The sequence below is a fragment of the Brienomyrus brachyistius genome, chromosome 9 (assembly GCF_023856365.1).
Source record: "Brienomyrus brachyistius isolate T26 chromosome 9, BBRACH_0.4, whole genome shotgun sequence".
Taxonomy (NCBI): Eukaryota; Metazoa; Chordata; class Actinopteri; order Osteoglossiformes; family Mormyridae; genus Brienomyrus; species Brienomyrus brachyistius.
Window position 1 is genome coordinate 26110907 of NC_064541.1, and position 142626 is coordinate 26253532.

At 47.0% G+C, this 142626-nt stretch overlaps 6 protein-coding genes across 11 annotated transcripts; all 6 read right to left on the reverse strand.

Moving 5' to 3' along the window:
• Positions 1–17936: 17936 nt before the first annotated feature.
• On the reverse strand, positions 17937–32711 carry stk40 (serine/threonine kinase 40). 3 transcript variants are annotated; one of them, XM_049025855.1, is made up of 11 exons: positions 30691–32490; positions 29139–29269; positions 28597–28682; positions 28129–28272; positions 27149–27373; positions 26758–26810; positions 24124–24239; positions 22643–22787; positions 22089–22208; positions 21803–21887; positions 17937–21458 (listed from the first exon to the last, which is right to left on the reverse strand). In XM_049025855.1, the coding sequence occupies exons 2-11, from the start codon at positions 29254–29256 to the stop codon at positions 21237–21239; spliced, it is 1314 nt and encodes a 437-aa protein (XP_048881812.1). In that variant the 5' UTR covers positions 29257–29269; positions 30691–32490; the 3' UTR covers positions 17937–21236. The 3 variants fall into 3 exon arrangements, with proteins under 3 accessions (XP_048881812.1, XP_048881813.1, XP_048881811.1); XM_049025856.1 differs by lacking the exon at positions 30691–32490 and adding an exon at positions 29406–30292; XM_049025854.1 differs by lacking the exon at positions 30691–32490 and adding an exon at positions 32521–32711 and having other exon boundaries at positions 17938–21458.
• Positions 32712–38760: 6049 nt separating this feature from the next.
• On the reverse strand, positions 38761–49822 carry oscp1b (organic solute carrier partner 1b). 2 transcript variants are annotated; one of them, XM_049024942.1, is made up of 11 exons: positions 49564–49697; positions 48716–48847; positions 46036–46190; positions 45709–45876; positions 45330–45410; positions 45010–45113; positions 41908–42036; positions 40914–40983; positions 40504–40643; positions 40322–40385; positions 38761–39952 (listed from the first exon to the last, which is right to left on the reverse strand). In XM_049024942.1, exons 3-11 carry the CDS (start codon positions 46186–46188, stop codon positions 39833–39835), a joined length of 1029 nt encoding a protein of 342 aa, XP_048880899.1. In that variant the 5' UTR covers positions 46189–46190; positions 48716–48847; positions 49564–49697; the 3' UTR covers positions 38761–39832. The 2 variants fall into 2 exon arrangements, with proteins under 2 accessions (XP_048880899.1, XP_048880898.1); XM_049024941.1 differs by lacking the exon at positions 48716–48847 and having other exon boundaries at positions 49564–49822.
• Positions 49823–49960: 138 nt separating this feature from the next.
• Positions 49961–52387, reverse strand: LOC125748605 (cornifelin-like). 2 transcript variants are annotated; one of them, XM_049024946.1, is made up of 4 exons: positions 52253–52387; positions 51087–51221; positions 50665–50801; positions 49961–50267 (listed from the first exon to the last, which is right to left on the reverse strand). In XM_049024946.1, the coding sequence occupies exons 2-4, from the start codon at positions 51193–51195 to the stop codon at positions 50169–50171; spliced, it is 345 nt and encodes a 114-aa protein (XP_048880903.1). In that variant the 5' UTR covers positions 51196–51221; positions 52253–52387; the 3' UTR covers positions 49961–50168. The 2 variants fall into 2 exon arrangements, with proteins under 2 accessions (XP_048880903.1, XP_048880902.1); XM_049024945.1 differs by lacking the exon at positions 52253–52387 and having other exon boundaries at positions 51087–52047.
• Positions 52388–52881: 494 nt separating this feature from the next.
• On the reverse strand, positions 52882–59234 carry mrps15 (mitochondrial ribosomal protein S15). The gene is made up of 8 exons (XM_049024944.1): positions 58926–59234; positions 56760–56825; positions 56583–56658; positions 56275–56323; positions 56059–56143; positions 55852–55910; positions 55132–55323; positions 52882–53368 (listed from the first exon to the last, which is right to left on the reverse strand). The coding sequence occupies exons 1-8, from the start codon at positions 59077–59079 to the stop codon at positions 53273–53275; spliced, it is 777 nt and encodes a 258-aa protein (XP_048880901.1). The 5' UTR covers positions 59080–59234; the 3' UTR covers positions 52882–53272.
• A 181-nt stretch (positions 59235–59415) lies between these two features.
• Positions 59416–77929, reverse strand: csf3r (colony stimulating factor 3 receptor (granulocyte)). 2 transcript variants are annotated; one of them, XM_049024938.1, is made up of 16 exons: positions 77778–77929; positions 69068–69140; positions 66046–66345; positions 65515–65644; positions 65260–65429; positions 64507–64670; positions 64043–64193; positions 63876–63955; positions 63313–63526; positions 63009–63197; positions 62814–62915; positions 62192–62335; positions 61968–62108; positions 61748–61844; positions 60515–60596; positions 59416–60231 (listed from the first exon to the last, which is right to left on the reverse strand). In XM_049024938.1, exons 1-16 carry the CDS (start codon positions 77799–77801, stop codon positions 59767–59769), a joined length of 2526 nt encoding a protein of 841 aa, XP_048880895.1. In that variant the 5' UTR covers positions 77802–77929; the 3' UTR covers positions 59416–59766. The 2 variants fall into 2 exon arrangements, with proteins under 2 accessions (XP_048880895.1, XP_048880897.1); XM_049024940.1 differs by lacking the exon at positions 77778–77929 and adding an exon at positions 71235–71494.
• A 5695-nt stretch (positions 77930–83624) lies between these two features.
• LOC125748603 (uncharacterized) lies at positions 83625–85212 on the reverse strand. The gene is made up of 3 exons (XM_049024943.1): positions 85094–85212; positions 84892–84950; positions 83625–84692 (listed from the first exon to the last, which is right to left on the reverse strand). The coding sequence occupies exons 1-3, from the start codon at positions 85126–85128 to the stop codon at positions 83878–83880; spliced, it is 909 nt and encodes a 302-aa protein (XP_048880900.1). The 5' UTR covers positions 85129–85212; the 3' UTR covers positions 83625–83877.
• Positions 85213–142626: the final 57414 nt, after the last annotated feature.

A 142626-nucleotide genomic window follows, 5' to 3' on the forward strand; every position in this document is an offset into this window, starting at 1 on the left:
GCAACATTCAGCTGGGCAATGTAGGGGGGTATCAGGCAAAAAAGCAGTGTTTTTTTTTGGGGGGGGGGGATTGCTGTGATTTCTAGCTTTCTTTGATAGAACAAATGGGAGAGGACACACACACACACACACACACACGCAAAACATTCAAATCCATCCAGTCAGAGAGTCTGAGTCATGCATTTTCGGCTAAACGCTGAACTCGACGCAGAGTAGACACCAGAATAAATGCCTTCAGAGGGCGGGGTGACATCACTGGAGCCGACGCACAGCAGAGGCTGAAGACGTCTGTCCAGGTGCCCCAGCGAGGGCCACCATTCCCTGAACATGCGACTGGGGCATTGCAGTGAGACTCTGATGGTGAGAAAGGCCTCTTTGGGAACGAACATGCAGGAGCCTCCCCACATGTCCAATCAGATGGGCAATCAGATGGGCAATCAGATGTCCAATCACTTTCAAAGTGGGGAGCTGATCCCTTACCTCAGCTGATACGGGTCCCTTCTGGCCCAACACATACCAACAAGTGCCATCATGTCCCTACCCCACCCCCCAACTACGTCTTCCCAGCCATCCCTCAGCAGAGCAGCCAGAGCCAATTTACCCTCCCCAAAAGTAAGCTGTGCACCTTTAGACATGAAAGCACGTGTCAGCGTCTCCCATCCCTTACCCTCTGTAAAGAAAAAAAAGAGGAGGCGGGGCATTATGCAGAAACCTCTGAGGCATGCGTGTATTCTCCGGTTAGCCTCAGCGAGGACTCCTACAAGCTGGGCATGTTTGCAACCCCAGCCTCTGCGAGCCACCCCCCCCCCACCTCTTCCCTGCATCTGCAGCAGGATTCTAAAATGTCATAGCCAGCAATTGTGGGGGGAGGGAACAGAGATTGTTCAGTGTTCCCCTGGCTCCTGCTTCCTGCCGCTAAGCCCTATGGGTAACCCCCGACTCTGCCGTGTGAGTCCCAGTTGGCCTTTTTAACTCCCACCCCAGCCTGCTCAGACTTGTGGTGTGTGATGGATTCTTGGGGGTTCTAACCATGTGTGGGCCAAAGGCGGTGGTGGTGGGGGGGGCGGGGGTGTACTGCCTGCTAAGCCAGGGGATTGGGAGTGATGGCAAAGAGAAGTCTGTTTGGTGTTAGCCGGGAAGGGCGGGACAGGAAGCAGCCCAGGGAAGATCGACACAGCCCCTCTGTGACTCGGAGGGCTGGCCTTTTCAAAGCGCCCAGTGTTTCCCTCTCAGGCTTTCCCTAAACAGCTCCGTGCCCCGACATACAGGGACGCCTCTGACCCCGCCCCCTCACCCCCAGCCCCCTCACCCCCCGCCCCCTCACCCCCAGCCCCCTCACCCCCCGCCCCCTCACCCCCAGCCCCCTCACCCCCAGCCCCCTCACCCCCCGCCCCCTCACCCCCAGCCCCCTCACCCCCAGCCCCCTCACCCCCCGCCCCCTCACCCCCAGCCCCCTCACCCCCTGCCCCCTCACCCCCAGCCCCCTCACCCCCAGCCCCCTCACCCCCCGCCCCCTCACCCCCAGCCCCGTCACCCCCAGCCCCGTCACCCCCAGCCACATAACTCCCTGCTTGCACACGCCAAGCCTGGGTTCAGGAGGGAGGCTTACAGGGGGCTTGTCCAGCCTTGCAGCAGCAATCCCAAATGATCTTTAAAACGTCATTAAAACCTCGGGGAAACATGACTAATGTAGGACTTAAAAACGCAATAATGTGAGACTTCTCACCAAATTCCTAAAAAATGTCTCTTAAAAGTACGAGCCTCATCATTCTAACAGTTGGCTTTGTGAAACTAAAAGGAAAAACAACTTAAAACACACATCATCATCAATGTTATGGTCATTTTAGAGCATTTGTGATGAAACTATCATAAAAATGTTTTCTTGGGGGGGGGGAGAAGCATTCCTGCTCTCAAGACAGAGATTTCAGGGCTCTTCCTTCGTGGTGATACTAAATGACCCTTAAAACAGATTCACAGCCGGTCCTCATCATCCCAAAAGTCCACAGTATTGCATTACAAGGCAGAGGAGGGGCCTGTGGATGATTTAACCTTAAGCTGCAATCCAGTGACACACTGCTCTAACAATTAGAGGCACGATATTACAATACAGTTTTTAGCTGCAATGCTTTCAGAAAAACAAACAAAAAAAGACAACGCGATCTTACACTGCACTGAAACACACTTCAGTCTTTGTGTTACTGAATGACCGTTAAATTGTGTAATAAGTCACAGGCTGCAGTGATTCATTCTTACGGCACACGTCCGTTTTTGGCAATGCAGCCCCCGACAACGACAAACAACATCAACACGAAAACCCATCGCGTGGAAAGGGGCTTGAAGGCAGAGCCAAGTGTTATTCGCTGGAAAGTCAGCACGCCTTTAGCAAATTACTGCCAAATCAGGCCGATGCAATTGGCATTTGCAATTGACTTTTCTTCTTCTAGAAAAATGTACTTTTTTCGCGAGTTTAGTAGTCAGATGCGACTCACAGCAGTAACCTGAAACAAACATTACGATGAATGCTGACAGTGTGGCTGTTATTAATTGGGAGTAAAAACATTCAAATGCTGGACCCCCTGCTTATCTGTGAGGGACTGGCATCCCCTGCTTGGTGTACCCGACCCCCCCGCTGTCTGGGATGGGCTCCAGCCCGTCATTGGATAAGAGCAAAGGGAAAATGGATGGGTGAAAAATATAATTTATGATTATATTAATTCCGGGGTGGCTTGGAGAGAGATGGTCAGGGAACCAACAGCACACCTAACCTCTATTAGAAAGCATTCAATCATCTATCATCATTATCATACCCCCCCCCCCCCTTGAGGCAATTTCTGTGTAGTTTATATAGTATACAATGATGCAGCACAATAATTAAGGCAGAATTCCCCTACTTAGGGGCATAGGACCTGGGGGGGGTGTGAGGGTAAAACTTTAAATTTGCATTAATTCCCCCCGGCCTGCCAATAAACAAACTGTTTTGCTAAAATTAAGTTGTGCCCCCCCCCCCAAATTCAATTTGGATTCATTGAAACCCTTCCCACAATAAACAGGCTATTTTGTTTAAATAAGTTGTGCCCCCCACTGCAAACTCTCTCCTTCACCACTGCCCTTACTTCGCCATTTAAACAATAAGTAAACCAATAGATGTTTTATCATACTCATCTAAACATTATCATTGTGTTTTATTCATTATTTGTCTGTGGGGTTTGAGTCTCTAATACTCGACTCTGGATATTTTTTTAGTTTATATACATTTTTTTATGTATCCTGACAATTTATTCATTAATTTATTTACTATTAAAGTAACGCATGTCTGGAGTTACATTGTTTGCAGACACCTGGTCCAAAAATGCAACATTACAGAGAACCTGAAACATTTATAAAATTTTGATCAACCATCAGACTATATCAAATAAACTTTTTTCAGTTTTCGCTTTTATGCATTTTTGGGAACTTCAACAAGTTTTTTTTAAAAACTTTTTTTGATGTTTGTGAAAAATATATAAAAAAAATATAACCACCTGCAGATATTTCAGCTTGTGTGAAAATATGTGATTGTTATGGTCACTATGATTTAATACTGGACAAATGTATTTATTTTACAGGAAACCGTGAGCAGGGAAAATGAGAAATGTTTACAAATATCACTACTGCTGCTTTCCTTCACTAACATCTTGATAACTTTTATATACCGGTTTATCGACAGCAGTCAGTTCTGCAGGGCTACTACGAATATTTCTGCTATTTCAAGTTAAAAAACAACAAAAAAAAAAAACAGATATACTGTCAACAGGAAAAGCAGAAATTCCAACGGCAGTCAATGGGGAGGGGGTCGACTTGCGTCCCCCCGAATCGCTAATCCACTGACGGCAAGCAGAATCTGCAGGTTTTAAGATGAGAGACAAGTAGAGCAGGCTAGCAAACTGCGACGGCAAATTCGCCCTGCCATGGTTCGCGGTGTAAGGTGAGCTGCGTCGTCACGCAAGCTGCAGAAATGCAAAACCAACAGAAAGCGGAGACCACGGTGTCCATCAGCAGGGAAATGGTCAGAAGGTATGAAAATCCACTTTAATCAGGACCAGCTTTCAGGAGCTGCCTGTCCTCCAACCCACTGACCTCAGCCAGAGGAGGGCTCTTCTGCTGGCTGGACCACTTCACGTTAAAATGTTTCCAGGTTAGACTAAGAGACTAAGATTCTCGTAGTTCGCTGTGCGACGATGTGCACAACCTGGGCCATTTTTAATGCGACTGCTCATTACATGCTGCTGCTTCGCCCAAAGCATATTTTACAGTGTCCTCTCACCCCACCCACACTCAGCCTTGGCTTCTTTAGACATATACTCACGCAAACGCAGACTTCCCACTGTTTTTACAATTATTTATCTAGCAGACACTTTTGTCCAAAGCAACATACCAGCAAGGAGAATAGCACATTACAGGCATCCTGCTCTCAAACAGCCAGTTAGGCTTAAGTGCAACTAAGCTGAGCTTCCAATGACATAAGTGCAAGTGAGCATGAAAGCAAGAGCTACACAATATGTTATGATGAGCACAGCAAGAACATAATAAGACAGATATCAAAGACAATGGCAAAATATGAGAACATCCAGGGTGGACAGGAGACCAGCTATGGGATGACAGATGGAGAGAGAACAGGGCAGTGGTTGGCCGACTCGCTTGAGGTGTTCCTGGAGGAGAGGCATCCCTTGAAAGTTGAGAGAGATCCTAATGACTGAATGTAGATGGGTATCACAGTCCAGCATGAAGAAATAATGGAGCCTGACATGACGGGTGGGGAGGGATCTCCAAGTCATGCTGGAAGTCTTGATGAGCAAAGACTTGGAGGTGGATGCTGTTTCATTAACAGGTCTTATAGGTAGCACCAAGGACTGAGGTGTGATGCAAGTACTTATGGGAAGTCAGGGAAGGTGACAAAGGTGACAGCTGCCTGGACTAGAAGCTGAGTGGAATATGCAGTGAGAAAGAAAGACCAGAACTTCCTGATGTTATACTGCAAATCTGCAAGACTGGGAGAAAGATGGACATACACCACATGCCCTGGATTACCGGCAGAGCCAATATTTCAAGCTGTACAGCGATGTCATGGGGAAAGTTAGGGCCGGAGGGGAAGGCAAACTCAGTCTTGGAGCGAATCGGCTGGAAGCGAATCGTAAAAAGAACAAAGCAAACCGGCTAAGGAAGCCACCATGTTCTTTTGGGAGACTCAAGGATTCAGTGGAATTTAATTAGCCGCCATCCGAGAGACAGTTACTAATTTCAACCCTTGACCATTGGGCGCAACCTACCAATAAAAGAAAGTGACGTAAACTGACCATTCGCGAGTGAGCAGTGGTTTAACCCTGTGATGGTCTAAGCAGGACACACACCGCTGGGTGTCGTATTCTTCGGTCTTATGAAAAAAAAACATAACAAACCCTACATAAATTAACAGAAAATTTTGTACAACAGACTGTCAAACTCAATGCACATCACCCTGTAGGAAGCCATAAGAAGTATGTTTTTCATAAAAAAATAAAGAAAAAAGAATTTCATTTTTTAAAAAGATGCATCGGGAAGCAAAACACAGAAAAAATATGGTTGGCAAGTTCGTTGCATATTTCAAAAATGCTATGTAGAGAATTACACTAATTATGCAGGAGTCACGGATTAAAATCGCAAGGCGTACACAAAGTACTGTAACCCTTTCCTGCCGTAAGTGGCTTCGGATAAAAGTGACAGTTAAATGAATTATACTGTAATGCCGGTTTATACACTGACATACTACCTGACGTATTATACCGCAGCACCTGAATGACAGCAGGAATCCTTATAGGACCGGCCCCCCCTTCTCACTGAACTGTCCTGCAAACCCAAAATGAATGAATGACTACAGGCTTTCGGCACCAAATCGAGAAAAGTTCCAACAAGAGACGGGCCTTCGAATCCTCTTTGCAAGCAACAGAACATGCAGAACATGACAGAACAAAGAGGAGAGACCAGGATACGTAAATCAGCCAGTGTTGGCTATTTTATTTGGGGGGGGGGGGCTGGCAGACATTCTTCTGGATTTACCAAGCTGCAGCATCTGTTTCACTCTAATAGTATTTTACACAAACAGTTACTGCGAAACCAGGGGGGGCTGCTTTAAAGTCTCTGATAAGTCTGATAAAACAATGTGTGCTCACACTCACTCAAGCCAGGAGAAACCGCAATACTTGGTACTTGGCAAATCATGTGGTTTCTTGACTGATTATAACCAGAGAGGAGGGGGCAGGACAGTGCGTTTACTCAACATGAAAAAACTGGATTACTGAATTAACAGAACAAATAAACTGATTAGCCAAGATTGTTTTGGTGCCCCTACTGTGGTCGACACCCACCCAGCAATGGCCCCTGTGCTGTTTGGGACAAGCACCAGAGCCGAGAGTCATGTTGCGAAGATGGCGGACTCTGCATTCCAAAAGCAGCTCATCAGGTCCATTGAGTCACCTCTCTGGGGTCAGTGTGACCCCCCCTCCCCCCCCAACGAGGACACTCATTACGAAAGACGCGGTTTCCTGTGTGGAAAAAAACAATCAAACCAAACAAACAAAAAGAAACACTCAAGATATATGGGGTGGGAAGGATTTTTCTGCTCACCAATAAAAAAAAAAAAAGTATTAAGAAATTAAGGAAAGGCGGAATGTAACAGGCATTGTGGGCATTTAATTCATTTTCATTTGGTAAACAGGCAAACATTGCTGCTCATATCTGAAGTATTTCGGGGGCTGACCTTTTTGCAGTGAGGGTCACTGTTTGTGTTTATGAGGGCTGGGGGAGGGATTGGACACACAGGCTTCCCCTTGTGCATTCACAAAGCGATGGACACCATCTGTGGTGGGCCCTGGCTGATTGCAGCCTTCTTTGAATGCCCCCCCCACCCCACCCCCAAGCCAGCCTTCCTTGACCCCTTTGACAATGTTTCTCCTCAGTATCACCAGTGTTTGACAAACACACCCTTCATGAATTATCCCCGTCCAGCATTTCCAACAGCACAACCGACAGATTCCAAGAAATGTTCAGCATTCATCATGAAATAATAAATGTCTTTGTCTGCTCTATTTTACATCACACCAGTCAGTCCTGGACAAGTTCTAGGTCTTTTGGGACAGAAGTGACACTTGACCCATTTCCTCTGTAATTTGTCATACCTATGGCTGAAAGTAGCAGAACAGCAAGGTTGCTTAAAATCTAAGACGACCAAACTAGAGGCTTCAGTTGAGGTGATATTGGGGACAAAGCGTTGAGCACAGATTGGTCAACAGAGAACTTACTTGCTGCTGCAAACATACCTCATTACCGCAACAGTGACTTAACATTAAAAGACCCTGACGTGCTCCCGATAACTACAATCCATGACACCTTGAAGAGTATTTGCCAATTTGTCAGGTGACTCAAATTTAGGGCGCAATCCACTGACAATCAGTTAAAGATGATCAGAAGCTGAATGCCACACCCAGAAGCTGTAAGAGAGCCTCAGGTGGGGTGAAAGAAAGTCCACTTTCAGCCCATTTTGTCCAGATCCCACGCAATGCGGGAACATCCTGGAGGGGGGCTTACAGATATTACTGTTCCCCGCCGGAGAGAACATGGGAACATGAGCGATTGGCATTACTATTATTACATGTGCCAGAAAAAACTCAAAGTTGATACATCTGTGTAATTAACCAAAGCAGTTGAGCCTATAATTACATTCCAGCAAGTCCCCATTTTGGGTCAAACATGCTACCCTCCCCAGTTTGCACCATTTCATATCACACCCCCGGTCCCCCTAACATCAAACCCGGCACATGCTTCAGGGACACATTAGCCACAGCTCAAACCGTAATGTGGCAGACGTAAACAAACTGGCCTTCCAACAGGAAACCAGTTAAGTCCGGGTCAAATTCCCAGCTTTTCCAAGCTGGCAGCAGCGGATCACTGGTGGAAAGATGCGTGGAGAAACATTCAAATTCTTGGCCAGCTTAGAAAGACGACGACTAAGGACTAGAGGCATGTCAGCAGGTGGTTCTAATCGTTGATTATTGACTGTGCAGTGTAAATCGACTGGTTTGTGTAACACATACAGAGATCTACTCTTTGAACTCTGGCAGAAGCAGCGTTTCACTATCATTAAGGGCATTCAGCTGCCGGAGGTTTGACTGGGTGGGTGTGGAAAGTGAGTGTTTCGGGATAAATGCAGGTGTGAGACTCAGCAAGTCATGTACTCAGCTTGCTGGGTCACATCTGGGTAAGGTCCTTTATTAAGGCGTATCATATTTAGATCATCATTATCTTTATGTTTTTGGAATCTAGCCCAGGTGGTTCCCTGGTCTTCTGAGGGCCACAGAGGGAGAACGTTTATATGGTCTGTTCTACATGTCGCCATTAATGCTTATATAGGGACTCACACTACTGCCCATCCAAGTCTGCGAATGAATCTCCAAATGAGTGTTAAGGAACTGAATGCTGGCCTTAGTCCAGGGCTATGGATTCAGGCAGGACCCAACTGGATCTTCTACCCATCCACCACCCCCATCCCACCAGGTGAACAACTTTCATCATTGCCACCCCGCCTTCCTCAGTCAACAACTTTTACTGTTGCCAACAAACCCTCCCGTGCAACAGCTTCTGCCAACATTTGAACACTGCTGCCCGCTGCCTCAGTCAGAGTAAAGCAGACCCAAAGAGGGAAGGGGCGACCGAAAAGTTCTCACTGTCGCCTGCTGAATGAGCCTGGCTTGTTCGCTGAGGGGAGACAGCTGGAAGCCAGGCTGGATCTCCAAGGGTCTCCATGAGTTGGGGGGGTTTCAACAAGGGCACTTTGAAGGCGTGGGAGCGACCGTATGGGTCAAACTCTCTAAGCTAATACCCCTCCCGCAGCCCCATACTCCCTCTGGGAGAGAGCTGCTCAAATCTGCCCTTTAAAAATATAAAATCATTCCCCGACACGTTGTAAGTGCTGTATATTTTAATGACATACTTGCCATGACTCTCTGAACTTTCTCATAGATAGGAGGTATAATTATAGTATGTCAGCCAACTTGGGTCATATCCACCAAATATTAAACGAGTTTAGGAAGCAGTCATGCAATCTGGGAGGCTTTGACTAACAGAAAGCAGAAAATGTGTATTTTTGTGTATGAATGCAAATGTTTGTATCTTGTTCAACCTGCAGGGACAAATTTCAGTCCCCAATAAATCAAACCTGTGAAGAGAAAAAATGTCCCTCAAGATAAAAAAAAGTGCTGAAAATGTATGAATTTTCATCCCAGCTTCAGTGGCTTGAGGGTTATTTCGACTACAATGAAACAAAGCGGCGGGAAGTCCCCACAAAAATAGCTGTGTGCGGTAGAAGAAAGATGCACATAGCCTGTAATTATGGGAAGAGCCTGACAGGAAAATGTAATTATGGGTAATTGTTAAGATGTGCAGGGCCTACTGCAGCAGCAAGCAGGCAGGTTTTCAGACAGGTTTCCAGCTGGACAGCCAAGCATGAAAAGACCCGGGGCGCGTCAGCCTGTCTCTCACAGCCGGAGCCGCTGAGATGACTGGCTTACCCATCTGAGACCCTCTCAGCAATGCCGTCAACTCGGGAAATGACACACATAGGCCTGTTCCAGTAAACCGGATGTTAAAAATCGATGACCCACAGCGAGATAAACCAAAACAGTCAAGTCTAAGACTAAGCAGAGGTAGACAATGGCCCTAGCTCCCTGGCCCAGTACTGGCTACTGACTGCCAAGAACACGCCTCTCCTTCAGGCTCTGCACCACTAAGCAAACATCAAGTGCTCCCCATACATTACCCTCAAGCCACAGCAGCCTCTGGCACAGTTGCAGTCCACAGGATTATCTGATGACTGAGTGGCATGCGACCAGGACCAAGGAGGGGAATGTTTTTCACCTAAAACATGAGCTGCTTGAAAAAGTATCAATTTAGGAAAGAGGTTTGGAGATGCAGTCCCCAAAAAGAGGGATGCTCATAGGAGTTTTACTTACATAAAAAATGTTCTGAGGGCATAAGGAAAATTGATTGGTTCAGACAGAGAACCAATCAGATTGTAGAGGTGGCAGGCTCAACCAATAAGAAATCTTGGACCCACCTCCTCGGCAATATGATTGGTCATCTGTCTAAAGCAGTCATTTTCCATTCTGCCCTCAGAACATTTTTGGTGCAAGTAAACTCCTACAACCAAGAGGGACACAAGTAATTTTCATGATGTTCTGGGCTCCAGACATTTCCTTATATAAGAGATAAACATTCCCACTCTTAGTTTGTGCAGCTACACCCCTAGACCCCTGCAACCTATCATCCAGGTTTAATGAGTGAGGTTTAATTCACCTTCCTTGCTGTTATGATTTCAGTCCTTCACGAGATTCACATAAATGCAAGCCCTGAGAAGGAGGAATCTTCTGATCTATAACTGCTATTCTCAGTTAATAGTATCTAGCGGCAACTGTATATGCATGCGGAGGTTGATGGGGGAGTGAAAGATATTTCTTACCTGTCTCATACAAGTGGAATGTTGAACTCAAACACCAGTCATCTCCACTCCAGTCTTCTTTTTTCATGGCCTTTAAAAATAAACTATGGGATATATATATATTCAGTAGGTCACTAAAAAGGGCTGTTAAACAGCTGAAGCTGGACCTCTCTTGTTGACCTTGGGGGAACGAGGAGAAAGTCATACGCATGTTCAGTGTCTATACCACGATCCTTCTCTTCCAGAATTGCATCACATCCTTCCAGAATGAAATGCAAACAAGCAGATTTCTAGTGGAATACCAGATGTCTTTCATACAACCACAGTCATCCAAACAGAACACAGAACCATAACCCAGAACGGTTCCCTCTCATGCAACGGTTCGAATATTTCCCCCTTTCAAACAGTATGCGGCGGATTTGTGTGTTCATGTGCATCCTGTCGTGAGTTTGCATCAGCTGAATTGTCAAACAGCGTATGTAGAGCCGTGTTTAACCCAGGCAAAGCTACTAAACAAACCATCAAATTCCATTTAAGAAGCACACTTCTCTCAATGTCTCATAAGACCATGCTTAGTTTCTTGTCAATGTTCCTGCTGGTGTTTTTCCACTTGCACACACGCTCACAAAGCGGTCAGCAGCTTCTGCGGGTCTGCATCTGGCCTCCAGCGGACTGTCCCTTCCACCTTAGACCCCCACCACCCCTGTCCAGCTGCAGGGTGGACAAACAGAACTATGCCTACCGACCCTTTGTTCTCCCGCCTGTGTTGTGGAGGAATTTCTGAAGTATCTTGGTCTGGCATCGTAAACATGTAGCGCGTCCCTGGCTAAGGCCGAACAGATGGTCGAATCCACACCGAGGAGACGCTTAGCCGCGCTCTGACGCAAAAAGGCTGGGGCGAGCAGTGTTGCCGCAACAGGGGGGTCTAGCTCCCCCACCCCAAACGACCGGCTGCGGCCCCAAAAAATAATCCCAAGCACAGGTGATGTTTCTTTTGCTTTCTGTCAGATTTGATCTAGCGCCGACACTGCGTTGGTTGAGCAGAATCGTTAGTCTCAGGGAGTAACTCCTTGCCGAAACACCTCAGGACACCACAATGGGGAGACCAGCAAAAAAACACCTTCATTGTTCTTCAGAGTGACATGGGAGGATGGGAATGTAACCAGGCTTAAACACAGAGAGCAAGACCCACAAAGACCATGTCAGCCATCAACTGACTCCACCAAGGCACCCAACAAAAGCACAAAAAGTCTCCCCTTCCCCCAAAAAAACATAGTCATTACCTTTGGGGTCCCCGCCAAATATGGTTGGCACATTTCAGCGTCCCAGCAAAACAAATACCAGAACCCTGCAAGTCTGCTTGTTCTGGACAGTTGGACCTGTCTGGAGTGTTTTGCACACGTTCCTTCAGATTTATTACACTGATACATAGACGTGGGCCATAAATGTTCCGGAACGTGGAAACGGCCTTCAGTAGCTCGCCTCAATTAGCACAGGAAGCGATAGGATCAGAAAACAGTCTCCATGTCTCAAAAGGCCCCCTTTCCATGTCTCGTAATGGCCTGGACAGAGAGAGCCAGCACTGATAAATATCAGATAAAATCTCCAAGAAATGTTCTCTACGCAAATTTTCTAGTACAAGAAGTTCAGAAAGTAAAATATAAAGCCATGACTAAGATCCTGAACAGTTTAAAACTGAATTTCAAAACCTGGTCGGGTTCAATGTCCTTCGCTATCATAGTGCAACATACCACATAATATGTAGGAGGTATGGATAAAAGCATTTGGAAAAATATTGCAAAACATGCAAAGCCTGCTCTTCTGTGAAACCAAATGAGAAACCGTGTTTTCCTAGGCCACTTGGAGGGCCCAGATTCTCTACTACAAGCAGAAGAAACTCTGCTATTTTGGTGGCAAATGAAGCAGAGAGGCCGTTTGCTTACACAGCCAATCTGGTCTTCATTAGACACTGATTCTGATGCAATTAGTTGGTCAGACTCTGCAACAGTAAGTTAGAATGAAGCCTTGCTCAACGTCATTGCTCGTTTCATGAAAGCCCACCCTTCAGGAACCGGATCGGAGTGGCCTGACATGGGGCCAGATGTATCATTTTGGGAATTGTTACGTGACGTGTGACATCTGCACCACTATGGCCAAGCACCTATGATCTTAAAAGATGTGCCACTTTTGCAGTGAGACGGTCAAAGGTCAGCATGCCATGTGATGATTGACAAGAGCTGCCAGGCTTGCAGACAGGGGGGTGTCTGTGGGGGTTTCCATCATACTGGCATGTGAGCAAGCCTCAGAACCTGGCATAGAAGGGGATTCCTGCCAGGGCTGTCCCAGCATGCACTGGGGCAGGGATGCCCATTGACTTAAGCACCTTTGTACCTCCTGTACAAAATACGCGTAGTAAGGCATCTTGTCGAGGCCCCTGAGAGCCAGAACAGACTCCCGCCACACCACTCACTCCCAGGCTGGATGACGTTGGACCTGCCTGGACCCAAAGAACCGGGCCGGAGTTCACCCCAGAGCAGTTACCCTGTGACCGGTTGAGTAACGGCTGATGCACTTTATCCAGAAGCTCCAATGCGCAAACCAAGCCAGACGCAGAGCCGGCGTGACTCGCGCTCCCACCAGCACCCCATAATGATGGAGTAGATGTTTTCTTCGACAAAAAATAGCATCCCACATGCCTCTACTCTGTGTCACACTGCCGCACCCCTGTCCACCCCGACCACAAATATCCTCGTCCCTTTTTGAGATTTTACCACAAAGACGAAAAGGGACAGGAGAGGTTCACGAACCAAACACCTTCGGGTCACAATCAGAAAACCATGTTTTCAAGCACAAATAATGACTGGTGTAAGAGGACTAACCCTAGCTGTCTGAGCGAAGACAACCCCCAAACTCATAAATCCAAAATTCCTTCAAAAATGTACAAACATGTACCTCTTAGACAAAACATGCTATTCCACAAGGAACGTAAAACTGCAGATATGAGACTAAGACAGGCGGCGGCAGATTCTCTGCCAAGTTCGCAGCCATACCTGGCTTATTTACCAGCTGTGTCACACCAATTCAAGCAGCGAGCTGAACAGGCCCCACCCTCTTCTCCAAAGCCCCCACAGTCAGCATTACCCAATCAGAGAGAGCCATCCTTGCCTTTGATGAGCTCTACAAGCACAGCCTAAACAAATAGAGCTACTTTTAAGTATCCCAGCCCTTTGATCACAGATACACTGTGAGGGAGGTGGGTCGACCAGCAGACAGTGGAAATCCCGGCTCGTCTCCGCTCCTGACCGCAAGGGGCGCATTTGGGTCAAAGTGATTATGGTTCTGGCACCAGTGCAGGATGTCCCCTTAATGGTCTGGATCTGCAGCCACATCAATCAAGTACATGAAAGCAATTTCCTCTGATCTCCTGTGCCGTCGAAGCCTCAACTCTATGCCAGCTCCACAACTGGCAACGAAGGCATTTAGGGTACTGATCAGTTACCGAGAATTTATAGTCGTACAAGTTCATCGACAGCAGCAAAAGCCCGGATCAGCATTTCTGCCAGTCGTTTAAAGTTCCCGTCTGCCAGCTCAGTAAGTCACATGAGTTGGCTTTACTTGATGTAGCTGGTAACACTAACTCCAGTTTACTTCTGTAAAATGACTAGGCTCTCCAGAAGGGAAGTATATCCCAAGATCTGTGCAGGCTTGTTAGACTGGCTTGGGTCATTATGTTTACGTCAATTTGCCATAAACACTGAGCAACGGCAGTTCATTTGCAAAGGGAACGTTAAAGCAAGTCACTCAGATTAACGACTACCAGCGAGCGACAGTGCGTGGGTTTCCATAGAAACCGAGACCGCGTGGGGCAAATATGACGCATTCCTCAAAAATCTCTGTGTGTATCGGTACCACGTTGCTCCTGTGACGAGTGGCAAGACGTCAGGTGCACCTCCTGAACTCGGACTGACTGATGCCAAACTCTCCCAGCTCAGTTTTCCATCTGCCTGCCTTTCCTGGCTGTTTACACTCTCGCTCAGGATGCCCAGTAGAACTGTAGCTTGACACCAGATGTAAGCAGTTATCAGCTATAATTCAGTGTATTAAAAAGTTCTTAAGCAGGATGCAAATTGGACCTGAGACACTACATCGTCTTGATACAATGGCCCATTTAATAATAAAACTAAGCCGATAATCTCCGAGGAAGGTGGACTACCCCGCCCGGCTTTGAGCAGTTTTATAATTAAAAGATACGAACACGTAAAGCAAAAAAACAACAAGACTAAGCTCAGAATATCCTCACTCTTCCACGCCATAATAGAACGTACAGTTCTGGGTGAAATCAGCCATTTGCTCATATGGGCTCAGGGCCACCCAAACAGTGACGCGACCATAACACCAAGAGCAGTGGCATCCAGCATGAGTCGAAAAGACTGTGGTACAGCCATCTCAAGCACCAGTCGGGATGACAACCACAAGGATCTGAGAGAGATATTCTGTGAGGCTATTCTGTTGGAGCCAAAAAATAATAATTCAGGCATGAACCAGACGGCTCCCTTTACTGGGGAGGCCTGGATCAGTTACAGACTGAGCCCCAGGAACAGTCTCTGGCCCACAGGTGACTTATGAGCCCTCAGGTCTCATTCCAAAAATCACGTGAGTATCCCAATCAAAACAACCATGCCTTATGATTTGCTGCAAAAGCTTCCAAAAATGCAAAAACTCTCTCAGTGCTTTATGCTTTTTCCTGTTTCTGTGGCAGTAAAACTAGCAGGACATCCTTAGTATGCTCAGCCAGAAATACCTGTAGTTAGTGCTGGGATACGAGCAGTGCTGATGCTGACCAAACTCAGTCCAAACAAGCCGGTGACGAAGATCTGCAAAACAGATTAAACTATCAATCACCTTCATATATACAAACATATACAGGACCAGAACAGAAAGGCCTACAGCATATTCCTTCGTGAATCAGAGCATGCATTTCCAGCTCTCGGAGCCAAGCACTAACGCAGCTCGCTAATTCCTCTTCTTCTCAAGCAGCAGGTCATGCCAAGTGTGTTTAGAGGCGTCTTTAGTGAGACAAGATGACCAAAAAGTGGCCCGTGCTTCGTACCCAGGTCTGCTGTAGTTCACTGTCCACACTCTCCCACCCGCTCTGGTTTATTTTGGTGCACAGCCCCAGAAACCTTGTGCCATTTCATGTCAAGGTTCACTTCCTCATGATGCTCAAAATGTGTTAAACACATGGACATCATACACTTTAGTCAATCCAGTTACTTCTCAAACTGAATACCGAGAGCCATTCGACAAGAACAATTACACTTCAAGTTTTATTGCCTAAGATTTAACATGCTTGTGGTCAATGTTGAACAGGTATAAATTTCTCCCCACACTGTGTTTTAATTGTGCTCTCCGGGGAATGCAAAATACAAAAATGTGCGGAAAAACAAACACGTGGAAAGCTTATAAATCTGCTTCACTGTCAGCCATATTGAAACCTTGTGTGTTGCTCCAGGGTCACAAAGAATCTGTTTCAAATTAAAAGTCGGAGCAGCAACAGTGGCACTCCAGCAACGCAGGTCAGACCGAAGGTGAGCAGAATCGAGAAATGATCTCCCCCCACCCCACTCTCTGGACCGGTTTATTTGGAGAACTTCTAAACACATTCAGACTACACTCTAAAATAAACACAGGTGGAATATTCCCGCTAAAGGATCCCCAACCTTTGGAAAGATTTGAAGACCTGACAATTAACAGAAGACTTCGCAATTCACGCGAGTTAAAATGACCATGCATATGTAATAACCAAAATCGTCATAGCAACCCCAAAACTGAAACAAATATGTTTTTTGTTTTTTTTTGTCGTTTTGCACACGGAGCAGCTGAAACTCTGAAGATGCCAGAGAGTAAGAGAGACGTAACGTGAGACAGTGCGCCATTGCAAAGTGAGGATAATGGACAAAAACTTGCAGGAATTCGGGATGGGATTGCTGCTCCCCAGCTGGTTTGGGTCAGGGGTAGGGTGGTGGTGGGGGCGACTCTCCTGGCTGAGGGGTTTCCAATGCGTGAACCAGCCCAACTGATGGGCACAGACGCTGACGAGCGGCTGCAAGGTACTCAAAGGCGGTGGGTGGGGCACACGAGCCCTGGCCCAGGCCCAGGATGAAGTCACACACTCCACCCTGAGCTCAAAGATCGAGTCCTATTACATCTGAAAGACACAAGTGTTGAAGAAAAAGGAAGGGGATTCTGCTGTGGGACCTCTGAGAGCCACTTTAACGCTGGGCCGTGCAGCGCTCCTGCTGGCGGCGTGACAAACCGGCAGTCTGTCTACCCTCAGGCTTCAAGGCGCACACATGGGCAAGAGGGGCCCCCTGGGACTGGAGCACATGACATGGCTGAAGTTGAACAGGAGGAATGCCTCCAAGTGACATCACAAGGTCACAACTGCGTCGTTCTCCAAGACCACAGAGAGAAAGACGATGGCTGTGACACTCACTCACCTCCTACAGGCCTCCGATTGATTTTATGCGTTCTGCTTCAGGGCATTTACCAATGAAAACATCTAGAGAAGTCTTGGTAAGCTCGTCATTTATCTATACCAAACACGATCATGACGACGTTTCATGCCGAGTATATCAGCATAACCTGGTTCTGGCTAAACAGTACTGAAGATAGATGGATTGTCGAAAAAAAAAATTGAGGAAAACCCCTTTAAATACCAACATATGATGGTGAATTCTGCCTGTGACGAATGGACCCATTACCCATCAGACACAAGGCTAACCCATTATGAACCGCCAAGTCACCTGCGATGACAGGATGAGAGACTAAACAGACGAAACTGGGACCGGCGGCTGGCCCATGTTAGCTGCTCCTGTAAGCGATTAGAGGGAGCCCGTTACGGGGTCCGGCTGCCAGGTGTTTGGCCGGGGGCCATCTATTCTCGGGCATCGCCGTAGCGACAGAACAGCTAAAGCACATGCAGCTGGCCGGTCGGTTCACGTCGGTACCCAAGGTGATGTCACTGGTACGATCATGCTAGCGTGATACAGGGAAGAGCTTCTGCACCTCGACAAACGCACAAGGCTAAACATTAAGTGCAGACCACCCCGGCAATGCAGAGGTAGAAGCTGGTATAGTGCTTAGACGTTGTACAATGAAAGTTACATCACACAAGCAGGTGAGCAGATGGAAAACAGAATGGCCAAGCTGTAGGGCATTCACAGGAGCAAGTGGGTCAGACCAACGGGGTAAATATTCAAAACTAACTTACCAGTGCAGTATTTGAACCTTAAACATTTAATATGGAGAAAAAGCTCCCCCTACTGGAAGGAGGAAGAGGCATACCGAACTGCACTGATCTGGTAGGTTACCATTAATCATGTTGCATTCTGGCGGTTTATTTATTTACTTTGACGTTTGAACAAAATCAGACTGACAAGTTGCATTTTTTTTTATTTATTTATTGCTGACATGCATGTAGAGATTTGATGAAGTACAAAAATATGTCTTTTATACAAATTTGTTTTTTTCATCTCTATACAATTACCCAGTTTCAGCTTTGATACCAACCGAACGGCTTACTGCACTGCGCTTAAAACCCGTCTGCTTTAGTCTTCCAACGACACGATCAGATTTCCAGTTTAAACATGAGGCATGTCAACTTTACACTGCAAAAGGGGTGTGTGGGGGGGGAGGGCAAAAATTTTTTTTACATGCCCCTCCCCTAACAAAGCCACATCCTTTCCCATTACTGACAGAGGCAGCTCCCTACACCCCAGGTTTTGCAGTGTATTTGCAAACTGAATCCACACAGTCCTCTTTAGTCAGATTCATAGCCATACCTTGCAGGTCAAAAGCATGCAAAGATCATATCTTAAACGTGGAGCTCAACAACATAATTCTCATGCTGTAAAAAGGTGCTTCAGAAAATGTTCCCGACCTCGCCTGACATACGACGCGACTTTATGGGGGGTGGGTGAGCACACGACAGTCCTCTCCAGATGTGGGTAGGAGTGCATGTGTGTGTATGCAGGTGAATAAGATGGTATTAAAAGCAGGCTGTGCCTATGCAGAGTCTGCTCTCGGTGGGCACATACTCACGGTTTGAAAGGATGACCATTTGCGGTCATGGTTCTTTAAGAAGAAAAAAAAAAAGTGTCTCAAGTGTTCAAGACACACCTACAATACTGCTCAGTACTCAGAGGTTCATGTCGCAGCTTCAGCACTAGGTGGCAGCATAACTCCGCATGAGCACACACCCCTGTGTTAAAGGGACATGGATGCCTACATACTAGATTACTTTTTTTTTTTTTGCAAGATGGCAAGTCACTAGTTTGCACAATGTTTGCCGGCTGCTGTCAGGTTCTGCACGCACGCACGCACCGCGCACACACATACACGCTAGCAGAGTGCGGCACCAAAATGAATCCGGTACGTTCTACAAATCATGCGAAATATTTCCTTAAAAAAATAGATCTACGCAGACTTTTAGTGTAGCTTAATTAGCCACTGGCTTGTGGCAACCTTTTTATACAATTTAAAAAAATAACTGAAGTCAAAGCGGAAATCACAGCAATTAATGAAGACGTAACGGTGGGAGTTGACACAACGCTCGTGGGGGGGTGGGGGAGACAACACCTACAGGTTTATGACATAATGAATAAATATAATCAGAAGCTTAAGACAGAAAACGGGGGAGAAAACAGAAAATAATAAAAAAAAAAATAATCACAAGAGCCTATACTTTCCTCTTGTGTTTTTTTGTCAGTCTTGCTTTGTCACAGAAATGCACTAAAGCATATATACCTATATTACAGAGTTTACGGTAAGCTAGACCACTACTAGGGTGTCCTGTTCTTAAGCGGTTAGCTTGAAAGGTTCTGGAAGATACTGCACCCCTCACGTATCATCGCAGCACCCCCTAACGGACAGGACCTTCACCAAACAGAAGCCTTAAATAAAAAGGATATTAATCTACTGGTAAGTAATCATAATTAATGGGTTGAAAAGTTGTAATTACTTTAGATATGGCAAGAGGGGTACGAAACATGGAAAAGGACAAATCACAAGATGGGTTAGAACTACAGTACGGCTTGTGTGCGCATGCAGGGGGGACAGGAAGATGATGGACCTGCTTGGATTTCTGACACTGGTTCACAAGCACTGCACCAGCACCTCTCCCAGGTGGCTGATCCAACAAAGCCCCTGCCCTAGACCCACAATTCTTAATGACTGAGGGTGGAAGGGGAAGGGTACCCCTCCCAGTGTGCTACTTAAGTGGTCCAAACCAGCAGGCCAGATCAGGGGGCGACCTCGCCTGAGTTTCGACCTCTAAGCGCCCGAGACTGGAACTAGCCCCGGGTTTGGGTAGAGAAAGGCACCGGGTTCGGAACGCATTGGCTGTGGAAACCAGGCTACAAAGATGTGTGGGGGCACCGTGGGGTCAGGGAGCAGAGCCGCCGTGCCGCTGCCACGCGGATTCCGTTCATATTAGCATGCTGCAGTTGTACCGTGATGCGAGAGAACAAAGGAATGTCTGTCAAACAGCACAAAGCCACAAAGACAGAGAGAGGCATTCCTTGGCAAACCACAACTTTACAAAGGAGCTCCGTATTTGGCTATAAATATCACAAATAAAATAGATCATGCTGGCTGATTATTGTTCCAAAGAAAACAAAAAACTGGAAACAGTACAGAAATAAGCCATGCTTAGCAATGTTGGGTATCCTCTGGACAATGCCTGAAAGTCACATGACTCAAAGCCACCTATCAAATCCAAAGAACGACCGATACCCAACCTCAGTCCAGACCATGGCATCCCTGATTGGGGCATGTGAGGATAGCTGCCTAAATTCGAAGAGGGTTAGAATCCTACCAGGTGGGACAGAACGTGCATTCTGCTATTATGAAACCAGAAGCTGTCAGTGACCAGAACAGATGTGGCCGGCGGTAAAAACAAAGAGGAAATTAAATGCTACTTTTATCAACTGGCAGAAAAAAAAACCGTCAAGCTTATTCAGATTTTAGGGAGAGTGCCACCAAAGGGTCACCCTCCCACACTATATTTACGCACCAGGGATGTTTAAAAAAAAAAAAATGTAATGCTTCTCCAGGCCAGATTCACAACGTCCTCGTACAGACAACTGAAAACAGCCTCAGATAAAAGACGGAAAGAGGTAGATCTGAAAGTCAGTTTCAGGACCGATCCAGACTGTTTTGGTTAAAGAAATCGGGGGGACGACACGTACACACACACACAAAGGTTTCTGCACGTGGCAGAACAATGTTGAGAGCTGGGGGAGAGGGGGGGGGGGTGGTCTCCTTCCTGTAAAAGCTCTGGAGACCAGTTGCTACGCGATTCCGCTGTGGAACGCTCTATTGCTCTGGGTGTTGCGGCCGATCTTGGGGTGGGGGGCCTTTAGCTTCCTAGGGGGAGCGTGACACCAGGCAGGGGGTGGGGTCCACGCTGTCCGTAGCCAGGGGCGGGGGGCGGGGGCGGAGCGAGGTCCTCACCCCAGTCTAGGCCGAGCCCTGCTTTAGCCCCCTCCATGGGGACAGGCATGGAGTCCATGTTTGGGTCCACCCCCACCCCCCTGAACGTTCCCAAAACCCCAACCGCCCCCAAGGCCAGAGCATACTTCTCTGCGGCACAGGGCTGAATATGGAGTTTGTGGCTAGCGGGACTTCTAAGTAGGGGTACCGGAGAAGGGTGGGGAGTAGCGGATGGGGGCTACTTCCTCAGGAAGCGCTGGGCCAGGATGGCAGCGTCCAGCGGGCTGACGGGCTGGGCGTCGTGGCCAAGGCGCCGTACGGGTGGCACGCTGCCGCTGTACGGCCGCTTGCTCAGGAAGCTCTTGGCCTCGTGGATAGTGTTCTTCTCCTCCGCCAGCAGCAGCTGTTGCCTCATGTAGTTCTCAAACTCGTACTGCGAGGACTCCTCCATGACCTTGGCCTGGGGAAGACAGCAGAGACACGCTTTAACCTCCATAAATGGGGCTCCCGGCATCAGCCGACACCTGCTTCCATATTTATATTCAACGGCGTCGCTTGCTTACACTGTAAACTCACACGGCGTGCCGGGATTTTACCATGCAATTCCCCTTCTCGCCACACGGCCCACAGCCAGCCTCCCCCATGGCATTATAAACTTCCCACACCATATGTTAAACAGAATGGGCTGACCGCCAGCTCATCCTCCTGTCCTCTGGGCTACAGTCTTACCCTGTAATATGGGGTGCAGCAGAGCAGGCAGACCTAGGATTAGTGTAGCTTAGCTTAATACAACAAGCCACTCACCTCCTGGAGATGCTCAGGGTGGTTCACCTGGTCATCAATGTCTGGCACCACCTGCAGGGGGCCACTCAGAGAGGATACAGACTGCCTGTGGAACACGGACAACGACCCGGGTGAAACCCTGCAGTGACTTCAGTCTGAAAAACTACACATACCCAGCTACCTAAAAGCTTCAACTAGCAGGTACTGTGACCCTAAGGGCCACGAGCCAGGGTCCCTCAGCTAAGCCTGAAAATCACAGCCAGTGACACTTTGACCCCCTGCAGTGCTCGCTTTCACCCACCCTTACCATGAGGCAATGATGGCACTGAGGGACTCTAGCACCTCGGTGGCAGTCAACCTCTGCTGGGGATCCAGAACCAGCAGCTTTCGGATCAGGAACACTGTGCTGTCCGACACACGCCCATCCCTGTTTTTGGTGGGGGGGGGGGACAGAGATGCTTAGGTGCGGTAAACAAAAACAGTGAAGAAATTGCAGATTTTCAAATTCCTCATGTTTAATACTAGTCTCATGACAACAGTTCTTAACCTTGGTCCTGGTGGGCCACATTATCTATCATGATTGCCTGCAAGTAAAACACCTGCAAGTAAACTGAAGAAATTCCAACACAGCTTGAAAGATTTTGCCCCCTTGTTCAGTACTGAAGAGGTCATTGGTTTAAAAAAACTCACAAAAATATAACAACTAAGACTCTGAGCAATTCAACATGGGCAAAACAAGGAGGAACAGGAAATATTAACTGTGTCCCACAACAACAGAGGATGTCCGGGAGCCTCTTGGAGAGACGGGGTCAAAGGTGGAACACAGCGGATTGGGTAGGGTTGGATCAGGATCAGACTTACTCTGGGATGGTGTATTCTGCAGCTTTGATCTTGCGGAAGAGCTCCTGAGGAATGCTGTCGTAGAACGGGAACTGGCCGTACAGCATGGTAAACAGCACCACCCCCAGGGCCCACATGTCGCTGGGCTTGCCGCGGTATGGTCGGCCTGTAGGGAACCAAGATCATCACCGCCTGCACGAGCACGTGCCGCGTAGTGCGCAAGCTGCCTTCGCGCTTTTGCCGAAATGAGCCTTCACCGAGCTCCTCAAAAGGACATATCGCTATGGGGCCGGCTCCGGACCGTCAAATCCACCAAAAGAACCTTTGCTCAGGACGCCGTAAAAAAATAAAGTGAAAAACTCGGCCAGACTAGACAGCCAAAACCTTGAGAAGAGGCGACATCGACTTGCTGAGATTATAGCCTTAAACCTGGCTGCGAGTGGCACGGTCTCCATGCAGCCGCTACAGCAAGACACCATTAAACTGCAATACAACAGCGATTACGCTAAAAAGGACCCAAAGGCGCATAGATCACAGGGGATATCTGTGCATGTCCCACCCTCAGCGGCGAGGCTGTAATTTGTACTGATGAGGGCCCTCCCAGGCACAAGTGAGTCCATAAGGCCTTTCCATGGTTGTACGAGCACTTGGGAGCAGGCCCTCCCCAGTCAGCACCACTCCTCCCGGGTGTGACTCACGCCTGACTCATCGCACTGCTATTTCTCCATCTCCTGTCACGTTTGCTTGATTTACTTCTGGATTTTATCTTCCTTCCCCACAACCCCCTTCGGCACAAAAACCATACAATCTGCACTCCCGTGATGTCGGGGGGGGATCAGGGCAGACCTTCTCTTCATCCCGAGGAAGCGGCGGCCCAGACATGTTCGCACCTCCGTTTATGACCTACTGCCGTGAATCTTCCTCACAATTTTTCTTGGAGACAGAGAGATAAAGCCCCATTTATATAATTAACTTGGGCACGCCAAGAGAGACCGAGACGCACATTCTCACCGAAACGGCCCCGACCAGTTCCATGTGTGCTTCCGCCGCGGTGCTGCGTCAAGATTAAACATATCTACGAGGACATCTTGCATTCCTTATACAACTTCGATTAACCTTCCTCCATTTCTGCTGGAAAACTCATACCTAACTTCACGTGGGACGACCATACAGCCACAACCTCCCCCCCCCCCCCCAACAGGGAAGCAACAGTTGCACAAGCTCTCAGGTTTGGGCCCTGAGGATCCAGTCCCTCCAGAAGACCGACTCGTCCTGTGCGCCCAGTCTATTAAAAACAGCTATTAGCTCTTTATCTCCAATTCCTTTACTTCGCCAATACACAAACAGCAGTGTGTTGACAAGAAAACCGGGATGATGACTGTGTTGGGTGTCTCCAAGTTTTGATTTGGTTACGGGTGTGCTGCATGGGATGAGTCACTGTGTACTTACAAGCTCAAATAGCATAAAGACTATGGGAAAAGCCCCCCCTCACCCCCACTTACCGCTTAGGACGTCAGGACTGATGTAGGCGGGGCTACCCCTCTGGTCCTTCAGGAGGTCATCTTCGCTAACCAGGTGCTTCCCCAAGCAGAAGTTGGTGATGGTTATCCGGTGGGTCCTACAAGGGGGGGTGGGGACTGTTGGTACTGCATGGCCAGGAAAACTTCCAGAATCAAGGACATCTTGCTACAGTTTGCGCAGCCTGCACCATCACATGCAAACTGACAGCTGCTAAATCAATCCAATGACACCCCCTACACCAAGGTGACCCATGAACCGACAGACTACCTGCCATGTGAGTAAGGTTAACCAAGTCAGCAGTAACAGGGGTGTGTGTGTGTGTGTGTGTGTGTGTGTGTGTGTGTGTGTGTTGCAAATGCTGAACTAGGGCCTTTGTTTAAGGGTAAACATTCATACATGAGGGGGAGGCAGAGAGACGCCTGGCAAAGGCCTCGTCTTTAAGGGAGAAGGAAAGGAAAGAAAATATAATAGTATGACAAAAGACACAGTGACGAGTGAGCAAGTCAGCATGTGGCTATGGTTATGCGATGGGATGACTAATGCTTCAATGGAGAAGAACCACATCGCTTTATAACCGCATGCATGTGCACACACACACACACACACAGGTCTGCCCACTGGAAATCAGACTCTATTCTCCTCTCATGGTCAGATCTGTCAGTAGCGGCCCGAGTCGACACCCCCTCAACATCACCTGGAGCCTTCCCGCTTCCCCATTCTATGTACTTTCATACACGGACTGTCTGAAAACAACCTGCTCGTGGTGGGGGGCGGGGGGGGGTGTAAGAGACACTACACCAGGTGTGAGTGAACCTGTCACACGCCTCAGCCTCGCACTGAACAGCGGCACATAAACAGGAACCATTTCGCTGTGAAGAAAACCACAGCAGCATCTCCCAGCCGGGCCGGACTAATGCGATTCTTTTTTTGGGGATGATTTGCCCATTTCTTTTTTTCTCAGGCCAGCTGTTGAGGGGCCTTCCCGCTCCAACAGGGAGCTAACAGCTTCTGCATGTCCCCTCCCCCCAAACCTGAGAGACGCCTGACGAGGGGTGAAGTGCAGGGCGCCCTTTCCGGTAGATGCCAGAAAATGCCGGGCTTACAAACAATGCCCCGACACCTGTGTCCCTGAATTTAAAATGGTACCTTCCAACTCTGCAAAGCAATTGCAGGCATTGCAGATAATATTGCAGGGAGAAAAAAATAATAATTGCACAGCTTAACTAATGCGCATCAATTACAGCTGGCATTATGCAAAAGGTCATTTCTGCACGCTTATTTACAACACAACGGGCTGGAAGGTTCCGCGCAAACTGATTACCATCGCAAATGACACTCCGGATGATAAAACGGGGATGAAACTCAAAATACTGCACGCCCAGAATGAAAACCAGGGGGGAAAACCAAGCATTTTAAATTACTAAGCTGCCGCGGTTTTTGGGTTTTTGGAAACCGAAAACAATAGTGCATTGTTTGAAATCGTGTGAGCATGTGCGCAGTGAGTTTATGGGTAATACCCTGTCAGCGCGACGCCACTCAATCGGTATCGGCAGCAAAGCGACAAGGGTCTAAAACACAGTTGCCCCCCCCCCCAAACCATCCAACAACAGGTCTTCAGCAGCCACCCCTGGCAAATTCCATTTGTGCACCTCACCCCTCCCCCCCTAAAAAGCCTCCAAGACACATCAGATCCACCTGGGTCTTCCGAAAGCACAATGTGAAGTCGCACGTGTGACAGTTCTTGAGAGACGCAGACAAAACGCACGGTTGAAAATGGAGAGTAAGCAAAGAGCACGTTTAGGGCGAGTAGTGCCATACTTGAGCACCGGGGTACCCTGCACTTTAAGATCCGCTGCAGCCGGCAGTCGGAAGAGAACCGCGGAAAGCTGAGACGGAGCGGCCAGGCGAGTGAGCGAGTGAGAGTGAGCGGGCGAGAGAGAGAGAGTAAACACAGTCTTGCGTCAGCACCGGCCGTCAGGGGATGAGTCAGCCCAGTGCTATGGACCCGCTGGCAAGCCTGCCCATTGTCCTCTCCGGAACGGCATGTTCCGCTCCGCTGCCCTGCCCCGGTGCTTTCGATTTCATCACACGCCCAGCGAAACAAAGGCTCCGCCAGCCTGGGCTGAGGTCACAGCGTTTAGCCTCAAGGTGAGGGGGACACCGGTTACAGGATCCGACAGGCACACACTGATATTCCGGGATAAACGTGCCGGAGTGACGGCCGTCGGGAGAGCCCTCTCCTGCTTGCCAGCGCCCAGCTGGACCTGCGGCCCGGCCAAGCCCCCGCACACCAGCTGGGCGGAGCTCCAACACACCCGTCAGCTCCCAGTTGCTGCTAACCTGTGGCACACCTGTCCCCTGCTAGGGTCCCGTCACGGTGCCAGACGAGGAGTGCCATCTGATGTTAATTAGGCCCCCACGACCGCACCCCCCCCACTCCCCAACCCATAGAGGAACGGGAGTGAATCAGACTCAATCAGCAGTGAGCCCGGGGCCACTGTGAACCTGCATTTCGCCACGGGGTAAACCCTAACTTCTGGAGGATCTGAGAGTCCGTGGGTGGGGGGGAAAGGCAAAAAAAACCTCCGAGTGGCAGGATGGCACAGGAGCCTCACCTTTTGTTGAGCACCATGTTTCCGAGTTTCAGGTCTCTGTGCACGATGTTTTTCTGCAGGGCGAGAACAGAGAGCGTGAGAACGGGCCGGCTACTCCGGCACATGGGTCTGACCTGAAGCCCTGCCACCCACCCCCGCAGTCTCCCGAATCCCGGGACGGGCCGCCCATCCCCTCAGTCTCCCGAATCCCGGGACGGGCCGCCCATCCCCTCAGTCTCCCGAATCCCGGGACGGGCCGCCCATCCCCTCAGTCTCCCGAATCCCGGGACGGGCCGCCCATCCCCTCAGTCTCCCGAATCCCGGGACGGGCCGCCCATCCCCTCAGTCTCCCGAATCCCGGGACGGGCCGCCCACCCCCTCAGTCTCCCGAATCCCGGGACGGGCCGCCCACCTTGTGCAACGCCTCAACCACTCGCACCACGTCGTAGAAGATGACGATGGTCTCGCGCTCGCTCAGCCGTTTCTCCTTGATGACGTAATGCTGCAGGTTGATGAGGTCGGCTGTCTTGTCACTGAAGTCGTGGGCACACAGGCAGTCCAGTACCAGGCAGATGCGCTTCTTCATCTTCCGGTGCTTGTTGGACTCGGGGTCCTCTACGATCTCGTAGGCTCTGTCCTGGGGTGCACAGCACATGCAATCAATTCTGACTCCCCTCCCAGAACACACCATCTCCTTTGTCACCCTACCCTCCAACACCCCATCTGCATAGCAAGGCACCAACTTCACGGTTGCTTTTACGCTATACACAAAGCTTGCTGCTGGAAGATGATGGGGCAGAAGCGACAGAGAGACAATGGGCACGAACAGCTGACGCGGATCAGGGTGCGCCGTTTATACACGCCGATCGAGTGGATGCCGGCCCCCTGTTCCCCAGCGAGCCTCTTCCTGGAACAGCATCGACCGCCGGAGTGCTTCTCATTAACAGATGCGGCTATTGAGAAAACAACAGGCGGCAAAAGCGATCCAGGGCCATCTGTGATTGGCTGGCCCACTCAGAGCCCGCTTATAATAAACTGATCGATGCGGGGGGTCTTGCATGACTCACCCGTTTGATCTGGCCGTCAAAACACGCTTCTTAAAAAGGGTTTTCAAAAAAAAATAAAACCATGGGAGATGCGAGACGAACAAGGCATCAAAATAAAAAGGGTGACTCACCAGTGTAATTTGTGGTGCTGAAAGCGAGAAAGAGCGAGGCTACAGCATCTCTACTGCTCCAGTTCAAATCTAGAGTTTCAGAACCAGGTTACGGAGGGAGGGAGGGCCTGCTGGGTCAGATTAACCCAGTGTGCGGGGGGGGGGGGGGTCTCACAACACCTCTGTATTTCTGACCCCAGTTACCGTGAAGGGAGGAGGAGATGTGAAGCACATACTTGGAAGAGGCCATGATGGTGGACCACGCCGTCCTGATTGTGCAGCAGCGAGAGCAGCGAGTACTCTGTGTGCAGCAGCATCTTGCCCTGTCGCTCCTCCTGCGTCTCTGCCATTGCGTCCACACGATCCTCCAGGGTCAGGATCTGCGTCAGGAAATGCAGGGTGGGAATGAGACCAATAGAAAAGGACCCACGTCCTGGTCTGGCTGGGATAGGATCTGCGGGATGGTCAGCCGTGAGTTACACTTTGTTAGTTTGAGGCCGTCCAAACAAACTGCTCATACTGTGAGCGATTCAAAGCCGCGTCTCTGCCTTCAGAGGCGGTGCGATCGGCTGGGGAACAGGGTACCAGGGTGTCAAAGGCTCGTGTGACAAGCAGGAGGCTCCAGCATCCGCGAGCTGTGCCAATAAGCCACGAACCCAGACCCTCTGCAAGGATCTTACCGGGCAGACGGGTCGGCTGCTCACCTTCAGCTGATAGAAGTCATCTGTGCCGTCTTTCCTCGCCAAGCACTGGACGATACTCTGGACGGGCGAGTTACCCAGCCGGGGCCCTGCGTGAAAATACAGCAGCGTGTTAGGACTTGCCCAGCGAGGCGGCGGGGATTCCGAACGACAATCCACCACAGTCAATACGCAAAAAAAAAAAAAAACAAACATGGAGAACACTCATCAACTATCAGCCAATGGCTAATGGAAGGAAAGGACTGCTGCTTTGCCTCTGATCAATACACAGCCCAAAATAGCCCAACCATTTACTACTAGGCTTGCGATGTCATCCTGGATCAAGCCGATGGCCTGAGTGAACAGAGAATAATCCCAACACACAAATTCAGTGTGTACAAGTTGTTCTGCACACTAAGAAAAATGGCTGTGACTTTGGGAACGTGTGCAGCGCAGAAATTCCAGGGATTCTTGTTAGACAAACACAGGACCCGAAGTCTCCCGGCCAAGAAGGCGTGGAGAGCAGAATCCCCCCTCCCCCCCCCGCCCCAAACCCACATCCTTACCGAGAATAAAGGGTCCTGCTCGCTTGGCGTTGCTTCCAGAGACCCCGGGACACAGGAGCTTGCTGGGCCTGGCCGAGTGCTCCCCGGCCCCCCTCTCCGAAGCGCGTCGCTTGGACATCCTGTTTGACGCTCTGCAAAGAACAGATTGGTCAGATAGGGTTCGGCCACAGCCGGACTCGCCCCAGACTCCGACTCCACCAAATTCTGCTCCTTAAGACCACCAAAACCACTGTGTTTGCTTATTACAAGAAACACTGTCACAATTACCAACTTCAAAGAAGATCTGGAGCTGCTGATGTTTCCAGTCGTGTCGACATGCAACACTAGAGTGTTTAATGGCGCAAGCAATCAACTTCAGGTAACACAAACTCCAGAGATTCCTGATGTCGGACTAATATTGGAATATGGGTGGCTTCTGCTGTTTAAAGCAGATTTAATCTGCAGAGATTTATCTAAAAATATGTGAGAATCCCCACATAAAGATTTAACTTCCTTCCTCTTAAAACAGTTTCCTATAAATACAGAGCTTTGTGCAAAGTCTAAAAGTATCACCAAACCTCGTTGTCATTAGTTTGAAAACAGCCCAGGCAGGGAGCACCGAACACATACACAATTCCCACCATAAGTTCTCCAAAAACAACCCGCAGCAATCGCTATAGAGATTCACTTGTTTGCCGATAATAAGTTTCTGTGTGATGAAATCCGCCGTTTCCTGGCACAGAGATTGTTCCCGTAACAGGGAAGTGTGCCCAAAGCCAACACGGTGAATCAGATCCCTGAGGCCTTCTCCGCTATTACACGTCAGGAAGACAAGATGTCAGATCATGACACCACGGAGCACTCCCAAAAAAATCCACAACAGAAACGGCGTATTGCCTGGAAAATGAACAGCGCCCATAACACTGGGGAACACGCCACTTTCCCTTCACTGTACACAGAGTAAGATGCATCTAGATGCACTACAGATACGAGATATAATGGCATAACACCCCCAGTATCCACAAAAATGCCACCACCTTTAAATAACACAGCTTCGTACGAACTAGACACGCACATGAATAGTGATACCGCCACATGAAAACCTGCTGTGACTGAGCTTGCACATGCACCAAGAATTCCTGCATACCCTTTGCACTGCCCCCACCCCACCCTGGCAGTTGCGCACTGTGGTACAAAGGCTCTCTTGGCTTGGAGTTATGCTCCCCCCCCCCCTTCAGACTAGATCGACAAAGCAGTATCAGTGAAACCATGCGCCCATTGGGACATGGCTGATTCATGTGTGGGCAATGAGTCCACCAGCACCAGGTCCTGAAATAGAACAAACCTCCAAAACATTAAAGAATCACAGAGTAGACTGAAGACATGCATGTACTACAGAACACTGCAAGCTGTGAATGAAAACAACTGGACGAATTGTGGGATCGATCTGACACAGCAAAGAATATTTGCATTCGAAACAGAAAGGTATGGGATTTCAGAATGAAAATGCATCAATGTGGACATGAAAATACCATTGAAACAAAATGCCTAACGAGAGAACTAAAATACATACCTTGCAGAGATAACAGCGATCAAATTGACAAGAGTAAAGTAGCAAGTAGAAGTAACAAATAATTCTTAAAATAATATAATGAACTGGACACTCAGGTTTGTACGGGACCAGACACACAAAGAGCTTCTCATCAGCGATGAGGCCAGAAATCGTGAGTGTGAAGCGACAGCATGCATCTGATTCATTTTCCAGCAGACAGACGCACTCCTGCCTCGTCAGTGAAAATGTACGATCTTTAAATAGCTGGAAACAAGGCTTGGGGCCAACAGAGGTGACCACAGATACACCCCCTTATCCGTTTTTAATCACTCAAAGACCAAACATCCAGCTCAGTGGTGGGGGTTTGAATGCGTCCTACTGAAGTTACTGGGGGCACAAAAAAAAAAAAACATCCGAAAAGCTGTGACAGAAAATGAAACAAGCGACCTATTAACAAGCCGCAATCAACACCGATTTAGGCTTCATTTCAGCCTAACTCAACCATTTCAGTGATTAGTGCGAATCTCAACAAGCAGGACATTTAACCTGTAATCAATACAATGCAATCAAAGAAAATATAATTTACAGAAACAAGTAATCGACAATTAAAAGCAGGGCATTGCCATGCAAAATCCCGCCTGTTTTTTTTTCCAGGCACTCCACTTTCGCATACACACTCCGCATATTTGCTCCTAAAATCCTCGTGGAAATGATGGAAAGCATGTAGGAAACAACTTTGTCTGGCCCCGAGGCTGAGGAACCCACGGGCAAAGGAGATGATCACTGAATACCGAACAGCGGCGGCGTGTGTTACGCTAAAAGTGCAAACAAAGCGTGGGGTGACACCCAAACACTAACACGTCTGCAAACACTTCTATTCACACACATGTAAAATTGTGTGCCGAAAACTCGTTACACATCTGATCAATGGAGAGGCGAGCGGTCGCATTCATACTGAGCTCATGTAACATGAATAGCATTATGTAATACCGCTCAGGGCTGTGCATATTATATATAAAGACTGATATTATATTATTACTGGAAATACTGGTAATAATACTGGCGTCTGAACGCCAGTGTCAGTTGTTGTCCCGGTCGCCACACGCGTTTACTAGCATGTAAACACCGTTATAGGGTCCATCTCTTGTCTATATTCCAGCAGCAACCACTGGCGACCAGTGCTTCGGTATTCCTCTGTAAGTTGTTTTGTTTTCCCCAAATTATTTTTAAGCACGCATCTCTGTGTTCCTGGACATACAAGGTCGCACACAAGCGGCGTCCTGGTGACCGAGGTGGGAACGAAAAGGCGACCGGGCACAGGGCAGGTATCACGAAGCGCACAATGCACGCGGGCGGGCGAAGCACAGGAGACAAGGCAAGTTTAAAGGGCAGTAAAATGCAGAAAGAGAAAGAGGGAACACGCATCCTCTTTGTTAAGTCCTACTATTCTCACAACCACCATCTGTCCCTAAGCCTTTCTGATTCCGGCCATATATAGCAAACGCGAGCCGATGGTGATCAGTCGCCATGAATGATGATGATTTTAAAGTTTGCACTGGTCGTTAAGTGCCCCAGAGGCGACCGGGGCAGCGGGGAACAGGGTACGAGCCTTCGCGTACGGTATGACGCGTCGCAACCGCCGCAGCGATCCCGACCCCTGGTCCGCACGCCTCCACTCCCACATGGGCAAGACGAATAAAATAAGTAAAAATAGCTTAATAAGAAACACCGCCTTTGGAGTCAGTGTCGGAGTCGCCCCCGCCAGCCCCCCTCCCTCACGGGATCGCCGACAGGCCCTTTAAACAAAGTACAGCCCCTGTATGGAAAGGGAGGTCTTCGACAACAACTTACCTTTGAGCCAAAACAGCCGGATAAAACACACTGTCTACACCGGGAACATTATCTTAACTCCCCTCCCACCCAAACGAAGCCGTCCTTCGGCAATTTTGAGGACTCGTTTTGTTATTAACTCGAACGAGCAACCAGGAAAAAGCCTCCTTTTTTTGACCCGCTGATCACATCTTTCCATAGCAGCGCCACCTGACAACGGAAATGACGCACGTCGCGTCGAGTGAGCGACGGCTGCATTTCACCAATAGAAATTGGTATCTCGCCTGGCCAATACGAGGGAGGCTGTAGATGAGCCAATAAAGGGAGGTCCTTGGCCGGTTACGAACGCAGGAAAGCTGTGAATTCTCAATACATTTGAGAATGATGAGGCTTCAACGGGAAAGATAGGCATTCGATGAGATGGGATTACTATGCTGGTTATACGTTAAAATGGTTATTTTCCTGAATAAAACTAAATTATAGCAACAGTAAAAAAATTTTTTATTTATACCCTGTCTATAGACAAGACATGGAAGACTGCGTAAAATTGCTAAGTCTGGATTTTTTTGAATGGATACAGCCATCCTTATTCCCATTCTTAATATTTTCCTTCAGTGCTAGTATCAATGGACGAACAGGCTTGAAGATTAGTTACACCATCTAGAGGCACTGCTCCTATGAGAAAATAATATTAATGTCAGTAACTGCAGTGGTGACCAAAACACTCAAAGTTAAGTAAGATGTTGAGAATTTTGCAGAATGCATTCCAAGAGTGTTTACAGCCTCATGCAATGAAATTTGCTTGGAATTTCACTAGAGACATCAAATTAGTTTCCCTTGTCATTCCAGCAGACATAAGAGAACTTTATACCACCTCCTTTGGTCCCTGTGGGTTCTCTCACCAATGCTATCCACACAATCTAATTCAAGCGTAGCATGACCTTTATGTCTGAGATATCTACACTGACTTATGTGCAATCGGATCCAAATTTAGGTCTTTGCACAAAGTAATCTCGCCTACACTTTACTGTTTCTACACAGTGGGCAGGTGTGGATTCGTGGCTCAGAGCAGTTTGAAGGGGAAACAGCACAGCAGTGGAGAATGGAAATTGTATTTTTTTTTTGAGCCCCCAACTTAAGCCACATGAAAAGTTTTTCTTTCTTCATCAGTGTGAGGATTAACATTATCCAGCCCACACGTGTGAAGTGGAAACAATCAGCCCTATTTTTGGGAGTTCCCTGCAGGTTAGAAAACAGAAGAGCGTTAATGAACTGTACGGTCTGCTGGAGCAGAAAGATTCAGTTTGGTTGAGAAAATTCATAAAGTTTCTCTAGGAAAAAATATCTGCCAAACAAGAGAATCTGTAATGTCTGAAATACTGTTTGTAAATATTTGCCAATTTATGCTGAACCTATAAGAAAAAAGAATCAGGCCATCTTATTAACGTCTTTTTCTGAGGAACTAACTTACAGAGTACAGTAAAATAATGAGACAGTCTATTGCTATGACACATTTGAACTATATATTTGTCTGATTTACTTTTCATTCATTTTCATTAAATGTTTTTTTGCTGGTGTACTCTTGTAAGTGGCATTTTGTACATTATTGTTATAGCATATCCTGCATAAATAGCAATACTCTTTTTAGAATGTTTATTTGATTCTCATGTTACACGGAGTTTGCTTTGATGCAAAAAGTGTGGCTAATGAATAAATGTAAATGTCTGAGTCATTTTTGGGGGGGGGGGGGGGTTTACTTAGAGATATGCACAGGAAGGCTGGTATATTGACAAAGAAGCAAAAGCTGTGATAATGAACCTGAGGAGAGCTGGACAAACTGTTGCAAAAACCATAAAATATTCATTCAGGTGAGCATCCTCTACAGATCGGTATAGTACGGCCCTTATGGGAAGCACTAGACTCCTAGAGTGTAAAAGCAAGCCAAACAGTGGACACAGCTGGAAGGACTCTGGTAAATACTTAGGTGAAGTGCTGCAACAGGGAGCAGGCTAGCAAAGCTAATAAATAGAGCTTCTATCATGGGGTTTCAGCCGATCAATCCTCTTAGGTATATTGAGGGGAGAAGTCAAATTTTTGACATCTACTGTGGTCCAACAGGATTGGCTAACAAAGAAATCAGACTGTGATTAATGGTTTGTTGTAATAATAGGCATGCTGAAGTACAACTATTCAGAGTGGAGTGGAAACATAATCCCAATGGACGACCATTGGAGGAAGGATCTGCTGAGGATGCTAGGAAGTAGCATTTCTGGACTCACTGGACTGGAGATGTCTTGATCCCCGACACATGTGTAATCACGTAGTAAAGTAAAGGGTTTCCATCCCCAAGGAATTATTTGTTACTCATCAGGCACATAGCCTGGTATGAATTAGGGCCCAGTCTTTCTTTTGTTGGCCTTGAACACAAAATTTGTGGGAGCGAGCAACCTCAGAATGATGTGACAGACTGAAGGCTTCGAGAAGCTGAGGGCCATCACAGTGACAGCGATCTCAGCTGAGGAGCCAATCAGAAGGGGTCTGACGCAGCCCCAGGCCGGGAAGCCATGAGGAAAGTGCGGACGATGCGTTCTATTTACCTCGGAGGTTGGAAGTTGGAGCTGGGAATTACATCACAGCTGGGTTAACCACGTTCCAAGTCGGAAAGCCATTTAGCAATACCAGTTCTAGCCAGGGTCACTCTTAGCCACTGGTAGCAATACCAGTTGACAACAAAGCATTACGCAGTATTTTGCACATACAAATATCCTAGCAACATGTCCACAATACTGTATGTACAACCAATTTGATGACACACAAATAAGACGCAAATGCTAATAAACAGTATACAACTACAGCCTTCATTTCTGCTGATAAAGAGCACAGCCATCTTGAATTCTGAGGTTGGGGCTGCAGAGGTTCCTCCGACTTTCTGAGTCGGAATGCCGACTTCAGGGGGTGTTCCAATTGAAATTTCGCACTAGGCACACAGAAATTCTGAGTTCCCAGTTCAAATGGGACGCGCCACTATTCCCCAGCTACCAGTATCTCCCTGGAGCTCCACCTGAAATAGGAACCCTGTGCTTTCGGAGGTTTCTGGCGGTGGCTCCACCCCGCCCCTTTCCAGGCCTCTGCCCAGGTTTGTTCCGCTTGCCCTCGGCACAGCCTGATCCTGTTGCTGTGTTCCTCACACGGTCCAGCGGCTTTTCTGGGCTCCGGGGCCAAGCCTGACCTTTGGCATTATGAGAGCTGTGGATGCTGTGTCCGGCTCATCCTCGACGGCAGGTTGAGTGGACACTCTTGGCAATCTTAAAAATAAGGCCAGTTAAAAAAAAAAATAGTGAGGGAAAAACAGGCCTTTAAAGAGACACCTAAATTTAACCTGCAGTGATGTCCTTGGGTCCTCCAGGGGATTATGGCATAAAGACATGATAGAAAGCAGACCTGGTGATTGGGCTGGGGGAAGGGAATGATTTCGGTCATGATGTGTTTTCTGGGAGAGAGAACAGTGTGCTGTTTGGTAGAGCTGGCTTAGAAAATCACCCATCTGGAGAGTTCCCCCACCCCCGTCTTCATCTGCACTTGTCTACATCAGATACCTCTGTGTATTTAGCTGTGTCACACTGTCTATGCATTCGGGGGCAGTGTGGGGGGGTAGTTCTGAAATACCGCCCATGGTCAGTTTCCTTTTACTCTCAAATGGCAGTTTGCACTCGAATGGGTACGGTGCCATTTCCATGGTGACCCTGTTTGCTGGCTCATAGGACTGGCAGAGGCCTGACAGATTGGTCCTTAAGCACCCCCGGCCACACAGGGCCTGTGATCTAGTGGCGTTACTGCCATTTTCTCGTCCATTAGTTGGGTAAGGGGGGGAATACATTTTTTTTGTCCATGCAGCGATGTTAGGAGATGTCGCGGCATATCCCCCCCGATCACTGCCCTTTTCTTCAGAAAGGTTAGGAAGGAAGTATACATTTCCTTCCGTACTTTCCGGCCACTCACGCGATTTTATCATGGAGCTAAAACAAAACCCTTCAGACATTTTGACGCGTCAAAGAAAATGTCAAGTAGGGGGGAGAAAAGTTAAGGATTCCTGTTGTCTTGTAGTTTCGCTAGGTGTCAGTTCCCCTCTGAGACTGCACAGTCATTGTCTTTGCTGCACGGTGACCTCCAGGAGAAAGGCAAATTCCGTTTTAATTAACAGAAAAGGAGGAAGCAATCATCTGAGAACATGGCTTGTTCCTATCATGTCTGTCTCAAACGAGGAACTACCGCAGTTAGGGATTTCTCATGAGCTCTCTGTGTGAGCACAAGCTTTCTGATAAATCAACGTGTGCGCGTGGGTGGAGGGGGGGTGGTGTTTGTTATTACTGTTCATGAAAAAGTCAAATCGAGCTATGGGCGCCTCACTGGCGTGGGAGGAAGAGAAAGACGTGTGGGAGTGAGATGGGATGAAGTGCCACGTCACCGGGTCTCAGTGGTGAGTGGTGACTGTGACTCTCACTACCCGCGTGCCGCCCGACTTGGATTAACACCTGGCTTTACCTGCCGGCACGGCACGGCCATGAGTGCTACACCAAAGTGCTGCCACCTTTATTTTCAGATGGAGGTTAGATGGTTCTCAGGATGTGCTGCTGGGAAATCAATCCAAAAATGAAAAGCCTCTACCAAAGTGTTTCAGCCTAACATGGAAACATCATGCATGTCGCCAAAGAAGCACATATATTTTTTAGTGTATATAATGTACACACTGAACCTAAAATAAGTAATAGAACGCAAATGTCATGTTTCCAATATTGTCCAAAATCCCATTTTTTAAAGCTCTACGACAACAGCACAGAAGGGAGTTTTAGATTTTGGTGGGGTGCACCTTTTGATCTATTTTTTCGGGAGAATGAATGAATCCAAATTAAATATTGGGGGTACGGGTCCTGCCCCTCTTGCCCCTGCTCTGAGACAGCAGTCAACACCATGGCGAATTCTGACGGACATTTTGATCCAAACATTTTGCCATTGACATAGACGAGTCCTGCCATGAACACGTCTGTCCGTATATGCACAGGATGGTGACCCCTACTCTCAGATGAAGAGGCTGAGCCAGGAATAGCATTACCTGGTCATGCTGTTTGCTTAAAGTGGAAGTCCACCTCACTGCAGGTACTCCCTGGGTGTTCCATACGGGTCCATTTATGTCTACCACACTTAGGTACCAGGCAGAGACTCACTGCAAGAAAGATTACACGGAAAACGCAATTAAGGTCTGAGGAAAAATGGTGCGTGCAGTGGATTTGAGCTATTTGCCGACCGAGATGCGCGCCATTATTTGCTAGAGTGTGCTTGGAACCTGAGTTCTTCAGAAATTATTACTTCAAAGATTTAGACGCACACAGGAAGGTGAGCTTTTGGGGAGACGGGGTGAAAATTACCCACACTGGGTGAACTACACTGGCTGAGGTTGGCGTGTGAAACCTTAAAAGGAAATTTGGGTTCGGCCTAAGAGCTATGTTGAGCTGTTGTGGTATAAATACAGGACCAGATCCAGGTACCAGCCAGTTACCCATTATAGGCACAGAATTATGCTGCAAGAAAATACTACTAACGATTAAAGGAAGGAACAGGTTTCACTACACTGGAGCTCCAATGACACCTTCAAAGTGGCAGTCCAGTGTTATGGCTGACAGGTTTAAATGAACACGGTTTTTGAAAGTCAAATCCCACATTTGCGTTACTGGTAGGCTACTGTGCATAAATGGTGCGGTAATAGGCTACTGTGCATAAATGGTGCGGTAATATGATTTTTAAGGACTATCCAGAATGTATAAAATATAATGTACAGTGCGGTGACTGACTTAATATAGGAAAAAACTATAGAAAAGAAAATAACCTTATTCCAGTTCAACGTGCGAATTTGACTCTCACGAAACTACACATCGTACACAGAAAAAAAAGAATATTATTATATAGCTATTATTTGTAATTGTAAAGAATAGTAACCATTTCGTGGGGGGGGGGCACTAATATTCCATAGTATAAATATGCATCCACACACTGAACTACTGTCTAATGAATTCGCCGTTTTTAACCCAGAGATCTTAATCACATCCATTTCCTACAACGATTTCCAGCGGCCCGCAGTGTTAGTTGCGATTAGTTATCTAGTCGCCGAGAAATAGGCAGAGATCACTAGCACCCCCCACGCAAACCAGCGTCTTTAACATTGCTTTGCAGCACCTTGTCAAATGATTCCTTTAAACTCGCAATGCATTATATATTTAAATATTTTAATTGATTATTTACTTGCATAGACATATGTTTCCATACCATTTAAACTGTAAAATTAAACAGTACACGAAATCTATGCTTATAACGATGTTTTATATCAAAACATCGGTACGATGCTATACGAGAAACATCGTATAACATCTTTCAAATAAAACGATAGTTACTGAATAAGATTTAAAGAAGAAAATATCAGACATTAAACATTTTATTAATCTAATATAAAATCTTACTTTTAAACGCTATTTTATTACAATTTAACAAGATGAAGATCAATAAATAAACTACCATTTACAAATACGTGAACATCAAATATCCAACTATACAGTTTAGGCCCCTTAAATGAATCTTGCCGTACCTTTCTAACGGAGTCTCGCTGGATAGTATGTACACCTTAATCAACATAATCAGCCTGGCATTAATAATAATACATTTACACAGGGTTACACTGTCACTGATTGTTTGTAATGCTGAGGTTAAACCATGATAAAAGTCTTGAGGACTTAGGACTCACGTTTTTGACACATACGAAGCCATTTCACGTTTTTGGGATCATAAGCCTTTGAAATACAGTGAAAATGCTCTTACATCCTTTCTCCGGGCCTTAAAATATCTCTGTGTTATAAACAGGAATGACAGAATCATCTGGAAAGCGTGAAAAGAACACAGTGCATAAATAACTGGGAAACAAACAGCCACTCTGAGCTTCTTTTCCTAGTAACACAAAAACGACCACACGGCGAGTAAACGGTCTCTTCTCTCTGAAGCAACACTTCGCTTTCTACATCACAGAAATGACACTGTGAGACGTTTCGGACTGAGCTTGTGCTTCACCGCTGCCGTAGCCTTTCCCTGATAGCCACACCACGCGGTGAGGCTCCCTGCTTCCCTTGTCTAGCGTAACCCAAAGTCTTTGTAAAGCAATCCGGAGGTTTCTGTTAAACGGGAAGCCTATTCACGTGGTGAAAGAGCAGGCCGGGTCCCGCCGACCGCAGCAGTTCCAGGCCCCGCTTCCGACCAAAAACCCCTCCCACCAGGCTGTCACCACGACGATGCATCAGAGACCATCCATCATGGCCAGGAGTTCGTCCCCTTTGCTGCTGGGAGTCGTCGATGGCTCCCCCTCGTCTGCAAACTCCCCCATGATGCGAGCCAGCTCGGCGTTGGTCTGCTGGTCCTGGAAGGCCACACGAATGGTATTAAGCTTACTCATACTGGTACGACTGGCACCCTGCAGCGGAGGCAGACCAGACCACTCCCAGGGTCTCTGCAACCTTTCAGACAGCAGATTTAAAGAACCATTCATATTGAAGGTTACAGGTTACATGTGAACCACATTTGGGTACTCAGCCTTCAGGGGGAAAATGTGCATATAAGTACCCATGAAACCTCGACATTTAGCAACATAAAGTAAACCGGAAAGTGGCTCCAGTTAGTGACCCAGGACTGCCTGGGCATACGGCACGCCAGAGGAATTCTGCGATTGTGCCGCCATCATATCCGGCTAACAGACGCACAGCCATTTGGATGTGGAGTTTTTTTTTACCTTAGCTGCTTGAATATTTATGACTTCGTACGAAAGCTCTGCAGGTCTTGACATCAAAGCCTCCCTAGGGGTGTGGGGGGGGAGAGAATGACATTTTTCGGTTTCTGGGTGTGGCTTTGAAGGACCGCCCCACTGACATGTCAGAAGTACAGACAGGAAAAAGGAACACAGGCAGAACTCACTCCTCTTCCTCGTCAGTGGCGAAGAGGTTAACCCGGAAGCTGGTGCTGCTGCCGCCTGGCTTTAGGATGTCCAGGCCTCCCATTAACTGGGCCAGAAGGTTCAGCTCTTTCTTAGCCAGCGGGTTGGGAGCCGTGTTCACCTGCACGTGTGAAAATCAGCTGACGGCAGCACTGGCGCTCGGAATAATCACCCTGTCTATCAGCAGTAATATACGCCTGCAGGGATGATGTAATGTCACACCCTCCTGTAGCAGTGGGGGTGACGGGGGACTGGGGTCATGGGTTGGACATTGGTCGCATTAAAAAACAAAACCTGATCTGGCTGTGGGGAATCATTGCAAGACATGCAAGGTCAGGCAACAAAGACTTGTAAGTGCTTTCATTACATATTCAGTGGCTGATTGGATTACCTTTGCATGCTGGGAGGAGTTCCTAGACGTCCCTGACATGTGTGTCTCCACAGCTCGGCTGACGCCGTACCTGAGGAAAATGTCAGAAGCTGAACCCGGGGCCATCAGCCGCAAGCCAGAACGGGGAGGGGGGGGGGAGGTAGCTTTAAAAATGAATTATTGAAACCATAAAGAGGACAGTGTTTCTGCTGGCTTTGCAGACAGTCGCATGCTTCCTAGCAACCCAGCGGTTCAGCTCGGACTCGTGACCAAAACATTTGACATTTCAGAGCCACAGGAGGGTCATGCTGTTGTGCCCTTCAACTGGGCACTAAATCAGGACCACAGACACATTCCAGAATGATCCAGTAGTATACCGAGATGAAATAACACTTACTCAAGAAATGCTTTCTTGGATAAAAGCTAAAAGTAGTCAGAATAGTGGTTCTGGTTAACAGGAAAACAGCTCAAATTAACCTTCACAAGTGGTCCTTTAAAACATCCAGGACGACACTCAAGTAAACCTCTGAGAGGGTTTTTTTTTTTATTTTGAGGTGGTGGTGGTAGGGGGATGTGATCTAGGTCATTAATTGATGGGGGTGGCAGATAAAGTGGGACTGCAGGTGCTCGCATTGTACTCTGGTTTTGTTAAAACATGGAACTCCGGAAAACTAGAACTCTTCGATTATTGTCAAGAATAATTTCTAAGGTACAATTTCCCAGAATACAATACATACAGTAAATGTTTTTTTTCCTCAAAAATCTAAACTGGGTATGAAACAGACAGTGTTGGGCATTTCAGTTCCAGATTTTGTTTCTACCAACCAGTTGAGTACCAGTTGTGACTGTGACTCTTTATGCTCAGCTGGTTGGTAGAAACTAAATCTTAGTCTGGATTTGCAGCTCCTGGACATGAAATGCCCACCACTGGAAACACACAGTATTTTTCACATGTGCAGCTCAGGAGAGAAACACCACCTTGTCAGGAGGAGAGCCATGCAGTGGCTGGACTCACATGTTAGTCCCCAGCTTGATGACCCTATCGCCATGCATTTCGAAGGACCCCTCGCGCAGGGCGGCCGTGTAGTTGCCTGCACTGCGGAACTGGACCCTGTTGACCTCCTCTCCAGTGCAGCTGAACGTCCTGCCAGATGCCGACACGTATAACGTTAGCAAGTCTCGACTGATGGGACCCTGGGGGGTCCGTGGGCCAACTGCGGATCTGGCTCAGCCTCCACCTAAGTAAAAGTCCACTACACAAAATCTGGAGCATTGAACTCCGTGAACCGAAAGGATCGAGTGGGTTAACAGCAGTATAAGCAAAAGTTCACTCTGTGGTAGCCGAGCGGTAACTGCAAAGAAAAGATAGATACAATATACCAAGTGTTTTAATCATAACCCCATAAATAGAGTCACGTATTATAAGCAAACAGAAACAAGGTTTGCATGGTTTCAGACACATGTTTGCTTTTTACAGTGCAGCAAAAGTGTGATCACACCTGGGACGGCTGTTAAACCACAAGGATGCCGGCTCCTTGGAGCAGAGACAATAAGATGAACATGCTACAAGAAGCTTTATAGTCATCACTGGGTTCCATGAGATGGAGCAATTCATGTCAGCTTGTGATACATTTGTGTACCATCACGTGAACCGTCTTCAGCCAAACTGGAAGCAAAGGTGTTAAAAGTACTAGGTCAGTAACATCCACGACATGTCAGGCATTCCAAGGGTAATGATCACTTGTGGAATAGAGTCTGTTTGACACCATTTGAGATACCCGTGGTTTGAACCGCATGGAGTCTAAGGGACTCCGGGGCCCCTCAAGTGGGGGTGGGGCTCTGTGTCCGTGCATATGTGTGATACAGTTGTGCCTGCAGCCCTTCTGAGTATCTGACACAATATCTTGCTATATAAAGAGCTACCAGTACTGAAGTTTACTGCTGTTCTGCACACAAAAGACTAAATGCCATGTGACAAACAAGGATGTGGTCAGAATAAAGAAAACAACACCTGACAGGGCTGAGATTCTGGCTTTTCAGCCACACACACACGGGTGAAGGCGAGATCTCGAACTAACCCAACTCTGTCTTATAAAAGCACAAGCTGGTTCAGTTATTTTCCGGTTTACTTTCAGCTCTGCTGCGGAAGTTGATCCCCCTCCCCCGAAGCTGACACTGACACCTGACCGCCGTTTAACTCCGGTCTCATCCGCCACCGGACATTAGGGCGATGATCCTTGCCGTATCCGCGCAGCCAAAATGTTCATTTTTAACAGTTCCCTGCATGAACGCAACTCCGATAAACATTTAATCAAATTCAGCACTCTTCAGAAGACAACAAAGACAGGACCGTATATCACATGCGACGTCCAGAAAGGGCTGAGGATCAAATTCGCGATTTCTTGGTAAATGGCTTTTAGCGATCGCTTTCCGACAGCAGTATTAACAACATGACAGAAGGAAATGCTGCTTTAAGTCTTGTGCCATTTAAAATGCATTTATCTCCTGTTGGGAACACCATTTCCCTGGGCCTGAGGCACTTCATCAAAGCCAGAGAAAATCAGCTAATGCCTTTCTAAGCATCCAGTCCTGAGATGCTTCACTGCAATGGTAATGTTCTGTTTGGTCACGTCTTATATCTTTAAGCACCCGGCACACCGACGCACGGTTCCAAACTACACCTGACGTCTTTAGAGTGACTCTTCAGTAAAACATAATTTTGGTAAAAATGTTCCAGTTATTCGCTGTAATGTAATTACCAAATATCACCGGTTCTTTTAATATCTTTTAATACCATATGTGGCCAACAGAAATAGATGGACTTTTTTCGGTCCCTTCCCATCTTGAACCGTGCCTGTGACTCGCATTAAGCCCCCACATCTTCATTCCAAGCTGCCCGCTGCTGTTTCCTCGTACTTCTCTGCCCTGGATAAAAACAGACCCCTCTTCTTTTTCCTGTCATGAGTAGTGAGCTTGTAAGCATACCGCTATCTTTTGGCCTGCGACTGACCGGTATATTGCAAGGCCTCTGAACGGCAAAACCCAGAGAGAGCAAAGGGCTCAAGGCAAGTCTCACCCTCGACGGGACACTATACACAATAACATACAACATGCAGTTGTTAATGGTGCTGCGAGGTTTACTTTCTTAGGAACATATTAACAAGCAGCTTAAACTTCAAAGTATCAGGAGGTGCGATTCTGCTGATTTGAACAATACAGTAGGGCAGCATGGTGGCGCAGTGAGGAGCGCCACTGCCTCACACCTCTAGGTATGGACATTCAGTCACTTGGGACTCCTCCCAGCTAGGGTGGCAAAGGGGTGGAAAATTTCTGGGAAGTTTTCAGAAATTTTCCATGGGAAGTTAAGTTGGGGAATGTTAGAAATAAACTCCACGGAACTCTGCACGATCTGTCGGATATAGCAAAGAAAGCAAACTGTATGAATAATACAACACAGAATATGACTTACAAGCAGTGCGTATTGATGCAGATAATTATTTTGGGGTTTTTGATGCATACATGATTACTCACAAGCATTTGGTTTTGCAATTTTGCAAATTTCCAGTTTATTCCCATTAATTCCTGTTAATTCCCATGGAAAGCTTCCAACTTTTGAAAATTCTTAGAATTTTGCATACTCCCAGCACACCAATTAGTTTCCTCCTAAAGTCCGAGACATGCAGTGAGGCTAAGCAGCATCTCTGCATTGTCCATTGTGTGCGCATTTGTGTGTGCATGTGTGCTGCGACGGGCTGGCATGCAATCCATGTTGTCCCCTTGCCTTGTACCCTGTGCTGCCTGGGACAGACTCCAGGACCCCGTCTGAGAGATAAGTAGTTTGAGGAAGAATGGATGGTTATGCCCTCAGCAGACTCAATCATCAAATCCCCAGCTTTAAAGCAATCGGTTGTGAAATTCATTAATATGGACCATTTTCAAGCAAATCAGAAAGTGACTAGTTTATCTTAATGTAAGGTTTGTACATCATGATGAGCTGACACAATTTATGATGAAAACACAATGAAACATGAGTTGGTTGAGAGAGGTTGTATTACATGGGACGTGTGGGATTGTGTGTCGCCTCTCTGAGTTTTTAACGAGCGCAAGAACGTTTTACCTGATTAAACCCGGGATCTGTGTTCCGTACGGAACAGGCCCAGATGTCGGAAGAACAAAACGCCCATTGGAATTCTGGACTTTATCTTTCAGAAAGATTGAAACCTGAAAAAAAGCACAAGTGTGCCCTTTATATTATCATTCGACGAGTGAATAACTTTGTGCAGATTCTTTAAAAAAAAATAAAAGCCACTTTAAATGCCCTTTCTGCTCGTCTATTTATAGTACTTTCAAAGCTAATACATTTACATAGAATTGAAAAATGACATGACTGCAGGAGAAGCATGCATCTATGTGCAGGAAGTATAAAAGCAGACTCACCCGTATATGCATGTCCTGAAAGAAAATTAGCAGCGTTTGCCGGATGAGCTGAAATTCACCCCCGGAAAGTGGGGTGTACATCTGCAATGACAGGGACGATCAGGAAACGATGGGCCGTTGGGGCAGACACTGACACGCCCTGGATCATATTCTGTGCTTTGCATAATCGAATATAATAAATCTTTGTCCAAATTGATGTGCAGCTGAAAGCAGGGTCAGACGGTCCTTAGAGCAACTGGGGATTAAAGGCCTTGCTCAGCGGCCAGAGGTGAAATATCTTTTATTATTATTATTATTATTATTATTATTATTATTATTATCATTTAGAAAAATACATCCCTCACATGTATCCTTCAGCTTTGGAGAGATGCTAGCTTACCTCAATCAGTTGCCTATATGTCTCGTCCACCTGGTTGAGGATGCTGGGCGAGTCTCTCACGAAGTCCCTGATGGCGTCCATGTGGTTGAAAGTCACCAGCAGCATATCCTTGGGCCGCGGACACAGGAGGACTTGGTATTTGAAGGCCATGGTCATTAGATCGTAAAGCTGGACAGGAATGGAACCAATAGCGAAGAAAACTGAAGAAAAAAAAAAGGTTGCACGCCGCGACCTTTCTAACACTAAGCGCCGGTTATGACCTTATTCAGAAACGACACACAGCTTATCCATGCCAAACAAAACACCCTGATGACATCATGCCCTTACCTTGTCCATGCTGGCCTGATTGAGCCTCATAATGGAGGCGTGCGCCAGGCGGTCGAACACCGTCCTCAGAGCCCTCTTAGAATACAGCTCCTGGGGCTTGAAGAGCTCCTCCAGGAACTTCTTATTGAACATGGTGCTGATGATGTCATTCATGACTGCAGGATATACAATGGGTAGCGGGGGGGTAGTGTACAAAGGGAAGGGTGAGGTTAGGGTCACAAGGGAACGCGGACAGGTGTGGGGAGGCGCTGAACGCAGCAAGCCGAAGCGCAGACTCTACCGGTTTGAGTGAGACAGCAGCGTAATGAGAAGATGCTTAGGCTTGCTGTGTTTTTGAATGTGTCACTTTTTCCCAAATGCTTTTGAAAGCCAAAGAAAGATGGAGACTACTTAGAGCGGACAAACATGTCCAGCATAGGATTTGAAGTGATACCACTCAAAAGTAGCACAGTCATGCATAATCTATGTCTATGTCTTGTCATCTCGGAAGCAGCACCACCTGCGAGACTGATTAGCAGAAGTGATACAGTTACAGGGAGCAGTAGAGAAGGTTAAAAAAAGCCACCCTTTTGTTAGCCAAAGAAACCAGCTATACAGTTGTGGCCAAAACTTTTGAGAATGACACAAAGATGAATTTTCACAAAGTCTGCAGCCTCAGTTTTTATGATGGCATTTTGCATATACTCCAGAATGTTATGCAGAGTGATCAGATTAATTGCAATTAATTGCAAAGCCTCTCTTTGTCATGAAAATGAACATGATCCCAAGAAACCTGTTTCCACTGAATTTCAGCCCTGACACAAAAGGCTGTTGACATCATTTCAGTGATTCTTTTAGCACAGGTGAGAGTGTCAACGAGGACAAGGCCGGAGATCACTCTGTCATGCTGACTGAGTTAGAATAGCAGACTGGATGCTTTAAAAGGAGGGTGGTGCTTAAAATCATTGTTCTTCCTCTGTTAACCATGGTTACCTGTAAGGAAACAGGTGCAGTCATCACTGCTTTGCACAAAGAAGGGCTTCACAGGCAAGGATATTGCTGCTAGTAAGATTGCACCTAAAATAATCATTTATCTGATCATCTTGAACTTCAAGGAGAGAAGAAGACTTCAGGGCGCCCACGAAAGTCCAGCAAGCGCCAGAACCATCTCCTAAAGCTGATTCAGCTGTGGGATCGGGGCACCACCAGTGCAGGGCTTACTCAGGAATGGCAGCAGGCAGGTGTGAGTGCATCTGCACGCGCAGTGAGGCGAAGGCTTTTGGAGGATGGCCTGGTGTCAAGAAGGGCAGCAAAGAAGCCACTTCTCTCCAAGAAAAGAACAGACTGAGGATCAGGAACAGACTGATATTCTGCAAAAGGTACAGGGATTGGACTGCTGAGGACTGGGGTAAAGTCATTTGCTCTGATAGATCCCCTTTCCAATTGTTTGGGGCATCTGGAAAAAAAATTATCTGGAGAAGAAGAGGTGAGCACTACCATCAGTGCTGTGTCATGCTAACAGTAAAGCATCCTGAGACTATTCCTGTGTGTTGTTGCTCAGTCACAATTTTGCCTAGGAACACAGCCATGAATAAATAACTGTATCAAAACATCGTCCGAGAGCAACTTCTCCCAACCATCCAAGAACAGTTTGGAGATGAACGATGCCTTTTCCAGCATGATGGAGCACTGTGCCATACGGCAGAAGTGATAACTAAGTGACTTTTGGAACAAAACATCGACATTTTTGGTCCATGGCCAGGAAACTTCACAGACCTTAATCCCATTTAGAACTTGTGGTTAATCCTCAAAAGGTGGGTGAACAAACAAAACCCCACAAATTCTGACTAACACCAAGCATTGATTATGCAAGAACTGGGTGCCATCAGTCAAGATTTGGCCCTGAAGTTGATTGACAGCATACCAGGGCCAATTGCAGAACTCTTGAAGGGCCAACACTGCAAATATTGACTTTTTGCATAAACTTCATGTAATTGTAAATAAAAGCCTTTGACACTTATGAAATGCTTGTAATTATACTTCAGTATATCATAGAAACACCAGACAAAAAGATCTATAAACACTGAAGCAGCAAACTTGTGTCATTGTCAAAACTTTTGGCCATGACATTCTGGCTGTTAGATTAGCGGTCAAAGTGGGTTCAGAGATGATGACAGCGGCCGTTATTTATGCTACAAACGTTTACATGGCGAAAAGGGGCTTTGTGAAACATAGCCGAAACCAACCAGAATAATTACTGGCACATAGCAGTCATGCTGAAGTTGTGGAATGAGCCGAGAAAAATGTGAGCAGCATGTGACACGGGCATGGCCTAGCTAAAGGCCAAGAGCAAGAATTACAGCGAAAGAAAATTCCTGTTTCTGGGACTCTACATGGAGACTGTTTAAAAGGAATTTATGGAATTTTTGCAACTTCTTCCAAAGGTAATCATGTTCAATGTGTGCACCTAAGCAGAACATTTCATGAGGGACGAAAAGCAAAACAGACTCTATCTATCTATCTATCTATCTATCTATCTATCTATCTATCATTACTGTAGCCAACAGATAATCAGTTCTGTGTTACACTGAAGCATTTACTGTACCTTTACGTCTGTCTCCTTCAGTCCAATCAGCTATAGTGGGACATGTTATGGGACGAGTTACAAGGAGAACAGGACAGGCAACAGTCGCAGACTGACCATTTGGTGAAATGAGCTGATTCGCTGTCGTGTTGGGTGGGCCGGCTTAATAAACGCTACAGGAAGACAGGCAGTCTGAATCCTGCCTTTGCATCACTTCTGTACTGGAAGCAGCCTCTGCATATTCCTGCACTGTAAAAACGCAAAACAAGTGTGCTTCCCTCAAAGGATTACGTCCGGATGACACACTTTATAATGAACATAAATGAATAGACAAACGCATAAATACTATACAGTGGTGTACTTAAATGCTGAGAGCGATTTTCCCAGACAGGGTGGCAAGCTGACTCAGTCTGTTGCTGTCACTTTACTTCAGTGTTTCCCAACCCAGACTTCGGGGAACCCTGGACAGGACCTGAGAGGAAGCAAAAGTGTCTGTTCAGGGTTCCCCGAGGACTGGGTTGGGAAACACTGCATTACTTCTCCAGGGAATGGGGCTCCTTCCTGTTACACATGTATGGGGTTTCCATCTTCTCTCCATGTTACTGTAAACTGCATGTTGTGTTTCTCTCCTGCCCAGGCAGCTTATGCCCTATACGGCACGGGGTCGACTGCCTGGACAGTTTTTCCTAGGTGTCAGCAGGAACGCCACTTGCACTCATTCTAGTTACGCACATTTTATGTAGGTAAGATTTATCTGCCCACTCTCAATTCCAGGGTACAGTTAAGATAACTTAAGATAACTAGCCAAAAAGCTAGCGAGATGTACCACACCTTAGCTTCGGTTGAGCTAGTCCAACTACTTGAAGAACTAGTCAAGGAGTTCAGCGCCCAGTAACCATAACTAGCTAGCTGGTATAGCGGCGTTACCTCGCTCTGCATCACCGTGAACCGCACCGGTACATTACCTTTCCTGGCCTTATCCGACGGGATGTTTTGGGCTCGCAGGCGTTGGTCCAGGATGTACAGCATTTCCCCGCCCAGATTAATGAACAACAGGGGCAGCGTTTTCGACGACATATTCCCTAGCTTTACGTTTAAACAGGGTGAACGACTGAGAAGGTTCCCCCAAAGCTAGCTGGCTAGTCGATTAGCTTGAATAGCTGTAGCGTTTCCGAGACACCTGGTTGCTAGGCCACGGATACTGACAGCCAATCAGACAGGGTTTTACTGGCGGCCAATCGGAAAGGATTTTACTCTCGGAGCCGCTCGCCGTTCATCCTGTACTCACTCAGCTGCTGTACCGCGTCGTGTCTGCAGCAGACGGCTGCCCCCATGCGACACAAAAGGAAACAACGACAAATATAGTTTGCAGTTGTTTTATTTGAGTTATCAATATAATTAACGATAAGTAAAAGGCGACAAAGTTATTCCATTAACATAATAACCTTAATTTGTTTGGAAGTTACAAAATATTTTTTTTCAGTGAGTTTCATTGTCTTTCAAATTCTTTTTGGCTGATATTAAAAAGTTTTGCTTCATAATATTGGCACAAATCAGATTCCATAAGTGCTCAAACTTCGCCATTCCGGATACGAATTTCTCTGGCCATCCTGCACGTTTCACAAAACCCACAGCAGAATGTCATTAAGGCGTCGTTGCATATTGTGCCCTGAAAGAAATACAGATTTCTGCGAATTAGTACCTACGTTACAGATGAAAAACAGGCAACCGAAAAACATTCTATTCGTTTTCCTCTTTTTTAGTTCATTTTGCAACGTGTACACGAGTGTTTTGCAACGTCCTGTAAATAATCGAATACACCTCCGAAATTATCACCAATTTGCTCTCTCTGTGACTCACATATTTGCACAAGTCATTTTATGCAACTCTGACCAGCCACTCTATGCGCCTCTTTAATCTTTCACAACGGCAGTAAAAGCAATCCAGTTAATTTGCTTAACTCCAGTTTTTGCACGAACGTTGCAGTTTCCTGCGTGCGATTTGCACGCCGCCTTCAGTCTGTCAAGTGGCTGTCTTTATAAGATAACAGCTCCAGCTTCTTATACCTGGATGCCATACGTCAGCCTCATGTGGGTCCTCAGAGCTGTCATTCCTCCGGGAATGCAAGCAAGCAACAGGTTCTCTCCATATTTGTGAGACGTGTAGCAACTAAGTCCTATCGGACATAGGCAGCCTAGCGCACCTAGAGCAGGAAGAGAGATAGCGAAACACTAAACATAGGAAATTCATTTAATAAGTCAAGGGCTTATTCAAGACAGCTGTTTATGTAAAAATGTTATCAGGATTGTCGGTCAATGACACGTTTTGCTTCCTGTCCTTTTTACAGAAGTAACTTGAGTCAGTTGTAAGTCTTTTTTTTTGTGCTGGGGCTTTTAATACACATACTGTTAGACATTTTCCGTTCGCTTTCATTCGCTTGTTGTCATGGAGATGCCACCGAGATGCCATCCTCTGCTTTCGTACTTACAGACCATGATATCGTTGCAGCAGGAGCACAGGCCTGTACTCCATTCTCCGGTCTGCACGTTGGTCCCATAGTTGGCTCCTGGTTGCTGGGTGACCACTGGGTTGGTCATGTCAATCCAAGAATAACCTCAGTCCCCTGAAGAGAAAAACCTTTGAATTTCAGCTCTGGGAACCTGTCAGAGTCGTCCTGTCGCTGTGTGGGACCCAAGTGTCTGGCTACATGAATAAGTGATGTGTGAACTACTGTGGCTTCTCTGGTTTTATCATGGGTCACTCCCACCCTGACTGGATTTGTCATCGTCATTGAAGGCGATTACTGTCACAATTACCCTGAAATAGGAAATAAAATAATTTCCTATATGTCACTGAAATTCACACAGTGTTACTAAGGCGGAATGCTTTAGATTCTGCCTCAGGTGAAGTGGTTATTTCCTGCAAGATGTTGACATTTGACCGGAATAAAACACTAATCGGAAATATGTCAACAGGGCAGCTTGCAGCAAGGGTTGTAAAGGAGCATATAAGACATTTGGAGAGTCACTCAGGTTGTGATTAACTGCACGAAATCCCTAAGATGTCCTTCAGCTGATGGCAGAGTTCATCATGGCGGTCTTTGAGGTTGGCAAACAGAAGCAGCCCCCGCAAGGAAGCTGTGCATCGTTCCGACGGTTTCCGTCACACAGCAACCTGCTCTTGTCTGGCTCGTCAGAGTCAATTTGCAGCCACATTCTAAATCTGCCGGTGTCTGCATCTGCAATTCGCCAAGCTTATTCTACAGATAAATACTGTGTGTACTTTCAAAAACCCAAGACCGTAAACTCCAACCCTCACAAATACAAATAGAGCCAACTTTCTTTAAACTAATTTTAAGGCATGGTTTACAGGAACAGAATATTCTTTGAGCAAAATCAAAATAATCCTTTCAATAATGTTTTGCATAGGTTAGAACTTTCCTCACAGAATGTAAGAGGGCAGTGCTACCTTGGTTTTGCAATCTTCATCACATTCCAAAAACGTTAATAGAAACAAGCACAGTTGCTGGTAGTGTACCATGACAACACATGGCATCCCAAGTATGAGTTTGTAAAATAATTAAATCGCTTTAGCACTATTTTACAACTTAGAAGTACAGAAGGAAGCGAGTGAAAGAGCAATGAGGGTACTTACCTCTGCTCATCTGACCCGCTTTCCGATGTGAAATCCACATCAGTGTAGAAACAGGAAACTGATTCACCCAGCCAGCTAGCAATTTCAAAACTCCTGCCTTACTTCAGAACACCAGCAGCTCATTCCCATGTCTAAAAGCTATCACAAGGGCCCAAAAACACGTCGACTATTAAATCCATAAAACATTTAACAAACATGCACTCTCCGCATACATAAAGGTGAATGTGCTTAGAAAATTAACATGCATCTTATTGGATGGGGGGGGGGGGGGGGGGGGCATTGACCAGCAGGACTAACAGGCAGCTGGACACATTAAAATATTTCACCGGTCTTCAAATTGCTTCTCCGTCAGAGGGTTATGGTAGCAGCCAGGTTATTCCAGTGAAATGATTATCAGTGTAAGTTTAGAATTCTATTCAAATGCTGCTGTGTGTGAAGTCATGTCTAGCCAATGGATTACATTATAACCTTGATATTTACTGACACACGGTTCATAGGATGTGGTGGTGGGGGCGGGGGTGGCAGTGGGCTGGACTAGATCATCACTGGGATCCAACCTGCTGTATTTATTGTATATAACTCTAGGCCCCAGGACAGAGTCTAGGGTTGAGGCAAGGAAACACCAGATGTAGAGACAAAATGTTTATTGGCAACATTTAAAGGATTCTAAAGACAGAAATCTCCTTCCATTACCCCAAATCGGGTACTGAAACAAGCTGCTCACAGCACAAAAGAATGTGTCGATAAAATGGACTTTCAGCCCTTTTTGCAGAGATATAGCTTTTGGTGGCTGGGATTAGGGAAGTGCAGCACTGGATCAGCCATGTAACGCAATAAAAAACAAAACCGAAACCAAAATATCTTTAGATGAGGTTTAACTGGTCAGGCGGCGGCCCAACAAAGCCCCGACCGAGAATGGAGAAATGCGTACGGTCCTCTTCCTGCCACAGTTGTGCCGAGAGTCATATAGGGGTACAGGTGACCCCACCCCCACGCCGCCATGCCCCGGGCATCCTCGTCCTACTCCTCTGCCTCCAGCACCACCTGGCCGGCTGCAGCGGGCTTCTCCTGCGCCTCCTTCTCCTTCGCCCTCCGCCTCTGGATAACTTCAAAAACCTAGGGGAAGGAGAACAGTCAGTGACTGGTACCCCAACCTATCACATGGGAGCAAAGTATTTAGTCAAAAATACTGATTAATCCAAAATAATTACTCTCAGCTGATCTCTATTACCCAGGAGACCATACAGTTTTGCTTGCTGAATGTTATACTGGCCAGTTTAGGTCCAGCACCACAGGATCTACAGTAGGGGTCTTGGGAGTCAGCTCTGTGGGTCGAATCTGCATTCTTAACCACTACGCCACCTTTCGGCCAGTGTGTAACTGCAGTTATATTTACACTGACAGGGAGACTGCCTCTTAGATGACGTACCTATCCAGTGACAGCGAGCAATATCGGCACCATTAGACAGTAACACTGATCCACTGTGTTTGTATCGTATGTACAATATAGGAAATATAACCATTAATGTGAGTACAATATATTATTGTGAGGGCGCAGTTATACATAATTACATTGTGTGCAATAGATAATCAGAGCACTGGGGACACTTGTGTGAACATAAAGCGACAAACACAACTCATAAAATGTCACTTCAATCCTGAAATGTCCTACAAAGACATTCTAGTTATACCGCTAGCTAGACGGTTCTTATTCACCAATTCCCGATGCCCAGAACACAGACATTGATCATTTTTGCAACTCAAGCACTTTCACGATCCGTGTTTAATCTTCGAAATCTTTTCATTTCCAAAAGTAGCCTATGCCAGTTCTACTGAGATATTAGTTAAGCATTTAGAGTTAGCGGAAACTCTTGCATATCCAGGTTTCTTAACAGGCACATTTTAATTCGTTTTTGAATGTTGGCATTTCGCGCATCACATTCACTTACAGGTGCCTTGAGTGTCTGTCTGTGGCACAAAGAGTCTAAAGAACATTCTAGCAATAGGAGAGAGAGATAGCCAGTAAAATGCATTTTCCCCTGAATATGGATTATGCATAATATAATAATAAATAAATTGATAATTCTCTTTATGCCTCCCCTGACTTGCTCTCTGTAGGTGAGAGCAATCTGGCCGTGAAGGGCAGCCACCGATAGCAGCACCCAGGGAGCTCGGGGGGGTTAAGGGCCGTGCTCAAGGAGCCGTAGATGTGCTGAGGCGGGGCTCGAACTGACGACCTTCTGATCAGGGGCACCCAGGGTTAGCCCACTGAGCACACGCTGCCCTCATACCCTCAATATATGTATAATTACTACTGATTACACTATGTATGCAGTGTGCATTGAAATAAACAAATGGGTTAATAACTCTAAATAAGACACGTCAAGTATTTTGTGCTTTATGCAGTTCATTATGGGACAGAGCACCACAATAAATGGGCATTTATTGCTCAATGGACGTAATAAATGAAGATCTACAGATCTGGGCTGGTGGCCACCGCTTTATAGTTCCGCTAATTCCTTGTGTGCTCACGATATCATCTTGTGCGCACAAGACAATTACATCATGCGCACTAGCGAATTTACCATTCACTCGAGATATTATCTTTAGCATACAAAATGGTTACTTGCGTGCATAAGATAAAAGAAACAAAAATGTCTTTCGGGGCTCTGTTGTATCGTTTGTTTTTCCACGGGTAATAATGCAGAAAACAGCAGGATCCAGTGCTTGGGGGGGGGGGGGGGCATACTGGGGCGAACAGCGTGACGCATAGATGCGTCGCATAGATACTGCGTGCATGCAAAGGTCTGCAGCGGCTTGTGTTTGGCCACCATAGCGCTGGGGGCAGGAGGGGGGGCTACGTCGCTACGGTGGAGCACCTTCGTGCAGAAGGCCTTCTTGGCCATCCAGCGCTTGGTCAGTGTCCTGTAGTACAGCGGCGGCAGGGTGTACGTGATGCCCAGTTGCTGGCACACGAACTCGAAGGCGTCGTGTCGCGTACGGCGGAGATACTTCAGGTGCTTCTTCCGCCGGTCGATCGCCATCAGCATGCGCCGCTTGTTGGCTTTGTCCTGCCGCAATGTGACATCACAGGTTAGGAGGGTGATATTTTATTAATCCCCTGGGAAAATTCTCTTTCCGTCTCCACCAATTAGCCAATGAGGCACATATAAATGTGAGCTTGGGGTGGTGGTGGTGGGGGGGGGGGTTGCAGCACAGGGTCAGCGACCTTAGAGATAGGGGCCCATGCACGTGACCTTCCGATCACAGCCACAAAGGCTGAGCCCAGTGAGCCACACACCGCCCCCTAGTGGCCGGATCCATCTCAGACAGCTCGAAACCAGTTAATCCAATCTTCAGAACGATAAAAATCTGCATTACTTTTCATTTGACACTTTTTGCAACATGCGTGTAAAGATGATAAACAAAATGGCGTCACTGGCTTAAAAAGGTCAGTGGAATTAAAGCAATTTGTGAGTCACGAATGCAGATTATGATACATTAATTTCCAAATAGGGGATGTTTATCTTCACACCTACTCTATGGCGGCAGTGTGAAAAACACTGTCACACGACAGGCCTGCCTCACACGAGCCTCACCTTGGGGTGTTTATGCAAGTGCTCCTGGTAGTTCCGGATACGCGCCGTCAGGAGGGCCACTGCAGAAACACGCAACACTCAGCGGTCACGCCAAACAGCCGGTTCTCATGTCTCACTTACGTTAGCGACATGCTAGTGCTGGGCTTTAGCGCCTTGCTACCCATTTCCTGCCATACGCCCCCCCCCCTGCCTCTGAGCACAGCGTACCCTTCACTTCCGTGGAGCTGCGATCGTGTTCATCCCTCCGGACCTTCTCCACCAGCTGCTGCTCTTTGACCTTCAGCCGGTCTTTCTGATTAGAGATGGAGGTTGGGGGTGGGGTGCATGAAAAGGCCATATCATGAGATGTGCAAGCACTCACCTGTTCTCTTAGCCATGCATCATAAACACACAAACTTTAACAAGCAGGACAGTTTCCCTTACATGACTCCCCAGCTCCAGAGATAGAAGCCGTTTGATCAAATCATCAGTCCTGCAAATACAAAACCATTATAAATACACAAAAATGAAACTCACACGGCTGGTTATTTACATTTTGACTAAGGAGGAAGGAAGAAAATGTGCAATGAGCTTCCGAAAGAACTGCAATGACCTTTCAAAACAGTTTACATTTGCCTTTATAGTTCTTGGTAAGTGCGTGAGTTTAAATGACTACCGTGGCACTATAGGCCTTCGGCTGAATGTGTCTGTAAAACATACAAGAACAAAAATGCCATTAAAGCTAGACTGACGTGTTAAGGAGAGGCACTTCTGCGTAATCCTTCTTCAGCGTGGCTGGGGAGAGGTCGTCGAGCTGGCTGGGGGGGGCTGACGGGGACAGGAGAGCAGAAGGGTGGTTGAAGTCAGCGAGACCACCGGCTATAACAGATACCGGTCATGCAAAGGTGGCACCTAGGGGGGGCCCGTACCTTTCTTCCTTCTCGAAGGGCGTGCGTAGTGCCTCACTGCCTGTACAGCAAAGCTTTCCCCCAATGCTGAGAGCATGCAGAGAACAGAGGAGAAAAGACACGGCAGGGATATCAACAGATAAAATGCAATGAGCCCACAGATACAATGCGATTTGCCCAGAAATTTAACACCGAAACTTAGTAGCGACAAAATCATAGAAGAATTCTCAGAACAAATTCTGATACACATTTCCAGACTATCAAAGGCAATTAAACCCTAACAGTCGTGCAGTTTTGCTTAAATCATTGGAATAATACACAAACATTAGACTCTAAACCTCATAAAGGTTTAACGTGAATTCTGCTCAGTGCAAACTATCAGCCACTCATATAAGAGCTGCTAATCAGCCCCACCGAACAGGGATTATTGTTTGAGAAACACGCATTTTATCCAGAACACAAGCAGGACCAAGCTGTGCATGTTGCGGTGGTTGTTACTGGATGTAAGGTGGTGCTGTTTGTGGACACCAACGACTGGCTGTTGCATTTAATGCCTCCCAGAGCAGAGAGCTCTTCTCAAGTTCAGCTACTGGGGCCAGAAAGTGTGAATAAAAGATGTCATTTCCTCGAGACAGGAACCGCCGCTTCTGGTCTCCCACATCCTGTCCTCTTACTGCAAGAGCTCAGCTCCTCTCCGATCGCCGCCTGCCGTTTCATTTGTCCTTTTCATTACGTAGTGAATCGGAGTTTTCCATTACGCACATCCGCTTTAAAAATGACAAGCCTGTGAATAAATCCCACAGATTCACACGCATCCACACCCCCCAGGTCAGAACAGGGGGTTAGAACTGTTCAGCGGGCTGTGATCTCCTGAACTACACTGCATTTAGAAAACGACAAGAGATTATTGAGAAGCTGAGCGTTTATCGAGAGGCTCAGCGCATGACCAGAGATCTGGTTCTTACACACCCCCAAAACCAAGGAAATGATGGTAGACTTCAGGAGAGCCATGAAGAACAACCATTGTCCCCTCTACATACACAAGGGCCTCACGATGGATGATCTTTTATGGCTAATCGACATCACCCATCTGGTGAGCAAAGGCTGCTATTCTTAAGCCAATCTGCCTCTGCACGTCCGGATAGTCTTTCCCCGCTGCACCATGGACAGCTGTGTGGAATGTCCGGCGCACAGCCGAGAATCGGAGGGATTTACAGCAGGCGCCGAAAGCGGCTCATGGTCTCTGAACTCCTGAACCAGCACAGCATCTGTGCTAGTCGACTGCAAAAAGGAGGACGCAACTCACCCTGGACACTGTCTGTCTGTTTCCTTGCAACCTGACCTGTGACAAGCGGCACAAGCAGATCCCAAACCTCCAAACCACCATCACCCTGACACTACAGAGCTGATTTACTGAGCACCTTAGAAACAGCACCGACAGATTGCAGTGAAAATTATTCTACCCATTGCTGCTACCAACTGAATAATGCACTCATTTCAGTCATAATTCTAAATCATAATTATTTTAATTCACTTATTCTACTCAATATTATTTCTTCAATTTTTATATTGCCACCCACTCGGCCCTGTTCATAATTATCTCTGCAGAGCGTCACGCCCATGTTTTGCTTTATTGCGCACTTTTAAAACGACAATAAAAGGCGTCTTACTTAAAGAGCTTCAGTTGCCATCAAACAGTGTGACACAAGGGCGCCCCCTGCTGGCAGATTAGCTAGTACCCATAAATGTGATCAGGCTTCAACTTGTAAACATCAAATGTACAAAAGACACGCACCGTACTGCATACGCGGGTCAGTCCTTTATACTAGAGGAATTACTGTCGGACAAACGAAAGCATGGAATCGACTCGTACAGAATGGATCCGCAGGCGCTGACAGGTTTTCATTGCCGATCCGCAGCGCCGTCTTGTTAGACTTGTCAACCGTACACTATATTGGAATTATTCATGTGCATGTGGACCACTGACACTTTTCACTAACTTACTGCACTATGAAAATCAAATACTAAAATAGATACAACAGATCATACAGCTATTAGAAGCCATACACAATGTTAAGCAGTCTTCCACAAAATGGCATATAAGATAATAAGCCGATCTCAAAGAATTTACATATTTTAAACAGAAATAACCGTATTATGATTGTGGGTTCGTGTCCAGTCGCATACCTTCATGTCCACGACCGTGTGAAATGCGGCAGCTTGTTAAAGGTCGAGCAGCGACGGAAAGGCAGGCGCCGCCATGCACCGGCAGCAGCGCAGAAAAAGCCGGTTTCGCGACATATTCGCACACAAACGGGGCATATTTCAGTACCCGCAACATCGTTCACGTGAACAGGGTAAACGGGGGCGAAGTGGTGGTTAAAATGCCCTTGGAGACTGAGATAGATTCAACTAAAATACACCACAACTCATGCGACATGTCGCCATTTTGACTAGACCTGGCAAGAGGAAGGAACGACCTTGCGAGTCGTGATCGAGACAGAAGCAATACACCCCAGATCAGTCGATCGTGCATTTGAATCGGTTTACGACGTAACTTGTGTCTGTCACAACTTCCTGTAATATTCTTTAGATGTCGGAGCACGATAGGCATTAGTTAATAACACGGTATTTGAACGAAACATTTAAATCATAATCTTTATTTTATACTATTATAATATTTTTATTTTTAAAATGTATTACAAATATGCACCAGACAAATAGGAAACACACTTATATGTAAGTATATATGCAGATATTCATATACCAATTCAGTGTAAATAAACCATCTGTTCAAAATAATACGTATAAAAATTATCTCGATACTTCTGTAAAGTTGAGGCATTTTCCTTGTGAAAAAAATCTGTACATAGACATATCAAAAACGTGTAACAAAAATATACATTACATTCATAGTCTTATCTTTCTTGACAAGAATCACTCCATGGATCTTTAATGTACTTGGTTATGAAAATGGGAGGTTATTAATCGGTTGCAATCCTGTTACAAATCCAATATGACTTAGGCCTCAGTCCAATGGATCAGCGTTGTGTGTCTCTAGTGCCCCCAGCATCGGGAAGTCGCCCCATGACACACAGCCTCCCTTGTGAGTGCACAGCTCCCCACCGCATTCAGAGAAGGACCCTGACTCTGCTCCATCTTCCTGAGATGGTGTTGGGCTGGATGGTCCGTCCCCTAGGAGAGGCTGTGTGGACTCAGACCTCAGGTAGGCCTGGGGCGGGCTCTGTGCCTGACTCCTGTATGGGCTGCTGAAGACCACAGTGACATAAGGGACCGAGTCCCTAGGCGATGGGTCTCCACCTGGGCTGGGATGCACCTCCGGGCAGTGGTCAGCGTCGCCGGCTTTCACGCCACCTGGCTGGCAGCTCTCCTCCGCCTCACTGTCGTCCTTATCCGGGATATCCAGGAGGTTGAACCACGAAAGGTTCACAGGTGAAGCTTCATGGATGTCCTGTTTACGATGACTGTCCTTCTACAATTTAACACGTAATATGAAACATCATTCCATGGTGATCCTACCTGCAGAGTTTCCAAAATGATGCTTTCTGGATTATTGGGTAAAATTTCTCTCCTTTAAGATACAAAATAACTGGTTTAATGAAAATGAAGGATTGAAAAGAGGCTCTAATGTTGTTCCAGTGCCTGAAATTGCAGGTCTGCCTGTCAGAAACTACATCACCTGGGTTCTAAACATTCGTTAATTTTTCACCACCTGACCAGCTGATTCAGAGGCGCCCAGCTTTATCTTAACCAACCTGAAGCGTGCCGGCGTCCTTCCAGTCCCTGATGCTACTGTTGGCTGGGTCCGGCACCACTGGCCAAAGTCGCATCTTCAGCCTTCAGTGGAGAAGCCAGTCATCATGCGGCAAGACTACAACTGGGCATCAGTGGTACTATGATAATACGCTAGAGCAGTCTTTCCCAATCCGGTCCTCGGGGACCCATGGACAGATGTTTTTGCTTCCTCCCAGCTCCTGCAAAAATGTGAACTGTCTGGCAGGGAGCTGGGAGGGAGCAAAAACACGGACTGGCTCTGGGTCCCCAAGGACCGGATTGGCAAATAATGCTATAAAGAACAGGAAACACATACAGGAGTATCTATGGCAAGTGTTTCCCAATCCAGTCCTTGGGGACCCACAGCAGTCCACTTTTTTGTTCCCTCCCAGCTCCCAGTAGGACTGTCTGGGTTCCTGTGGACAGGGCTGGCGAACAATGTGCTAGGCTACGGTATTTTGAAAAGTTTATGACAAAAATTAGCTGAATGGGGGGGGGGTGTCATGGGGGATCCCTCCCCGCTCAGAGACTTTTATCGGCACGATTTCACGGATACTGCAGTGTCATTGTTTTTGAGAGAACATACAAACTCCACACGTGTTGACCTGTGGCAGAGACTCAAACCCTCGAATTCCAGAGGCACGAGGCAACAGTGGTAACCACTGCGCCGCTTTCCCCCAACCCAGACCAATCCAACTATCCATCCATCCATCCATTTTCCAAACCGCTTATCCTATTGGGTCGCGGGGGGTCCGGAGCCTATCCCGGAAACAATGGGCACGAGGCTGGGAACAACCCAGGATGGGGGGCCAGCCCATCGCAGGGCACACTCACACACCATTCACTCACACATGCACACCTAGGGGCAATTTAGCAACTTCAATTAGCCTCAGCATGTTTTTGGACTGTGGGGGGAAACCGGAGTACCCGGAGGAAACCCCACGACGACATGGGGAGAACATGCAAACTCCACACACATGTGACCCAGGTGGAGATTCGAACCCGGGTCCCAGAGGTGTGAGGCAACAGCGCTAACCACTGCACCACCATGCCGCCCCTCCAATCCAACTAAGTTCCTATTTTTTTTTCCTGAATGGTCCTAAGCGCCCACCCGTATACTGGACCCCTGTAGCATGCTGTAATGCCTTGGCGGTATGATGGGCCGGACGGCCATGTGCTTTGGGGGTGTATGACGCAGCGGCCCCCTGCCTCACCTCTTGCGCTTCTTGAAACAGATGACGGAAGTGGTGGAAATAGGCAGTAGGAGAAGAGTGCCGATGAGAAAGGCGCTCATTGTGATGTCCCAGAAGTCTGCAAGCAAACCACGGAAGGTAAATTCAATACACTCTACCAGCGTAATCTCTAGATACAATTGGGTAGAGGTTGGGGGCTTATTTAGTGATGTTTTTATTTGTTAAAAAAATAACTCAGAACCTGTTTCTTCGGTCTTGAAGGTCAGGATGGTTCCGTTGCAGCTTCCGCCATTTGTGCTGGCCTGGATGAGGACTTTGTACATGGACAGCGGCTTCAGGTCTTTCAGGATCAGCTTCCTGTTGGTCGGCTTGATGCTCACAGCTGAAAAAACGGGGAGTGGCCAACTAGTAAGTGAGCCTTGAAATGGGAGGAGCCTCTAACATACAGATCATGTCCTGAAGTACCTTCTTTTTGCTCCTCTTCATTCCAGTAGTGTATGGTATAACTGACGATCCCGTTTCGCTGCTCCAGTGGGATGTCGTTCCAGGTCAGCTCCACGCTCGTGTGTCGCATCACCATGGCCTGCAGCTCAGGGGCTTCGGAGGGTGCTGTCGAGATATGGGTCGACCGTGGTCAGAATGCAAACCCAGATCCCACTATATCCTGGTTCCCTCTCACAGAACCCTTCCAACAAGCCATCCCACTGGGTCTCAATTAGCGATATGCCTCAAGTCTTAGAACCAGTTTTGCTCTTAAGAGCTGCCTACCCTGAGTTCACATTGAACTATAATATGACATCTGACATATGGTTGACCTTATCAACTTACAATTAACTCTGCTTTTTAAAAAGTCAAGCAGAATTGCGGCATAGAATGAGATCGCTGACAGATAAATATGGGCCTGCAGTTCTCACAGATGGCCACTAGAGGGGAGGATTGTCCCAAAGTCGGTCACGCAGTGCGCTAGAACTTAAGCAGCAATAAACAACGGGAAGTATCTGAATGGAAATGACTTTGGCTAATACGGACAGCCATCTCATCACTGCAGTATTTAGCATTCTGGAGACCATGTGTTCCTTACACTCACCTTTCTCCAGGGTGTAGGCTTCCACTGTGCGCGGGGCACCTATTCCTTCATCATATCTGGAATACACTGAGATCTTGTAGGGCCGGTATGGCTCGATTAGATCTGCGGAGAAACAAAGTCCATCAAAGGTCATAGATAATTCTCTGGTGTCCATGTGCAGTATAACAGGAGCAGCCGGCTCTGCGGTGCTCAGACCTGTGATGAGGAAACTGGATTCGCTCTTTGCAGCCACGTCGAAAGAGAGAAAGACTGGGTTTGTCTCCAAGAGTGGGCTCCATTCAACTGTAAACCCAAGCAGACCAGAAGAGCTTGGGGCCACCCAGCTGACTAGGAGGCCGTTGTCCCCAGTGGGAGAGGCGCTGAGACCGGAGACGGGTTCCAGGCCTGGACAGGGAACAGTACGCAAGTTCCTCATGTTAGGGTGTCTGCATGGGCAGATGCGCAGAAATGACAGGAGCTCCCGGTGGTGGCAGAGAGAGTGGATGGGGCTTGTCTGTACCTGTGTGCCGGTATACGGGCAAACACATGGGCACAGACTCTCCCGCAGAGTTGCTGGCTGTGATGCACACCCTTGTTGCCCCCTGGGGTAGGCTGAAAGCACAGTGGCCGTGCGGCGTGTCGCAGAGCACATCATGCCTCCACCTGCCCGGAGGCCACTTAAGCAAGACGTGGTAAGACACGTTCCTGCCGTTGGCTCGGAACTGGTCCGATGGCTGTGATTGGGCAGAAGCACGACGGGGGGGCGTGGTCAGAATCAGGCAAGGTTTGTAAAAAAAGGCCATTTAATGTCACCATTGATACATCGATACATGTAATATCCATGCATTATGTTAGAAGACTCCATGCATTTTCGTGTGTTTTGTGCTACATTTTAGGGGGTCTCACTGAGGGCCTAAAACCAAAAGAGAATGAGGGGCGTAGCTGTAAAAGTTTTGCGGTGATGTATCCCTCTGTATGGACAGGTGGAAACTGTGACCACTTTGTGTAAAAGCATGAGACAAACTGTAAAGGGCAGAAGGCAGCATGACTGCAGCGGCGCTTAATCACAGCGACTTGAGTCACCTTCCAGAAGAGCAGTGCAGATTGCGCCCCGGATTGTTCCCCGAAGACCTTCAGCCACGTGGCGAGACGACCCGTAGGAACTGGCGGGGGGAGGAGGCGAGAAGCCCTTCAGAAAAGCGGTGAATGCTGAGGAAGCGAGACTGTGGTGGCTGGGGGAGGGGGCTCACCTTTCTCAGGGGTGGTGCCTGCCAGCGGTTTGCTCCACGCGCTCCAGGGGCCCGGAGGGTAACTCACCCTCGCTTGGGCATGGTATTCCGTGCCATGGAGCAGGCGGCACCGCTCCACCATCTCTGGGACGAGCGGGTCCTGCACGCGCTTCTAGAAATGGCCGGAACACCACGCAAAAAGGCAGTTAATGAAAGTGCCAGGACGGCAGTCGGCTTTCCACTGCAGGTCCTTTGTTCTTCAGCGGCGCGACCCGGACGTCTCCGCTCGCGTGTAATGATGGGCTCAGATTCCCAAAGACAGAAACTGTTCTGCAAACTAAAGATGATTAAAGCACAAAGAGCCTGGAAATGCTCTTGATGGAAATCAGATCAAACGGTTCCTACTTATTGCTGATGTTTCTTCTGTTTCTGTACTGATTCGGATCAGGACGTTGACGTATCAGACTCGGTTCTGTGCACCGTACCGTTGCCGAGGTCCACAGCTGGCTGTCCCCGGCTTTCAGGCTTATATCTACGGCCACGTTCACCACCCACGCCTGGTCGTCGGAGAGCTTCCATCGTATCTTCAGGCAACCCTCCCTCTGAGGCTCTGCCCACACTTGCAGCACCTCGGGGGGGTCGAACTGGGCTGGGGAGGGCGAGGAGCGACAGAAGGTGCTTAAAGTCGGCAGTAGCCCACAGGGCTCTGATGGGACTTAGGCCGTCTGAAGCTACTGTTAGCTATTCTCTCTGAACTTAAAACGTTCCGACACATGAGAGAGGTGGCCGGGCGCAGTGCGCCAAAGATTTCGGAGGCTGTGGGTTCAAATCCCAAGTGGGTCATGGTGGTGATAAAAAAAAAAAAACAAAGAGATCTGGAGAGGAAGGAGCTGAATTTTTTTAAAAAAGGTGGGTCATTTAAGTAACACCGTTACAGGGCTTTAAAAAAACAGTTTAGTTAAAATACTAATTTACTTAATCTTTACTTAAAAAATCAATCTGTAAGGTGCCTACAGTAGAGACACAGATGTTCTATGTTCTTCTAATGTTCCTTGAGAAAATAAATGGAATATATGGCCTGTTATTGCGGTATACCTCAAGCTCCCGTGAAAGGGTCAGTAAAATGACCAGCTGTGTCTGCGCTTTATGGGGATGTAAAGAACTGCTTCAGACTGCCAAGGTGAGGCATAAAACAGCGGAGGGGCGGATCGTGCGGAGATGGCGGTACCGGCCCCTACCGTTCTCCATGGGGTCCAGGAGCAGTGGCTCGGATGAGGCCTGACCCAGGGCGTTTGTGGCAGTGACAGATATGCGCATCTCACAGAAGAAAGCGAAGTCGACTCGCGGGATGGTGTAGGCGTGCACCCCTTCCGGCAAAGTGTAAGTCTTCCTCTCTGTTCTGGAGTGCCTGAGAATGACAGCGGAATCTTCCAGAAGACTGGAGTACCTGACGACACACTCGCGCCGGCTGTTGGAGGGAGGGGGGGTATCACCTTATCTCTGTGTGCAGGGTGTAGGCCGTGGGCAGCAGGCTATCCGGCCCTGGTGTCCACTCGCAGGTGAGGGTGCACGGCCTTGTAAGGTTGGTGACGCAGCTCAGGTTGCGGGGGGGCGACGGCAGGTCTGAAGAATGAAAGATGTAGATCAGAGGTATTCAAACTGTGGGGTGTGCCCTCCCCCTGGTGGTGTGCAAAGGAATTGCAAGAGGGTAGAGTTGACAGGGAAAAAAAAATTAGCTGTAGGTGACCTTTGTCAAAAAAAAAGTCTGAATACCACTGCAACCTTGGTCTGGAGCTCACAGCGACTGGTCTGGGCCTCAGACCCGGGAGAGTTTACCATCAGTCAGTATGAAAACGAGAACCTCAACATGGGTTCCGGCTCAACAAATGATCAGTCAGAATATCCTTACAGTTAATATTAACAAAAAAAACAATAATAAAACAAGCAAAGTATTGATTACTCTTATGGTGAATGGTACCATAGTTATAAATGATCATCTAGAATGGTGCTAGATGAGCACTTACATCCCGCTTGGACTTTCACCCCTGCCACCTCCTGACACTCTGTCTCAGTGTGGACACAGCATGTTAGGTCCCCCCAGGCGTCCGTGAAGCTGGGCACGACCACGTCGTAGCTCCGTGCGCTCTGATTGGCTGGCCGTCCCGCAGGAAGGTGCCGCCCATTGAGACGCCACGCGACCTGCACGTCCTGGCCCTGTGCCAGGGGGCAGTCGTCGCTCAGGATGCAGGTGGCAGAGACGGAGGACCCCAGATGCACAGTGTTTGCTGGAACCCAGACCTGAGCACAGGGGGAGGACCTCACAGCTGCAGAGCCGTGACAGACGAGGAGACCATTAGACCCAGTGATCCACCTAGTGGCTGGAGGGTAAACTGCTCCTCTGATGCTCATAAATGTACTACAGGTTTCTAAAATTAATTGGAAAAAACGGAAGACTATTTACCCCAATATCAATGCATCATTTCTGTTCCTAGCATATTCACACAAATTAAAGACTAGCCTTCAAAATGACTTCCTTTTAAAATAATTGATTACCGTATTTTTCGGACCATAAGGCGCACCGGATCATTAGGCGCACTATAAATAGCTGTGTCAATTTTCATAAACAATGCGCACCGGATTGTAAGGCGCATCAATTAAGCGAGACAAAGCGGCCAGATAAGTCAAATATTACTCAATTTATTTATTATAAAGTCAATAATTTCAATAACTCACAACAGTTTTCGGTTGTAACTCATGAAATCCTAAATAAACTCAATAATTTCAAAAACTCTCAATATTTTTCAGTTTTAATTCATGAACTGAATAATTTCAAAAACTTAAAAATTTTCAGCTGTAACTCGTGAAATGCAAAACAATGCACATACATGTCAGTTCATTCCTCTTCCGCAAATCCTTCAAAAAGCTTCACCATCAGTGTCTGAGTTAAACAGTTGCGCGATTGCGGCGTCAAGCAGACCCGCATCCCTCTCGTCCTCATCCGAGTCTCATTGCTGTTACTTACTTACTTGTTACTTAATATTAAATTCTCTCGCAGCTGCTTTATTTCCATATTGATCTGCGTGACTGATGGCCTTAAGCTTGAATTCCGCTTCGTAAGCATGTCTTTTCACAGGAGCCATTTTGGGGTCATTAAATACACACGACAATATTACGGTAATTATTATGTCAAAACATAAAGTGTATTACTCCGCGAGGCGGCAAAATCCCATGGGCAAAATACTCAGCGGCGCAGCTAGGTCCGTAAACACAGCTGGAAGTGTGGACACAAGGCGCACCGGAATATAAGGCGCACTGTTGATTTTTGACAAAAATATATACACCTATAGTGTGAGGTGTATAGCTGGGTGGGGATCGGTGCCATTGGCTTTGGATAAACTGGACTGTCAGTGCTGTCACTCTAGCTTCACACCCCCTTGTGGAACTGGAGTGCTGACATTTCAGGGACTCCCCATGCCTGCATTCCCACTTCCTTCTCCCTCCTACTTTTGCTGCCATAGCCATATCTGCCGGAGCTTGCACATTGCACTTCATATTGCACTCACCTAGCTGTTAGCACTGCCTATAGCCTCCTCTACTTTGACTAATTGTACATTTTAATTCCCCTACTCCTCCTGGGGGGTGCTGCCTGGAGACCTCAATCTACCAAGATGCCCGGCACACCCTGCTACATGTGACGTCGCCACCACCAGTGACGTCCCTGCATCCAGCTCGCCGTTCTGCCTGTGTCATCTTCCATGTATGACCCGCTGCCTTACCTCTAGTTGCTTGGCGATTGGAAGAAGACTCGGCATTGGCCTGCCCTCCAGTTATTTCTAAGATCTCATGACTTGGACAGCGTGACTTGGCACTTAACCATCTCTCCTGTTTGACTCTCCCTGCCGGCCCCTGGAGGATGGGCTCCCCCTTTGAGTCTGGTTAGGGTTAGGGCTTCCTCTGCTGCCCCCTGGAGGATGGGCTCCCCCTTTGAGTCTGGTCCCTCCCAAGGTTTCTTCCTTCTTGGAAGTTGCTCCTTGCCACTGTCGCCTTTGGCTTGCTCACTGGGGGCTTTGGGTGCGGATGCTGTAAAGCACTTTGAGACGATGTAATGTTGTGATAATGCGCTATACTAAAATAAATTTGTTTGTTGTTGTTTATTTGTAATTGGCAGCTCTAAGTTGGCTGTGTGTGTGTGTGTGGGCTGGTGGCTGCCCAGGGTTGGTTCCCGCCTGTGCCCAATGTTCCAGGGATAGGCTCCAGTCCCCCCCCCCCCCCCCACAATCCCAGTTGGGATTAAGTGGTTACGGCAATGGATGGATTGATTATTTGATATTTATCCAACATTTCTTTATTTCCAGGGATTTATCGCAAATCTTCTGTCTGGTCACAAGTCTTCCGCTGTGGCCCATCCGTCCATTTCCTGCGCTGCTTAACCGAAGCAGGCTCACCAATCCAGTATGTTACAGAGTGAATTGATTTAAATAACCTGAGTATAAAAAAGTAAACACCTTTATAATGGAGCTTCTTTTAAGCGCAGTGATGGAAGAACAGATGGATTCCAACACGGTTGCTCCAGGCTTCAAACCGTCAGAAGCAGCTGCAGTTCACTTTCTCTGTCTGCTTTTCCTGGTTTATTGTCTTAACTAAGCAACTCGCCCGGAATCATAAAGCTAAAGGCAGTTTCGTTTTTTTAAAATAGCTCCCCAGGGCTGCCCACCCTGTTTCACAAGCTCCTTCCCTCTCCTGACACGACGCGCCAAAAGGCCTTTAACCAGATAACGCACCCTAACGGCGCGCTAACAGCAAGACAGCGTGCATGCAGAGTAACCGATCACAGCGGCCTTCGGGTGAGGGAAGTCAGCCGTCAATCACGCCGTGAGTGGCAGGTCTTAGGAAACATTGTTCGGCTTCCCTGGTATTGCTCTAAAAAATAATTTACCATCCTAATTTCATAACCGGTGCTGGTCATTTCAAAACGTTAACTCTGCTGTAGCCTACCAAGGGAAACGTCTTGCATAATGGTCCGTCTCGTTCAGTACCCCTGCTTACCGTTTTCAGGATCAAAAACAAACGCTAACATTATCCCAATAACTTTGGTCAGCAGTGATGCCATGGTAACAACCTAAAAGGAAAGAAAAACAGTATAGGGTTAGGAAGAAAGTGGGAATGTATTATAATTCATTTATGGTCTTCCTAATCATCCTGTCTGCCGTGTTATATTACAAAAACATTTCTCACGCCAACTAAATCACCATCTCTTGTTATTGTCACAGATTTACATAGCAGACATCCTGCTAAATTGTTCACACACGTAGAGGTCATTTAATACACATAGAGTATAACTGTTTACACATTTAACATTCTGGTTACACATTTAACAGTCTGTTTACACATTTAACAGTCTGTTTACACATTTAACATTCTGGTTACACATTTAACATTCTGTTTACACATTTAGAATTCTGTTTACACACCTCCACTGTAAGCTATATCATTTACACACTTACACATCATTTACATACTTGGAATTATATGTGCACTTTTTCAGTTAAATAATTTACATATTAAGATACATATTTATGAAGTCGATAGACTTCATGTGCGCATCATTTCTGTGCCGGAATTATTATTAATTATTAAGCATCAATATCCCCTGAGAAGAGTCGATACTAACACAATTCCTCCTTCTGTGTTACACTGTTTCCAGAGCTTTCTCCCTTCTTCCTTTGTACCTGTATCCATTTTATGTGTATATTGCATGATCATAAGAGGTGATTCACTCTGACAGTCAGCAATTGTGACTTTCCATCTGAAAACTGTATTATCTATTATATAAGGTTGAGAATTATGATACCGACGGACTGCTCACACCGATCACTGTTACAGGTTTATTACGTTATAACCTGCGTATCAGCTCTTCATATCAGATTCTGTCAAATGTTTTATATTAGATTCAGGGCGATCTTATTACAAAAAGTAATAATCTAGCAAAATTATGTCAAGTGAAATTCCTATATTGTCAGTTCACACAGGTGTGTGCATGCTTACAAATAGTAGTTTTGATATTAGCCAACATTTCACTCCCCTCCTGTTGTGGGTTCGAGTCCCCCCCCCCTGCTTTCCCTCAGTTGCCCCAGTAGAATTCGTAGAACACAATCACCAAGGGTGCATCCAAAATTAGCGAGGGGGCACGACCCCCATGACTCTGATTGCCCTCCACCTGAGGGTGCATATTATTCATTTGATGGGGTTATTCTCCCTCAGGCACCCCTATAAACCCGAGGCTGGTCCTGCGATGGATCAGCATCCCATCCACATGTCTCAAGCCCTGTGCTTCCCAAGATAAACTGATTTTTAAAAAATGGGTATTTATTTCAATTTTTACACGCAATTGATTTCTTAAGTAAAATGTGTCGTTTTTTTTTATCATTTTTATGAACTGTACATTTGAGAATGTGTCAAGCTAGGTTGATTAACACAGCACACCGTATCGGTTAATGCGTAAAAACGCCGCCCTTATTTACAGTGAAAGCCGCTGCGATCCCGGCGTTTGCTGAATGATGCATCGATATTGGGGTAAAAACCGCGACCGCGAAGCGCAGATACGGCTTTGTTTGCCCCCCGCTTGTAGCCTTTCTGCTTAGCTTAGCACGTCCTGTATGGTGGATGCCGCTGAAGAAAAATATTAATTAAGTACCAAAATAACACAGCAATAATCGAGCCATAGAAAACTCACCTTTGAATACTAACCACATTTAACCAGTACGTCACAGACTGCGATGATAGTTGAGTATCGCAGATAAATCAGATTAAAGAATGACTAGGTAATGGATTGGAATTGGCTGGGAATGAAATGCCTCTCCATCCAAACTCTGTACGGACAGGAAGCCTTTGGGCAGATTTACTACCACATAAATCTACCCACATAAATATGAAATTTTCACTTACAACGCGAATAAATATTAAATATGACTATTTATAGTGTAATTACATGTACAATGCAATTCGCTAAAAGAAGCAAATCTTTACTCGGATATAGTGCAATAAGCTTTTAGATTATGACGATATTTGCCTTTTATTATGTTTTTTTTTTCTTTTTATTGAGAAAGGACAAATCAATACTGTTAAAATGAAAACATGAGAATAAGAAGTTGAGGAAAGTCACTTTTACAAATCCACCTTTTCTTGTGAAAAAATGGGCTGTTACAACACTTACTGTTTCAGTTCAGACTTCACTGTGGTCCAGAACCAGACCCAGACCCAGAAGGAGAGATAGTGGCGACCACAGTCTGGTCAGGCTGGCAGCATGGTGACAAGGAGGCAGTTATGGGGACAAACAGCCTCTCTCCCTTTTGTGAGAGCTGGCAGCCCGCGGCTTGCGTTATCTCCGTGCCGAGGCGTATGGACCGCGACATCTCAGTAAACAGTCAAACCACACGCTTGTGAAACCTCCTGTCCTGCCATTGTTCTCACAGAAAGGAGCTGGCAGCCCATATTGTGCTCTGTAAGTGTGTGTAACGTGTTCTACTATTTGGGTGGTATTGAGTGGGGGGGGGGGGGGGGGGGTCCTGAGCAAGTATTTAAACGATGAAACTGCTCACAATGGTTTTAACGTTTGTTCGTTCCTTTGTTTGTTTGAAGCCTTCAGCAATCCGGAACTCTCTTCCAGAACAGGAAGCCTTGCAGATTTCTCACGTAAGGTCGGAGCTGGACGTGGAACGGTAACACTGCTTAAGCGGACACGCATGTCTCAGATCAGACGCCTTGGCGGAAGCTGGTTCTGTGCTTCCCCGCAGTGGCCAGACAGCCTGTTTCAGCACCGGAACTAAACCCTGGGATCCGACTGGCCAGAACCGGCTCAACTCAGAATGCAAATCACCAGCTAAAAGGATGCCACGCGGAGCAATGCGAGTCTGATAAAACAGTCTCCTGTCTCCTTTGCAGGCGGGGGGGGGGGGGGGGGCTCATATTATCTACCATTCCCATTAAAGGCCTTCTCTGTATCCAGGCTCTGCTCCATCATTGGGAGGGGGGGGGACCTCATCCTAAATGCACTTTGTTTCCTGCAGAATGGGCAAGGCAGAGCAGAAAAACAATTGTTTTTGAAGGGATTTATTTGTATATTCATATACACGTTATGCAAAACGCATTACGGATTAATGTACTGGCATTTACTTTCCCCCAACAGATGCTGTTTTCCAGAAGAAAATACACTATATTCTAATGGTTTCTCTGCTTTTCTCAGCAAGAGTGTATTCTCCATTATTATGATAAAATATTTATGAAGTTTGCCTGATCATTAAATACATAAAAGATCCTGCGAACCGTGTTATCAAGACAAAATAGACACGGACTTGAAAAGGAGGATTTCATCATGCACCGATAATGTTTTTCCACTGCTGAGCCGTGACATCGGCCCAAAACAGAAGATTGTTTTTCCATTACTGTCCTCAGCATGACAAACCTTGACCAATTCGACCTGATTCCATACTACGAACCAGCTGTGTTAACCTGGACACCTCTGACATCATCAAGCCATTCAGAGCAGTTTTAAATTAAGAAGCATTGAACCATTTAATATCTTATGTGTTGTACTAAGATTAATACATCCCTCCATCCATTTTCTGTATCCGCTTGTCATATGTTGGGCCAAAGAGGGTTAGCTATGGGTACAAAGTAGAGAATACCCCAGGATGGGGCATTAATCAGTTATAGGGCAAACTCACACACACCAGTCACATCTATGGGGAATTTGGCAACTCAGACTAACCACAGGGTTATTTTAGACAGCTGCGGGAAACCGGAGAGAAGGACAAACACCCACCACGAGATGGGGAGAACATGCAAACTTCACACACACAGACCCAGGACAGAGACTCAAACCCTCAAACCCACGCAAAGTCCACACAGACAGACTGAGGTAGGATTCAAACCTCCGTCTCACTCAGTAAACACAACAAAAGCAAAATAATAGAGTCATAATTACAACTGTTTGCCCTAATATCCTGTGCCTTTGTGGCTACGTGTCCTGTGTAATTTATCAATGAAAAACCCATTACAGGATGCTTTTACCGTTGCTGGTACATCTAAATCTTGCTATACTATTTGTTTTCCTGTATGAAAATTGTTTATTGCTACTTATATCTGAATGGACCTGAACCTCATTCTCTGATATTAACACGCCAGAAAAGACAGATTCGTCCATATAAACTTAGCTAACACCTCATCAACTTCCCGTCAAGGCCAGGTGCAGCTCGCTATCTGTAATGAAAAAGGAGTAAATCCAGGCCAGTTAAACCTCTTTCAATGAGAGACTTATCAAGCCGGAGTGCCCCAGTGCTCCCTAACCTGCCTCGCTGACCTGACAGCCTCTTCGGGGGCATTTTACATGGTCTGCAAGCCGTTTTTTGGAGTGTGACCTGTGTCAGGCCACATCTGTGAATCTGTGACCTAAAGATAAGGCAGTAAGCCCCTTATTTTCCGCTTTTTCCTTCTGCCTCCTTCCTTCAGCCACCCAACCCTCAGCTCACAGACCATCAGCTGGACCCCGATGTCCAGTTTGCAACAATGTCTGCAGCAGTCCCTCTTAATCCTGTTCTTGGGGACCCACAGTCTTGAAAAATACGAACTGGCAGGGAGCTCTGAGGGAGCAAAATCGCGGACTGGCTGTGGGTCCCTGCGGACCGGATTGGGAGACACTGGTCTATAGCATAGATCCACATGCTGCTGTGTTACGCTCTGTATGCCTGTGTCTGTCTATGATTTCCATTTCAGATTCTGTATTCCTGGTATTCCAGCTGCCGGTGTGCCGTCTCTCCATGTGTTCCGCCTGGTTTCTAGTTCACGCTCATCATTCTCCTGCAGAATATCCTCAAGCCCCCATTCAGGAGCTTTTGCTGCTCTTGACTGTTGTGCGATTGATTGTGGTTTGATATCCTTTGTACTTTGACTTTGGTTCTGTTTACCGGTTACCTCTTTTCGGATCCCGATTTTGGCTTGGTTGCTTCTTGGAAAAAACATGCAAATATTCCAAGTAAGCCGTCCGTCTTTTGGCTCAGGGCGGGAATCCCAAATTCCACTACTGGTGGATCCGACGCAGACTGCAGATTTCCCTGTTCAAACACACTTACGAAATCTGGTAGCTGATTAAGATGTTGTTTGTCTAGGGAAAATGGCAGACTGTCTTCTGACCCTCTAGGGTGAGAAATGGGCAAGCCTGCTTTAGCAGGGTCACTTAGCAATGGTTCACACAGGTAGGGCACTGGTTTCGTTTGTCATGCTGCCCGCTGCCATTCCCGAGGTTCACCCAGGAATCCTTGAATCTCCCTGAATCATAAAGTTACGTCTGAGGAAAAGCCACAATGAACGCGTCTGTATTCTTTGAGTCTCAGTATCCTCCCTCCCTTCTTTGTCTCGACCCTAGAGCAGGTCGTAACGGATGTGACCCAGTAAACTCACACCTGCGTCGACACTCTTTACTCTGCTCAGCTGCTTCTGTTTTCCACCAGTACACTTATTTATGAATTTATTTTCAACAGACAATTTTTCAGGATAGCAACTCATTTACCTTCTCTGAAAGGAATTGGGAACTGATCGAGACTTTCCCTATATTGTAGTGTTGGGTTCTTTTCAGTAAAATGACTGTAAATTGCTGTAAAGTAGGGCAGCTTGTGAAAAGGTGTCAAACTAAGTATAATATGATCTCCTGGCTGACGCAGTGTGACGCACTGGCCCTGGCTGATGGAGTGTGACGCACTGGCCCTGGCTGACGCAGTGTGACGCACTGGCCCTGGCTGATGGAGTGTGACGCGCTGGCCCTGGCTGACGGAGTGTGACGCGCTGGCCTTGGCTGACGGAGTGTGACGCACTGGCCCTGGCTGACGCAGTGTGACGCACTGGCCCTTCCTGACGGAGTGTGACACACTGGCCCTGGCTGATGCAGTGTGACGCGCTGGCCTTGGCTGACGGAGTGTGACACACTGGCCCTGGCTGACGGAGTGTGACACACTGGCCCTTCCTGACAGAGTGTGACGCACTGGCCCTGGCTGATGCAGTGTGACGCGCTGGCCTTGGCTGACGGAGTGTGACACACTGGCCCCGGCTCACGGAGTGTGACACACTGGCCCTTCCTGACAGAGTGTGACGCACTGGCCCTGGCTGATGCAGTGTGAGGCGCTGGCCTTGGCTGACGGAGTGTGACGCACTGGCCCTGGCTCACGGAGTGTGATGCACTGGCCCTGGCTGACGGAGTGTGACACACTGGCCCTTCCTGACAGAGTGTGACGCACTGGCCCTGGCTGATGCAATGTGACGCGCTGGCCTTGGCTGACAGAGTGTGACGAACTGGCCCGCTGACGGAGTGTGACGCGCTGGCCTTGGCTGACGGAGTGTGACGAACTGGCCCTGGCTGACGGAGTGTGACGCGCTGGCCTTGGCTGACGGAGTGTGACGCACTGGCCCTGGCTGACGCAGTGTGACGCACTGGCCCTTCCTGACGGAGTGTGACACACTGGCCCTGGCTGATGCAGTGTGACGCGCTGGCCTTGGCTGACGGAGTGTGACACACTGGCCCTGGCTGACGGAGTGTGACACACTGGCCCTTCCTGACAGAGTGTGACGCACTGGCCCTGGATGATGCAGTGTGACGCGCTGGCCTTGGCTGACGGAGTGTGACACACTGGCCCTGGCTCACGGAGTGTGACACACTGGCCCTTCCTGACAGAGTGTGACGCACTGGCCCTGGCTGATGCAGTGTGAGGCGCTGGCCTTGGCTGACGGAGTGTGACGCACTGGCCCTGGCTCACGGAGTGTGATGCACTGGCCCTGGCTGACGGAGTGTGACACACTGGCCCTTCCTGACAGAGTGTGACGCACTGGCCCTGGCTGATGCAATGTGACGCGCTGGCCTTGGCTGACAGAGTGTGACGAACTGGCCCGCTGACGGAGTGTGACGCGCTGGCCTTGGCTGACGGAGTGTGACGAACTGGCCCTGGCTGACGGAGTGTGACGCACTGGCCTTAGCTGAGTGAGTGTGACACTTTGGCAAAAATGCCAAAAGTCTTGTGACAGACCCCCAGGCCTTCGGGAGTAATGTTCTGTGGTATATCCATCCATCCATCCATTTTCCAAACCGCTTATCCTACAGGGTCGCGGGGGCTCCGGAGCCTATCCCGGAAGCAATGGGCACGAGGCTGGGAACAACCCAGGATGGGGGGCCAGCCCATTGCAGGGCACACTCACACACCATTCACTCTCACATGCATTCCTACGGGCAATTTAGCAAGTCCAATTAGCCTCAGCATGTTTTTGGACTGTGGGGGGAAACCGGAGTACCCGGAGGAAACCCCACGACAACATGGGGAGAACATGCAAACTCCACACACATGTGACCCAGGCGGAGACTCGAACCCGGGTCCCAGAGATGTGAGGCAACAGTGCTAACCACTGCACCACCATGCCACCCCCTGCATGTATAATCCCTAGAGTTATAATTCTTCATCTGGAATGATTATATATAGCAGTGTGACATAGGTGATCTTCATGCCTTTGCCATTGGGATGTAGAATCATTTTTTTAATGGAGAATTTTTCTTCATTCGAAGACCAGCATGACACAGAAGGGTCGAGAGACTGACACGCTCCGTACCACAGAGGCTGTCTCTGCTCCAGATAAGAGCGCTGTTATGACACCATTACCACAAACTGTTAACATCGCTTTTCATTTTCTCCTCGTCGCTCTCCCACTCTTTCATGCGTCAGGAAGATTACGACACATCCTCAGTGGAGAAACTGCTTTTTACGAGAACGGGGAGGTCACTTTAGAGCTCGTTCTGTCCTCTTTTCAGATCCGAACTATTAGCGACACCTGCGCTTCCTCAAGCCAGGAAACACCTGTCTGTGTTGGACAAACGTTTGGAGAACTGCGTCCCATGTCTGGTTTAAGCTAAAGAATCTACTGTTACCAGGTCACCTTTACTGAGGTCATATTTTAGAAAATGCAGGAGGGACTTTCAGAAAAGCAGAAGGATAAAAAAAAAAAAAACGTCATACATCCTCTTTTGAGTGATTTTGTGTCGATGTTTTGGTTGCTAGTTTGTTGTGACACTGTAACACATTCCTAGGAGACCAGGAAAAATAATTCGGTGTTGGCGACATGAAGATAAAAACATGATTCTGAGCACAAACAAACAAATAAGCCGGGAATTCATGAGACTGAGTACGTGAATGGACATAAGAGGCTAATCCACAGCGTTTCTGAATGGGAATTTCACCCCTTTGTCAGAAAAATGCAAAGCCTTTCTGTGTATCAAGCCAACACGATCCTCGTTTTGTGTCTGTGTGGTTTTGCCTAAATCTTCAAAGGAACAAACAGATGTCCAGCAGTGTTTTGAACTGGCACGACGCATGGGCACGTTTTTCTGGAACTTAAGATGCCAGCACCTAGCGCTGATCCCATTTTTCAATTAGGCCAGGCTCCTAATCACATTATTGAAATAATTATCATCGCAGTCGGGCTCCTCACCTAGTGTTTCAGGTGTACACCAGGTGCTAATGAGGAGATATTCTCGAAACCGCAAGATTCTGGCCCACGAGGACCCAGAATCGACTTCTGCCGGTTTAATTAGAGCCAGGAAGCGCGAGGGGAGAAAGCAGACAGAAAGGCAGAGGCAGATAAACAGCACAGCAGCTGAACAGAAGCGGGGAGGAGGAGGAGGGTGTATCTCCGCTGGCCGAATCCCGCAGGGACACGGTTAACTCACCTCACACGGGCTGCTCGTCAACATCTGTCAGGAGCGCGAAAAATACATAAAAACATAAAATCAAGACCCAGCAGATGGGAGCGGCTTTGAGGCCGCGAGAAGACGCAGGGAGGCACAAACTAGCTTTAGTTTCTGAAACTGGAAGCAGCTGCTCATATTTTTTTTGTTCGTCTTGTAAATCTGCTGACTGTTTTATTCCTCTCTGAGCAAGACTCTGCCACCTTATGGCTCATGTCTACTGGGGAAAGTGAATATCTGACTGGCAAATCTGTTTGTGGATAGTTAATAATAAAATTTGACGACTAAGTCAGAGGTGAGCCGTGTTAGAGACATGCTAACCGTTAGCTTCATACCTCAGCGGCAGCATAGTGGAGCATCTCCAGAACCCCAGTGAGGCTTGGCAGTGCCATGGTGCCGCCTGCTGCCGTGCCACCTGGGACGGTACCTTCAGCTTCCCGCTTCATCCAGGGATGCCAGGATGAAAAGGAGGACGCAGCTGCTCCAGACACAAAACCTCTTAACTGAAAAGAGTGGGGGGGGGGGCGTGTCCTGCAGGGACTCCATCCCACACGAATCCTTCAGCTGACTTTGAAGCGTCGATGAGGATTGAATGGCAGGTTGTGTGCTAGGAGCGGAGAGATGGGGTTTGGCGACCTAGATAGAAATAAGCTGGGAGGTCATATTGCGGGGGGGGGGGGGGGGCAGAGTCAAACCTTCTCTGGGCTTCGTCACTGTGCATAAAATGGCCTCTAATACGATTGTTAATGCCACCTTGAACCTGGGGGGGGGCGAATGAGCCCCACAAACAAAGCTTCTTCGCGTATTTGGAGGGCAGATTTTCGCGGCATCCCGCCCACCTACCGCAAGATCAGCGCGTCAGCACGCGATTCACCTCCATAGATGTCCGGCTGGAACGGCCCCAAGTGACCCAGGCGGGGGGAGTTAATGAACGCATAATGAACTGAAAAAGGAATGGGGGGGGGGGTGGTGGCTCACCAACAAGACAGTAGATGCTCATTAAAAACTCATTACCTGATTATGACATCATGAACACGTCGCACTTGATCTTTTCCCTTAATCATCAGTAATGAAGGGGAGCTTCATTCCGGTTGGGTGTTAGTGGCACGTTTCAGTGAGCCGGGCCATAACTCAGGGGCCCCGGTACGTTATACAACGGGGCCAGGATCCGGAACGAAACCGGGCTCTGCATTTCACAGTGGCTGGGTGCTGTATAACACATCAGGACGGGGCGGAGGAGCATGAAAAGCGATTCAATCAGTGCTGAGAGGCCAAGGTGCGCCTCTCTGCCCTTGGGATTGGCCGGGAGGCGGGAGGCGACCGAGAGGTTTATCGAAGGCTGTAAAAGCTCACCTAAAGGATTATTAGATTTTTTTTCTCCTTGTAAAGCAGAATCGAGACGCAGCCTAGCTTGTGTCTGTGTTTTCCTTCTTTACCTTGACTTAGCTTAGGGTGAGGATTGTATCTCTAATTGACATACTCCAGGAGTGGGTGCAACAGCCTCAACATAGTTAGGCGCCCCCTGCTGTCAACATGAAGCAACTCCAAAGGCGCCTGTCCCTTTAGCTAAAAGTGCAGAACAGTTTCTTTTGCACCCTCATGTCTCCCTCCTGCTAGTTGCAGCTCCAAATCCTGTCTCTTGCTGGCCAGCTACTTTGTCTGAAGTGGACTGTGGCCCAGGAACACAACGAATAGGAAATTTTGAGTGTGGGTATGCCAGTGTACAGCATCGGGGGTTAACAGAGGTGTCTCATTATCGCGGATTTCGCGCATTGGCTCTCGCCAGTCCACGCTGACAAGGGTGTCGCTTCGATAATAACATATGGATTCTGGCCTGTCCGTTTTTGTAACCCTTACTGAGGGCCGCCAACGCTCCTCTCATCTTGCCATCAGAGACATTGATCGTCACGGCGGCCACTTAACTGCAGGGAGCTTGGCACGGAGGCTGCGTTTGGCACTCGGCCGCGGGCCACAAACCACCTCCTCGGGATCGTCCAGCCCAGTGAGGCCTCTTACCAGTCAGGGTGGGGTAAAAACGGCTTCATTCCCCCCCCTGCCCGCTATGGACCGATGAGGTCCTGAGCTCACGACGGCCTGTTTGAGAGGACAATTCGAGAAGTAGGAAATGAGATGCTTTGCAGGGTTGATGGCCCTGGGGCGGGGGAGGCGGGGGGAGGGGGGGGGGGGGGGTTGGGGGGGTGGTCACGGGCGGAGTTGAGGCTGGGGGGCCAGACAAGATGAGTCGAGATCTCAACATTTCCTCACACGGTTCTGATCTTCTACTGTCCATTACTTGTGAGGGAGACGAGTCATTAGGATTGACTATCGACTGTCACTCCCGTTGCCCCCCCCCCCCCTCACCCCCACTTAGTTAAGAACACAGGACCTTGGCAAAGCTGTCTCGGCCCCGGGGGGGGGGGGGGAGGTCACCTTCAGAGCAGTGTGCAATCACACACATAACCCTGAGACTAACAATGGCGACCTTAACCCCAAGGGGGACCTTAACCCCCCTTAACCCCTAAGGACAGCAAACCCCCCATGAGTGTGAACTGCACCACATACAATGACATTAATGCACCAAAGTCCCCCAGGGCAGGTCTGCCTGTCTCCCCAGATGTGTTGAAATACGTTATAGTTGCAGTGGTGGGGAGGCCTTCCTTCACACCAGCTGTGCTGTTTCATGGCTGAGGTGACGTCCTCTATGTACCAGAGCAGTGCTTGAGTCCATCTCCCCAGCCTTCCTCACACTCCTAAAGTGTGCAGGGGGTGTTTCTATAGAGGACGTGGAAGTGATAGCGTGGCAAAGAGTTACAGACCGAACAAAACACCACAGTGCCACCCCCCCCCATCACAAACGAGCTCCCCTGGGCTCTCATTATATTAAAAAGGGCTTCAGTCGCAATGCTAGCGCAGCCACTTAGCATCGCTGTTTGATCTGAAAGTCTGATGAGGCCAGGCTGATCGTCTGACTGAAGCCCCCCCCACCACGGTGCAGCCCGTCCCACTCCTGGTCCTTTATAGATGATAAAAGCGAGGCTGAAACAATCACTCTACACCACCTGGTTGAGGTTTCTCTCTCACAGCCGTGCAAATGAGTATTGAAGCTTAATGGATCTCATCAGTCTTTCGGCCGCTCACGTTTTTTGGAGGCTTACAAGAATTCGGCAGCTCTTTATAAAAATTCCTGTGTGAAATACGCTTCTAAGCTTCCCGCTGTCATGACTGACAAATGTCGAGAAGCGTCACATCGATGCCAGGATTCAATCAGTGCATCTGTTTAGCCTGATTAATTGGGAGCGGCATTGAAACAAATCCTGATGCACACAACGGCTCCCCTGGACCAGGATTAAGACACCTTGGTGTAAAGAATGGGGCTCATAATCATCCAAAACAAGCAATTAGCTAAACGAACCATAATTAACGTAATTAATAAACATAGCAGCAAGTAACCAAGCCTACTTCACATGCTCGTTTGGACAAAAGCTGAAAGAAATGCATTTTTTTTTTTTATCTTGCCCGTTCAATGTCATGCATGCATAATATGCATTTTGGTCATGCCCCTCATTTGCATATCACAGCGACTCTTAACAAGCCCGGAACACCAATCAGGAGGCGGCTATTCGCGGGTGTTAAGACAGAACCATCGGAGGCGCACTCAGCTTTCTAATGCACGTGAGAGTCGTTCATCTCCACACCGGGTGGGGAGGAGCAGGGGTGGGTCTCGGCTGCCACCACATGGCTGTACCGTCCCCGAGTCGCCCTCCGCTTCACACCGAGCGCGGAGCTGTGATTTATGGGGGCCCGTCACCCGCTCCATAAACCGCGGCTAATTTCGTCACGCCGTCCCACTGCTCGCCAATTCATAGACCGCCGCTGCGACCTCCAGCATCCCGCGTACGCGTCACGCCTCGGCTCTCCGACGGAGAAGAGAGCCTGGCAGTAAGTGACGTCCCTCGCAATGGGGGTGTGGGGGGACTCTTACCAATTAATCAAAACGTCACGACCAAAGGCTGCCCGCTCAGTCGAAGACGTGAACATGAGAGACGGGACACTCGGTGGGACAATGGGGCGGCGCATTTCACATCCCATCTAGAGGCAGAAGGAAAAATCCATCTTTATTATCATTCTGGGAAGGACACCCATCACGTCCTTCAGAAGCCTGTGCGATTGTCTAGCCTGAGGCTCACCTCACTTATATTTCAGAGGAAATGATTAGATCTGTGATTGTGCATTTCCTGCTGCACGGTAAACCTGTGCAGTCGACGTCCCGATCCAAAAAGAAAAGAAAAAAAATGTATTTATTAAAAATCAAACCAACAGATGGCACTCTGGGACCGTCGGCCATTACTCAGGAACGTCCGTGTCTGACAAAAAAAAAAAAAAAAAAAATCAAAAAACAGATTTAAAAACGTTTCACAATTCAGTGGTTATTCCACAGGCGCAAGCTAATTTACAAGAAAGACAATTCGCATCAAGCAGCTCGTAACGTAGCAGGGGTTAGCCCTGCCCAACGCAAGCAACTTTCAGAAGCATGGGATGGGTTGGGACCCCTGTGCCGGGGATAGGGCCTTGCTGTAATAATCCTCCCACCGGGGGAGGTGTCATTCATTCATGAGCTGCTTTCCTAAACAGGGCCACACAGCAACACTACGGCCTCTCTTCCATGTAACCGGCGACAGTCACGAACATTAATGCTGCACTTATTTTTCATAAATTCCACTGCATGCTTCATAAAGTGTAACGGTTTGTGTTTTTTTTTTTTGGTGTAAAAAGATAAAGCTCCCGTTCTCCCCCCCCCCAGGAAAAGAACCATCCAGACAGGCAGATGTTCTCACAGATGTGGGCAGAGAATGAATAACGAGAGCAGGTGGCATACTGATTGAGGACTCACAGGCTGACCTCAGAGGTGCCTGATAAAATCTCAGGCAGGACCCAGCTGTGCCCTTAAGGTCCCTTTTCCTGATTTGCTCAGGAATTCAACTGAAAACCTTAAAAAAAATACCTACAACAGTTACTATGCACTAATGGGCTTTCAGCACTGAGACCGAGTCGCTTAGACAGTTCCTGCATCGCCACTTGGCTTTGCATGAACGGGGCTGGCAAACAGCCAAGTCTTATCAGACCCTACATGAGCATCAAACATAATAATGGCAACACACATCACGCTCAGGCGATCTCACATGCCCATATGTTCACACACGTTGATTTGAATACAGCGCTGCGGTTTAGGAACGTCCAGCCAAAGACGCATCCACGTTTTTATTTGATTGAAGGGGCAATACAGCATTAAGTCAACATTGCATCCATGCTAGCTGATTGATTTAGAGAAAAGCTTGCAGTTGAATCAACGTTAATGGTTTATTTTGTTCTCACCCCCCCCAAAAAAAAAAATAATAATCTTGGGATATAGCAGACTAACCCAGAAGCAGGACCAAACATCTTAAGCAACTTCCACCTACTCTAGGGAAACTCCACATGTACACGTTTGAAAGACTCATTGTGCATGTGGAGAGAAACTGATGCGGAAGCCCCACTACAGGAAACAGTAGCATTGCTGCAGGGGCTATTCATTCTCTCCAGCATGATCCTTTCGAGCCCCATCTGGCTCAAGCAGACCACAGCATCTCATTAACATTGAGGGCCACAGTCATGTAAGCTTCCACACTACCTCCATGTACCCCTGAACCCCCCCACGCAGATTTAACCAGCTTATGAATTTCCCCTTAAGTGTTACAAATACTGTCATAACTGGGGGGAAGGGAAGAGAATCATTGTTCCGTTTTTATCAGAAAGAGGACCCAGGAAAGTCAAAGGCGAAAGGACAGAAACGACTAGGAATCAATTTATTGAAGAATTTGATGGTTGACATGGGACAGCTTTTTTTTTTTGGGGGGGGGGGGGGGGAGGAGAATCCAAGACCAGGCTGGTTACCCCTTGTAGCACTAACATGAGAACTCTGGCAAGATGTAGAAGATGCAATAAATTTGCTTACTGCCACTGAGCCGCAAGTCGCCATCTTCATCTGTGAATTGAATGTTTGATTTGGCAAGTGGCGTTTCATGCGTGGTCCCACAGACCGGCATTACCTCCTACTGGGGAGGGGTCCATCACCGATAAGCTGACCGAGGTGGGTGGGGGCGCCGTGAGCCAGCTGGTCAGCAGAGTTTCTGACACGGTTCAAATCTTTAACCACGGCTGCCTCTGAGACCTGCTCGGATGTGGGCGGAGCACCACCATAGCGGGGAGGAAGGGGCAGGGCAGGGAATGGATGGCTGCTCCAGTATCTCCTAGGGGCAGCTGGACCTCGGGCTCCTTGACTATCGGTCATGTGGCTCTGATACTGCCCAAAGGAGCCTGGGGCAGGTTCGAGTACTCCAGGACCACTGATATGGGAAAGAGGAAACCTGCTAGGGTCAAACACCAAAGCCCCAGGGACAACATCCCTAGGGACATAAGGGTCACGCATGCCAGCAATTTGTCCAGTTTTGACGAAAGCATTCCTATAGAACAGTGGGAGGTACTCGAGGTCTTTAGGCTGCTCCAGCGGGGGCCCATAGCTTCTGGAGGCCAGATGACCAGGTCCCACCTCACCTGGAACAAGCCAGTGGGGCAGCTCGAATGTCACAGGCCTGAGGTCTGGGTTGTAGGGGAGGGGACCAGCAGCAGGACCTAAGACAGGGTAGCCAGTTGTACGTTGGATCATGGCCCCCAAGAAAGTACCCTGGCGCCTGGGGGCAGCACGGACAATGTCGGGGCCACGATAACCAGGTATGAAGCCAGGGAAGAGGGGGTCAACTGGAGGGTAGTTGCTTTGAAAAGGCAGGGGTCTAGGCGGCTGGGCCCCACCCTGGAGAGCCCCAAAGGGAACACCATACTGCCCATACTCGAAGCGGGAGGCTGGAAAGAGGGGACAGTACACAGGAAGTACGTACAAGCAGGACACCAGAACCAAACAATGATGGCCACCAAATACATGTGTGCTAGGAGCTGTGAGGCTGCAAGAATGTGGACGGTCTGGGAGTTTTGCATTGAGAAACACCCATATCAGAGGGACAGCAGAGCATCAGATCAGGACCAAACAAAGCTCGCATCTCACCTTTGGAAGCAGCAGCACAATACGACCCCCCTGGCAGGACCAAACAAGGCAAAGACAGGCTGTGGAACAGAACACAATCACCGCAACACTTTAGCTGGAGCATTAGTTGGCAAAATGCTTATGCCTGAAGCAATACCAATCTCCAATACATACAAAAAAGTTTCAATATTTAGTCCCTAAGGGTACATTTAATTTTTGATACCTTAAGAAAACCACAAAAAGCAGCTCTATACCCATGCTGAATTCCAGCAACCAAAAACACCAACCATTAAAACCACTTAACAAACACCTGTTACCCCAAAGCTTTTTAAAACTTCTTACTTTTCCCAATCAGCAAATCCAGGCCTAATGAGCGCCCTTTAACCAATCAGCTGCCATTAACCGATTAGCAGCAGCTGACAGTTACGGACGCCAACAAGGAGCTCCAAGCTACTTAAAGTGTTAATTGAGGGCTTCTAATAGTGCTAACGAGCTTCCCGTTTTGCCAGCTCTGAAATGTGTTTTCGTGTCCTTCAGTCACTCCCATGAGATTTCTGATTATAATCATTACCATAATGAAAGGGTTACCCTTTTAGAGTCGAAGATGGAAAACAGACTTTACAAGCTGTTAGGTAGAAGCTCTGCTGATAAGCCTTTCCAGCACACTCAGTGCTCTTCTTCTAAGAATGGCCCTTACCGTGTGCCTGGGTGGATATTTGACCACTGCCTTTTGGGTGAAGCTTACCTTCTATGCAGAGATTGCAGTGTATTGCTACAGCTATGCAGAGAAACCGGTCAGTATATTCTGCCAGACACACACACAGGAAGTCAGTGTACAAACTGTTGCAATGTTTTAGGTTTTTATTTGTTGGCTTGGGGTACCTGCAATATCCTGCTTAACTTGTGTTTATTTTCTGTATCTCTTTTTACTTATTTTGTCCTGCCCTATACAGCACTTTGGTAACTTAAACAGCTGCAGGAAAAAAAAAATGAGATGACTCTATTTTTAAACAGATCTGCATTTTGAAATCCTGGTTTAATTGTGGTTCTGCTGGTAGGAGGCTACACTGAGCAACATTCTAATGCCAGAGATGACTGTTAACGTAAAACTTATCTGACAGTTTCTCTGTGTGTGTGTGTGTTGTAAACCTGTTCCGTTGAGCTTTCAAATTACACTGCGTTTACCTTGCATCTGTTAGCTATGCGGCATATTTGTGACGGGCATCCCAAAGCAGCGATGGTCCTCTTCTGACAAGAATATCAATCTGGTATCAAGAACGATACCATTATATTGTGGCGATGGCTCACAAGAGCACCACACAGATAACAGCAGAATGCTTGCTGTCACCTTCTGTGCTTCTGTTATCCAAAATGACACTTTCATCTTTTACTGACCCAGCTGCATCTAAGCACTTTGTTCTGACAACAAAGCCCATCCAGAACCCTTTGTGTTGCAGGTATTGGGCCATTAACACTTTGGTCCACTAAACCTTAAACAGTAAATCCTGCAGGTTCACTAATCCCAAAACACTTTGCCCTCCTCCCCTGCATTTTTCATATTCCTTTTCCGAACTCCTCAGTTTTCTTTATTCTCGTTTATTGAAAGCGTGGTTATCGAGTGCTAGATAAACCTTCAGCTGATCCACGGGCAGGGGTCTCGGTGCATGAGTCCCATGATAATGAGAAATCTGAGAAATCGGCCGTAATGTTTGTCTCCCCACATCGCGGTTCATGAGAGCACGCTGGCGAGAAACAGCACAATTTTCTCGAACGCTAAATCCATTCACTCCTGACCCCCCTCTCAAAGAGTGTGATTTTCCACCATGCGTATGACAGACGCCTTACTGATTCGCCTGATCTGCCGGGGCATTCCCTGCGAAAACATTTAGGATTTGTATGGTGCAGAAGCTCAGGGTTAACCCTATTGAAAGACCCCCCAAGATGCTTCCAAATTCCTTTTGTTATGTTCGGCTGTGTACTCGGGGCAAAAGACACATGCTCCAAATACGCTTTTTAGTTTTTTTTTTAATGTACTATCTGGGTTGTCTCCCCACTGCGTCGGGTGTCTGCCGTATGAGTTTCTGAAATTCACATGCTGAAAAGTGCACCCCCTGGAGGTGACTCTGGGCATTACGATTGCCCTCCTCAAACTGACTATATAGTGCCACTACTTTTTCACTACATGACTGCTACAAACTTTTTAAAAATCTACACTGCTAAGGTTAATGCTGCTAAAGGTACGGCACTGCAGTACAGTTCACCTTTCACTGTATTGATTGATATTGATTAATAGCAGCATTTCTGTTGTTGCAGGGTGACATGATGATGGGTGCAGTAGTTTCATTCTCCCCCACCTTGGGGACCTGGGTTTGAGTCTCCGCCATGGTTCCATGTGTGTGGAGTCTGATTCTTTTCCTTGTGTCATTCTGAGGTTTCTGCCAGGTACTCCGGTGCCCAGGGTCACTGGCCTATCGGGGGTAACTTCTCGGATTTAAGGCGGTCTGGGCAAAACGTAAGTGAACGAATATGAAGTCCATTTACATTGTGGTGCCTTAAACCCGACAAGTTGCCCCGATAAGCCAGTAAACCCGCTTCGTAGTGCAGGCCACAGTTCCCCTCCGTCTAAAAACATGCTGCGGTTAATTGGAGTTGCCACGCTCCTTGTGAATGTGTGCGTGCCCCGTGAGGGGTTGGCACACCAGCCTGGGTTATTCTATGCCATGTGCCCCCAGACTCCGCAGCCCTGCATAGGAGATGTGGGTCTTTATTCTTCTTATTATTATTATACGTAACACTGGTGGGAGTTTCTTTATACATGTGCAATGACAATAAAGATTAAATCAGTTTAACCCACCTCACATTGGGTCCTGTTGGGTTAAACCAAGCAGTAACTGAAATCTTGTTGTAATACCATCTACAGTGTCCCTCCAAGCCTCCTAACACTCACCACTAGTTAATATGCAGGCCATCCCTGGGCCAGTGTGGTGGAAAGCACCCCTTTGAATCCCACATCAGAGGCAGTATTTCAGATTCTGTACGTGATACGGAGATATATACGGTGTTTGTTTTTCCCAGCGACCGGCAATCCGCAGTCACCATTACAGCATTTAGGTGAAGGTGTTTGTACCCTGTTTGTGTGTGACTCAGTGGGTCAGGATGCTGTACTTAAGATCTGAGCTCTACTGGTTTGAAGCGTGGGGTTGGCTGAGTGATTTTGCTTTTGGGTTACTGATCAAGGCCATTAATACCCAATTGCTTCTGGGATTGAGTGGCCTTGTTTTCGCAAAAACACAGATGCTGCTTTTGATAAAGTGTCTGCTAGATGTGGAAACTGAAATCTCTCCTAAGTGTACAAGCACTGGCATAAAAGCAAGAGCCTCTTTGTAGAAATGCTTTTGGTTATAATAATGGACCCCGGGTTGGCGGAGTCATGTAATTGTGCCAATAGTATTTTAAGGTGCCATTCTCCATTTTCACAGTACTGTTGGAATGAACTCTGTCCCCATTGCAGGCCTTGTGCTGGCCTCTTCTCCCCTGTCAATGCCAGTGTCCACGTCTGGGCCCCCTGCGGACAAAAGAAATGATATTTATGTAGATCGGTGTCTACATTTTCCATGTGCATGTGAGCGTGTTGTAAATTCAATTCAGTTTAATTTATTTTTATGTAGCACCAACAGAGTTGCCCCAAAGCACCTGGCAAGAGTGTATGGCAATCCGCTATTAGAACATGAATACAGAATGGTGCATGAAAAGGGGAAAAGGGAGAGGAAGAAAAGCAGAAGGCAATGGAGAAGAGGAACCAAAAGCTTCTGAGCAGGGAGGGGAAAAACCCTCTGGGGGTCCAAGGTCGACTTGCTGCCCAACCCCCCCAGGCATGCTAACGTAATGAAAAAGTGTAAAAATGGTTTAAAATGGGCCTGATTGAACCCAAAAAGAGTTTGCCCTGCCCCGCATGTTAAGTTTCATGGGTCCTACAGTACATAACTGTAACTCTAACGGCCTGTTATTGAAGATGGATGGATGGATTTGGGGTGAATAAGTTTCTTGTGAAGTCTGAAAAGGCCTTTTTTTTATAAGTACCAAGCACCTTTAACATGATTACAAGAATGCAGCGTGAATTACCTCCCAGCAGTAAGAACTGTCTCATTTAAGGTCCGCAACATCTGAAGAATGTTGATCACAACTACAAACGGGCCAGTCGCATCATCAGTGCTGTCACTTAGTTACTGTAATGCACCTGGGTATTCACTCTTCGGGAAAATAAATAAATTATGTGCAATTAATAGCAAAGTAAATAAATCTGTGAGCCATCGTTGCACTGTTGATGTCTCACTCCTGCCACCTGCAAAGAGATCATTACTTATTTCAACCTTGTATTCTTCACGCAGCAACCAAGGCTAAATCGCGCAGCACTAATGATTCCCGATTACAGCTCTGCCAGGTGGCTGTTGGTTTATTTAACAGCTTTTATGTTGATCTACGGAGCTGGGAGGGTTTCACGACGACTCGCCAGGCTGGTATTGCATGTGAGATGGGCGTGAACGTGACAGGATGTGTCAGGGAGCAGGGCCGGCAGTAACCTGAGGAAAATAAAAGCCCAAAGTGCCACATTAAAGGGCCCAAGAGCGCGTGTGTATGTGTTTGTAGGTCACATGGTCAGTGCAGGTCACATGGTCAGTGTAGGTCACATGGCGGCTCGGTCAGTAGCTGTGTCATCTGAAAACTTTACAGGTGGGTCTTTGAGCCCCCCAAGCTTTGTGATGGGGTATTTAAATGCCTCCCACATGCTTTAATGCCTTTCCTGTGGGTCCCCTGATTTTCAAACCCAGGCCAAAAAACACGCCATTTAAATGAAGCAGTGCCTGTAAAATGCCCATAGTGTCTACGGAGGCTCTCCTGGAAAAGGAGCAGCTGTTAAAGCTTAAATCAAACAATGGAACTTTGATGAAATTATAACCTGCAATTATTTATGTTACATGCAGAGTTGGCAACTCGCACATCAGATGTGAGGCTCACGCTTTTTGACTGTCATGCTCTTGCAAACAATCTAACATCAAATTTATTTTATTCCAATATGAAATTGAAAGTAGCTACATCAAATTCACTGGGCTAGTTTGCAAACCCTACAGACTATTTACAAGGTAACAAAACTGTTGCATAGATGTAAATCATTGTGCGGACTTTGTTTCGAATTGAAAATCTCGTCAGCCAGCTGACTAAAGTTAACGAATCCCGTAAATGTGCATTCAGGACAAGGTACTCCTTATAAATTACGATTACAAATACAAATAAATAACAAATTCAATTTTTTGAATTTGAATTTGCCTCGTCAAGTATACAGCTTATCGTAACTGAAATAGAAGATGGATGCTGAGGTAATTATATTTGAAAAGAAACAATTACAGCGTCTTTATACCTTTTCAAATACGTACATTTAAAACCCCAAAAGAAGTATTTTTTGTGTTTGCTTGTAAAGGTCATGAAAAATGAACACAATGGAGAATGAATTTGGAATTCCTTTCAGCAGAGGATGCAGTCATACGCAGCCCCCCTGTCTCCGTGCCGACACGCTGGGGCATGTAAATCCCTCCTTTGTGTAAAGGTGAGTTTCGTACCCCCATCATGTTCAGCGAAGGTTCCCTTTTTACCAGCCTGCACTGCAAACGTAATTGACGGGACTCGTTACGAAACCTGGGCTGTTATCAGTCGAGCGCAGGCGAGCCGAGAGGAATTACAACTGTCTCCTACATTATGGGACAAGAGAGCAAGGAAGCAGGCAGAAATGCTAAGTCGCAATTTCCTAAACTATATTTTTAGCCTGAAAGAATGTAAAAGAACAATCTGAGAAACATAATTTTAATAATAATAATAATAACAATAATAATAATGATAGTACTATCATTACTACTAGTAATAAGAATAATAGTCCAAATTCCTATGTTATTATTGTCATTCTTGTTATTCTTTATCTGTTATAGTGGATTTTTTTCCCAAAAAAACACATTCAACAAATGAGTAAGACATTCATAGAGCATTCATAAGCTGCATATACGTATACCTTAACATCCTAACATACCAGAACAGCTTTAATGCACAATAATAACAAACATTATATGACAATTAAATTGCTATTAAAGCTGTTGAGGTGTGTTAGGATGTTTAGGTTTACTTACATGCAGCTTATGAATGTTCTATGACTGCATTATGAATGCTTTATGCATGCATTATGAAGCTGCACTGAATGTTCCTTCAATGCATTATAAAGGCATTATGAAGGCGCAGCTAATGTAAAGTGTCACCCAGCAAATATGTGTGCTGCCTTTGGATTTTTTTAACCATGTTTAATTTATACAGAAACCCGGCTTTAACTGCTGCCACAGGAGCTTAAAATACCAAGGCCAGCTTGACGGTATAAATGAGCTATTTGCAGCAACTGGTAATTAGTTGTGCTAACGATAATTACAGACCGAGGCAACAATGCTGGCCTCTTTGAGGGCTCTGGAGGTGTAGGCAGCAATAGGACTGCACTTTGGTCCCACGCTGCTTTTTCATGGATGCCTTTCATGCTCTTATTGAAAAGATTATGTGTGTTGTGTGATGGGTTCTTTTTCAAAACACCTTTACCTGCATTAAAGCATTAAAGTATAATCAAGCTACAAAAATAACACAACACAGCGTATTAGCACTGTGCAGTAATCAACCAGCAACAAAGAGTGTATACAAGTTAATTAGAAAAGTACACTGCATGTATAAATATATTAAAAATCTAAAACATTTTAAATGTAACCCTACACTAATACTAACAATAAATGTATCTCTGTGATGGAAAACACTGGTTACTCTTCTCACGTGACATTTTTCTATACTATGTGCTGGCAGTAATGACATCGTTTTCAATACGATGACCAACATCTTAGGGCAGATGAAAAAAAGCGCAACTAGCAGAGTGAATCCAGCAAAATGGTGCAAATATGTCATAACCTCATTAAAAAATTAATTATAAAAGAAAAAGAAGGTGGCATAAACAGAACGGGACAGAAGGGCGGCGACGTGGCGTGGTGATGCTGAGAAAGGGGCAGCGAGCTGTAATAATTCACCCAAATTATTCCTGTCAGCACGGACATGTTTAACGGGGGCTTGATTTAATCCCGTAATAGCGTGTTGCCCTTTGGCCTGGCCCCGTGCTTCAGTAATTAATGGGGCCTGTGTTATTCGCAAAGTGACATCGTGAGCATGGAAAATCCAAATGAAAAGCGACATAAACGTAGGAGATTCACTCGGCCCAGTGCTGGCCGAGAGCCGGTGGGGAGCCTCATCTGAGTGGGGCGTGGCGGAGGTCAAAGGTCAAATGGCCCCAACCTAGAAGGTGCCCAAAATCCATTTCCGGCTTTGGCTGTTACCTCTTACTGGCTGCTGTGTCTCTTGCGAAGCTGAGTAAAAGTGAAATGATAGGATCCTAACCTTCGTTTCACCTTCAAACCTACTTTCGGTTCCGCAGACGGCACTGGAGAAAAATGTTAACGAGATCCATCCGGTGCAGGTAGATGTCTGCTTTTTATGGATGCTTCTGCCTGGACGCTGAGGGCACCGGGGGCATCTTGGTGCAGATCGAAGTGACAAGACTGCTCCAGCTAATATCAGGGGAGCTTGTTTTGAAGTTGGGATTTTAGCGGGGGGGGGGGGGTGGGCAGGGATCGGGGTGAGCTATAACCTGGCAGGAATGCAGTCCAGGGAAGGAGGGAAACACAAAAAGCACAAGACACCTTCAGCCCATGCTGGAGGCATCAGTCAGAAATGAGCACTTGCTTTCCGTTTGCCGTGCGTCTGACTTACGTCATAAAAGTCCACAAAAAAAAAGAAGATCCACAAAGACTTTTAACGAGGTGTCCCCACCGAAGCGAGGTGATCGGAGTGCTATCCGTGGGATGGGAGACGGTCACCCCGTCAATGTCGACAGCTTGATGACTGCTCTGCCGAGCAAGCAGAAAGTGCTCATCAGGATCTCCGTCAGAGGAGAAGGAAGGTAGATGGACTGTTACATTTGTACAGATACCTTTGGGTTCAGGGAGAATTTGTGGGGGGGGGGGGGAGGTGACACCCCTGCACTTCCTCTGACTCTGCAAGTCCTCGTGGTCACCAGACGGACACTCTTACTCGCCGCACACAGTCTGAATTTCAATCAGCTGCTGAGGGAGAGAGCGAGCGAAGTAAAAGTGAGTGGGGGGCTGAATCGGTTTCCCTCTCCTTCACTTCCTGATGTCTTCGAAGGGAGAATTCCCTGGCCGGCTCCAGGTTCCCGGCTCACTGCAGGGGTGTGAGGCAGGACCAGACTCCTAACAGCCTGAGCGGGAGACCTCCAGTTCCCCCATTTTCTCCGAGGAGTCACGATCCATGCCGCATGAGTGCCGATAATTGCCTCCGTCGCTGACTTAGCAGTGTGAGAGCGAACGTCGGGCTTGGTTAGGGATGTCCCTGTCACACGTCACCTTCACGGGGGGGGCAGGGCACTCGGGAAAGAGCAGTTGGGCCTCTGCGTGTCCTTCCCAGCGTCCCTACCGCATGCCGGGGGGAGGCCTCACGCCAGATTCCGCGGTCCATATCTGGCAGATGTTCAAAATTTGCATTCTGTTTACCCAGCGCTAACCTCTCTTCCCTGTCCCCCCCTTCCCCCCACCCACTTCATACATTTTACCAGCAGCATCCTATGCACTGATTAATTTGTTAATCCACCCCAGGTTTTGCATCATGGGGGCCCAGTTGAAGTAATTTTTTCCCAGGCCTGGGAATTAAGCACAGCAGGCCTGCTGTTCGCTGCTGGTGCAGATGTTAAACTCAGTGCATATATCTTTCATTCCTCCTGGAAACTCGACTGCATGTGTATATGTAAGAATCAGTGTGTGGACGTTCCAGGACGGGGTACAGACAGAAAGCAAGCTCATTACCTCCCTTCACCTGTAGTCCATTCTCGTGGGAGCATTGTTTTCTCTCATCCCAAACAGCAATGCCCAATTGCAAATGTGACTCACTCTACACGCTGGTGTGTTTCCTGTGTTCTGCTTTCATGACATCAGAACGTCCGTCTTTTGGTTCGTTCCTCCCCACTGGTTTTGTTAAACTCATCCCTACCCACAAACAGAGTTGTTCCTGTTCCTCCTGCCATCTCTCTGTCACGCGCTTCTGTTACGTAAGTGTCTCGGTCTCACGATAACCAAAGTGCACCGCAAGCGGAGACTAATTCACGTCCGACATTTCCCCAATTTCTGCTGTTGGCTGAATCTCTTCCGGAGAGTGTAGGATGAATTTTGGCCAAAAACAGGAGTCATCACCGTTGTGGCCGAGCTTCCTGTGAGTTAATCTGTCCGAGATTTAATGCTGGAGTGATCGGTACTGGTCAGTGTGTGGTGCTGTGGATGTATTTGATGACGCAGGGAAGCTGAGGAGATTGACTGTCAGCGTCTCCCTGCCTCCATCCACCCCGTGGGCTTGTTTTACAGATACCGTGATGAGGACGCTAGGGGGGGGAGAGTTATGAACCCATGTCTGCCATCAGAGCCCAGGACTTCAACCTCTTGTGGAATGTGTCATATTTTCCTCTTTATTTTCATCATCTTATTTAAAAAAATAAAAAATTATTTAAAAACCTCTGTGACCTTTACGCGGCTACAGCCGCACGCCGAGACGATTTCCTGCTTTGCTGCACCCCAGATGTGGAAAACAAACATATAACCATCAAAAAACAAGTGAAAACTGCAGGAGGTGTAAGTGGTGCAACCACTAGGGGGCAGTAATATTTATGAAGGGGGCCAGGAATGGGTTTGCTGTGTCTGGGGCTCCATAGCTGAAAAGAGAAACGAGAGAGAATTGAAAATGACGTAAGGTCGATAAGCAAGGCCCCAAGGTTCCCAGCCGGCTGGAGTGCCGTAGTGAAGCCTTGCAATCAAGCGGACGTCTTGTAGCAGGCTGCCTGTTTTCTGCCTCTCCACGTATTTACACGACCGCTGGGAGCAGTCACCTTCGTTATAGATAAACCTAAACATCATGGAGGTCACTTTAAAAGCTTGTGCTTACTGTCTGAAAGGAAGAGCTTCTAAATCATTCACGTGGGATAGATATTTCACTTCCCCCCGCCCATTTGTTAATGGGAGCGCTTAAGGCATGGCTGTCTGATGTGGAGTGGCAGGTTTATTGGTCAGTTCGCATCGAGGGAGTGAGGAGAGGCCGTAAAACACGTGACGCTGACGCTAACGGTGCGGCGACGCTAAGCTATCAGTGCGCCGCGCTCCCTCCATGGCCACGGAATGAGCATCGTGCTCGTATTTCACCTGAGGCTTTTACATCTGTTTGGCCCTTAGAAACACGAAGTGCTTACTGGCACCATCTCTAATAGTGAAATACAGCCCACTGCCAGGATTGGTCCCTATCTTACATTATTCCCTGTGTCATTTCCCTGCTTGGCCAGCAGGTGTCGCTGGCTATCCTGCTTTTTCACTTTTTCTGTATGTTTGCCATTGCTCTGTTCCTAGTTTGTTCCCCTGTTCCACAGGTTGCCGTGTAACTATGAGGAACCCAGCATCTCCTACTATCATTGAACATTTTGTGTTCTGTGCCACTGTATTACTGTATGTTCTGTATAACCTTAAGTATATTATCTTATGTTTCTATATGAATCTAATTCTTATATATGGAAACAATGTATGGAAACACAAGCTCCGTAACATTTTACAGTATGGCTTCTTAGTAACACAGTAGTAACTCATTTACTACTGTAGTACAAATCATGAACTATACAATAGTTCTTTCAGAGTCAGCGCCCATCTGACCCTGTCATTGTGTCTCTTCCCTATGTAGCCTGGCTATCCTGTTCCCTCCTGTCCTTATATTAGACTCTTTTGCGTTTCCCCTGCTTCCCGGTCTATATATAGCTCAACGGGCTGAGTATGTGGCAGACAGGCTATACTCTCCAGTGGTGCTCGTCAGGCCAGCCTCACCTGTTTGTTTGTTGGTTTTCTGTGTTTCCTGGTGTTTATTAGTCATTTGCTTCCCTGTTCCAGTTTATCCATAGTTTGTTATTGTTCCTCCCTGTGTTTAATTTGTCCTGTTTATGGTTCTCTACCCCTGCCTTGGTTAAGTTCTGTTTTACTTGCTTCGCCAGTGTCTTGTTGCCCTGTGCCCTCATTGATTGGTTGTTTTTGATGATTCCTGCATTATTACAGCAGATGCCCCCCACTCATTTCCTCAGTCGGCCATTATGAATGTTAGATGTTAGACCTTAAACGCTCCCCCTGTTCTATGACCAGGGGATCGTCCTTCTGTTACCTGTCATCTACTACCTCCACCCCCCCACACCCGCTTCCTATCCTTGAGCTTCTGCACTGAGATGTGTAATAAAATGAGATTTGATTTTAAAGCATTTAAAAAATGTCCTGAGCATGATGAACATGTGGCTCTCTGGCATCTTTCTCTGCAGGGTCCCGCAATCAGCCCACTGCTTAGATGTTTTATTTTTTTATCGTCCAAATCACCGGGTCCCTTGTGTCGAAATCACAGCCTCAGCCCCAGGCATGGCGGCCTGGGGGTAGGAGGGACCAGAGGTGAACAAAAAGCCCCCCCCCCTCACTGCTAACACAGGTTTGTGCTGTAAATCAGACTCAGGACTGCGGGTCTAATTCAACAATATCATGAGGGAAAATGTGGGTACTTGGTGTAGCATCGTTTGCTACATTCAGTGAACATCATCATTCACTGTCTTACTAGGGAAGTGCTCCAGATACGCCTCCACACTTGGGCTTCACGGCCTGAATGCCCAAGTGATCGAAAGTCCCCCTTTTGATTGCGTCTTTTCGAGAACCAAACAGAATTCCCGGGGGGGGGGGGGAATTTACCTACATGGACACCCCCCTATAATTCAGCTTTTCAGCACCTGTACATGGCACTGATGCTGGGCTGGAGGGGGTCCTGCCTATCTTATCTTTACGTAACAGAGCAAAAAAGGACTCACTCTGCAGAGATGATACTGCAATGAACTTTAAAAACATTTTTATTTCATTTTTAAAAGTGATTTTTATTAAACAGTAATGTTGGGAAGGGCAGAGACAAATGTACCAAGCGATATTTTGAAAATAACTCTCCCACACGACCGAATCTAATCGGATACTACTGAACTTCCATCCATCCATTCATCCATCCATAAATCCATCCAACCATCCATCCATTTTAACAGAACATAACCTATTCATGGTTGTAGGGACTGCAGAAGCTATGAGCACAAGGCAGGGATTAACCTGGGATGTTTTTAGGCGGTGAGGGGAAGCCGGAGTGTCTGAGGGAAACTCCACACCAACATAGGGAGAACCTACAAACTCCATGCAGAGCCATGGCGGAAACTCCAACACTCATGCCAGAGGCGTGAGGCTACAGTGCTAACCAGTGCACTGCCGTGCCGCCCCAACTGTACCCGGGCATTCACTGGAAGCTCAGCCTAGCTGCACTTATGCCTAGACAATGACTCATCAGCTGTCTGTTCGAAATGTGCTATTCGCCTTGCTTGTACGTTGCATTAGGGAAAACCATCGGCTAAATAAATAAATGTACAGCTGAAGATGCCTGGATAAAATGAAGCAGCATTTATATCACACCCATAGTTAAGAATGTAACCCAAACCAGTTCGTATGGAAGCCATCAACGTGACAAAAATGGAAGCGAAGGCTCGGCTCTGCGTTCCTCCTGACGGAGAATCGTGTTTCCACCATAAAAGTGGAATCAGTATCGTTTTATTATGTCGTATAATCCCAGGCGGGCCTCAGGGAGAACAGAGGGTACGTGGGGGGCAGTAAAGCAGGACCTGGCAAAACAAACACGCGTTTGTCCTGTCTGGGGGGGAGGGGATGACGAGCTGTCACAGACATCCCACCTCCCCTGGGCGTTCCATAGGTCCCTGGCGAATGATGTGCAACATTCCGGAATTCTGTCACTATGATTTATGCCGGTAAAATTAGCCAGAAAGACGTTTAACCACCACAGCCCCAACACTTGGTCTGGCACCTCAACACCTCTGCCGGGCACTACTGTAGTATTTTGGGTTTCTTTCAGAATCCACTGTGATTTTCTGTAATTTATTAGAATACCAGCCAAGCCTAGCCTGCGCCCCCCACTCTCATGCATCTACTAAGCAGTGGGGGTGGGGGGGGGGGGGGGGGCTGCACTGTGGCCTGTGGGACTGGCCTTCTGAATTCTGCACCCTGCCCCTGCATTGTGACTCGGACTCTCTCTCTCTCTCTCTCTCTCTCTCTCTCTCTCTCTGTGAGTCATGCATGTATTATATTGTGGAGACCTGCTATTGTTCTTCGGTCCCCACAAAGGGGAAACTCAAATTTATAGAAATCTGACTGCAAACAAAAAACTAAAACTGCCAAAAGTCTTTGTTTGGGCACTTGTGGTTAAGGTTGGGATTAGAGTTATTCCCAAAAAAAGGAATGGAGAGTCCCCACAAGGATATGAATACAAATGTGTGTGTGTGTGTGTGTGTGTGTGTACCCTGTACTTACCCTGCAGTGGCTTGGCCTCTCAGGGAATCCCGGGAGAAGCCCCAGGTTCGCCGTGACCCGCCCTGAACGGCTGGAAGTTGAATGGGCAGCAGGCACTGTATGAGGTATGAACCAGGGAAAACACAGGGGGGCGCCGTAGAGGCACAAGACACAGTATCCTCATCACATGTGAGGATGTTTTTATTGCTGCAGAGGACCTGGAATAGATATGGTATTTAAAATGACTGCGAGAATGTTTGCGGATGCTAGATGTGGATCTTTGAACCCGAGGGGCTCTACTCTGACCCAGAGCCCCTGTGTGTTTGTTAGTTTCTCAGAGAAGCATCTAATTTAGTAACCTAATCCAGGAAGGACAGGGTGTAATGTAGTGCTCAGTCAATCACTATGGCACACTGTGAGTAACGAACAGCTGAAGCGATACAGAGAGAGTACACCATCCACACACAGTGGGGGAGAGATTCGAACCTATAATCAGTCAGCAGTGGTAGGAGGCTATCCAGTGAGCCACCATATCGCCCTTAGCTGACTTTGGAAGATATATTTAAGTATAAATTTATAATGACGTTTAACATGCACATAAGATGGCAATGAATTAAAACCTTAAAATGCCAGAGAGATGGAAAATCAATTTTATGTATATAAAAACAAAATAGTCAGGCTTGTGGTATTTAAGTCAGAACCCGAGCTGGCCAGGGACAAAGATATAAATGTGAGACGCAGTTATGCTGAGATATGAGCAGGACTGGCATTTTACGGCAGCAGTTCGGAGCAGGCGGGGCAACAGTTCCGGCGAGATCGCTTCGGCCATCAGCTGGTCTTTGTTTCTTATTGCTGTGCCAGAACCCCCCACACCCCCCCCAAGCCCCATACGCTGTCAAGGACAGGCCAGTTCTTAGAGAATCTGGGGGACATTCTGCCCTCAGTCAGCCTGAGCGGGGAGGGGTTTGTAAGGGGATTTGGCGGGGGTATGTGTCGAGGTAGCTGAGGAGTGAGAGGTTAGGGGCGGGTTGGGGGTGCTGTCGGTTCTGGAGGTAGACACCATCCTCACCTCCTCGCCCGTTTGTGTGGCCAGTGCCAAATGCAGACACAGGGACCTGAAAAGCTTGATGTCATGCTGATATTCATGGTCTGTTTGCGGGCGGGCGCAGCGGACCGCTAAATTAAACCACCGCGTTTGGGAGGAGAGGGACCTGTCACGGGCGTATAAAAGGAACCGGACGCTCTGGGGTGGGGATTGGGGGGGCAGACTGATGAGTTCATTATAAGACTGACCTACAGCTTGTAGCGATGTGGACGACTGCATGGCCAGCATACGCACACACACTGACACACGCGCTCACTCACAAACAATGGGAATGTAATTGCATTTCTACGTCGTGCTGGGCGACTCTGTCGGGACAGAAAATTATACAGGGTTATCTTTCAGCGGCCGATGCGGAATGAATACCGGCATCGCAGTGAAGGTTACCGCGGCCCACGTGAGAACAGCCGGGGTGTGCCGCCAAAGGGAAAGGCCGGGCCGGGGCACGATTTATAGGCGGGCATGGAATGTTATGGAAGGTTATCCGACTGTCGGCCCGTCGCCAGCCAAAGACCCATGGGATGGAGGAATGTTTTATGACATGAACAAAAGTAGGAATAACCACAACAAACAGCGTACAGAGAAGCAGCCCAGATTAAAGACATTTTCCCTGGTGCTTTTAGCCAAAATGTTTTTTATTTTTTATTTTTTTTGTGTGTGGCTACACATTTAACTTATTTAGATTGAACAGGAGGTTGTCTAAATTAACCAAGTTATCTGGGATGTTTGCAAATTTGAGAAAATGACAGGACAATCCGCGATGTGCTGGCAACTCAGATTTGCAAAGAAAAATGATGATGATCAATTACGATGTTCTGGCTTCCTCCTACTGGCATGTTATAAAAAGTTACAAACTTCATACAAAACCATGTTGGTCAGTTATCAACCATCACAAAATATTCCAGTTTCTCAGCTGCACGCAGGGTGGCGCTAGTAGTATAGTGGCTGTACCTCACTGTGTCCCCCCACTCTGTGTGTGGAATTTGCTTACGCTCCCCATGTTTGCCAGGGGGGGGGGGGTATTTCCTTCAAATACTTGTGCTAGGCTAATCGGTATCTTTGAGTTGCCCTTGGTATGCCTGTGCCCTGCAATGGACCGACGTCCTATTCATGGTGTCCCTGTGCCTAGTGCCCTGCGCCTCCTGGAATGAACCCCAAGCCCACTGTGACACAGCTTGCCGTCTCCCGTTCTACAGATCGGAGTGTATTTTCGAGCTGCGAAATTAAATCCAGGCCCACAGATCCTGGGCCATTCAGTTACCGCGTCATTTTACGGTTAATCTTAATCGAACTTAATCAAAACTCTTTTCCCAAAATGCCTGGCATTTCTCTGTGGATGGAAACTGGAGCATGATGCCGCGTTGGCATTCCTGCCCGCGTGCGAAGGCCAGCCTCTCATCAGCTGCAGCCGATTTCGTGGCATCGGTGCGCCTCGTTGCGAGCAGCTTTCTGCTTTGTGAAGTTCTGTCTTCAGCAAATCTCTCAGGAGAGCGTTATTTCGGCATCGGAGTCGTTATTTCCCAGGATGCCTTGCTGAGCACAAAATATTTCTCGGTATTCACTTCTCCTCGTAGGTAATCAGGAGAGATTTCTGATGTGCTTATTTTTAAACCTCGAACGGGGAGAAAGGGGGGGGGGGGGGAACAGTGGGAAACCAAAGGTAGAGTTTGACCTAGAACATTTCTCTGGATTTAGTAAACAAAAAGACGCGCAACTCAACGGAAATGCTGGTATCTTCAGACACCAAAGGACCACATCAGACAACTGACTCCCACACAAGATGCAACCTGGCATCTCAGGATGGCTCCTGAACAAGCAAAGGACCCTTTGGAAGACAGGGAAAGAACATATTAGTCTAGGAGGAGGTGAAGTAAAGTATCTCTTAGTAGTACAGGAATATCAGGGAGGCCACCTGCACTACACTGTGCTTCATACTAAAATGCTGGTAAACAGTAATTTGTTTGTAAACACTTTACTGAATGCTTTCGGCATTGCCGTACGTACTCTGCCGAGCCAGACTTGACCAGAGAGGTCCTCGTCATGCCCCGCTCGTCCGCTCCTCCCGTGTGCCAGGCCTCCTCATCTACCTCTGATGGAATCCCTGTGTGACCAGCTGTTATTCGTTGTTGTTGATTAGTCCACTATATTTAAATTAAAGCATGTTTCCTCAGTCCGGTCATTAACGTCCGTCTTGTTATGGTGTATCGTGTTCCTCGCTGTTTTCTAATTAAATCCCTCGTTCACCGTATTTCCCGGCTCCGTGCCCAAGCGGTCTTCTTTCGGTTTTCACACTGAAGTAGCTGTAACATCGTTTTACTTCATTCATAAACTTAGCAGACAATTTTCTCCAAAGTGAGATTAAAATAAGACAGCAGAGTCACATAGATCCTGGAGCGATTGGGAGTTTAAGACCTCGTTCAGGAGACCAACAACGAAATTACTCCGCCGACCACGGGATTCAGCCCAGCTACCTTCCAATCACCCAAGCAGTATCCTAACCTACCGAACCGCCATAGCAAGTATTACACATGTTTTTGAAGAGACAGCTTGAGGAAAATCCCCCCCCCCCCAAAAAAAAAAAAACGAATTTAGGGTGAGGTTTGTTCTGTTTGGTGCACCTTGGTCTCTCTGTTCTGAAGCTCTGAGGAAGGTGTAGTGAAAATGTATTACGGTCACTTCTGAGGGGTTTATGGACCCAAAGAGCAGGATACAAGTGAATGCAGTGTGAATGCAGTGTGAAGGCAGTGTGAATGCACAGGGGACAACATCTCTACAAGTTGCTGAAATATCTACTGCATGATGCTGTAATATAGTCTCACTTGGTGCTTCAAAGATTCTCAGGTCACAAGTCAATGAGGAATAAATCCTCGCATTTAGTCACTCCCATGGGGATAACCCTGTGGTTTCTGCTCATTAAACCTTCATCTTTATCTCAGTAAAATAGTCAGCCCCCACCCCCCCCCCAGGTCCCAGGTGAATTCCTGATGTCCTTGCAGGAGGAACGTAATCAGATTCGTTTCTGTTCTCCGTATATATTCATTTTTTTCTATAAATGGCTGATTTTGCTCACATATTTTCTCCTTTTCTTACTTACAAAGGGGTCTTTTACATGCCCGCATAACAGTTTGCCGAACCAGTAGCACATTTGCTTTATGTCTTCTGATGTAAAATTAAACCACAGAGCCAGCTGAGGGTCTTCTTCCTGTTTTGGAGCTGAGGCTTTTTGTGAAGATACTGCTGATGCTGGTGAATGACAGATCTTGTTCTGGAACCAGGTTCAGAAGGAAGATATGATATTCAGACCGGCTCCCACATGCAGATCTGGAGAGTGGCTCCGAAACCTGACCACCTCATTGGCCACCCATGTCATATTTGCATTTTGCTCAGAATCACTGCCTGAATTATAAAAATTTAAAACCTATAAATATGTTAAAGCATTTAGGTATCTTAAATATTATCTTGTTTTTTAAATGCCTTATAGACAGTTTTAGAGTTATGTGCCACCCCAGGATAACCTCTGGACCCACCCTGGGCAACCCTTTAAAAATGTTATTGCCCTCCCACTGCCTGACCAAGTTGGGTTAATGGAGTAATCCAGCAAAGTTAAACTGAGACCATCGCAGGATTGTACCATTGCAGATAGGACTATACCATTGCAATATGGATTATTCCATTACAGCATGGACTGTACCATTGCAGCATGCACTATACCATTTCAGCATGCACTGTACCAGAGCTATTCAAATCACGGTCCTCAAGGGCCAAGCCCTGCTTATTTTCCAGCCTTCCGTTAATTGTGAGCCGACTGTGAAGCCTCTGGCCAATCAGAATCAGCAATTATTAAACTAACTACTTAGTAGAACTGAAAACAAGGCCTGGATTTGGAATCGAAGGCCAGATTTGAAGACTATACCATCGCAGCGTCTCAGCAAAGTCTGTGGCAGCTGGCCAAGAAGGTGAACTTCAGGGAATTGCAGTCCTCCACATGGTACCTTCACTTCTCTTCACTTCACTTCACTTCACTTCACTTCACTTCTTCTCTTCTCTTCTCTTCACTTCACTTCACTTCACTTCACTTCTCTTCACTTCTCTTTACTTCACTTCACTTCACTTCTCTTCTCTTCTCTTCACTTCACTTCACTTCACTTCACTTCACTTCACTTCACTTCTCTTCACTTCACTTCTCTTCACTTCACTCTTCACTCAGCCTCTAAACAACATTTCTTGATCAGCGCTACCAACTAACACTTCAGCAACCCAACAGCACCAATTACACTCCGCAGTGCCCTGATTCTAGACCCTGAGAGTTTCTGGCACATATACCGACTCACTTCACTACACCTTCACCACAGCCGCGATTAACCCTGTCACTTCCCAAGGGGCCGCTTTGCAACACCAGCCCTGCCCCCCGTACTGGCATTGCATGAAATGCATCCCATTCCCCATGACCATGACTGTGGAGGACGTGGGGGGGCTCTGGTGTGGTCCAGCCCCAGGCAAAAGGTCAAGCAGGCTGTGGTAAGGAAAGGGTGATTAAGTCTTGGAGCATTTCCTGGCAGAAGGGCAGATGCCTAGTCTGAAAAACAGGGGATCCAGCGTAATGAAACTGGATGTATGAGGCCTGGGGGCAGGTAGGGGGTGATTATGCCCCACTGCCCCCCCCTGCCAGCTACACTCACCTGAATGATTTATGCACCATCTGTTCCATCTGGTGGCCCTGGCCAGACGGACCCCCCCCCCCCCCTTGCTGTACATGGGCACCACAAAGCACCCCCCCCCCCCCATAATTAAATTATACTCCCTCCTGGACATTTTGGAGCTCGGGTGCAGCCAGGGCCGCACGCCGAGCGAGAGCATGATCGGATTGCCGGACGATTCCAGGAGCTCCGAGTCACCGCTGTCCCGGTATCGGTGGTAGGATGTGATCTTCCGCACCGCGGACGAGCGGAAACAGAGGCAGACGGCGTGACAGTGCTGTCGTCGGCGCAGAAAAAGGTGGTTTAGGGGAGCGGGGGAGGCGCTTTATACCACCGGCTTGCGACTCACCCCCGCGTGTTCCGGCAGATTCCGCCGCGACGTTACGGCTACAAGCCTTGGCAGGGAGACATACAGCCGCAAGCTGGCAGCTTAAAGCCTCTTCAGGGACTGTGCCTGACGTCTGTGAAGCTGGGGAGGCAGACAGCGGAATCTACAGCTGGGAGTCGCCCCCCGTCGCCCCCCCCCCCCCCCCCCCCCCCCCGCCCTCCTCATCCTGAACATCTGCCAGCCTCGCAAATCGGCTGGCGATTGATGATCCCGCCTGTGAGTTACCTTACAAAAGGCCCCACGGGAAAGTTGAAACTTTCCCTGGTGGTTTTAGGGTCCCTTTGGATAAGGGGGTCGGGGGGAGCATCTCACCTTCTGACTGCAAACAGCAAACGTCTTCTGAGGGTTACCTGGCATCACCTATAGCCAGAAAAACAGCATCCCGTGTCGCTCTGACTCTTTGTGTGACATCAAGGCCCAGGAGCCCCGTTGAGAAGCTCAGCCCCGTTTACTTAAACACCCCGTCGTGTTGGGACACGTCCCCATCTTGGATTTAGGGTGACACATCAGGGTTCCTGCTTGACGTGCGCTGGCAGGCTGTGACTGACGTCTGCCCGAATTTTTGGCCCAGTAAGAATCTGCTTCATGGCTCCTGACAGCCGGCCTCACGTTAGCAAGCAGCAGCTCATTTGCTGCTACGGCGTTAAATGTTAAATTTAATTACACCAACCCTTCAGTCCTCCATCACCATCCTTGCACAGCGACCGACAAAGCTGAATGAGTACATTTTATTATTGCTTAAAGCTTGGCACCGCCATTTAAATATTTAAAATAATGTTTATGAAAGATGTTTCAATAATAAACAAGCAATTTTAGGATGAGAACAATATGCTGATATTTTTTGAATAACTGGCAACCTATCCAAAGTGTACCCATGACTAGAAATCATGCCAAACATTTACAGGGAGAACATATTGAAATGTATGAAGACGCGACTGCCTTGTAGAGATGAGCATTTGACCTTCATTTTTTGCTTTGGGAACTTGCTGTTAAGGTCATTCAAGGTCAAAGCCCAAGTTCTTGACGCAGAACTGAAATTATGTCACATTTCTGCATTGCTGGGGTGTGTGGATGCTGACCTGGACCAGCAGCGTCATTCAGAATCTCTGTCCCCTTTTCTTCCCTTGGAATTCTCCTTCTGTCAAAACGTGAGGAGCAGCAGGGAGGCGGTGAGATATACAGTAAAGTGATATAAAGACCTCAGGAAGGCACTTATGCTGGGCAACTATAGCATATTTTGTGTGGATTTGTTCATGTAGGAAGTTTCATGTATTCTAAAGGCAGCCCAGTGTACCAAATGTTTCTTCTGCTTTAATAAACACATCAAGATTGTTTTAAGCGGACTTTTGTCTGGCTATGAATAAACTGTGGACTGTCTCCCTGCAGTTGCTATTTGCTGGCGGTGGATCATACAGTCTGCTTACCTGGAATGTTCCTTCAAAAATGATCTGGCTGTTTCATTCGCCCAACTGGGGAAGGGATTTGAAACAAAAAACAACTCAATAGTTAGAGTAAACCAGACAAATAACAAACGATTGTCAGCTATATACTCTATTACAGAGGTGAGGGACCTGTTCCATGGAGGGCCAATGAGGGTGCAGGATTTTGGGATGGCCTCTCAATCGGCCAATAACAGTGGGTATCCAGGACTGAAGCTGAGAACCATTGATTTATTATTGGCTGATTGAGAGGCCATCGCAAAAACCTCCACCTACTGCGGCTCCCTGTGGATCAAGTTCCCCACCCCTGCTGTGTTAGATTCTGCTGCTAAAGCATGGAAATATGCTGAATACACTAATGAATCGAGGAGAAATGATAGCCAATAAGAGTGATTTTGATGTATGGATGATGATGTCATGATTTTATACATAAACAGAAAAGGAGCATTGAGCCCTGGACAATGCTGGCCCAGAAGCCTTTGCAGCAGCAAGGTGAGTGGAGCTTAGCATTCAGCTCCTGCTGCTCGACCTTGCTTCCTTATAAGGTCGCCGATTAATCACGACCTTACAAACATGGGGCACCTGCAGGCACTGCAGAGCGTGCTGAAGTCTGTCAGGACCCCTGTCACCAGGCCCCCACCACCACACGAAGGACCAGATACATTACTATTCTTAACCACGAACTACCTGTCAAGCCAAAGTGTGGTGTGACTAAATAAATCTCTGTCTTCACTTCATGTCTAAACATACATCTATTTTCCATAACTGCTTCTCCGGGGCAGGCTCACAGTGAACGTGAAGCCGCAAACAGGAAATCAGTGTGGACAGTGTGGATGCCAGTGCGTCCCAGGGCACATGTTCACAAATAATCGACACCAATTGGCTTCACAGGTCTATAGAGCAGTGTTTCCTAAACCGGTCCTCAGGGACCCACAGACAGTCCATGTTTTTTCCTCCCTCCCTACCAGGAGCTTGAAGGGAGCAAAAACCTGGTCTGTCTGGCAGGGAGCTTGGAGGGAGCAAAAACATGGACTGGCTTTGGGTCCCTGAGGACCAGATTGGGAAATATTGCTATAGAGCAAAGGAGACACACAGAGGAGTATCTAGGGCGAGTGTATTCCAACCCAGTCCTCAGGCACCCCCAAACAATCCATGTTTTTTGCTGCCTTCTAGACTGGGGGTCTATCTGGGGGTCTGTGAGAACCGGTTTTGGAAACATTGATCTACGAAAAAATCCTGAAGCATGAGGGCAGAGTCCCACCCGCTGGGCCGCAGTGCCACCAACTAAGCAGTCACAGGTGAGAACAAGGTTAAATTTCCAGATGACAGGTTCTCCATTCGTGTGACACTGCAGCTGATATTTCTGCATCTGTTTGCCTGGTGTATCGGTGCAGGCGGACAGCACCTGTGCAGGAAATGACAAGCAGACGCGCCGCACGGATCCACGCAGACGGTGACGCGCTGATGCGGAGAGGCTTTCAGGCAGACTCGGCCCCCTGGGACCACATTCGTGATGATGAATCATAAGGTGCGTGACGAATAAAGAGCGGGTTCACCTCAAAGCGGGGCCAGGCCTGGCACTTTGAAGGCTGGAAGATCCCCGAATCCACACTTTTCCTGATTTTTTTTTGACAAGATCCCTAGAGTGTCTAGATTTTTCCTCAAAATCCCCTCTGCGTAGATGTGTAGAGGTAAAAGGGACAGTGTGCATGTACCAATAAGCATGATGGGGAGAGTCCCACACACGACAGAGGTGATATCTTCTGCTGGGTAATTTCGAAGCACATGCAGCTCTTTTGTGGCCTTCGTCAATGTGATGTTGGTTTTCAAAATGGCCGCCATCTTCATGCACTGATTTGATGCTAATGTTGTAGATTATTTGCTTACAGAACATGATGAAATCAACAGCAATATGATTCAACCGTTTAATTTTAATTTGAAGAAATTTGTGGCGACGACAGAAGATTAACATAATCATTTTCAGCATAACTGGAGTGTATTTTTAATTCATAAAAGTCCCACAAAAATTGCCAGCGAATTGGACTGGTCCCCCTGTAAACTGTGAGCTCATTATACCTGAATTTTACTGGCCTCTGCTTTTCAAGGAAATTAAGCCAATGACATGACCAGGCAACTAGAAAATCAGGAGGCAAATTTAGCACAAAGACAGAAGCCACATGCATCGGCTCTGCGACTAAATCACTCTGACTGAGTGGCCACACACTCATGCACCAGCATTTCTGTGATGTTGATAGGCTCCTCTATCACACTGAGTGTACAGCCACACAAACACACACACACACACACACACATACACACACACCCACACAAACACACACACATACACACACACAGACACACAGACACACACACACACATGTACATGTAGGGTATACCTATCCTTATGGGGACCGCTCAGTCAATTCTATGGGAAAAATACTAACGCTAACTATGACAACCTTAACCCCCACCCTGCCCTAACCCTAACCATAAGTAACCAAGCAAAATACAAGAGTTTTTGCATTTTTAGTTTTTTCATAACAGTCACTGATTTTTATAAAATACAGTTTTCCCTTTTCCCAACTGGTCCCCATAAGGGAAAAAACCAGATATTTATCACGTTATGGGGTCATTGTGTCCCCAAAGGATAGGTATACCCGCTCACACACACAGACACACACACACACATACACACACACACACACACACACACACAGCATGTACACAGCAGTTCATGCATCACAAAAACATCACTCTCTGCCCTTATTTGAATATTAATATCCAGTGATTCAGGGGAAATTCGTACGAATGTGACTAAATCTTCCTGATTAGTCTCATCTTGCAAGTGAACAGCAAAGTGAGTTTTGCTAGGGGGATATTTTGTTTTGGATTTCTCATTTCTTAGCTTATGTCAGCCATAAAGTGAAGAGACAGGCTCCTGTGCTTTTGACTGTAATGTGTAACCGATCGCATCACTCCCAGCCGTGAGAGCAGCTTTACGCTGCAGTTACCCAGAGTGGCCTCCAGATGGCACTGTGGTGCCACCCACTCGGGCCGTGAGTCAGACACTCTGCGCGCCAGTCTGCACATTTGAGGGTCTCACGAAACTCCTGTTCTCTTCTACTGGTTTGTTCATCTCCTCTTGAATGTAAAGAAGTTTACTTTTTTTGCCCCTGGGAGAATTTGGCATATGCCTCTGGTAACGTGAGGTGATATTTGGAAAACAGCCGAGGACCGTCAATAATGGACTTCCTGGTGAATATAACAACACGTGAATCATATTTTAAGTGTAACATTCTGCCCTCCGTGACTGTGTGCTCTCTCAGATGCCCGGTGGAGCTTTATATTCTTTTTGGTTTGTTCACAAAGAAGAGCAAAGTTTATTTTTTCAAACCGTCAACAGCTCCCAGCCAAAAAAAAAAAAAACGCTGTTTGGATCCATTTGAAAAGGTTTGGGAGGTGCTGTATGGAGCAGGGTCACACCCAGCGTTCCCGCCATGATCTGGTATATTTAGGGGCTCTGAATAAAGCATGAGTCTGCAAGAGACACGACATATTTAGCTCTGCCTTCCCTCCCCCAACGAGTGCCCGAGAGGTCGTGTGAGGTCACCATTTCCATGTGTTAAAATTCATTCTATTCCTCCACCCATCCTTAGGTGTGGCATTTGGTGGTGGACTCATTGCCTCTTTATGTCCTCCACCATACGCTTGGCATCATTTTTAGGTGGATGTGGAGAAACTAATAGTGTTGCTCTGGGCTGCGGTGTCTGAGCACCCGCTAGCACTACCGGATGCCGGTTTCACGTATGAAGTGGTGAAGCACAGCTGGGTTACTGAAGTAAACCCGCCTTTCTCGGCTATGGGGGCTAAATAAGAGATATCATAGCCAGAGCAAACAGAAAGCCCAGGATACAGCAGAGGGTGGGGGCAGAAGTGGATCCATAATTCATGCGGAGGAGCCAACCAATGATATGTTTTGAATCGGTGATCGGAGGCCAATCAGCTTTCAGCTACCCCCATCTATACCCTCTAGGATACAGCCTAATACTTCTCATCTCATTCTGGCACACATAGACCCCCACCCCCTTCTCTCTGCACATTTTGTAGTAACCACTCCACACTCCAGCAGTATAACCTTGCAGTGCCTGTCATGAGATCAGACACTTACCACCTGGGCGACAGCTAAAACCTGCAACCTGTAACATTCACTGAGCGACAGTGCCCCCTCCCCCCACCACGGACCTCCCTGCTACCCAGGGTGCTACACCTGTGCGCCTTCCCCTCTCCGCATCACAGATTTCAATGTCCTCTGCGTCGACTTGGGAGGTTTCTTCCCATTTTAGTGTCACCTGGCCAACTTAGAAGCGTGACATGGATGATCTACAGCAAACGCTTCCAGGCCGAGTCTGACGAACACGACTCGTCTGAGGAAATCATCCCCTCCAGCTTAGCCCATCGGTCTCGTCAATCCCCTGTGGTCCCATAACACAAAGCCATGAAACAGCCCCGACGGGGACTCTGACACTGATGCAGCTCCTTATCACTCCCCCACACTCCTTGCTCGTGGAGGTTTCCAGTTATGTACTTTTGTGACTCAGTCTCATAAAACTGATATCGTCTGTTTAATTAGTATAAACTCTCTCTGAAAGATGAGCAGCTGGTTGCAGAATATTACTAGATCAAGCACTTTTGTCTGAACCAACTAAACAAAAGTGAAAAGACGGAGCAACATGTCACAAGGAAATCTCTGCAGTTGGTTTTTAAATGTTATCGGAAATGTCTGGAGAAGCTGGCATGCATATGAACTAGCAATGGAGTTCCACGCATCTCTTGGTATTCAGAGGAAGCTTGTTAAGCAGAGACAGCCGAAGCTCACTGTGACGACGGCCAGTCAGACACGGAGTCGCACGGATCGCTGAGACAGCCGGACTGCCATGTGGAGGAATGTCCAGACCCCATTTCCTGGAATTTCCCCAAAAAGCCATGAAGTATTCCTTGTAGTCAGGAGTCCGGGCACATGCCTCTCGGGGATTGTTTAACACTTTGACGTGTAGCACCTGCTGATCCGAAGCCTCACACACTGTGGAGTGTGTCAATATCAGTGCAGGGATGACCCCAAAGATATCACCCTCAGTATAACTGCAAAAAGACTGGAAACGACTAACAAATTCTTGTGTGAATGTTGCGGGCAAGGAGGGCCAGAAGCAGTAGGAAGAAATAAGGGCACCTCGATTTTATAGACTTAAAATGGAACATAATTCAGTCTGTGGCCCTTTAAACATGAAAAAAAGGAAGTCTATGAAAGACACACAAAGGCACCATCCAAACAGGTATAAGTGAATGGCAAAGACTGTATTTACACAGGCAGGGAGTCCCATCTCCCACTATGACCAGCCTACTTCTTATCTCTGATGGTTCTGTCAGTCCGGCGGAGGCCAGTTGATCTTCATTAATTCCAAGTGATTTTCACTGGACTTGGGTTTGCACCCTTCAGTTAAACCTTAATAATCCCAACAAACTTCAAAATTTGTTATGTGTTTGACTTCAATCTTCAGACAATTTCAGAACCAGGTTCTGAAATCAGAACCAGAAATCAGAAAAGACAGCAGCACTCAACTTGTTGAACATTATTAGGTCAGTGTTTCCCCAACCATTATATTAGGACACCCCCCCCCCCCCAATGGCACCTCCCGCCCCCCTTGAAGGTTAATTTAATTATATAATTATGTAATAGGGTATATTATATTTAATTTTATTTTCTATATAGCCCCAGATCACAACACAAGTCATTTAAGGTTACCTTTCCTATAGAACAAGTCTATATATGGTCCTTTTATGGAACAAACTAAATCGCCTCATGTTATTTATCTTATTTACACAACAGCTTGTAATTTTTGTCTCTACACGGTCGCGCGTTTACGATTCTCCTCTGCTCTCTGTATCGCGCATGGCGGAGCTCCGCCCCGATGCGAGCGCACAGACACGTGCGCGTACACCCAGGTGAGCACGTTCCCACCAGCGGACAGAGAGCGCGCGTCAGAAAATATTTTGGTGTCAACCACCGGAAAAGCAGACAAAAATACCTGAATTACCCAACTCTGGTAATAATCGACCGATAATTAAGAAAGGATAGGAAGAAGGGAAGCTGCAGCGTTCCGATGGCTAAAATAACTTACTCATCTTCTGTCTCGAACTTGTGAAATGCGAAATGCTATTTGGCGCTTTTGTTTCATTTTCGGCAACCATGAACAGGGTAATATATACGTTTCACAATGAGATTTTCTGCTTTAAACTATCACTATTTTAAGCTATCACTTTTAATAATAATTATCCATCCATTTTATTTGAAAGGCGCCTTTCTAGCACCCAAGGACACCGTACAATAAAACACAGAGCCATAAAACGCAGAGAACATAGAATAAAACGAGTTTCATAAAAAAAATTGTAATAATAATAACAATAATCAAATAAATGAATTGAAAATTAGAGAGAAAATGCTAATTTGAAAAGATGGTTTTTGAGGGCAGATTTAAAAAGTGAAAATGAATTGATGTATCTGATATATAAAGCCTAACAGTTAATGCATTTGCCGGTCAAGACAAACATCTGCAATAGGCTGCAAGGAGACCATCTAGCAGCCTGCATGCGGCTCTCAATAAATGGGCCAGACGTCTCTGACTTCCCATATCAAAAGGCTCTAGAAACGTTCTTCCAGGAGCCCTGAAAGATACACTGCAGTGACAAATGCTGTACATTTTGTGGATAATTGTCACAAAAAGAAATATTCTGATGTTTAGTTCAGTTATATTATATTGACTGCTGTCATTAAAAGAAACACATGAACACCATGAATCCTGTCGGTGTCTGCCCCCCCCCCCCCCAAAAAAAAAAAAAAAACACTGTAGGTATAGATATTTTCAAGTAGACCTTGACTCATGTTCATGCAGATGGCACTCAAGAATGCCCTGTATTCTTCCTGAAACTTCTGGCTGCTGGTTGCAGTCTTACTCTTCTACTCAGGGACGGATTACGGACCGGGACAGCGGGGCCGCTGCCCAGGGGCCCTTGGGGTGCAGGGGGCCCGTGGGGCCCCTAGCCCAAAACAATTTGCAACGCTTATCAACAATGTATTTTCGTTTGTCTATTTTAGAGGGCCTACATTCTTTGATCCTCTGCCTACAAGGGCCCCTGACCCTATAGGGAGGGCGTTTGGCTGCCAAGGGCCCTTGAATTGTGGTGGTTGTGGTGGTGGTGCTGGTGGTGGTGGTGGGGGGGGGGCCCTCGCGAACGTTTTGCCCAGGGGCCCACACAACCCATAATCCGTCCCTGCTTCTACTTCAGTTTTTCCAACGTTATCCAGCGTTTGCACGTAGTGGGAAAATCCCTTATTAGATATTCCAACCTGGTCCTTTAGGTTGGTAGATACATGATTATCCACTGCTTGTTATCATTACTGGTAGTGAATTAAGTGTTGAAGTTTGGCCCTAATATGAGAAGCTGGGTTTCCCTGGTTTAGTCATCTGTGACCTGCAGCCTTTAAAACGAGCTAAAACTTTCAGTCATGACTGGTAGCTCCTGTAGGTGGCGCAAGCTGGCCTCCTTTTGCAGAGGGGATGGGAGCGTTTGGCAGGGTCTTGGTTTGGCTGACAAGCACGAGGCTTCAGTAGTCAACACACCTGCGGGTCGCTGTCAGCTAGCAGGGAGTGTCGTGTCACCTGGCCAATTGGCACATTACCCTCTTGCGTGGCAGCAACTGATTGGCTGACAGTGATGTGATATAGAGGAGCACAGAGAAGTGGGAATTAAATGGAGCGTAAGAGAAAAAAAGTATAAATGATAGTAAATAAGACTATAATTCAGAGTGACTAGTAGGAAGGTGTAACAACTCAAGGAGGCCTCCAGTAGCACAGATGTTTGAGCCTCTCCCTTCATCACCTCTTTAGTGATCTTGGGCCGTCCCAGGGCAGGATGGGTGTTTCCCATCCAGACTCTTTAGCAGATGGCGCATGGAGGGCCGGAAATAGGAGGGCATCCCCCCTGACTGGGTCCTCGAACAGCACCATGCGGAGGGACAAAGCGATAGCTACGCGGAGCCTCGTTCTCAGGTGCCCTGCTGAAGCCCGCCGACGCGATTAAAAACGTGTGTCCGTCTTCCATTTTCGCAGAAGGTGTTTCGGTGAATCTACTCTGTTTAACGGTAGCTTTACCTCACTGTTTCAGGCTTTATTTTGTCTGCTTTCCGGTCCGTGCATAGATCCTTAACCTTGCGAGCGATAATTGAGTAAGCGAGGCCTAATTAAAGCGGGGGCTTCTGTGAAGGAGAGTAGAAGGATCCGATTTACATTTAAATGCAGTAGCGCTCAGTCGTAGACGCCCTCGACGCTCTGAGGCTATTGACCGTGGGATGGGGGCGTTCTGTAGCCCGAGTGGAACAGTGAGAAGCCATGTTGACCTGTCCTGCTGTGTCAATGACTTTTGCTGTTCTTGTCCCCCAGGTATACCTGTCACCTTGCTGCTTTCCAATATCTTCTTAGGATTCTCACGTCTGGTATCCTCGGTGATGCCGGCCTCAGTCTGTGGGTGGGGCCAGATGTTGTGTTGCTATGGTTCCTTAAGCCTCTGTCTAGAAACGTAGCAAAGGCACACTGAATGAGTGACCTGGGCCTAGCCAATTACAAGTGTGTCATTGTGTCCAAGGGCTTTATGGGGCTTAAACTACAGAAATTCTGAAACTTTACAAGTGGGTCAAGACAGGGTTGTGGGGGGGGGAGAGTATAGCTTTGCGTTTTAAGGTGCTTCCCTCCTGCCTGCATGGAACTGATGATATACCAGATCACCGGCTTGTAATTACCACAAGGTTTTGTTTGCCTACGACTCGCGAATCCGTAACAATAACAGTCACAGTTGGGGTCACGAATGGCCAAATCCTTGGAGACGTGGAACACGCTGCGTTCAGAGCTGATTGCCCACGAACGCCTCCACCGTGCAGCTGTCAGCATGTCGGTCTGACAGGCGTCTGAATCCCCGACTGCCGGTACGTTTCCCATGAACACGGTAGACTGTGTTATCTCCCCGGTGCAGTACAACCTCGTATGCCAGAGCAAACAAGTGGGTCAAGTGGAGTCGGGGAAGGGGGGGGCGGTCCTTAGAGAGGCTCGGTGCTGCCCTCCCAGCCTCTGTGCTGTCAGAGAACATCTCAGCCCCATTCTGTCACTCCATGGCATGCTGCCTGGCTGGACGTGGCAGCGCCCCCTCTGCCCCCTGGCAGCCAATCTATTTACCCCAGACATGCCAGGCCACCTTACTCGAGGTGACAGGGGCTGGTCTCGGTGCCCATCCAGGCCCGCTCTGCCTAATCATCACATTCCTGCCGCCAGAGGAACACAGGAAATATTGGGAGCTAAAAAGTTAAGCTCAGAGCTGATTAAGGGTTGCCATTTAAAACGCCTTTCACTCATAGATCACCGCCCACGAGGACAGAATATTAAAACGGCGGCAACGGGGCTGGGTAATTAAAAGGGACGTGTCTCTCAGCATGCAGGGGCTGACGTTCTGCATTGCTCGTGTGTTTTTGTAATCCATGAGGACTGGAACTTCCTTGGATCGGTGTCCCACAATACATGCTGACGCAGTGGTCAAAGAGGCTGCCTGCGCAAAAAAGAGAAAACGCAAAGTTTTTCTTTTGTTTTTATTTTGAGGGTCATTGAGGGGACAGTGGCAGCCAGCTTAATGAAAGAGCGTTTATGTTCGCCAGAGACCTGCCAGCGTCGCCCTGCCCCCCGACTCGCGGCCTGCCCTATTGCTCAGCCGGTGGTTTTGCTCGCTTTAGTCGATGTGCGTGATTGGCCTGCTTGTCAGCTGGGATGGGTGGCGGTGCTGGTTTGCAGCCTCCGTCTCAGCTGAAGCACAGGACCGGCGTTTGCTGCATGCTGAAGCCAGGAGCTCTGTGAGCATTTGCGGGCATCCTGCTAATTGGAATCAGAAGCATGGGCTAATTACCCTAAATCTGCCTGAAAATTGCATATTTTTCACCTTCCCCTGCCTCCAGCTGGCTGTGCTGATGAGCAATTAGTCAGGTTCAGAGACTGTCTCCCGAAACTGCAGCCTTCTCCCATCTCCTCACGACAGCAAACTCATGGGCTGCGCTTTCCTTTGCAACTCAGGGCTGCCTGGACCTCATACACGCTCACACAGTTTCCAACATATGCAGCCGACTTGCTTCTTTACATACGCACCCACACACACACACACACACACGTGCGCGCGCATGTATGTGTACATGAACATTCCTGGCAGGGAAATCTCCTCGACCGCCATCCCACCAGACCTCCATGCTGCTGTCAGACCTTGCTGAGAGCACCGTCTCCATGTTATATCAACGCTCTGTCACCGGCGGAGGAGATCGGCGGTCCGTAGTGCCATCCGTCTTCAGTACAGAGGTTTCAGTGTCGAATTTTCTCCGCTCCTCCATTGAACTGGGCCCTGCGGAGCTATCGATCGCCTCGAGTGTAATAAGCAGCTCTGTCACTTCACGACAAAGGGCAGAAAGAAAGCAATTTACTGTGGGTGAGATTGCAAGGCAACATTTTGTTTGGGTGGGTGTATTGAGGCTGGGGAGGTGGGCAGGAGGTTTGCTGGGGTGTCACTAGTGGTCTTTTTCTAGTGATAAAGATAGCAAAAACACATTAACATATTAACAGGACTGGAAAAACCCATATGGACTTAGTGTTGAGCGCGTAAAATATCCAAGGACGTGACACCGAAAATGCCCAACAAAATCATGCGACCAATTAAATCAGATCTACTTCACTGAAAGTTAACGTTGTTTTTGAATAGTGGGATGGACTGTGTGCTGTCAGCATGTGGAACCCTCTTCCTATTGGCTACTTTTTGATTGACATTGTGCTTGACCTATGTGTGACTGAAGGCACATGGCTTTCCCACCCATCATTTGCCTTTGAACACTCATTACGCCAATCAATAAATATTGTACTACTGTCTTTTTCTGTTAGCCAGTCTCCCATTTATGTGTATAATTTGTAGTTTTAAAACCATAAATTAACTGATACTAAATTAATTTTTTTATGGCAGTTTCGTAATCTTATCCAGTTTAAACATTTAATTTAAGTTTTGATTTAATGGGAGTAGCTGGGTGGCTTTCCAGAGGACAGAGTTAATATCCGGCTTCGTATTTGGTTTCTGTGCATTCTGGAAAACTGTTCAATTAGCTTGAGAAATTATATGATTTAATGATCATATTGTCATGATATGTAACAGATGTGTGTGTCATGTGCCTGATTTAATGGATAATTCAATAAATAAATACTATACAAACAGCAGAAGAATAGACTTGGATTTTCATCATCTGACACATCGTACCAAACTGTCTCTTCACGCTCACGTTATTTAAATTGTCTTGCGTTAGGAGCGATAACTGAACGAAAAAGATTTCCTCGCTGTGGACACCACACAGCCCCAAAGGGATGAAAATCTTCCACAGGTGAGATTTCATAAGACATGGCTGTCATCTTAGGCCAGACACGCTCCTAAAGACAGATGTGGATTAAGATTTTTTTAGGGCTGAATTTAATGTAAAGAAATGGCAGTTATGGGGGTGGAGCATGAGTCCAGCACGCAGCATGCATGATGGAGTCTCGTTCGTGACATCACCACGTCACATGACCCATACTGGTTCTGGCAAACCCAGTATTTGTGTGTGCTGTTCAAGTTCTGATTTTCAAGATCGTATGTATTTATGTAACATTTTTGCTCATATGGGATCCCATCTCTTGCTTCTGTTCCGTGTCCTGATTAAATTTTCATAGTGTGTTCTGAAATACGCCTATTGAACTTGCTCCTCACTGTGCCTTCAGTCTAGGTCTTCTTTGTGAAAAGTGCAACATTTAGCATTTAATACCTGCTGCTGGGTGGCTGACCGCTGATTCTGTGTATTCTGAGAGGTTACCAGGTGCTGGTAACCATGTTAGTGTAAAAAGGAATCTGGACCCCAGGTGGCGTAGCAGCCAAGGGGGTGGGACAGAGGCCCCTCTCTTAAGGTACTGGACATCTGAGTTATGTCCATGCTTCGCGTTTTTGTAATTATTACATAGCGGGGGCCAGATTTCCCCACAATGTAATAATAAAATCCATCCATCCATTTTCCAAACTGCTTATCCTACTGGGTCATGGGGGGTCTGGAGCCTATCCTGGAAGCAATGGGCACGAGGCAGGGAACAACCCAGAAAGGGGGGCCAGCCCATCGCAGGGCACACTCACACACCATTCACTGACACACGCACACCTACGGGCAATTTAGCAACTCCAATTAGCCTCAGCATGTCTTTGGACTGTGGGGGGAAACCGGAGTACCCGGAGGAAACCCCACGACGACATGGGGAGAACATGCAAACTCCACACACATGTGACCCAGGCAGAGATTCGAACCCGGGTCCCAGGGGTGTGAGGCAATAGTGCTAACCACTGCACCACCATGCTGTCCCCCTCGATTAATACACACACACACACACACACACACACACACACACGGATATAATATAAGAATCTGTGACTGCAACTAGATATGACATTTTCTTGCTAATAAAGGTACTCAAATGGCGAACATATAATAAATCTATGTATTAGCAAAGAATATTGAGTGTATTAAGTGAGAACATGTAAATGTAGAAACTGTGTTTTCAAAAACTTTTGACTAATAGTGTTTGTGTGTGTGTGTTTGTCTGTGAGGAGTGTGTGTGTGAATCCCTGTGTGTGTATCTGTGTGTGTGTGCAGGGTTTGCAAGATTCTCCCTGTGTACCAAAGGCTTTATCTCTCTTTCTCACTAGCATTCGGCCCTAGAGTTCCCTCCACTATAATCACATGAATCTTTTTCAGTTGCTTACACAAGACTTGCGATTTTGTCTGCAAAACTGGATGCTTCACTGTGCCAAGTCCCACTGTTCCATACAACAAGGCCACTCCTGGGACGTCAACCCACTCCCATTTGATTATTAATTCAAATCAAATCAAAGTTTAATCATCAAATGCACAACGGCACAACGTACAGCAGCAGATACAGGCTATGAAGTGAGTTTCCCTGAGAGCTCCCTCATGTAAAGTAAGAAGTTATAATTTATGAGTCTGTGTCCTTAAACAGCACGCCACCTGCTGCTCACTTGCTGGTACAGCAAACGCCATCTGTTCCACTGTCATGGTGCATAAACCTGAAACCTGATGTCTGCAACTTGGCTGCGCGTCAGCAGAGCGATAAGGCCTAACAATAAAGGCACGATCGGACAGGGCTCCGATGCTGAAAGCCAATGAGATGCTGGAACCCCACAGACTTGCCCATTACCATTTAGATTGGTGGATACACGCAAAATTGCGTAATTGAAAGTGGGGGCTATTCAGACACATGTATTCCCTTCATTTTCCATATTCATATTAGCCTCATGGGGGCGTTGGGGGCCCAAACGGCAGTGGGGGCGACTGAGAGAGTCAGGAGGTTGTCTGAAGGGATTTGCTTCTGCTCTTTTGTGATATCAGTACACTTTGTTTCCCTAGTCTCTGGTATTTATTTTTTTATGAGCCACTGGGTGGCTCATGCAGACTCCAAACCCATAGTAACGACCCCTTTTTGACCCAATCGGCTAAGTCCTTCCGTCAACACAATTGTGCTCCGAATTCTCCCCCGTCGCATCTGAGAGGCGCTGAGCTTAACATGACGACCTTTGGAAGGATCCTGACAAACTCTCATGGCACATGTGGAAACATGCGCTATGCTTGACCCCTCCCTGACCTCGCTGCTCTGAGGCAGCAGGAAGAGCTCCTCCTGCTGCATCTTTAAAGAAATAACAATGAAAACCATCCCAGTAGAGAAAGGGCTGCTCTCTCCTTTGGCGTGCGGAATCATAAAGGTAGCCCCGCATGGAAGCCGTCATGACACCCCCTGGTAATCACGGCCCCTCCAGAAATATACAGACACACACACACACACACACACACACACACGCCTTTGCCTTTTCCAGTTCTCTGACTGTTTGTTGGGTCCTGCAGGGGTCTCTATTCACCCCACGGGTAGGACTCCTGCTGGCTCAGTCCAGGGAGTAAATGCAGCCGTGCAGGGGGGCGGCGGGAGTGATGCTTTGCACATAAAAATCCCCAGGAAACAATGCTTTGAAAACCCGCTGAATCCCCCCCCCCTTCCCGAGCTGGTGGAGAGTGGATGTAATCCCGCTAACAAAAATAACTAGCATCATCCGAACGATCATCTCCAAGAGATACACAGGCAGCATCCGAGTGCCCAGATTTGCAAACTGCATGGTAGTTGGGGGGGTGGGGGTGTTATTATGATCTTGACTTTGTGTGATTCAGTCTGCAGATAGCACTAAGATGCATCCACAGGCCTGGGCTGCCCGGATCGGACCTGTTTACTCCTGAGCCGTGGGTAGATTTCCACTAATCCCACCAAGCCCCTCAATCAGACGAGTATGCTTACCGAGATATTATAACTGCGGGCGCCTCCTCGAAATCACGACGGCAACCTTGATTAGATTGTTGATTTAGGAAATTATTCAGGTAATCAGGGAGTGCTTTTTTTTGCACATAGATGCATAAAGCCTAATCAAACCTAGTCACGATTAGCATATTTACCGTTTACGTTTGGCAATCTCGAAATGGAAGGTTGCAACGGGAAAGTAGCTAGAAGGGAGCTAACGGTGGCCATGTGATCTGTCTGGTTTGAGCGCTGAGGAGGATCTCGCATGATGGCCAGGCATGGAGGTGCGTAGACAGAACCTCAAGGAGCAGGTGGGGGGTGGGGGGTGGGGGGTTGGTATGAGGATCTGCCTGTTTGTCAAATCAGAAGACAAAGAACATTATACAGTAAGTTCCCGGGGTAAAGAACATCCAACTTATTGATGAACATCCAACTTACTTACAATGGGACTGCCATAAAGACTATTATAATAAAAATTTTGTTTAAATCCAATGATTCGTAATAACAAATGCACACACTACTTTGAGATGCTTGTGAAAACATTACACGGCTTCAGGTACAGTATTGTACCGTTTGTAGTTTCTGTTATTAATACTGTATAATTATTATTAGTGTGAACTATATTATTATTTTTCCGACTTACCTACAAATTATTCTTAAAGACGGACTTGGAACTCGTTTGTAATCTGGGGTCTGTCTGTACAGATGGCCTCTGATCTGGTGCTGAAAATTCCTCCTGTCATTTTGTGCCATGAATGTATCTGCAGCAAGGGTACTGCCTGGAGTGGATGCCCATGAACAGGCAGGCCGTCCAGTGTGTACGCCAGACCTGTGCCCCGTGCTGCCGGAGAAAGTCCTCAGGATCAGGGTAATCCTGCACTTGATGAGCGGTTGGAAGAATAAACCTGTGAATAAGATAGAGGGAGAACGTAAGTGTGCATGTGTTCAGATGTGAGATCGTCACGAGTACACGACCTGAGACTTTAATCCACCATATTCAGCTGAATTTTGAAAAATCACCACACAAAGAAGAAGCCGAGAAAGAAAGGTCTCAGCTCAGACAGATCGGTACAGTACCTTCCGGAAATCAGCGATTAAGACTCAGTGTTGCTTGCCATTAGTAACAGTAATTTTCCTCCAGAAGAGAACGTTCAGAATCCTAGTATGTGATGGCAACCAGGAAGCAGGATTTTTTTGTAGCAGTAGTCTGTCATACGACGAAGACCGTCTCTTAAGCGGAGAGAGATTGTCTGGACCTTAAAAACAGCTGCGACCAACGAGGCTGGGGGTGAGTCGCGCATGAAGCTCAGCTGAGAAATATCGCATTCTGCATGAGCTCTCAGCAGGGCTGCTTGGCATGCGTGTGCCATGCCGCGCGGATTTGCATGCGAAGCTCGCTCGACGGGTTCAAAATGAATAATTCCTTGAACGAAACCTCTTAAACGATAAATTAACTGAACTAGAACAGGCAGGTTCTTAGTTTCTGAAATTCCTGAGAAAAAAATGGATTTTTTTAAGTATGGTGCAAGGAGACTGTGAACAGTTTTCTGTAAAAGTATGTGACAAAGCAGAGTGCCGGGGGTGGGGGCAATAATTTGCTGTTCATTCTTGTTTTAGAAGGACAGAGAACAGCGGGCATTGAATCGCCTGCTTCCCTAAAAGCTCCCACGACACTGCAGTGCTGTTGTTGTTATAAGGATCACACTGGGTGCATTTGCACGACTATTAAGTTAGACAAATGGGTAAATGTACACCCCTTCCTGAGGTCGCCATGTTGGCAGACCTCGATCCATACAGGATGCAATGATTGTCAAAATTTCAATAATTCCTACAGGGCAATTCATTTAATATTTCTCGGACTGCTTCCAGCCTTCGATCTCTACGGATTTTGCCATCGTTCCTTCTCAAACATGGATAGAGGCTTCTCCTTTTCCTTCTTCTTGTCTCTCATGGTCCAAAGTGGGCCTCGTGAGTCCTGGAAATGAGATCACATGTAAGGGTGACAGAAGATCCTGCTGAAAAAACTAACTTGACAAGTTTAAGCCGATTGACCTGCTTTTGATAGCTGACCAGCTTAAGGTATGTTTTCACATGATGGTTTGATGGTTTAGCTGGTCATACTAGCTTATGATGGTAATTCTACCTCATTCAGCTGGCCGTACCAGTATGACCAGCTGGTGACCGACCCAGCTCAACCATCAAAGAGCAGCAAGAACTGGGACATGACCATCTAAGAGCACTGCTCTGCTTGTTTTCCAGCTACCTACACACTGCCGATTACCTGGATCAGGTGTGTTCAGTCAATCAGAATCAGGCAGTGGGTCCCGAGGACCCAGTTTGAGAACCACTGTTCTAGAGTCTTTGCATCATGCATGGACTTACTTCTGGGGAGAAAAGGAGGACGGGGAGCTTTTAAAAGTGCTGTGAGGTTTCTTCAGAGCAGAAATACCGTGAGTGAGGATTACAGAGTGGTCAGGCCTCTTCGGCATATGTGATGCTTCAAAGCTGAGTAGTACTCCATGTGTGGAGAAAAACACATAAGGTAGAAGGTCTGGGCTTTAAAGAGACACGCAACGCCAACCATAGCGACTGGACGAGAGACGAACCTAAGCTTTCCAAGGGCCTTCTGAGAGCAGACTTTTAAGCTGGCAGCGTACAGGGTACCTAAGTAAGTCCATTATTGCCCTGTGTCTCCATTTAATGCAATCCTGTTCAGAAGGATGGAGAGCAAATGCCCTTTGGGGTAAAAACGTGCTTGAGGTTCTTTGTTCCGACAAGATGCATTAGGGATTGAGCTAAGATGGAGCTCTCTCACTACCACGCAGCTTACAATGTAAACCAGACAGGCATTTAAATCGAGCCTCTTAATGTGTACTTTTGGAGGACTCGCCACAGCGGGTCGTCTCCTTAGCTCGGGCTACTTTAACAATAAACACGACCGGATCTTTTTTAAAGAAAAAAACTGAAAAACAACAACAATCTCCTCAGACTAGATGCTGTTAATAAACTAGACGTCTGTCTCTGTTGTTCCCCCAAACAACTTAATTCTGATTCGGCTGAAATGAAGACTATTTCCATCCCGTGGCCTTTAGAACAGAAGGCATATCTAACATCAATGCGGGCAGCTTCCCTCCCAGTGGTGATCAGGGATCAGCCCGTGTCGACTCCTCCACCGCTTTTTAAACTTTCTAATTATTTGGGGAACTGAGGCAATTAATTAGCTCACACTCGATAGTCTGTGGACTCAGCCGTTGAGAGACTGCTGGAGATGATGTCACGGCTGCTGGAATTTCTCGGCTCAGAAAGCTGATTCTCCAGACTCGCGTTAATAGAAAGATGATTTGGCAGACCTATACTGCTTACAGTACGTACAAGGTCTAGCAGATCAGCAGGACAGCAGAGAAAAACATGGAAATCTTGAGAAATCATGCTTCATCCATGCTTCATCCATGCTTCAACCTACACTCCTCCCATATCTGATGCACTGACCCTATTTAAACCCTATAATGCTAATTAGGCTAATCCAGGCCAATTGGGATACATTAGCTCAATTCTGTGGGCACTGGGCTTCCCTCCAGCTCAGACATCCCCATAAAACCCAAATTTAAAAAGTCTGCTTATGCTTATAACTTGAGCTGCAGCTATTGAATAGCTTCGTATTCAGATATGCGGCTGAAATTTTTCTTGAAAAATGCAAATATTTGGTTTCTGCATAACATTGCTGCTACAGATGTTTAGAAAACCCTCCCAGCTTGTTGGGTGTTTTCGAGCGGTGCTAGAAAGACCATTTTGAATCGCACACATCATATTTTTTGTTTAGTTACTCGTGTGTCACACTTGCAAGAAAATTTGTACTGGCGCCCCACCATGGTCATAATATGAACTGCACATGAATTTTCCTGCCATACCTTGACCTCGATTTTGTGGAATATCCTGAATATTTGTCGCAACATTACTTCTAACGCTTGACAGCAGAACGTGACACAGCTCTACTGAATGGCAGGTGGTGGGTGTCGAATGTCTTTAGAGAGTATCTCGTGACTAAGGAAGGCAAAAGAAAGGTACCTGTGAGGTTGTTAAGGGACCCGGAAGCTGGCCCCCGCAATCTTTTAATAAAACCCAAAGAATGTCCCCTATGGGATGACGGGAGTCCCAGGCCTTGGCTGCATTATTTCCCCACACGCACGCTGGTTAATAGCCATATTCATTTCTTTTCAGTTGTGCCATGCAATGCCTGGTCTGGGAAACGCATTTCGCTCAGAACTATTGTTCGCTTCGGAAATAAATCTGTTTTTTTTTTCTCCACATCTGGGCCCTGCTGACTGATTGTTCCACTGAGACCCGGCTCACGGGCATTGTTCGTGTGCTGGGTGGCTGGTTCTGGGCCGATAACCCCCCCCCACACCACCCACCTCAGCCCACAATATGGGCTTTGATTCTGCCCTCTGCTTTCTGTGCCATGAGGAAGGGAAGAGAGGAAATTAAACAAGCAGCCATTTTTATGTAAAATGAAAACAGGGGTCGTATTATTTTCGTCAAACACATGGAATATACAACTCAAACGCTTCATGCTTCTTTCCACTTCTGTGTTTATTTTTCAACAACAACAGCAATAATACCACTAAAATAATAAAATAATAATAATCCATCCATCCATCTTCCATATCTCTTTATCCAAGACAGGGCATTAGACAGGGGGAATAATGACAAAACACTCTCTAATGCAATTTAATAACAGTAAAAAAAATAAAAAACAAAAACATTTATCAACACCTTAGAATTAATGAAGATTTTAGCTTCAGATTTGATCAGCATCAACCGGAAGTGTAAAACGATTACAGACGGATCACACGGTCCTATCTGTGTGTGTCATAAACCTGCACAGCATTAGCAGGTTATTATTAAGGTGGAGAATGAACATCGAGCACGTAAGGCATAACCATACATGATTGGCTGTCGGGGTGTGGGGGGGGGGGGGGGGGGGGGGGGTCGCAGTGTTTTGCATTTCTGGTTGTTTCCCATTCAGTGAAGCAAGACCTGTGGAACTGTCCTGAGTCTGATGCATTTTCCAATTCGATGGACCGCCTCGTTATGGACACATGCGCAGATGTCGCGTTGGTAAAGATGGTGGAAGTAATCCAGTGAGCTGTACTGGCAAAAACGATAATCTAAAGCAAAAAGCACCCAGTGCTCAGCTGCTTAAGCGGAACTGTACCGCCTTGTCAATATGGTTATGTGTTTCTCGTCGTCAATTCCTCCAGAAATAATTGAACTCTGATGTTGTTACAGCCTGCCTATAGCGGGGGCTCAGGGGAAATTAGACCATATGGCCGGTGTGTGTGTGGGGGGGGTTACTGATAACATCGCCGCTTTATCTCTCTTGCATTAAAAAAGTCGAACTCTATCGAGGGGCTGTAGAAAAAAAACTCAAATCATGTTTATTTAATGATGCTTTTTCTCCCCCAGACAGATCGGGGGATCCTACAGGGGCATGTGTGTGTGTGGGCCGGGGGGGGGGGAAGGGTGTAGGAGAGGTGTGATGTCTTGGTGGTAGGTCTTGGTGGGGATAGATAAACACCAGTGTGGAAACAAGGCCACACCCATCAAACCAAAAACTCTCAATGGGGAGAATCTCCTGTCAGACTGTAGACGGGGAAGATCGCATGGGCCTCGAGGGGGCATGGTCACTGTGAAATCACTATAGAGCATGCTCACGAATGTGCCTGTCAGCTGCTCCTAGGTCATTCTCAAAGACAGGGTCTCCTTTGAAATCTTAATCCCGGTTCAGATGACGACATCGTCATGTGAGATGAAAAAGCCTGTTTTTGCTTTTCGCTTCCTTTCAGCATGAGGTGACACACAGGTGCCTTACCAGCATGTGCCGGCTGTCCTCTACGACGCCGCTCTGGGTAATGGTCATGTGTGGCAGCTGTTCTCTGCTGCGAGATCATCACCTTGGCATGGCCTCCAGATGAAGGATGGCATGGGGAGGAAAGGGAAAAGAGAACTTCTCTAGAAAGGTCCCACTCCGAAGACACAGGGGATTTTTTCCCCTACAGCTGTCAAGAGGAGTACTGACCAACAGCACTGACTAACGAACCATTGGGGTAGTGCTGAGTTGACTGGCCACTGATCTGCTCAACATCCACACATATTCATTTCTGGCCAGGTGCCAGCTATGAGGATTCCCCCTCGGATCCCACGAGGTGAACAGCCCGTGCGTTTGGCTGACAGGAGAAATCAGTCACCCTTTGCCAACTTCAATGCTATGCGCTGCACACACGAACCCAGAGATGCATCTGCACCATGATCTGCACTCACGACTGGACACCTAGCAAGAATGTCAGCTTCAAGGTCTGCTGACTGCTTAATTAGGACCTGTCGGTTGCCCTCAAAGCAAAGGGAACCAGGAGCTCTCCAAGTGTGATTGGGGACGACGTGCTAGCCTCTTAACGCTAGCAGCTAGCCAAGACACGAGTATCACAGAAACCCTCCCTCCTCCCATCTCATCTGATTTGGTCTGAACCGTCCGACAGATTTGTCAGGATTTATCTCATCCGGACCTGATTTTCTCCCATGCAGCGGCATCACGAAGGTCTAAATTTTATTTATATTCCCTGTCACCGAGCAACCAGGCGGAGCCAGGCTCGAATTATGCAGGAACGCTCGGACCGACGGCGGCAATAAAAACGGTAATAGATTTTTGGCGGCGTGCGCGGTGGGTTCGAGCCGGTGGTGTGCTGATTGGCGGGTGTGTAATTCTAAACGCCGGCAGCAGAGAACAAACTGGATCTGATTACGGGAGAGGGGAAGGGCAGAGTATGAAAAGACTGGCCGGTTCTCAGTGTAGCCAACGGGCACGAAAGAGAGCCAGTCGTTTGTCAGGCGCCTATCGGCGCCGTTTAGAAGAGCCGTTTGACCAGCTGTGAAAAATACAGCACAATACAAGCTTGATTAAATTCACGCATTAAATCCATTAGTGGACCTGAATTTAAATCCATGTCGTGACATTAGCAAGCAGGCATTAGAAAGGGCAGTATTCGTCGGAGGGTAGGGGTCCTTGGACATGCCTGTTACATGATTGCACCAGCATCCTGAGAAATGAGTTTACAGTCTGGGAAGAAGGCTTAGGAGCCTAAGAGGTTGGGGTTACCGTGGAGAGCCAGTCACCGATGAAGTATCCATGCCATCTCGTTTCTGATAAACCCTCTTAGGATCTTTGGTGGTGGATTTTTGAGTGTGTAGATAGTTTGGGCACCTTCTAGTCCAATCCCAAAAGATACCCGTCTATGATAATAACTCCACCGGCCCATTGTCGTTATTGTGGAATGATTTGCAGCGCTGAAAGAAACGAGGATGTTAATCTTATTATTAATTTATAGGACACGGTGTAATACGCAGAAGCAGGAGTGCTGTGAGGATCAGGGATAAGCAGCAGTGTTGCGCTGAGCCCAGCCAATAAGCGCTGCCTTTGGAGGGCTGAGTCCAGGCTTCTGACGATGAAGCAGAAAGGGAGAAGAAAGGGAACTCCTCTGCGTCGAGCCCCTCATGCCGTCTTTGTTATTACAGGCAGTTGATCCCCGCTCGCTCGAGGCCTTCAGCTAAGACATACACCTCCCCCCGCTCGCTCTCCTCCTGTCACAATATTTCCATTTCCACCAGAAGATTAAAGGCTTGATTCTCCATTCTTCAGACCACATGGAGGGAGATGGTTTCAGGAGGGACTGTGGGCTTTGGGAGGTGGGGGGGGGTCATCTGTAGGGGGAATCAGAGATGTCTGTGGGAGCAGCGGTGCATTAACATGGTCAGGGAGCCTCCTCCGGTTTCCTTTGATGGTGTAGCTATTCACAATATGCAGAAAGACTGGGGGGTAAATACTTAAACAGGTTTGATAAATATTTTATGTCTAGCTTTACATGCGTTCGGGACAGGTCTGGAGGTTTTTGCTTCTGTTGCATCCTGGGAGTTGTTGTTTATCGCAAAATTTGCTTGGATCTGACAGAAGGGAGACAGAACTCACTGCCGCCATTCACATTATAATCTTATAATCTGTTTTATATCACAACTGCCGTGTGCTGGGGAATGCCATCCCATCCTCGTCCATGCAAAGCCCTTCCTAATCAGGTTTCCATGGGAATGTAAGGTATGCTCCGACAGGAAACTTTGTCTTTATGGATACACTGCCCGTCAATTCCATTCTCCCCAGGCTGCAGTGCCCGGGTCTGGTCTGGGTCAGTGCTTAGCAAGTGATACAAGCTGGGTACAGATATGGCACTTACTAAATACCTGGGCATCCCACATCTGCCTCTCCCAATACGCTCGAGGCTTCCAGTGCGGCTGAGGCCTAATTGAACAGCGTTTGTTTTCCTGTCCCTCAGGAGGGCAGTGAGCCCCCAGAAGTCGTTCCGCGCTGCTTTCCTGCGCCATGCGGCTCTGTCTCCCGACCTCCACGGGAACTTCGTGGCCCCTGCATTCCACTTTCTCTGCCAATCATACACATAATAAACCATATGAAAAATCTGAAGGAGGCCCCAGCACCACGTGGCGCTGGGCCAGACCAAATCCACAAGACAACGCCATCAAAACAAGAGGGAAATAGATGGACACATGCTGACAACATGGAACTGACAGCCTGTGTTTACCTCAGGAGTGTTGTGATTGCCTGGTGGGATGTGTATACCATTATGAAGCACTGGCTGCTCGTTTACGTTTTGAGAATGGGGCAGGGGGAGGCGGACTGTTATCTCCTCTCGGGGGTGTGGCTACGGCTCAACTCAAACGCAACATCTGCCCATCCAACATAGACAGACCAAATTTAACCGATCAAAAGTGATTTAATAAAACCCCCCCAACTCCTCCCCCCAGTCGACACGTCAAAGTCTTATGACACAATTCAAACACTGGTGCCCCCCCCCAACATGCCCAAATGCCCTCCCCAAGATGGTACCCTAGCAGTGCCACTGTCTACTCCCCTACAGAGCTTTTGGTCAGAGCAAGTCTCATTACAAATCAAGGACCTGCCTGTAATAAAAAGCCCCCCTTCATATGCCGTGACTTTGTCAGTAAAACAAACTACTGTGCTCCTTGGCAGGTGAGCGGAGGGGACCTGGAAGAGAGGCTCTGCGCAGCCAGGCCAGGGTACCGAGTAAGAGGAAAGGGCTGAAAACATCCATCCCAGTCTGTCTCATGGTCAACTGCTCAGTCTGCTCAGTCAGAACCCACGCAACCATTTCCTGTTTTTAATCAACTTATTTTGAGAAACGGAGGGAAAAAACACTCACCCCTCATGCAGTCTGCTTTCAATTTAATTAGCGGGCCTTTATCCACAACCGTTGCCGTGGCAACATCACAACTGTTGTTCTGCATGAAGTTTTTTTCCCCCCGCTGAATGATATTCAAAACCCTCCTATAATGGATAAGTCCTTCTTGCCTCATTAAATCCTTTTAATGCCTTATCGTCTCTCCTATCAGGCTCTGGAAGTTAAAAGCAAATTTTGCTTTTTCTCCGCACAGAATCTTTTATTGTAATTTGTATGAAAACATTCAGCGTGTGAAAGTGTTGTTTGTTTAATTGTTCTTTCAAGTCAAAGTGTGAGAAAGTTGAATTATATGCTACATATGCATTAAAGTTTGTTTCGGATTGATGTTTGAAGCACAACAACCGCAAAGTCAAACGGCTGCACCCTTTGGCGACATTTGGATCAAGGAAGCAATCTCCAAAAAGGGCATTCGAAGTACCCAGGGCACTGGAGATGTTTCCGTGTTTTACAGAGGACAGGGAGCATAGGGAGGGTGTGCATGTGTAGGGACCTCAAGTGAGCAGCGATCTTATCGCCAGGATGAGAGTGGTCTCATTCCCGGGATCGATAAGGGCACCCTTAAAGCTAATGGGATCCGTACTCGACCGTGGTCCCGCTGAGTCCCGTGGTCCGCAGAGGAAAGTTAACCGTGGATTACACCTTTGGTCAGTTGACCTCCTCTTCCTCCTCCGATGCATTCTGCGTGCCGGCGAGGCGTACGGCATTGAGTCTTGCTAACCTCAGCAGGAACACAAAGGGCTGAGACCCTCAGCCAACCTAACCTCGCCCATCCAACCCAGTTGGATGTAATATACGTGCTCGTGCCCTAAGGGCCTCAAAACAGCACCCCCCCCCCCCCCCCCGCAAACACAGTTTCCGAGTATTTCTCCCCAGGCTGAATAATACTGCTGCTGCAAAAGAAAACGAAAACCATAGCAAGAACGGGCTTGGAGCCCAGCGCTTCACGGTGAATGACTGCAGAGGCGTTAAATGTCATCGTTATGTGACTTCCATCAATATCTCCCTCCTTAGGTGCAAAACATTTACCCCCCCCCGGTCCACCTACAGTGAGATGTTCATTATGCAAGTCTGCCCAAACACATACACATGCACCCCACCACTAAGGGACCTGCGGCCAAAGTCGGGGCCCAGACAGGACATCAGTGCTACAGCTCCGACGGACCGCCAGCTCAGAACTGGACTCGCGGGCCCCCGTCTGATGGATAGAACCTGTCAGTCAGGGTGGGATGGCTTGGGCGTGCCAATCACAGTGGGCATCTTCACTTTATCAAGGTAAGGCCGAAAAGACTACGTGTGGGTAGATTTAACTATCTCCTGAAGAGATTTATAATCTGCTTATGTATAAACTGTGCTATCCATCATCTTTTTGGGAGCATCCACATCTACAAATACAGGCATTCAAATGTGTTTGTGATGAAGGTGATTGTACTGCAGTAACATTTCATGGAGGATAAGGACTGAGAGCACACCTAGACCGACGGGCAGGACTGCTTAGGCTCACCAGCTTTTTGTAGACTCCCGTGAAACAATGCAATCATAAAGCAAGGATTGTCCAATCAGCGTCAAAGTCATAAAACAACAGATGTAACTACAGTTCAAACATAGCATTGTTTGTGTTAAAAAAAAAACAAGTTCCTGCAGCCATTTGAAAAAAAGGAAAAACGAAAATAAATGTGTCAGTCAGCCTCCAGGGATGAAGCATAATGGAAGGTGAATTATATTTGTTGTACAATCGGATTATACTGTATAAATTAATCCAAGAGACTCCCTGACTGCCGAATGACGCAGGACTTCGAAGACGACACAGAACGCAGAGGACAAATACCAGCCAGGGGCTCTGCTGCTTTTAAATGTTTCTGTTTCGATTAGGCAGGCAAAACTTCACAATCTGAGGGCGAAAGAATTTTGAGGGGGAGAAAGTTACGAGGAGAGTGGCCCGGACATTGGGAAAGAAAATGCTGTTGTTTCGGCGGGTTACAAGTACTCGCGTTTCGGGAGGTAATATTAGACTGAAGGTAATAATGGGAAAAAGGTAAACGGTACCAGAAATTCATTAAAAAATCTATTTTATTAAGCAATAAATACCAGAGAGTCTAATAGTTGCCGTGGCAGTGTTTCCCTGACAACTCAGAGGGAGGTAGAGAGGGAGAGGGGCTTCTTTGTCAAATAACAGTTGCCTAATCTACTCCTATCTGGTTACCGTGACACCCGGCTGATTACATAAAATAGATTATCGATTTTCCCTTCTCTGGAGAGCTGCGAGGTTCTTCCATCAAGCAGGAGGAGGGAGAACTGGGGGCGCCATTAAGTACCGTGTCTGTCAATGGCGCGGTGTTACTGCCGCCGGACTTGGCCGGGGGGGGAGCCTCACAGGGATACACCGGGGAAGCGTTATCTCCAGGGGGGGGGCTTCATAAATTGGAACGGGCACCGAAATTTGCAAGGGGGAGCGTTTTCGCAGGACGTGCTCTTCGCGAAGAGAAGGTGAGCATAGCGGCAGTTGGTATCGATCGTGCGTCGCGGTGGTAACCCGGCTGGTATCAGAGGGCTAAGAGACTGTCTGCATGGAGCTGTCGATGCCTGCTGGAATGCGGCGGGCTCACATTAAGCCGCTGGCAGCTCGACACGAGGACAGCGCCCATGTTGCCGACAATGAAGGTCATACGCGCCCTGGGGCACGTATAGGTTCTCTTTCATGAACGTAGAGACCAGTCGAAAGAAATCAATGAAAAATCAACCAAAGTTGTAATAGTCCAGGTGCTTTCTGAGGGTAACTGAGGATTATTTTAAGAGGCAAGGTGAGGTGGGCTGTTATTTGAAACCACTGTTACTCCCAACTCATTATGGGTACTTGACCGTACTTGTGTATCTTCCATTGCCGAAGACCACTTCCAATACTTAAGAACAGAAGTACAGATGACGGTAAAAATCCCAGGGTGTCATCCTTGCCCCTCCCTCAATATCAAGGATGCATCGATTGCATCCTCACTGAATGAGACAAGTCCCATGATTCATTAATAATAATTGATACTTTATTGATCACTGTGGGTAAACTGTCTTTATGCCTCCCCCAACTTGCTCTATGTAGAGCAAGCTGGCCATGAAGGGCAGCCACCTGTTGTGGCGCCCAGCAAGCTGGGGGTTAAGGGTCTTGCTCAAGGACCCACAGACATGCTGAGGCTGGGGTTTGAACTGGCGACCTTCTGAATACAGGCACACAGGCTTAGCTCACTGAGCACACGCTGCCCCCCCACATTGTACCACAAGTTAATTCTTGGGAGACAAGTTACCAATATAGTTCTTGCTAAGAACACAAGTATGATCTATGCTTTTTTGGTATTGAGAAACACTCCCTGATCTGGGGTGCGGGTCTGAATATCCTGTGCAAAGAAGATCATCAGCCTTCAGAGGGACAAATCCTCTGATCTGCCTGAATGATTCTTTGTATCCATCCATTTTTTTTGCAGGAGGGGAGGGAAAGAAGGAATTGGATTTAAAATAGATGAACATTAACAATTAATGTTTATCATGTTTTATTGAACGGGATATGTGAGTGACTGGGAGATGCCACCTGTCCTTCCCGTCATCTATAAAGTACCGATCACCGTGACCCTAGATTGGTCACACGGGATCCTCACTATCGACGGAATCTCATTTACAGTCAAGATCATGGAGCGTCTGCTTACTAATGCTTCTGTAATTGCCAAAGACTATGCCGGCAGGGAGACGAATATCAAAATGTATGAATGAAGGAATCCTCTAGATATAAATCTAAGAAGTGCTGGGGGGACGGACATGTGACTTTGCACTTTGATGTCACTTCCTGGAACTTCCTCTGCACAGAGGATGTCAGTCCCCAGACATGCACAAAATCACATTCCTGTCCTGTAGTTTGAAAGTCATTCTGGGGCCTTTAAAGGTTTAAGACTAAGATTGAATTTCTGGATGCGAGGTGAAGCAAAACCACTGACAGAATGAAACAGGTTATTAACCCTCAAAGAAACCGCTAAAATAGGAATTTGGCTCCCTAAACATCCCTCCAACAATCTTCCTAATCAACCTTGATGGCTGTATTTAAATTCTGACTCTGTGTCACTCTGATTGGGGACAGCTGGGATTCATTATCAGGGGTCTCTCTGGACGTGAGGCTAGCAATTAATCACCATGGTAATGTGAGACTCCACCCAGATTGGACTTTTGGCGCATTAATCCTACACCCCCACATTCTGAACAGCATCTTCACTAATCACATGACCTGTGGGAACCCCTCATTGAAGTCCTCGTTCTGTCTGCGTCTAGTGCTCTAATTTGAAGCCTGCATTACTTGTGATTTGATAGGCAAGTCGAAATGTCTGTGTCCCTCAAATGGTCTGGAGCACGCTTCAGAAGAGCGGTTAAGGAGCTTGGTGGTCTGACATCTGAATGCTGCTGTTAAAAGTGGAACAAATCTGTGAAAAGAATATACTGATTGTAAATGACATGAGATAATAATATACAATTCTGAAAATGACAATATAAGGTTTCAAAACACCATAAAAGCCACTCATTCAGACATTAAAGGAACATCTTGGCTCTGAGTAGTCTCTCTCTTCCATTTTGGTCCGCAAATAATAAACTCAAAGACTAACGCTTAGAAGTGTTGCTTTTTAGAGCGTTTCTATTTCCTTGGTAATACATAGCAATTATCATCTGTAGAAGAGCGTTTGTGTGTGAGTGAAATATTTCCCAAATGTTCCCAGATGTTCCACATACCTGAGAGCTCCACAAAGGCTTGGTCACATCTCTGATGGACGCCTCATGTTCCACCAGAAAACTGACAGCTGTTCCATAGGATCCTCCAGGTTTCCCACAGTGGGATTCAGACTGGAGAGACCCAATATAGATGAGTGTACATCGATATCATGCTGATGTGTGTATTGGTGTGTGCGTGTTATGGAGGGGGGGAGGGGCGCTGCTAAGTATGTTCTGGTACTATTATAAAAATGATTGGCATGCATTATATTATAACGTATTACAAATGCTTGTATACATAGTAAAAGATATCTATTGGGAGGTATGATTGGATAAAATAATTATACACGCAGTTCTGGTGTTTTATTACTATACGATGCCTTATGTTAAAGAGATTCACATTATATTATTATGTTTTACACACCGAGCAACAGTTAATTAAAACAGGCCTAGAAGGCATCTCATACAAAGCAAATAAAAACATCAAGTAATAAAAATCACGCCAAATAGTGCTGAAAGTGTTTAAAAGAGAGGCGCTGCTATAATTTAACTTCAGTTTCGATAAATTTATAAAAGCAAAGATCGGGATGCTCTGTACAATGCCAAGCCATCATCTGCCGTAAATCTGCACCGTTTATCTTAAAGATTGCTGCCTGAAAATGTGGCGCTTTTAAATTAGCTATCCACTGTCATGTCTCATTTGCGCAACGCGCTGGGTAATACCCTTGTCTCGATTCTTAAAGATTTAGATTGGGCCGATATGTGCTTCTCCCAGTTTTCCTTTTCTTTGCACGTCTGCCGCAAATTGTCTTTGTGTTTTTCTGGGCTCCGAGTCCTACTCATTAACTTTCATTTTACCCCTCTCTCCACCCCCTACGAATCTGGCTCCTGTCTCTCCTCCCTTCGCTGACTTGTATGATAGGATTTTTTGCTCTTCTCCCGACTGATGCAATCTCTGCAGCTCAACAGCTGTGATACGCCCCCCCCCCCCACACCTTCACCCCCACCCACACCCCCCATCAGTGATGTGCTGGTTGGGCCCCGAGTTTTCATTATCGCTGGATGATGCATTAAAATACACCGCATTTCACGGGACGTGGAGGTGGAGAGGCGGGGATTGAAGACAAATAATAAAAGCAAGACAAGGAAAAATACGACACAATGCTTGCATGGGGAGCAACAGTGAATGTTTCAGTGATGCCTGATCATTTTCTTCTCATTTATAAAGCTGCCGCACAAAACCATGCGTATTCCCACGTATCAAGTAAGACCTCGGTTACTGCGTGGACACCCGATCGCCCGAATGAAACTAATTTTTTTTTATGCACTACGTATTTTTGTTTCAGTTGCTTTCCATCCCATAATTTTGTTTAATCTTTCTAAATGATTTTTGTTGACTAGATTTTAAATATATACAGTACATTTTTTTTTTCATATACAAATACTGTTTTGTGGATAGAACATAGAAAAATGAAGTGTCTGACCCGTAGCAGAGCTAATCCGATTTCTGGGGCCATGATGCTGTTCTCGTGATTAAATGTCACAACATTAATGCACGAGTATTATGTTCATTCAAAAGGCAACCAGAAGGGATCGGGACTGGTCTGCTAGTGCATTAAAAGACAAAGCCTAACCGTGAGTCTGAATGTAAAAATGTAAAAGACGAGAGCTAGAGTCCTTTACGTGTAAATAGACTGTCTTTCCTCAATGTTTGCTATTTTTCCAGTCTAATTAAAGCCAATATAATCTGAATATCTATTTCCATTATTTAATTGAAACATATTAGGTTCTGTCAGGATCAGTCCCCATCCTGCCCACTTAGGTATGTTTGTTCTCTGTTTAGCCAGCAGGTGTCACTGGCCATCCCGTGTCCTTAGCTCTTAGTGTGTTTCCCTGTTCCCCTGGCTCCTGCGTGGCTGAATGAACTAAACTGGTAGCTGACGTCTATACGGCTGTCGTCTGTGTTCTTGGCTTATTCCTGCTGTGCATTGGTGTATTTTTGCTTGGCTTCTTGTTTGCGTGCCTTTCTTTGTTCCTGCTTGTGCTTCAGTTTTGTAAGTCGTTGTAAGTATCCTGGCTTCTCCTAGTGTTTGGACCCTTAAATATTTGTTAAACACCCTCACGTGTCTTATTCCCAGCCGTAGTGCTTGTTTAATTATTTTGGTATATGTGCTGCGTTGGGGGCGGCATGGTGGTGCAGTGGTTAGCACTGTTGCCTCACACCTCTGGGACCTGGGTTTGAGTCTCCGCCTGGGTCACATGTGTGCGGAGTTTGCATGTTCTCCCCATGTCGTCGTGGGGTTTCCTCCAGGTACTCCGGTTTCCCCCCACAGTCCAAAAACATGCTGAGGCTAATTGGACTTGCTAAATTGCCCGTAGGAATGCATGTGAGAGTGACTGGTGTGTGAGTTTGCCCTGCGATGGGCTGGCCCCTCATCCTGGTTGTTCCCTGCCTCGTGCCCATTGCTTCCAGGATAGGCTCCGGACCCCCCCCCCCATGACCCAGTAGGACAAGTGGTTTGGAAGATGGATGGATGGATGTGTTGTGTTGTGTTTTGCTGTGTTTGTTGTAGTTCTTGTGTTCTTCCTACCTGCCTTTGTTAGAACCCTCATGGTTCCTTTTGGGTTCTTGTTATTTTTTCGAGTTCAATAAAGTCCCTTGTCTTGAGAAGCTGCAGCACAGATGGTACTTGTGGCCATGTCACCAAAACAACAGTGGCGGAACAAATCTACACTGTACAATGGGCCCTGGGACCATGGACCCTCCCCTCAAAAATGTACACCTAGGGCCTGCCTACTGCAGTTGCAGATGATGAAATTATGGATGGCATCAGGTTAAGCACCCTTAAATATTACACCTATCATGCACTGCAGTAGTTAGCAAACTACGTGCTTTTTTATTAAATACATGCATCGACAACGTAGTTTGACTACTAAAGTATTACATTTCAAAACTGTTTTAAGGATTGTGCCAAATATTTTTGTGTTATGACCTCCAAGGTTCTATCCCATTCACAAACACCCAATTTTCCCTAAAAACAATGAAAAACACATTACAACCAAGAATTTGAAATGAAATTGATCGTTTAATTGTATAAATTGTTTGAGGAAATTGGTGCATAGCCTAAAAAGTTGTGTTTATGCATGACGTTTGGCTGAACGATTACTGATCAAAACGTCTAGACTGGTAACTGTCTGGCCCTGTTAGGTCCATCATTTCCCCAATTGGCCAGTAGGTGTCGCTGGCCATCCTGCCTTCCCAATTTTTCCATAGGTTTGTCAATGTTCTCTCCCTACTGTATTTCCTTGCTCCCTTGACTGCCGCTTGGCTAAATGGCTTAAGCAGGCAGCTGAAAACCAAATATCCCCACTGTTGTGAGTTTGAGGCTGACTGGAGACCAGCTTCAGTAACACTGGATATCTGAGTTCGCCTCATGCTTATTTACGTTCGTCTGTTTTCCATGTGTTTCCATGTGTATTCTTGTTATGTACCTTTGTTTTAGTCATCCCTGCTACTCAGTGTACTGGTTCTGTTCTGTTCACCTTTGTTCCCAGTCTCTCCTTTTGCCTGACATTCTTGGTGCTTGTTCCTGAGACTGCTCCCTATAGCTTCCAGTTCTTTGTATCTAATTTGTAGTAACCTATATCTGTTCCTTATTCCTAACTCCTAGTATTTGGTTATTTGTCAATGGCTCACACATGTTTTTTTGTCTAGTACTTGCTACTTGTGTGTTAGTGCTCTGTTAGCTCCTCTTTGTGGGTCTCTTTGTTCCCGTTACATTCTCATTTTTCCTCCCTTGCTCTCGTGCTTCACTCATGGCTGTTTTTTTTGTTTCTTTCTGGTTCTGCGTTTGTTCCCTGCAATGTTTGTAAAATGTCCCTTCGGTGTTTAGAAGTTGCACCGCGGATCGTCTTGCAAAAGAACTGCCATTAAGCAGAATATAATAAATATTTGGGTTAAATGCAATAGTCCATAATAATGAACGCACACGCCGTTTTGCGACACTCATGCAAGCATCTCATGGTTCATCAGCTCGCGATACAGTGCAGCACTGAATGCAGTTACCTTTATTATTTCTGTATAATTATCACCATTATTATGTACTGTGTTTTTTCCGGCTTACCTACAGATTTAACTTAAATACAGACTTCGACAACGGATCTCATTCGTAACTTGCGGACTGACCGTATTGAGAAATCAGTCCATAAATTGAAATCCTGGCTCCAAAACTCAACACTTGTTGTGAAAAGTAAAGGTAAACCTGACTACCATAAGCTGCGGGATCTGTGTAGCCCGGTTTTATTCAGTAGTTATGACATTCCAAACACATCGCTGTCTTGTTTCATCTTAAACCGCACCCTTCAGTCAAGTCTGTCTTTTAACCTAAAGTGACATTTGTTACGCGTCCTTATACTAGGTTAACTGAAAAGTAGCACATAAAGGACAATTTCTGATTTAATGGCCTAACTGTCTGCACAGCTTATTAGAAACTAAATAATGTCCCCAGGTTTTTGGCTGTATATTTTTTTTTCTTGGCAATTTTTTGCCATTATCTGCTCATACATCCCCTGCAAAAAATGCACTGGTTTAAAAGGATCTATAATTAGTGATTGATGAGCCTGGCACTGATTTTCCATAGTTCCAGGCTTGTAAGAAAAATGAGAAACGATCGACAATCACCACGTCGATTCACATTACAGGACCGATTCATTGTGACCATGTGGGATCAGACACGGGTAAGTCCAACCCCCCCCCCCACCCAGTGCATCCTCCACACGGGCACTTATTGTCACACTGAAGGACATGGTGAAATTGAGATCTTGTTTCTTTTAAGGACGGGAAAGAGAAACGCGCACATCGTCCGGAGGAGCCCTGGGAAGGGTGGGGGGTGGGATTTGGGACAGTTTGGAGATGTTTATGGCCAATCGGCCCAGCTTTGTGAGATGGAAAACGCAGCTCAAATCGCAATCATCGCCGCTGGAGCGTTTTATAGCGCCATCCCAGCTGTGGCGTGCGCTTGACGGAGCATCCAGAGTAATTTCACAGCCATATATCATTGTCAGCCCTGCTGGCCTCTCACTGGCTGTCCCCGGGAAGCCCCGCCTCTCAGGCCATGCTTCATTTCTGCTTAGGTTTCGGGTCAGAAATTGTCAATCATAGGATATAAGATCCCAGAGGGAATTCTGAGGACTGAAACATTTGAGTGCAGGTGTGCTACATTAGAGCAAACTTAATGAAACGGACTGTCAAATCTGTTCAATAATTCACTGTTTCGTAACGGATCTAATATCAAATAAATCATGTTTCTGGATAAACAGATAACACAAACAGATCACTTACTATAAAACATTTGGGGCCAAGTGAAGATGGCCTTATTCATCTGCTTGTGGAATTAAATTGTATTCTGTCCGCTACTTTTATGGACTGATCTATTTTTTACATAACAGGACCGAGGGGCTACAGTGGGTAGCACTGTGACCTCAAAACTCCAGGTCCGTGGATTTAATTTCCACCTCGCGTGAAGGATGCGTGTCATTCTGCTGTCTCTGTGTTTTCCCTTGCATCTTCCAGGAGAATTTGTAGCTCTGAAGTGAGTAAGTTTGTTTCTTGTGATAGCTTGGCATCCCATATCCCATTCCAGGGTGTCACTGTCATCCTTTGCTGGGTAAGTGATTATGGACAGTGGGCTCATAGTTCAGTTGCATATTGTAACTTCCCATCTCAAATTTACCGCTCTAGGAAGCTGAATGATAAGCAACGTGCGCCTTGGCAAAGGGGTCAGCGCTTACATAACAAAGACTTCACCGGTCGTGAAATTATTTGTTTTCCACCTGACTTTTATCCTAAACCACTTTTTTTTTTTTATCAGAAGTGCGGAGTGCTTTGTGGAGATAAAAAGTAAATGCACCAAAACTGAAGCTTAGTGAAAAGTTGAATAATTCATAATGGGTGCTTAAAACTTTACACGCTCCATATGCGGGCGATTAACAGCCAAACTGCTCTCTTAATTGATAACGAACTCCGATCTGTTCAGACTGCTTCAGCAGTTTTTCCACACTAGGTACTGGAATATGACCTTTCTCAGACTTGGCATATTAATAGCAGCTGTGAAAATGTGAACAAATTATATGAAACAGAACTTCAGAATTTCCCCTATTATTAATTAGTTGGCAATCACTGCACATACAACAAGTGACTGTTTCATTAATTAATCTAGCAATTTAAATAAACTGTGAATTGAATTTTGGAAGCTCAATGCTGCTTCCTTAATCGTTTCAGCTGCATTCATAAAAACCTAATAATAATAATAATAATAATAATAATAATAATAATAATAATAATAATAATAATAATAATAATCCATCCATCCATCCATCCATCCATCCATTTTCCAAACCGCTTATCCTAGATGGGTCGCGGGGGGTCCGGAGCCTATCCCGGAAGCAATGGGCACGAGGCAGGGAACAACCCAGGATGGGGGGCCAGCCCATCGCAAATAATAATAATAATAATAATAATAATAATAATATTAAGGATGTTAAAGGAATGCTTTGCCGCCCCAGATGACATGAATGCGTTTATTGGAGGTGAGCCATTATCAGTGCAGCGAAGTCACATACTTCCGAAAAATAAATGGAAAACTGTGTACGTAAAAAAGGCAGCGGATCCGACAGCTTTTCGTCCGATCCAGGTTCATTATATCATAAAAAAATAATCATTTACGTTTCGATTCTCAAGGTAGTGACGAACGTGTGCGGCGCCCTTGGCGAGAAGCTGTCAGGTTGATGAATGACTTGGACCGTGCAGATTGAATAAAGTTTTTACTGCATCTAATTACTGGTGTGTTGTCGTGTCAGGAATGGGAGGTTGGGTCCCACATACCCAGGGGCTCGTCAGCTGCCGACATAGGAGTGCTTAAAAAATAAAACTGCAAATGAAAACATGCACTCTGGCACGCCGAAAGATGTTACGATAAACCTGGTTTCTTTCTCACTTTTAACTAATCCTCACCCGCGGCACCTTTCCATTCCGCGCCGATAACGACACAGGTCACAAGTGTTGCGAGTGCTTTAAGCAGTTTTATGACAGTATAATTTACGTTATCTAAAAAGAACTGCAAATGCATGCGAATCGTGAATAACGAGCAAACAGTCAAAGCCGACTTATGGACGCATTGTGTATAAAATCGGTCTGATTCCCAGTTTTTAATATTACTTTTCAATACAGCAACAGACAAAAATTCAGTCGATGCAGGAGAAAATCTTCCACCATAGGTGGGGAAGTGTGTGGGAAGCAAGAAATAAACTGTGTGATGTTTAAATACAAATTCAATACAATTTCAAACCTGCAGTGCGACGTTTTAACGTGAACCACCTATAGGTGGTGTGTGTGTGTGTATGCATATGTATAACGCCCTCTTTACGACACACACACACACACCGTGAAAACTACTACACGCCTTAAAGAAGTACTCCGTATTATTATTATTATTATTATTATTATTATTATTATTAATAGTAATAATAATAATAAGAATTATTATTTATTAATAGTGCTGTTAATATTAGAAATAATATTAAATAGGGCGAATATTAAACCCTCAAATTATCTTGTCCCGTATTAAAATTACAGCGGGTGACAACCAAGCAGAATCAATATACACAAATGAAATGTGAGGCTTGAAACTGATTAACCTTGGCAATATTACACAGATAAACAAGCTTTCTGCTTTTGCAACAAGAAATGCAGATCGTGCATCGTAAAAGGTATAAGATTCTACACATACACTGAAAGAAAACTCCCACCATGACGACCCTAACCTCCACCCAGTACTAACCGTAACCAAAAGTAACTAAAGTACCAGACTTTTGGCATTTTTGCTTTTTTTTTATTACATTCATAGATAATTGTGGGGACCTGAAAAATGGTCCCCTGAACATCAAAATAACACGTTTTTATGACATTAGTCCCCACAATGTAATTTAAACGTTATCCACACACATAAACACACATGTTTGTGTGTAATATTTATTTCCCCAAGCATAATGTAGAAGATGTTA

What these genes read in the sequence shown, in the direction of transcription:
- csf3r (XM_049024938.1), bottom strand. Translation starts at nt 77,801, where the DNA reads ATGTTGACGAGCAGCCCGTGTGAG. An exon ending in TGTTTCAAGAAGCGCAAGAG is followed by an intron (nt 60,597 to 61,747) that starts GTGAGGCAGGGG and finishes TCTCCACTGAAG; the next exon opens with GCTGAAGATGCGACTTTGGC. An exon ending in AGGACGCCGGCACGCTTCAG is followed by an intron (nt 60,232 to 60,514) that starts GTTGGTTAAGAT and finishes GTTAAATTGTAG; the next exon opens with AAGGACAGTCATCGTAAACA.
- oscp1b (XM_049024941.1), bottom strand. Translation starts at nt 49,675, where the DNA reads ATGTCGTCGAAAACGCTGCCCCTGTTGTTCATTAATCTGGGCGGGGAA. An exon ending in CATATAGGCAACTGATTGAG is followed by an intron (nt 45,411 to 45,708) that starts GTAAGCTAGCAT and finishes CTGTCATTGCAG; the next exon opens with ATGTACACCCCACTTTCCGG. An exon ending in CAGATCCCGGGTTTAATCAG is followed by an intron (nt 42,037 to 45,009) that starts GTAAAACGTTCT and finishes GGCATCTGGCAG; the next exon opens with GACGTTCAGCTGCACTGGAG.
- LOC125748605 (XM_049024946.1), bottom strand. Translation starts at nt 51,195, where the DNA reads ATGACCAACCCAGTGGTCACCCAGCAACCAGGAGCCAACTATGGGACC. An exon ending in CTGCAACGATATCATGGTCT is followed by an intron (nt 50,802 to 51,086) that starts GTAAGTACGAAA and finishes TTCCTGCTCTAG; the next exon opens with GTGCGCTAGGCTGCCTATGT. An exon ending in GGCTGACGTATGGCATCCAG is followed by an intron (nt 50,268 to 50,664) that starts GTATAAGAAGCT and finishes TATTTCTTTCAG; the next exon opens with GGCACAATATGCAACGACGC.
- stk40 (XM_049025855.1), bottom strand. Translation starts at nt 29,256, where the DNA reads ATGTCCAAGCGACGCGCTTCGGAGAGGGGGGCCGGGGAGCACTCGGCC. An exon ending in GCAGAATACACCATCCCAGA is followed by an intron (nt 22,209 to 22,642) that starts GTAAGTCTGATC and finishes CACCAAAAACAG; the next exon opens with GGATGGGCGTGTGTCGGACA. An exon ending in ACCCTGAGCATCTCCAGGAG is followed by an intron (nt 21,459 to 21,802) that starts GTGAGTGGCTTG and finishes TGTCTTCCCCAG; the next exon opens with GCCAAGGTCATGGAGGAGTC.
- LOC125748603 (XM_049024943.1), bottom strand. Translation starts at nt 85,128, where the DNA reads ATGGGTATAGAGCTGCTTTTTGTGGTTTTCTTAAG. An exon ending in CTTTTTGTGGTTTTCTTAAG is followed by an intron (nt 84,951 to 85,093) that starts GTATCAAAAATT and finishes TCTGTTCCACAG; the next exon opens with CCTGTCTTTGCCTTGTTTGG. An exon ending in TTGTGCTGCTGCTTCCAAAG is followed by an intron (nt 84,693 to 84,891) that starts GTGAGATGCGAG and finishes CCCTCTTTCCAG; the next exon opens with CCTCCCGCTTCGAGTATGGG.
- mrps15 (XM_049024944.1), bottom strand. Translation starts at nt 59,079, where the DNA reads ATGTTGCGGGTACTGAAATATGCCCCGTTTGTGTGCGAATATGTCGCG. An exon ending in ACTTGCATAAACACCCCAAG is followed by an intron (nt 55,324 to 55,851) that starts GTGAGGCTCGTG and finishes ACATTGCGGCAG; the next exon opens with GACAAAGCCAACAAGCGGCG. An exon ending in AGAAGGCCTTCTGCACGAAG is followed by an intron (nt 53,369 to 55,131) that starts GTGCTCCACCGT and finishes TCCTTCCCCTAG; the next exon opens with GTTTTTGAAGTTATCCAGAG.